Source organism: Rhinoraja longicauda, chromosome 36 (genome assembly GCF_053455715.1).
Source record: "Rhinoraja longicauda isolate Sanriku21f chromosome 36, sRhiLon1.1, whole genome shotgun sequence".
In the NCBI taxonomy this organism is placed as follows: domain Eukaryota; kingdom Metazoa; phylum Chordata; class Chondrichthyes; order Rajiformes; family Arhynchobatidae; genus Rhinoraja; species Rhinoraja longicauda.
This window is the reverse complement of record NC_135988.1, coordinates 18,935,647-19,066,373: the sequence shown is the minus strand read 5'-3', so window position 1 is coordinate 19,066,373 and position 130,727 is coordinate 18,935,647. Positions and strand designations below refer to the sequence as shown.

General features: G+C 45.6%; 7 protein-coding genes across 10 annotated transcripts in view; 3 read left to right on the top strand and 4 right to left on the bottom strand.

The window, feature by feature from the left end:
* LOC144610203 (S-adenosylmethionine synthase) overlaps positions 1-1,526 on the top strand; it is a 7,664-nt gene extending 6,138 nt beyond the window's left edge. The window contains exons 8-9 of the mRNA XM_078428775.1: positions 1-42; positions 161-1,526. The exon at positions 1-42 is cut by the window's left edge and continues 92 nt beyond it. Of these exons, the coding sequence (XP_078284901.1) occupies positions 1-42; positions 161-263 (145 nt within the window). The 3' untranslated portion in view covers positions 264-1,526. The remainder of the gene's footprint in view (positions 43-160) is intronic.
* A 3,003-nt stretch (positions 1,527-4,529) lies between these two features.
* On the bottom strand, positions 4,530-27,177 carry ggcx (gamma-glutamyl carboxylase). Of its 2 annotated transcripts, XM_078428981.1 has the most exons (15): positions 27,041-27,177; positions 25,071-25,250; positions 21,724-21,882; positions 20,419-20,584; positions 19,012-19,090; positions 16,807-16,913; positions 13,987-14,150; positions 12,280-12,572; positions 10,785-10,916; positions 9,944-10,095; positions 9,112-9,281; positions 8,540-8,670; positions 7,404-7,551; positions 5,616-5,811; positions 4,530-5,071 (listed from the first exon to the last, which is right to left on the bottom strand). In XM_078428981.1, exons 1-15 carry the CDS (start codon positions 27,075-27,077, stop codon positions 4,918-4,920), a joined length of 2,268 nt encoding a protein of 755 aa, XP_078285107.1. In that variant the 5' UTR covers positions 27,078-27,177; the 3' UTR covers positions 4,530-4,917. The 2 variants fall into 2 exon arrangements, with proteins under 2 accessions (XP_078285107.1, XP_078285109.1); XM_078428983.1 differs by lacking the exons at positions 25,071-25,250; positions 27,041-27,177 and adding an exon at positions 24,561-24,697 and having other exon boundaries at positions 4,531-5,071.
* A 4,001-nt stretch (positions 27,178-31,178) lies between these two features.
* Positions 31,179-40,158, top strand: LOC144610311 (vesicle-associated membrane protein 8-like). Its single transcript, XM_078428917.1, has 3 exons — positions 31,179-31,362; positions 38,204-38,356; positions 39,790-40,158. The coding sequence occupies exons 1-3, from the start codon at positions 31,348-31,350 to the stop codon at positions 39,931-39,933; spliced, it is 312 nt and encodes a 103-aa protein (XP_078285043.1). The 5' UTR covers positions 31,179-31,347; the 3' UTR covers positions 39,934-40,158.
* A 10,671-nt stretch (positions 40,159-50,829) lies between these two features.
* Positions 50,830-58,001, top strand: LOC144610216 (vesicle-associated membrane protein 5-like). Its single transcript, XM_078428803.1, has 3 exons — positions 50,830-50,916; positions 54,227-54,373; positions 55,731-58,001. The coding sequence occupies exons 2-3, from the start codon at positions 54,248-54,250 to the stop codon at positions 55,926-55,928; spliced, it is 324 nt and encodes a 107-aa protein (XP_078284929.1). The 5' UTR covers positions 50,830-50,916; positions 54,227-54,247; the 3' UTR covers positions 55,929-58,001.
* Positions 58,002-69,327: 11,326 nt separating this feature from the next.
* rnf181 (ring finger protein 181) lies at positions 69,328-96,194 on the bottom strand. Of its 2 annotated transcripts, XM_078429118.1 has the most exons (6): positions 96,043-96,194; positions 77,062-77,460; positions 74,627-74,760; positions 74,034-74,149; positions 73,116-73,190; positions 69,328-70,160 (listed from the first exon to the last, which is right to left on the bottom strand). In XM_078429118.1, exons 2-6 carry the CDS (start codon positions 77,286-77,288, stop codon positions 70,101-70,103), a joined length of 612 nt encoding a protein of 203 aa, XP_078285244.1. In that variant the 5' UTR covers positions 77,289-77,460; positions 96,043-96,194; the 3' UTR covers positions 69,328-70,100. The 2 variants fall into 2 exon arrangements, with proteins under 2 accessions (XP_078285244.1, XP_078285245.1); XM_078429119.1 differs by lacking the exon at positions 96,043-96,194 and having other exon boundaries at positions 77,062-77,462.
* LOC144610443 (transmembrane protein 150A-like) lies at positions 84,964-108,918 on the bottom strand. Of its 2 annotated transcripts, XM_078429116.1 has the most exons (7): positions 108,768-108,918; positions 104,547-104,594; positions 103,274-103,360; positions 101,026-101,093; positions 99,113-99,240; positions 96,143-96,320; positions 84,964-89,109 (listed from the first exon to the last, which is right to left on the bottom strand). In XM_078429116.1, the coding sequence occupies exons 1-7, from the start codon at positions 108,830-108,832 to the stop codon at positions 88,871-88,873; spliced, it is 813 nt and encodes a 270-aa protein (XP_078285242.1). In that variant the 5' UTR covers positions 108,833-108,918; the 3' UTR covers positions 84,964-88,870. The 2 variants fall into 2 exon arrangements, with proteins under 2 accessions (XP_078285242.1, XP_078285243.1); XM_078429117.1 differs by lacking the exon at positions 101,026-101,093 and having other exon boundaries at positions 108,768-108,858.
* Positions 108,919-117,325: 8,407 nt separating this feature from the next.
* Positions 117,326-126,478, bottom strand: LOC144610418 (peptidyl-prolyl cis-trans isomerase-like). The gene is made up of 6 exons (XM_078429075.1): positions 126,311-126,478; positions 125,613-125,643; positions 122,311-122,399; positions 118,835-118,931; positions 118,348-118,423; positions 117,326-117,731 (listed from the first exon to the last, which is right to left on the bottom strand). Exons 1-6 carry the CDS (start codon positions 126,377-126,379, stop codon positions 117,599-117,601), a joined length of 495 nt encoding a protein of 164 aa, XP_078285201.1. The 5' UTR covers positions 126,380-126,478; the 3' UTR covers positions 117,326-117,598.
* Between the last annotated feature and the right edge of the window lie 4,249 nt (positions 126,479-130,727).

Sequence of the window (130,727 nt, the reverse complement as noted above, 5' to 3'; positions counted from 1 at the left end):
TGTGAAGAAAAACTTTGATCTGCGTCCTGGTGTTATTGTCAGGTAAACACCGGTCGGTAGTAGACGGGTAGGGTGGTAGCAGTGCGGTGAGTTTGAGGGGGGGGGGTGGATAATTGGGACGATTGGAAGACTTGTTAAAACATTTGAATGTGTTTTCCAGGGATCTGGACTTGAAGAAGCCAATTTACCAGAAGACAGCAGCTTATGGCCACTTCGGTAGGGATAGCTTCCCTTGGGAAGTGCCTAAAAAACTTAAGTACTGAGTGTAAAGTCTTTCTCCCCAGATCTGTTAGTGTATAATACAGAGAAGCTGCAGAATCTCGAGGGGAAAGACCCCCTTCTGTATAACCTGTCCTCCCATAACTCCATTTGCTAGTGGACAAATCTATTGGTTCTTCCCTCTGCTCCGGTCCCCTGTCACGCAGAGTTTGTCCTGGACCCTCTTGTGATAGCCACTGCCTTGCTAATGTGTGTGTAGTTTTTTTTTTTTGTTCAGGGTGAGAGTTAAAAAGGACCATAAACCAGAGGATCAATTTTTGGGTTTGGGTGACTAGACACTACATGCCCCCAGTACAACTATAACCCTAGTCTGCAACATCTGCTTTACACTCCACTCCTTAATCGAAACAATGGTTCTAAACTATTGTCAGTGCTTGACCCAAATATTGGGGCACTTCCAGTGATGGTGCTTATTCTGTCGCCCTGGCCCTTCAGTGTAATTTCAATGTCCTGACTCGTGCAGTCCTGATTTTGGATTAGCAACGTGGAGTTTAAAATTCTCTTACCAACCCCTATTTTCTTTGTTTGAGGACGTACGTAATGATTTTTAAACAGCAAAAGGGTTTTCAAAGGAATTAACAACAAGCTATGCATCGTTGTTTATGCACTAGCCAAACCTCGTTTTTTAAACTTTTTTTGAACGGGCTCTTGTGGCCTTGATTGACAAGTCAAGGGCTGCTTCCAAAGCCTGCAAGTTGCACACTTTGGTATTTTTTTTTAAATCTAAGGAAATATCCATAACTGCACAATGAGCTCCTGGGTTTCAGGCAAATGAAGCCATTCCGCCATTGGTATTGAAACTGGTGTCGATACAGAGAAGCCAGTAAAACGATGGCTCCAGGAATCTAACCTTCATACTTGAATAATATTGTGTTCCTATTTATTCTGAGACTTGGTGTATTACAGAGAAGCCAGTGTCTCAGTAGGCAGCTTAGAAAAGTCGTATTTTTTAAAAGATAAATATATTGCAATTCCTTCAGTCACAGTATCCCTGGTAGGCCCAAGGTGTCCTACAGAAAGCTCTTGGGTTGACCTACAAGGGGTCTGGCTGGTGTTAAACACAGGGGCATGCGTGTCCAGCAGTTGGTGAGTGCCTCGTGGCTAGTGTTGTACAGAGAAGCTGGCCTGTTTACATGCTCTCTGCCACTGCTGTGATCGGCAAGTGCCTTTTTGTAACTTAGCAGTTATTACGTATGTCTGCTGTCAGAAGTCCAAATTCTAAGATCTCAATAAAGTGCTAGGTTCTCCATAAACTACTCATTGGTGTGTCGCATCTTCCTTATTACAACAGCAGCAAAGTTCTACTTGGAGCTGATTGGGTAAGTTTAACACTGATGCTGTTAGTTGATCCTGTATCAGATGAGGGTGTTGTTGCAACTAAATATACCAAGCCTGCAGATTGCTGGGGGGCAAAGTCCAGGCCTTGCATCTTCTGTACTAGTGTATGTATTCCCGAAGTAGGAACTACCAGCTTAATGCTTCGTTGATTAAACATTGAGTCTGTTTGTCCACAATTTCCATAGCAACTGATGCTAACTGAAGCGAGGCCTTATACGGACCATGTATTCAGAGCCTTTGGGCACTGTTAGTGCGATATCTTGGAGTCTAGTTGAATTGTCCGAATAAGCCTTCGTCAAAACCTCAGTTCATTCCTGGCTGCTTTCCATTTCAAACTTGTATTTCAATTGGTGTAGAGGAGCACTAAAGTATCAGTAAATACAAGTTTGCATTTCTTTCATACTTTGTAGAACAGTTTCAGCAAAGTCACTTCATTGAACAGCAACTTAGTCCATCCTGCAATTTAGTTGGAAACTGACAATTGTGCACATGGATGATTAAGCTGCTCTCTAAAATGGTGTCACTACATCAGATTTGCTTTGTAGATGCACGTGTAATGATTCAGGAAGCCACAGCTGGCATTGAATATGCCAAACATGAGGTTATTCACTTTAGTACCAAATCATCTAGTAAAATGGTGCTGTTTGGAAGTTCAAGCAACCTTGAACGCCAGTTACTGAATACAAGCATTGCACACAGAACCATTGGTAGTGGCAGCAGATGGTACGTACCTTGGTTCTCACTGCAAAAGATTTTGAGTACAAGAGTGATCAACATAATGTGCAGTTTTGGTCTTACCCAAGCAAGGATATACTTGCCACAGATGGAGTGCAATAAAGATTCGGCTGGCATGGTGGGACAGTCCTATGAAGAGAAATGCCGTTAACTCGTCTGTTCACTGGAATTGGGAATACAGTTTCATTGAAATGTACAAAAGTTAAGGATAGGGCTAATGCAAGATCAGCCACATAACTTGTATTTACCAGACTTGTAAAGACACTTGTACACCGAGTGACTGGCCCCACTCCAAACTCTTTCTCACCATCTGAAGATCACATGGATTGTGCAGGAATATTCTCCGCTTGTCTGGTTTGTGTGCAGTTCTGAACATTGAGGAATCTTGAAATCATAAGAACAGTTCCAAGATACTGTCTGTCAACATATTCAATCCATCAACAGAATACACTTGGTGAGGCTGTTCTGACAGCAACTCCCAAATCCACAGCAGACTCCCCTCCCAGTCACACCCAATGCTGACTTGTAAATATTCCCCAAACCCCTTCATCACTGGGTCTAAATCTTGGCTCTTCCTACCCAATAGCACCTTGGGACTCCCAGCAAGGATATGAAGTTCTAGCCTTGGCCATGTTGCCTGCATCTTGTTTGTGAATGTTCTCACCGTGACCGTTCTAATACTCTGTTGGCCTGTCAATTACCTTCATTGAGCTTGAGTTTCACATGCAGCATCCCAACCTGCAGTCCATCCATCGTTTCCTCGTATTTCCATGTGATACTCCTATAGTTTAAAAATTCATGTCTACATTGGAATCCATCCCTGGCTACTTCCCCTTTTCTGAAAACAGGAGCACAAAACAGGATGTCCACAGTGCATCCTCCAAACTAAAGATAGTGCAATCCCCATCTGACCTCTCGTTGACTGGTGATGTGGATTAACTCACACCTTGTGGTAGGGCAGAATGAGAGCAAATAGAAGCACTACGTTCCAGACAATTCATACTATCTCCTCAGAATCTGACCATCAATCCAACTTCTAACCTTAACTGGTTTTGATTATTGGTCATTGACTAGAAACATCAACTTCACAGGCGATTGCACTTTCAATGGTGAATGCAGAGTAAACTATACTAAGCACACTCTTGGTCTTGTCCTGGCAAGAGCTGGGCCATTTCTTGCTCTCATTTCATCTAGCTCTCCCAATCCTTTAAGTACCTATTTTCCAAGCTAAACCTGCCAAATTAGATTCAGCCGTGATCGTGCTGCAGGTTGATCAAACAGAACTCCAGCTATTTGACAATGGTCCCACAGTCCGTTATAACGAGGGTTATCTGTACGTGCAATAAAAAGAACTGTAAAACCTAAATTTCCCCAAATCACAGGGGTTATGTTCATGATTTAAAATGAGGTGGAAGCAGAGACAGGAAATGCATAGGCTTTGAACGTCTAACTTCCTTTTCTCAAACTCCTTGGAAACAGGTAGCTGCTTACATCAATAAGAACATAAGTGCTAGATATATTATTTAGGACCTGGTTAACAGGCCGTTAAGTGCTAGAATGTTTCGTTCTGACTTACGTTCAGAAACAAGTACTCTTTACTTTAGTGATACAGCGTGCAAACAGGCCCTTTGGCCCACCGAGTCCACGCCGACCAGCGATCCCCACACACTAACACTATCCTACACACACTAGAGACTATTTACATTTATACCAAGCCAATTAACCTAACAAACCTGTACGTCTTTGGAGTGTGGGAGGAAACCAAAGATCTCGGAGAAAACCCACGCAGGTTACGGGGAGAATGTACAAACTCCGTACAGACAGCACCAGTAGTCAGGTCTCCGGCGCTGTAAGGCAGGAACTCTACCACTGCCACCGTGCCTCATCACATACAGCCATGTATCAGATATAACATGCCATTTTCTCTGGCCTCCGCCAGGCCACTACACCATCTATATACTAAAACTTGTTTGTGACTGAACTTCAGCCAAAACGGTACACGATAGCGCGACAATTTTAGGCCCACCTTAATCATCATTGTCACTTTAGTGATAATGCAAGTAGTTTTATTGAAATTGGTGGTTATATTTTTAAAGTTTAAAAGGAAGGGTTGGGGGGGGGGGGGGGGGGGGGTAGGACAGGGTGTTGCACCAATGCAGGAGAGGTTTGGGCCCAACGGGTCCACTTTGTGACTGATAAAGGTCGGCAGGTTACAACTTCATCAAATTAAGCAAAGAAAATGACCAGTGGAAGGGTTTGAGAAATAGTAAGCATTGCAGTGCTTTTATTTGCCAGAAAATCTAACGTCATGCATGATTCTTTCAGGATCACGGTAATGTCTCAATAATCCTTTGGGAAAATATTTAAATTGGTCCCTCAGCACTTAGTGTGAAATTTAATTACAATCTTTAAAGATTGATTTGGGATTTTGTACAAACCTGATCCCATGCAGCTTTGACACTGAACTGGGGGAAAAACAGGTTTTCACAAACAACCCATCCAGTTCAGGAACTCAACTTGCAACTTGCAAACATGGGTCAGGGTTGCTTTAAGGCAGCAGCACTCTCACAGTTCCACATGATCTTCTGTCTTCATCTGAGATTCATGATCTATGTTCTCAGCAAACTTCATGGACGCATACTCAAACTCTTCAGCCAACTGCTCCACAGGAGGTCGACCAAAGAGAAGGTTCCTCAGTGCATAGCCTGTCATCAGGAAGCTGGGAAAGGTTGGGAAGAAGAGAAGTGAGGTTTGCGATTAACTGGCGATATACAGGAAACACCACGCAAGAGGTTCTCCAATGCACAAATTAACGATGCTTAGAGCTAATAGTCAGAACCTGTGATCTTACTTAGTAGTGTAGGAAAAAAATTGCAGATGCTAGTTAAAATCGAAGGTAGACACAAAATGCTGGAGTAACTCAGCGGGTCAGGCAGCATCTCTGGAGGAGGAATGGGTGACGTTTCGGGTCGAGACCCTTCAGACAGCAGGGCAGGTTCGTGGGGCCCAATGGGACAGGCCCTTCAGCCCACTGAGTGCTGACCTCTAATCCTACTCCAACCCATTTTTATTCAGCCCACATTACCTCACAACCCACCCAGATTCAACCTATGCGATCACGGGTAGACGTGAAAACTCCACGCAGACAGCACCCAAGGTCAGTTTTGACCTGGGTCTCTGGAACTGTTGATCAGGGTATCTACTAGCTGTGCCATTGGGCTCCTAGCTTTTTAAATGGGTGACGAGGTGCTGGAAAGACCTACCTCCTTCGAAAGATGAAGTGTTTCCGTTTAGCGAATCTGGTGAATCTCTCGGCCATAGTTGAGTTCCTCCTCCTGGCGTACTCCTCCTGCTTCCTCTGGCGCCGCACAAAGGCAGCGAGGGTGGGGTCCGTGATGTTGATGTTCTCCGTGGTCCCGTTCAACACCGTCTGCAGCTCCGGCGAGATGGCTTCCGTTTCTGAAGAGGCGACACAAGAGATGATTACAAATGACAAAGTGCTCGCTCATATGCTCTTGGAAATAAAAGGGAGAGATTTAAATATCAGAAGCTGAGCCTTGGTAAAGCTGCACAGAAACTGTGACAATCTCAGGGAGGGAGGAGACTGGAGTATAGAAACATGGAATAGGTGCAGGAGTAGGCCATTCAGCCAGTACCACCATTCAATATGATGGCTGATCATCCAAAATCAGTAGCCTGTTCTGACATTTTCCCCATATCCCTTGATTCCCTTAGCCCGAAGAGCTAAATCTAACTCTCTTGACCTCCCTCTCTGGAGTACCTGTCCAGCCTACGCTGCCTCAGCAGAGCAGACAAAATAATAAAAGACCCATTCCACCCTGGCCACCATCTGTTTGATCTTCTGCCCCCTGGTCGACGTTTCAGGTCGATCAAATCTCGCACAAACAGACTCAAGAACAGTTTTTACCCCAGAGCCATACGTGAACTGAACACTGTCAAACACTGATACGCACTGTTACACTGACTTTCAGCACTAGGTTACACTTTTTAAACTTTTGTATTTAATACATTTTGTATTTGCATTTATTGTATATATGTTTTATTTCTCGTGTGTTATGCACTGTCAGGATTGCTATTTTAATTTCGTTGTACCTGTTGCAATGACAATAAAGGAATTCTATTCTATAAAACATCCAGTGAATTAGCCTCCACTGCCTTCAGCGGCAGAGAATTCCACAGATTCACAACTCTGGGTGAAAATGTTTTTCCTCATCTCAGTCCTAAATGGCCTACCCCTTATTCTTAAACTGTGACCCCTGGTCTCCCCCAACATCAGGCATTTTTCCTGCATCTACCCTGTCCAATCTTCTAAAAAGAATTTCATATCATCTATCATATCTGCTATCATCCTTCTAAATTCCAGCGAATACAAGCCCAGTCAACCCACTCTTTCATCATACATCAGTCCTGCCATCCCGGGAATTTACCAGGTGAACCTACGCTGCACTCCCTCAACCTGCACTACCTGCTGCCCAACTCTGCCGCCCCATCCCTCCAGCACTTTGTGTTTTGCTCAAGATCCCAGCATCTGCAGTTTCTTGTGTCACCAATTTACATCTGATGTTCAGGTCCATGTAGTATAAGAAAATAACTGCAGATGCTGGTATAAATCGAAAGGTATTTATTCACAAAATGCTGGAGTAACTCAGCAGGTCCCACTTCCTTGGGAGAGAAGGAATGGGCGACGTTTCGGGTCGAGACCCTTCTTCAGACTGAAGACGGGTCTCGACCCGAAACGTCGCCCATTCCTTCTCTCCCAAGATGCTGCCTGACCTGCTGAGTTACTCCAGCATTTTGTGAATAAATACCTTCAGGTCCATGAATCAGAACGGGGCAGTGGCTCCTGGAGGCGGTGGTGAGGAGCAGTCACAGCCTGCATGCCAGGGCAGCAGTACTGGCGGACGGACAGACAGATTGCAATACAGTGGGGTCCCCATGGGTAGAGTCACCACTGCCTCGCAGCTCCAGAGACCCGGGTTCTCCCTGTGACTGCGTGGGTTTCCTCACAAGGAGTCTGACCCTCCACTTACCGGTTCCATTCTTAATCTTCTCCTGAAGCTCCACAAAACGTGAGTACTTCTCTTCGAACTGCACCATGGTGGTATTCACGTAGATGTACATGTAACAGGACGGCTGTTCAGATGTGGTGTACACGTTGTGGTAATCACCAGCAGGGAGCTGCAACACAACACACAGTCACCACTGCTGGTTCTGCCACCACTACAGAGCAGAGCATTCACCACCTCTCAGAGGTGAACTCCTTCCTCACCTCCACATTAACAATCTATTGGGCTCTGCTTTAGATCCCCTCAGCAACCCACAATCTCATTGGGTGGAGACACAAAGTGCTGGAGTAGCTCAGCGGGTCAGGCAGCATCTCTGAAGAAAAGGAATGGGTTGCATTTTGGGTTGAGATCCTTCTTCAGTCAGGGGAGAGGGAGACACAGAGATATGGAAGGGGGAGGAGTGAAAACGAGACTTCTAATAGGATGTCAGGTCACCAGCGAGGTAGATAGTAGTTCGGGACCGCTCTCTAGTTGGTGAGAGGACGGATCAGTTGCCTGATAACAGCCGGGAAGAAACTGTCCCTGAATCTGGAGGTGTGCGTTATCACACTTCTGTACCTCTTGCCTGATGGGAGAGGGGAGAAGAGGGAGTGACCGGGGTGAGACTGGTCCTTGATGATGCTGCTGGCTTTGCCGAGGCAGCGTGAGGTGTAGACGGAGTCAGTGGAAGGAAAGTTGGTTTGTGCAATGGTCTGGGCTGCTAGCTGTGTCTTGGGTCACCTGGCTGTGTCTTGGGTCACCTGGCTGTGTCTTGGGTCACCTGGCTGTGTCTTGGATCACCTGGCTGTGTCTTGGGTCACCTGGCTGTGTCTTGGGTCACCTGGCTGTGTCTTGGGTCACCTGGCTGTCTTGGGTCACCTGGCTGTGTCTTGGGTCACCTGGCTGTCTTGGGTCACCTGGCTGTGTCTTGGGTCACCTGGCTGTCTTGGGTCACCTGGCTGTGTCTTGGATCACCTGGCTGTGTCTTGGGTCACCTGGCTGTGTCTTGGATCACCTGGCTGTCTTGGGTCACCTGGCTGTGTCTTGGATCACCTGGCTGTGTCTTGGGTCACCTGGCTGTCTTGGGTCACCTGGCTGTCTTGGATCACCTGGCTTCTTACCTGCATCTTCTCGCCCTCCTTCAGGCTGAAGTTCTTCTTGGCGGCCACGATCTCCACGGCCAGCTCCCCCTGCAGCACCTGGATGCTTGTGTTGCCCAGGTCCTCACTCACAAAGTTCTCCAGGTGAAGCCCTTCAAGATAGAGACTGAGACGTGACTGTGCTGCATGGGATAGTTTCACAAGGAGCCTGGCACCTCACGTAATAAAGATGGCAGGTCTCTCAAATTAAAAACAAAATGGGTGGCGTAGTGGTAGAGCTGCTGCCTCACAGCGCCGGAGACCCGGGTTCGATCCTGACTATGGGCGCTGTCTGTACGGAGTTTGTACGTTCTCCCCGTGACCTGCGTGGGTTTTCTCCAGGGGCTCCGGTTTCCTCCCACACTCCAAAGACGTGCAGGTTTGCAGGTTAATTGGGTTGGTATAAATGTAAATTTTCCCCAGTGTGTGTAGGATAGTGTTACTGTGCGGGAATCGCTGGTCGGTGCAGACCCGATGGGCCGAAGGGCCTGTTTACGCGCTGTATCTCTAAACCCTCCCAGTTAACCCTCTTCCCAGCAGCGGCTGTGACTGACCTGGAAAGTCTGCAATGAAAACCACGTCAGTCTGATTGTCCAAAGTTTTCTCGATCTCTTCGAACTTCAGCCTCCAGGGTGAGAGGTTGACCAGGAGTGGCATCAGCCACGACGTCTTCCTGAAGGGGGACCAGTCCGCCCTCACCACGTCTACACGGGGGTCAAAGAGCCTGCAACAGGGACTGGCAGTCAGTCAAGGGGGCCGCGCTGGTCTGACCACACACGCACGCACGCACGCACACACACACCCTTGGTGCCGAGGCAAGGGGGCAGCGCTGGTCCGACCAAGCCCACCCACACACACACACACAGACCACAACCTTGGTGCGGTCAGTCAAGGGGGCCGCGCTGGTCTGACCACGCACGCACACACACACACACAAACCACAACCTTGGTGCCAAGGCAAGGGGGCAGCGCTGGTCTGACCAAGCCCACCCCCACACACACACACACAGACCACAACCTTGGTGCGGTCAGTCAAGGGGGCAGCTCTAGTCCGACCAAGCCCACCCCCACACACACAGACCACAACCTTGGTGCGGTCAGTCAAGGGGGCCGCGCTGGTCTGACCAAGCCCACCCCCACACACACATACACACAAACCACAACCTTGGTGCCAAGGCAAGGGGGCCGCGCTGGTCCGACCAAGACTACCCCCACACACACACACACACACACACACACACACACACCAGAACCTTGGTGCCAAGGCAAGGGGGTGGTGGGAGGTAGCACCCACGCCCAACCCCAAACATTGTTTCTCTTTCCACAGATGCTGCCCGACCCGCTGAGACTTTCACTGCATTCTGGTCCTGTTACATCTGCTCTCACCTCTGCTGAAACCTGTCGTTTATCGACACCCAAATGTCAAAGTAGATCTCGGGGTCAACGATGTTGTATCTGTGCAGCTCCTGGGCCAGGCAGCCGGAGTATTGCTTCAGCATGTCCGCATGGTCCTTCCACCGACGGCTATGTGTCCACACCTGGGCAGGAGTAACATTGGAAGTGTCACCAGGTACCCAGCGAGTCACTGAGACATTCATTCTGGTTTACAGTTTAGTACAAGTATCACCACACATAAGCACTTGGATATATCTTAGATAAGCATCTCTGGAGAGAAGGAATGGGTGACATCAATCAGGGGGACAGTAAGACTGGTCGGAGAACTAGGATGGGGAGGGATGGAGAGAGAGGGTGAAGCATAACTTGAAGTTAGAGAAGTCAATATTCATATTGCTTGGTGTAAGCTGCCCAAGCAAAATATGAGATGCTGTTCCTCCAATTTGCACATTGCCCAGCATAGATGGACAACCTGTGCTGGGAACGGCCGCTCTCTACACTGATTGCACCCGTGTATTCTGAATGATAAATCTCTAACACTGCCAACAGTTGGAGATCCCAGATCACTCACGGCTTTGCTCCATCCCGTGAACTGTCCAAACCAGGACTTCTGTGTCACACTGTATTACTCCACATACACTTTCATTATTGGATAATCACCAAGGCACCACCCAGAATGAAACTAATGCAACACAGATTGTAGAGACAGAAGAAACATCACGGGCCGAGTGGCCTCCTCCAGCTCCAATCCTCTGGTGTTTTGGGGTCTTTCCATTCTCCACTCAGAGGGAGCTGTGAGTTCAGCGCAGAGTTTGACAACGTTGCAACTCACACCGGGATTGAGGTAGCCGATATCTCCCGTGACTCCGTCCTTGTAGGTTATCTTCACGTGCTGGTGAGACCGGGAGTGAACCATCATGTCCCAGGAGTAGCCATACAGCCCGTTAGTCCAGTTGTTGTATCCCTGCGACAAGGGGGGACAGACAGACAGGCAGGCGTGAGGCCAACATTCACTTCCTGACACTATTCCCATCGACTCACTCTGGGCGAGTGACGGAATCAGTTGTACGGCACAGAAACGGCTCCTTCAGCCGACCGTGTCCCCATCAGCCACGTAGACCCCTACACTTTCCATTGGCCACATCAGCACCCTGTCCTTCTCTGCCTTGTCCACTCGTGTTGTCCTAAATGCCACTTAAACAAAATAATTATATCTGATTCCAGATATCAACCATTCAGTGCAAAAGAAAATTATCCCCAAGATCCCTTTTAAATCTCCATCCTCTCAGCGTAAAACACTGCGCTCCTGTTTTCCACACTCCCACCATGACTATTGCCACACTCTATGCCTATCATAGCCTTATACGTCTCTATCAGGTCACCCCTCAGCTAAGATGGACACAGAGTGCTGGATAACTCAGCGGGTCAGGCAGCATCTGTGGAGAGAAGGACGTGGAGAAACACTCCCCTCTAGTGGCCAGCTCCAGAATGGCGAGTCCAGCCAGCAGCCAGCATGGGCTCAGGGACCCACTGCACACACAGGGAGGTGATTGAAATCAATTACTACCATGACTGATCCCAGGAACCAGATGCAGAGCCGGTCATCACAGTGCAGACCAGCGGAGCCTGTGAAACTGCTGCACCCAGCTAGACCACTGTGATCAGCACAGTCTTAGTTTTATTAAGTTTAGTTCAGTTTAGAGATACAGCGCGGAAACAGGCCCTTCGGCCCACCGAGTCCACACTGACCAGTGATCCCCGCACATTAACACTATCCCACACTCACTAGGGACAATTTACATTTTTACCGAAGCCAATTAACCTACAAACCTGCACGTCTTTGGAGTGTGGGAGGAAACCGGAGCACCCGGAGAAAAGTCACGGGGGGAACGTACAAACTCCGTACAGACAGCATCCGTAGTGAGGAGTGCCGGAGAAACTCAGCGGGTCAGGCAGCATCTCTGGGGAACATGGATAGGTGACGTTTCACAGACTGCTGGAGTAACTCAGCGGGTCAGGCAGCATCTCTGGGGAACATGGATAGGTGACGTTTCACAGACTGCTGGAGTAACTCAGCGGGTCAGGCAGCATCTCTGGGGAACATGGATAGGTGACGTTTTGGTTAGGATTGTAAACTGTTGTGAGAGTCCCTGCCTCAACTACCTCCTCAAGCAGTTTGTTCCGTACACTCACCACCGTCTGAGTGGAAGGTCAGGGTTGGCGCGTTAGTGGTGAGCGTTAGGGACAGGTTGGGCCTTGTCGTTATTTGTGGGTTGCAGCTGGAGCCTGACCACTCCACCTCATGGTCCCGCTCCCTCCTCACCCACCTGTGTGATGAAGTGTGAATATGGCAGGAAGAACTGCTCGGCAATGTAGAGGACAACGAAGGCTGTGGCGAGCTGCTGTCGCCATGTGTGTGGTGCCCGCCTGCTGCCACTCTGCCCGGGTCCCTCTCCGCCCTGTGTGTCGCTGGGGTACACGCACGACCCGCTCTCCCGTGGCGTGCCGGCAAGGGGCAACACCGGCCTCAGGAAGCCCGGCAACCTCCGGATTATTGGTCTTGGCCAGTCGGCGTAGCAGAAGAGCGGAGATGTGGCCAGCATCGTGTAGGAGAACATTCCTACAGAGGGAGCAACGCTACAAGTCATCAACAACGTTGAATAAATCGCACATCACAAACCCCAGCCCCACCAGCCTGTGTGAGGCAGCCACCCGACACGCCCACGATGCACCACCCCACACGCCCACGATGCACCACCCCACACCCATGTAGCCACCCCACACGCCCACGATGCACCACCCCACATCCATGATGCCCCACCCCACACACCCACGATGCACCACCCCACACGCCCACGATGCACCACCCCACACCCATGTAGCCACCCCACACGTCCATAATGCACCACCCCACATCCATGATGCCCCACCCCACACACCCACGATGCACCACCCCACACACCCATGATGCACCACCCCACACACCCACAATGCACCACCCCACACTCCCATGTAGCCACCCCACACACCCACGATGCACCACCCCACACACCCATGATGCACCACCCCACACATCCATGATGCCCCACCCCACACACCCACGATGCACCACCCCACACACCCATGATGCACCACCCCACATGTCCAGGGTCACGGTCAGTCTGTGCTGAACACACTGGAGTTCAGCAGAGCAACTGGCTTCAATGCCGCCACCATTACGTGGAGAGGCAGGGGTGGGGGTGAGCTGGGCAGAAGGTGCAGCCTGGGTCCGTACTCCTTGAGTTTCGAATGATGAGGACAGGCCTTGTTCAAACACTCTGGGTCATGATGGGGCTTGATGGAGTTACCGCTGGGATGTTGTCACTGGAACAAGGGGCACAGCTTCACAATAAGGGGCCGGGCGTGTAAACTGAGGTGGAAAAATGGCTTCCCTTGGAGAATCGTGAAACTGGAATTCTCTGCCCACTTAGTGGAGGGTAGATTATTAGATTTATTTAAGGTGGAGATAGTTAAACATTTGATATATCACGGAACTGAGGGTTCTGGGGAACTGGCAGAGGAGTTGAGGTTAGGGTGGCACGGTGGGTAGAGCTGCTGCCTCACAGCGCCAGGGACCCGGGTTTGATCCTGACTACGGGTGCTGTCTGTACGGAGTTTATATGTTCTCCTCGTGACCTGCGTGGGTTTTCTCCGGGTGTTCCGGTTTACTTTCACACCAAATACGCAATTGGCTTCTGTAAATTGTCCCTAGTGTGTGTAGGATAGTGCTAGTGAACACTGGTCGGCGTGGACTCGGTGGGCCAAAGGGCTTGTATCTCTAAAGTCAGCATCGATGTACCAGGGAGAGATTGGATGGTGGGCAGATGTGGTGGTCCCATCGTGCTGAGCTTTGCAGAGTAGCTCTCTGTGAAGAGACTTCACACACCAGGAAATGGGGGGGGGGGGGAGAGAATGAGGGAGGGGGGGAACTGACCCGAGGCAGGGTGCAGAGAGTTTAGGGTGGGCCACAGCACCAACTAGGCGGCTATCATTACCGATGTTGAAGAGCTGGGAGTTCATGCAATGGAAGTAGGTGACAAAGGTGATGGCGAATGGGCGGGTGGCGTTGAAGAAGAGCAGGTAGCCGGCGGTGAGATCCAGCGCCAAGCCGCCACCATGGACAACCAGCAGGTTCACCAGCTCCTCGGACAGCAGCAGTCTGAGATGGAAACAGGACACGGTCACACAACAGACTCGTCCATTCCCCACGGAGAGCATCAGTGAACATACAGACAGCAGGTCCCCCAGTCCCCCCCCCCCCCCCCCAGACACCCCGCCCTCCCCCACCCCAGTCACCCCCCCATCCCCCAGACCCCCCACCCCCCCAGACACCCCGCCCTCCCCCACCCCAGTCACCCCCCCGTCCCCCAGTCCCCCCCCCCCCAGACACCCCGCCCTCCCCCACCCCAGTCACCCCCCCGTCCCCCAGACCCCCCACCCCCCCAGACACCCCGCCCCTCCCCCACCCCAGTAACCCCCCCGACCCCCCCGCCCCCCCCCACCACCCATCCGAGTCCCCACACACCAGTTACACTCACTTTTACAGGTTGGGGCAGTCTCTCTACAGTGGTTATTTTTTAGAGATACAACGCACAAACAGGCCCATCGGCCCACCGAGTCCGTGCTGACCAGCGATCCCCGCACACTAACACTATCCCACACACACTAGCGACAATTTACAATTGTTACCTAAGCCAATTAACCTACAAACCTGCACGTCTTTGGAGTGTGGGAGGAAACCGGAGCGCCCGGAGCAAACCCGCGCAGGTCACGGGGAGAACGTACAAACTCCGTACAGACGGCGCCCGTAGTCAGGATCGAACCCGGGTCTATGGCGCTGCGAGGCAGCAACTCTACCGCTGCACCACCGTGCAACACGTAATGTTACATTACCCTTTCCACGTGTATCATACTGTACACTAATGTCCTGCACTGTACAACAATGTCCTGCACTGTACACTAATGTTCTGCACTGTACACTAATGTTCTGCACTGTACACTAATGTCCTGCACTGTACACTAATGTCCTGCACTGTACAACAATGTCCTGCACTGTACACTAATGTTCTGCACTGTACACCAATGTTCTGCACTGTACACTAATGTCCTGCACTGTACACCAATGTTCTGCACTGTACAACAATGTCCTGCACTGTACACTAATGTTCTGCACTGTACACTAATGTTCTGCACTGTTCACTAATGTTCTGCACTGTACACCAATGTTCTGCACTGTACACTAATGTTCTGCACTGTACACCAATGTTCTGCACTGTACACTAATGTTCTGCACTGTACACCAATGTTCTGCACTGTACACTAATGTTCTGCACTGTACACCAATGTTCTGCACTGTACACCAATGTTATGCACTGTACACTAATGTCCTGCACTGTACACCAATGTTATGCACTGTACACTAATGTCCTGCACTGTACACTAATGTTCTGCACTGTACACTAATGTTCTGCACTGTTCACTAATGTTCTGCACTGTACACCAATGTTATGCACTGTACACGTTACCATAGGTTTTTGGGGAAGTACACATTACTCAAACCAATGTTTTCTGCTCCTTTTCCCTTATTGATTTTTATTTTCTGCGCGGTGCTGATTCTCAGCCCCACACAGACGGACTCTGAGAGAAGGTCCTTGTTCTCTCCTGCTCTAACCTCACTCTTTACAATCAGCGTATCCTTTCCATGAAGCATCTTCACTGGAAGTCAAGAACCCTGGATAATCCCCATATTCCCAACTGCAATTGTGTTTCTGTAATGGCCATTGGATCATGCCCATTTATAATTATTTATGCCATTAATTCACCTACTTTATTACAATTTCAAGTCAAGACTCTTCCAATTTGACTCTGCACCATATTTCACTGCCCCCTCTTTGATGGAATACTTTAACATAATGTACCGTCCTGTCTACGATTCCCCATTGTGCTATCCTTTTCTCTTGGTAGAGTTGCTGCCTCACAGCACCAGAGACCCTGGTTCAATCCTGACCACGGGTGCTGTCTGTGTGGAGTATGCACGTTCTCCCTGTGACCGCGTGGGTTTTCTCCGGGTGCTCTGGTTTCCCGCCACATCCCGTAGATGTGTGGGCTCATAGGTTAATCAGCCCCATGTACATTGTAGGGAGTGGATGAGAAAGTGGGATAACACAGAACTAGCGTGAACGGGTAATCGATGGTCAGCATGGACTCAGTGGGCCGAAGGGCCTGTTTCCACACTGTATCTCCAAACTCTAAACTAAACATTAACTCATTAAATTTCCCCTCGCCAAAGCCCAGGCTACAGAAGTAGTTTGACACAAATACACAAAATGCTTGTGGGTTGGGAGTTTTAGATTTAGAGATACAGTGCGGAAACAAGCCCTTTGGCCCACCGGGTCCGTGCCGCCCAGCGATCCCTGCACACTAACACTATCCTACACCCACTAGGGACAATTTTTACATTTGCCCAGCCAATTAACCTACATACCTGCACGTCTTTGGAGTGTGGGAGGAAACCGAAGATCTCGGAGAAAACCCACGCAGGTCACGGGGAGAACGTACAAACTCCGTACAGACAGCGCCCGTAGTCAGGATCGGTTTGGGAAGTATCTCTGGTCAGGCCAGGTGAGTGTGGTAAATGAGGGCTCCAGCTGTTAACGGGAGGGTAGACATTACCTGGAGGGTAATGACTATGTGAGGGTAGACATTACCTGGAGGGTAATGACTACCTGAGGGTAGACATTACCTGGTGTGGTCACTCCACAGGTGGAGATATTTTTCTGCAGAATCAGCAGTTTCTGGGTTGTCGGTGAACTTACCTGAAGGGATCAAACAGCCAATGTCCAGCAAGCTGGTTCATGGAGTATCCTTCCACCCAATCGGCATCCAGCTTCTTCACGCCGGCGATGAAGTAGACGATGAAGACCTGCAAGGGAAGACCAAAGTAGTTGATGTCAGGTCCACTGGACCACAGGACCTTCTTGATCAAAGTCCATGCCAACTCTGGACAATACTGTCACCTTCACAACGAGTGCACAGTTAGTTTCACCACTAAACATCAGAGCAACTGAAGGGATGACCTCAATTACCACAGAGTCGTGCAGAACAGAAACAGACCCTTCGGCCCACAATTTCCATGCCGACCATCACTCATCACATACACCCCTTGAGTTGAAATGCATTTCCCCCTCATTCTGGGCAGGCAACATTATCCCTACTCTGACTGCACGGGAAAGGCCCTGAACCGGTAGAACGAGAGTGATGAGAGAGAGAGGTGCGATTCTGGCAGCTCATGTACACGCCGATTAAATAAACTCAGTGACTATTTTGCCTTTTGATTTGCAAGCAAATTAAGGTGTCCAAACATTATGGGCGGCACGGTAGCGCAGCGGTAGAGTTGCTGCTTTACAGCGAATGCAGCGCCGGAGACTCGGGTTCGATCCTGACTACCGGTGCTGCACTGTAAGGAGTTTGTACGTTCTCCCCGTGACCTGCGTGGGTTTTCTCCGAGATCTTCGGTTTCCTCCCACACTCCAAAGACGTACAGGTATGTAGGTTAATTGGCTGGGTAAATGTAAAAATTGTCCCTAGTGGGTGTAGGATAGTGTTAATGTACGGGGATCACTGGGCGGCACGGACTTGGAGGGCCGAAAAGGCCTGTTTCCGGCTGTGTATATATGATATGATATGATGATATTATCCTTATTGGTGCAGCCAATGAAAGAAAAATATATTTACACTCACAGCCTCAGATGCCCCAAAGCAACATGCAGCCAATGGAAGAAAGGTTTTGCAAAAAGTTACTGTTAGAAATATAGGAATCAGAGCAGCTAATTTACATCCTGCAAATGATGCCCTGAGCAATAATATAATGATGGGATCATTTGTTGCGTGTGTGACGTGGTGGGTTAGTCACTGCTGGGGAGAGCTGTGGTGGGCAGGTAGGTGATGGAATGTGCAGAGAATGAAATAGAATCCATGTAGGATCACACACACACACACACACACACACACACACACATACACACACACACACACATACACCACTCAAACACACACACACACACACACATACACCACTCAAACACACACACATACACCACACAAACACACACACACACATACACCACACAAACACACACATACACACACACACACACACACATACACCACTCAAACACACACACACATACACCACACAAACACATACACACTCTCACTCACACCACACACACACACTCACTCTCACACACACGCACATACACCTCACACACACTCTCACACACACACACACTCACTCTCGCACACATACACCACACACACACACACAATCAGTCTGAAGACTCCTAACCCAAAATATCACCTATCCATGTTCTCCACAGATGCTGCCTGACCCGCTGAGTTACTCCAGCACTCTGTGAAACGTCACCTATCCATGTTCTCCACAGATGCTGCCTGACCCGCTGAGTTACTCCAGCACTTTGTGCCTTTTTGTGTAATCGCGCAGCTGCAGTTTCTTGTTTCTACATTCTAGGGTTTGTGTAATGTTCATGTACACGGTTTATCTGTGCTCATGTTTAGTACAGGCAGAATGAACAGCACGAGGAGTTGACTCACTGTACAGGTGGCAATGACAAACAAGGTCAAAGCGTGGCCTCTTGGTGGTCACTCCAATCTCAGTTTAGTTTATTGTCACGTGTACCGAGGTACAGTGAGAAGCTTTTTGTTGCGTGCTAACCAGTCAGCACAAAGACAGTACGTGATTACAATCGAACCATTTACAGTCTACAGATACAGGATAATGGAATGACGTTTAGTGCAAGGTAAAGCCAGCAAAGTCTGATCAAGGATAGTCCAAGGGTCTCTAACGAGGTAGATGGGAGGTCAGGACTGCTCTCTGGTTGTGGTGGGATGGTTCAGTTGCCTGATAACAGTTGTTGTTAGTGTTTTGGTTGGTGATTTAACCCACAGAGACTTAGCACCATGCCTGGAGCAGGGCCTGGGGTAGTAACTGAAGCACCAACCTGTGTTCTCAGCAGAGTGTAGTTCCACAGAGGGACCTGAGCATTCCTCTTCTTTGGGTTTCGTAAACCGTCAACAGACCTAACAAAAGTTTCAGAAAGATTGTCATTTATTGGAGGAGGCCAGACGTGTGGTCCTAGGCTGATGGTCACCGTGGCAACCACTCGATGGCCCAGCGAAGGTTGTTTGCAGGAACTGCAGCAGCCGATTTGCACAGCCAGCTCCCACAGAGAGCAAGGTGATAACGGGCAGTCAATCTGTCCCCTGGTAATGGCCAAGCGGTAACAGGGCTGAGATTCACCAGCAGCTCCCTGACCCTCCGGCAGGGAGGGGACCTCATTGAAACCTACAGAATAATGAGCGGCCCGGATAGATGGATGTGGAGAGGATGTTTCCACTGGTGGGAGAGTCTAGGACCAGAGGGCACAGCCTCAGAATTAAAGGGCGCTCTTTTAGAAAGGAGGTGAGGAGGAACTTCTTTAGTCAGAGGGTGGTGAATCTGTGGGACTCATTGCCACAGTGGGAATATTTCTAAGGCAGAGATAGACAAATTCTTGATTAGAACAAGTGTCAAGGGTTGTGGGGAGAAGGCAGGAAAATGGGATTAGGAGGCAGGGATCAGCCATGATTGAATGGTGGAGTGGACTCGATGGGCCGAATGGCCTAATTCTACTCCTATAACCTGTGAAGTGTCTTCCTGAGAGAAGAGACGGGGAGGGATTGTATCTGAGAAACAGCTCCTCTGATGTTGTCTCCTCCTCTCCTGGCCCGGCCCGGCCCACCAGCCTCAGCTCATCTGCAGGCAACTGGTTGCAGAACAGTGGTCTATCCGGACAGGGAGTGACTGGGAGCAGTCACAGCTCAGTCGGGAGACCACAATAGGCACTGGGCACTGTACTAACAGAGGAGGCAGACACTGGGAGCTGTACTGCCAGAGTAGGTGGGCACTGTACTGCCAGAGTAGGCAGACACTGGGCGCTGCACTGCCAGAGTAGGTGGGCACTGTACTGCCAGAGTAGGCAGACACTGTGCATTGCACTGCCAGAGTAGGTGGGCACTGCAATGCCAGCGGAGGCAGACACTGGGCACTGTACTGCCAAAGGAGGTTGGCACTGCGCTGCCAGAGTAGGCAGGCACTGGGCACTGCACTGCCAGAGGAGATCATCACTGGACACTGTCCCATGCCAGAGGAAGCAGGCACTGGGCACTACACTGCCAGAGGAGATGGTCACTGGACACTGTCCCATGCCAGAGGAAGCAGGCACTGGGTGGAATGGTCCACCGCCTCACATAACAGAATGCCTCAACAGTCCCTGACTGACCTGCTGATTATTTCCACTTATTTCACATCGATATTTTTGTTTTTTTGCTGTCTGAACACAGTGTTCGCTGAAACGCCGACTTCCTACCAGTATCTGTTGGCATCCATGAAGATGAGCTGGAAGCCAATGAGGCCGTACAGGTAGGAGTGGTTGTTCCATGATGTTTTATCCAGGAAGAAGTTGTACCAGTAGGGGATGGCAAACATCAGGCAGGATAGTCTGTAGAAACAGCCCAACATAATCCCCATCGCACCTAGCAAGAGGTGGACAAACAGTGAATACCATCACTCTCCCCAAATAACTCCGGCACGATCATTTATTGAAGTGTAGTGAGGCTGTGGAGAATGTGAGCAGAGAGCATCCTAGAATCAGCAATCTCTCCAGGAAACTATCCAGCCACAACGGCACGGACATGGGTCCTGTGCCTAAATCGGAACACAAGCTGAGGGAGGTGTGTGGGCCTGTCTGTTACTCAGAGGGAGGCGAGGCTGGAATGTGCTGCCGGGGGTTGTAGTTGAGGCAGAGATATTGGTGGCATTGGGAAGACATTTGGATGTGTGCAGGAAGGAACTGCAGATGCTGGTTTAAATCGAAGATAGACACAAAATGCTGGAGTAATTCAGCGGGACAGGCAGCATCTCTGGAGAGATGGAATTGGTGACGTTTCGGGTCGAGACCCTTCTTCAGACTGGTGTCAGGGGAGTGGGCGTGAAAGAGATAGAATGTAGTCGGAGAGAGTACGACTGGTGGGAGAACTGGGGAGGGGAGGGAGTGGAGAGAGAGGCTTTTGGATTTGCTGGGAATGGAAGGACATGGGAAATGTACGGGTTGGCATCACGCTGGGCACTGGCATTGTGGGCTGAATGGCCTGTTCTTGTGCTGCACTGTTCTATATTTAAGAAACTGCAGATGCTGGAATCTTGATCAAAAACTAATTGCTGGAGGAACTTAGCGGACCAGGCAGCACCTGTGGAGGGAAATGGACAGACAACATGGACAATGTTTTGGGTCGGGATGTTTCCTCCTGACCTCTTGTCTGTTCATTCCTTCCCCCCCCCCCCCCCCCCCCCCCCCCACACATATGCTGCCTAACCCGCTGAGTTCCTCCAGCTGTTAGTTTTTTGGTAGTGAATCTGGAGGTGTGCGTTTTCACACTTCTGTACCTTTTGCCCGATGGGAGAGGGGAGAAGAGGGAGTGACCGGGGTGAGACTGGTCCTTGATGATGATGCTGGCCTTGCCGAGGCAGCGTGAGGTGTAGATGGAGTCGGTGGAAGGGAGGTTTGTTTGTGTGATGGTCTGGGCTGCTGGCCTTGCCGAGGCAGCGTGAGGTGTGGATGGGGTGGGTGGGAGGGAGGTTGGTTTGTGAGTGGGAGCAAAGTTCTGAGACTCACCGAGCCACATGACCACAAAGACCACGTACATCCAGTCCAAAGGAAGCGGCTTCAGGAAGTTGAAGAGAGGGAATCGGCAGACCACCAGGTCATCAAAGTACTTGTGGTCCAGGGAACTCAGTCCCCGCTCCTGTGGAATGTCAAGGCTCATCAGCAAACCTGTGCGGTGAAGGATGAAAGGTACTGGATCACTGGTTCTCCACAGATCCTGCTGACAATAGACAATAGACAATAGACAATAGGTGCAGGAGTAGGCCATTCAGCCCTTCGAGCCAGCACCGCCATTCAATGCGATCATGGCTGATCACTCTCAATCAGTACCCCCGTTCCTGCCTTCTCCCCATACCCCCTCACTCCGCTATCCTTAAGAGCTCTATCCAGCTCTCTCGTTCATTTGTCAACAGGACCCTGAGATACTGGAGAGGTGAAGGGTGTGTGCGGTGTGATGCTGAACCACTGGTTTATTATTACCACCTGTACCAAGATTCAAGATTACAATCAAACCATCCACAATTGGTGCATGGAACGAGCTGCCAGAGGAGGTAGTTGAGGCTGGGACAATCCCCACGTTTAAGAAACAGTTAACCAGGTACAAGGATAGAACTAGTGTTGGGGTGATCGCTGGTCAGCACAACTTGGTGGGCCGAAGGGCCTGTTTTCACGATGTATCTCTAAACTAAAAACTAAAGCTAAAGTGCAATGGAGCAGTGTGAATAAAAACCCTCGGCAGTAAAGGCGACTGCAACAAACTCAAACAGAGAATTCCTGCACACCCCCAATTAACAACAGAATATAAAACTCAACACAAAGGCAGGCACATGCTGGGTGAGTATAGCTGAGATGAACGTTAGCCTGCCGTGTGTGGCTAACTAAGCCCCAGGGCAAGGAGCAAGGCATGTGGACACTTTGGTTTCCAAAGGAAATCTGGAAAGGGCTGGGAATGGAAAGAACTAATCGACGGGTGTTATTTTTATTGGAATGTTTATGAAATGACCATTTCACATCACGACCGGAAAAAAGACTCTCACACTACATTACTTCTTCACGAATGTACCCGTGTTAGCTGGGTGTACATTCAGACAGCCTCAATGGAGCTGTACATTAGAACAAGGTGCCTGACTTTCCACTCCATGTCCTGGGCAATTGAGGGCCGGGGAGGTTGAAGGGATGTAAATCTTTCACCAGGGCCCTCACTTGTGGAGATAAACTAATGTAGCACGGCTCAGAGCTGGGGGGTGTTCCACAATCTCCTGCATCTACGCTGGGCAGTCTGACCATCAATGAGAGCCCACACCAAGAGCACAACACCAACAGCCCAACACCAACAGCCCAACAGCCCAACACCAACAGCCCAACACCAACAGCCCAACACCAACAGCCCAACAGCCCAACACCAACAGCCCAACACCAACAGCCCAACAGCCCAACACCAACAGCCCAACACCAACAGCCCAACACCAACAGCCCAACACCAACAGCCCAACAGCCCAACACCAACAGCCCAACACCAACAGCCCAACAGCCCAACACCAACAGCCCAACACCAACAGCCCAACACCAACAGCACAACACCAACAGCCCAACACCAACAGCCCAACACCAACAGCCCAACACCAACAGCCCAACACCAACAGCCCAACACCAACAGCCCAACACCAACAGCACAACACCAACAGCCCAACACCAACAGCCCAACACCAACAGCACAACACCAACAGCCCAACACCAACAGCACAACACCAACAGCCCAACACCAACAGCACAACACCAACAGCACAACACCAACAGCCCAACACCAACAGCCCAACACCAACAGCACAACACCAACAGCCCAACACCAACAGCCCAACACCAACAGCACAACAGCACAACACCAACAGCCCAACACCAACAGCACAACACCAACAGCCCAACACCAACAGCCCAACACCAACAGCACAACACCAACAGCACAACACCAACAGCCCAACACCAACAGCCCAACACCAACAGCCCAACACCAACAGCACAACACCAACAGCCCAACACCAACAGCACAACACCAACAGCACAACACCAACAGCCCAACACCAACAGCCCAACACCAACAGCCCAACACCAACAGCCCAACACCAACAGCACAACACCAACAGCCCAACACCAACAGCCCAACACCAACAGCACAACACCAACAGCCCAACACCAACAGCCCAACACCAACAGCACAACACCAACAGCACAACACCAACAGCCCAACACCAACAGCCCAACACCAACAGCCCAACACCAACAGCACAACACCAACAGCCCAACACCAACAGCACAACACCAACAGCCCAACACCAACAGCCCAACACCAACAGCCCAACACCAACAGCCCAACACCAACAGCACAACACCAACAGCCCAACACCAACAGCACAACACCAACAGCCCAACACCAACAGCCCTATATCCGTGGCATCCACACCATCGCACTGAGCAACTGCAAGATTCATCATACGGACGTCCAGGACGATCGTGCAGATGAAACAATGACCGAGATGTTATTCCAAAGAGCACAGTGTATTCCACAGTGTATTCCAGAGTACAGCACAACTCCACAACACAGTGCAACTCTACAGAGCACAGCGTATTCCAGAGCACAGTGTGTTCCACAGTACAGTGCAACTCCAGAGCACGGTGTATACCAGAGCACAGTGCGACTCCACAGAGCACCGTGCGCCTCCACAGAGCACCGTGCGCCTCCACAGAGCACAGTGCGACTCCACAGAGCACCGTGCGACTCGAGTAACCAGCATGATCAGGATAGACGGCACTGGAGTGGCAGATTGTCCAGAGTAATGGAGGTTACTCACATTAATGCACCCACACATTTGTAATTCACTCTTTGTTTTAAAATGATATGCAGCAGTGCAATAAATGCTTCAGTAAACCAGGCGAGTGTAAAGGGCCGTGGAACACGTTGGCCAGTGTGTAGGATGTGAAACTGGGAGAACATGGAACTGGAGGGTGGGTGAGCAATGGTCGGCGTGGACAAGCAGGGCCAAAGGGCTTGTTTCCACACTGTGTCACTAAACAAAGATATTTGGAAATCAGAACTACAAAGTCAGGTCTGGCCCTGCTCAGGCTTGATGTGAATCTCACCATCACTAACTCTGGTTATTAATTACCTTGTAATCTACTATCCAGGAGGAATAAATCAGAAACTCAATGTTATAGATGACAGAGTTGCGAATTGTGAAGCTAGAGGAGGGAAGTAGTTGGGGTGGGAGGGCAGGGGAACAGGTACAAGTCCAGGTGGGGCACAACAACAACAACAACTCAGCATGACCCGCCACCTCGATGACCGGGAGATCTGTACTCACCAAACAGCAGCCTGAAGACCCCTAGGGAGGCTGGGTCGGTGGGCCGATTCAGCAGACAAACAAACCCATGCCAACTTCTGAAATCCGACAACTCAAACCCAAAGATCCTCTTCATTTTGCTCTCGTTCTGCTCCATCATCGTCTCCTTCCCATCGCTGGCTCCGGCCCTCTGAGCCTCACCTGGAGCACAAGACAAGCAGTGGTCACTGCCCACAACACCGAACACAGAAACGTGGGACATAGGTGCAGGAGGAGGCCATTCAGCCCTTCCAGCCAGCAAGACGTTACACCCATGACCATCACTCCACGTTAGTGAAGAAAGGGCGACCCCACCTCACCCTCATCTCACCTCACCCCCCCTCACCCCACCCCACCCCCCCTCACCCCACCTCACCCTACCTCCCCTCCCCCTCACCCCACCCCCCCTCACCCCACCCCCCCTCACCCCACCCCACCCCCCCTCACCCCACCCCACCCCCCCTCACCCCACCTCACCCTACCTCCCCTCACCCTCACCCCACCCCCCCTCACCCCACCTCACCCCCCCTCACCCTCACCACACCCCCCCTCACCCCACCCCCCCTCACCTCACCCCACCCCATCCCCCCTCACCTCACCCCACCCCCCCCTCACCCCACCTCACCCCCCCTCACCCCACCCTCCAGCACTGGGTCCGTGGTCGTGTGGGGCACCCAGGGCAAGTTGTAGGGAACACAAGACCAAGTGGACCCGTTGGGCCCAAACCTCTCCTGCATTGGTGCAGCACCCTCTCCATCCCCCTCCTACCCCCTCCCCACTTCCCCTTCCCCCTCAACCCCCCTTATCCACCTTCCTTCCCCCCTCCCTAGGAGATAGATTTAAACTTTAAAATGTGAATAACTTTAAAAATATAACACCGATTTCAATAAAGCTACTTGCTTTACGATGAAAGCGATGACGGTGAGTAAGGTGGGCCTGAAATTGTCACGCTATCGTGTACCGTGTTAGCTGTAGTTCGATCACAAATAAACAAACAAACGAGAGTTTTAGTATATAGATGGGGAGAAGACACTGGGATTCAGGGAAGGTCGGGGCTTGTGTCGGATACAACTGCAGGTGTTGGTTCACACCAAAGACAGACACAGAGTGCTGGAGTAACTCAGCGGGTCGGGCAGCATCTGTGGAGAAGGAATGGGTGATGGTTCAGGCCGGGTCTAGACCAGAAACACCAGCGATCCGCGTTCTCCACAGACACTGGAGGACCCCAACACTGGGGGACCACAGACACTGGGGGACCCCAACACTGGGGGACCCCAACACTGGGGGACCACAGACACTGGGGAACCCCAACACTGGGGGACCCCAACACTGGGGGACCACAGACACTGGGGGACCACAGACACTGGGGGACCCCAACACTGGGGGACCACAGACACTGGGGGACCACAGACACTGGGGGACCCCAACACTGGGGGACCACAGACACTGGGGGACCACAGACACTGGGGGACCCCAACACTGGGGGACTACAACACTGGAGGACCCCAACACTGGGGGACCACAGACACTGGGGGACTACAGCACTGGGGAACCCCAACACTGGGGGACCACAGACACTGGGGGACCACAGACACTGGGGGACCCCAACACTGGGTGACCACAGCACTGGAGGACCCCAGACACTGGGGGACCACAGACACTGGGTGACCACAGACACTGGGAGACCCCAACACTGGGTGACCACAGCACTGGAGGACCCCAGACACTGGGGGACCACAGACACTGGGTGACCACAGACACTGGGAGACCCCAACACTGGGGGACCACAGCACTGGAGGACCCCAGACACTGGGGGACCACAGACACTGGGTGTCACCGGTCACCGGCTGCTCCGGACTCGCGTGTGGACGTGGACACGGGTGGGTGGGAGGAGGGGGGGGGGGGGGTGGATGTGGGGAGGGGGTCGCCGGCTCCGGATCCGTTGCACTCACCCAGGGGCATGGGGGTGTCTACCCCAGCCCGCCGCATCTACCCCCTCCGCCGCGACCCGTCTCCTCCCGCACACGAGCAGCGACCGACCGACCTCCCTCCTCTCCACCTTCCCTCCTCTCCACCCTCCCTCCTCTCCACCCTCTCTCCTCTCCACCCTCTCTCCTTTCTCTTTTCTCACTTCTACCCCCCTCTCCCTTCCCTCCCTCTCTTCTCTCCCCTTTCTCCTCTCTCTCTCCCTCCCTCCCTCTCTCTCCCTCCGTCCCTCCCTCTCTATCTCTCCCTCCCCCTCTCTATCTCTCCCTCCCCCTCTCTATCTCTCCCTCCCTCCCTCTCTCCCCCTCTCTCCCCCTCTCTCTATCTCTCCCTCCCCCTCTCTATCTCTCCCTCCCCCTCTCTATCTCTCCCTCCCTCTCTCTCCCTCCCCCTCCCTCCCTCTCTCTCTCTCCCCCTCTCTCTATCCCTCCCTCCCCCTCTCTATCTCTCCCTCCCCTCTCTATCTCTCCCTCCCCCTCTCTATCTCTCCCTCTCCCTCCCTCCCTCTCTCCCCCTCTCTCTATACCTCCCTCCCCCTCTCTATCCCTCCCCGTCTGTCCGCTCCACTGGGCGGCTGCGGCTGGCGTTCCCCAGTGCGAGTGGTGAGCTGGACTTGGAGCTGGTTGTGTGGGGCTGGGACTTGTGTGGGTTGGGGCTGGACCTGGAGCTGGTTGTCTGGGGCTGGGACTTGTTGTGTGAGCTGGAGCTGGGACTTGTTGTGTGAGCTGGGGCTGGAGCTGGGACTGGGAGGAGCTGATTGCTGGCAGTGTTTCCCGGTGCAGACTAACAGGGCGCTGTTTGGTTCCGGAGTTGTTTAGTTCCAGGTCCAACACACAATGTTTTAAGGACGTTCCTTTTAGGAAGGAGATGAGGAGGGATTTCATTAGTCGGAGGGTGGTGAATCTGTGGGATTCTTTGCCACAGAAGACTGTGGAGGACAAGTCAGTGGGGATATTTAAGGCAGAGATAGATATATTCATATATATCTATATACTTCTTCCCACCTGGTCCCCTGCAAAAAGTCTATCCCCTACTCCCAATTCCTCCGTCTACGCCGCATCTGCGCCCGGGATGAGGAGTTTCACACTAGGGCTTCCGAGATGTCCTCGTTCTTCAGAAAACGGGGCTTCCCCTCCTCCATTATAGATGAGGCTCTCACTAGGGTCTCTTCTACATCCCGCAGCTCCGCTCTTGCTCCCCATCCCCCCACTCGCAACAAGGACAGAATCCCCCTCGTTCTCACCTTCCACCCCACCAGCCAGCGGATCCAACATATCATCCACCAACATTTCCGTCACCTACAACGGGACCCCACCACTGGCCATATCTTCCCATCCCCTCCCCTCTCTGCGTTCCGCAGAGACCGTTCCCTCCGTAACTCCCTGGTCCACTCGTCCCTTCCTACCCAAACCACCCTAACCCCGGGCACCTTCCCTTGCAACCGCACGAGATGCAACACCTGTCCCTTTACCCCTCCCCCCTCAACTCAATCAAAGGACCCAAACAGTCTTTCCAGGTGAGACAGAGGTTCACCTGCACCTCCTCCAACCTTATCTATTGCATCCGCTGCTCTAGATGTCAACTTATTTATATCGGCGAAACCATGCGCAGGCTCGGCGATCGCTTCGCTGAACACCTGCGCTCGGTCCGCATTAACGCAACTGATCTCCCGGTGGCCCAGCACTTTAACTCCCCCTCCCATTCCCAGTCTGACCTCTCTGTCATGGGCCTCCTCCAGTGCCATAGTGAGGCCCGCCGGAAATTGGAGGAGCAGCACCTCATATTTCGCCTGGGCAGTTTGCAGCCCGGTGGTATGAACGTCGACTTCTCCAACTTCAGATAGCTCCTCTGTCCCTCTCTTCCCCTCCTCCTTCCCAAATCTCCCTCTATCTTCCTGTCTCCACCTATATCCTTCCTTTGTCCCAACCCCGACATCAGTCTGAAGAAGGGTCTCGACCCGAAACGTCACCCATTCCTTCTCTCCCGAGCTGCTGCCTGACCTGCTGAGTTACTCCAGCATTTTGTGAATAAATAGATATATTCATGGTCAGTGTGGGTGTCAGGGTTATGGGGGGGAATGGGGTTAGGGGGAGAGACAGAGCCATGATGTGTCTGAAGAAGGGTCTCGACCCGAAACATCACCCATTCCCTCCCGAGAGATGCTGCCTGTCCCGCTGAGTTACTCCAGCACTTTGTGACACCTTCGATTTGTACCAGCGTCTGCAGTTATTTTCCTACATGGATAGAATGGTGTGCACTTGGGCCGAATGGCCTCATTCTGCTCCTAACAATTATGACCATGAAACCCAGCAGCAGTAAATGAGGATCAACACTCTGTGGAAATCTCTCTCACCTCTACCTCCTCAAAACACACTCTTGTCAAAAAGACAACCTTTTCCCATAAATGGCTCTGATGAATGTTGTTGATGGTGTTAATGTGCCATGAAGTTAGGGTGCTACATAAATGCAAGTCACGGTGACAGAGATCTCTCCCTTGGCTCCAGCCCACATCATCGCCTCCAGTGTTGAGTTGCTGTGGTGTCTTGGTATTTTGATGAGGCAATTCGTGTCACGAGAAGGCTACGATTAAAAAGCTTTGCACAAATACTCATCAAAGGCACCAGACAAATCCATAGACCTGCTCCTTGCCTTACTGCGTGTCTGCAGTTACTGATGTCTAAACCTGGCTCCTCATCATCTACCTGGGGTAGATCCACATTTACAAAACCAAACCTCTGTGCAGAATCAATGCAGAGATTCTCCAGAGATGCTGCCTGACCCGCTGAGTTACTCCAGCTTTTTGTGTCTATCTTTGGCTGAAACCAGCATCTGCAGTTCCTTCCAACACAAGACTATCAATATATGGATGGGGAGCGTGGTTAGGCTCACATACTTCATGGGGGCACTGTTTAAACAGGACCCATGTGTCATTGCTGCATGGCCCGGTGAGTGCATCAGTTCAGTGATACAGTGAATGCAAAGAAAGGCATGAGTTCAAAGCCAACTGCTGGTGGTCCTCAGCAGACCAGGCACCACCAGGCACCTCCACAGATGCTGCCTGACCCACTGAGCTCTTCCAGCGCTTTTATTTCCCCTCAAGATTCCAGCATCTTGTGTTTCTGTAAATAAAGACAAGTACTGGTTATATTGTCATGTACTGATCATATTGTGTAGGAAGGAACTGCAGATGCAGGTTTACATCAAAGATAGACACAAAATGCTGGAGTAACTTAGTGGGACAGGCAGCATCTCTGGAGAGAAGGAATGGGCGACGTTTCAGGTCGAAACCCTTCTTCAGACCTGAAGAAGGGTCTCAACCCAAAACGTCACCCATTCCTTCTCTCCAGAGATGCTGCCTGTCCCACTGAGTTACTGATGATATTGTCATGTACTGTTTATATATCCTGATTACAAAGACATGTACTGATTATAGTGGTGATTCAGCGGTGCTGAACTACTACCCACCTCTTTGGTGACCCTCGCTCGGACTGTCCTTGATCGGACTTTGCTGGCTTTACCTGGCACTAAATGTTATTCCCTTAACATGTATCTATACGCTGTAAATGGCTCAACTCTAATCATGTGTTGACTTTCTGCTGAATGGATAACAAGCAACAAAAGATTTTCACTGTACCTCTGCACACGTGACTATAAACTAAACTGTAACTGTAATATCCTGTCTATACCATTATGAATAAACTATATACTTGAAATAAAGAAGAGGCCTTGATTAACATGTATAACGTCTGATCCAAAGCCCTTATCTCTGAGGCTGCAATGTTCTGCCACCACTCCACTGAGGAGCTAATCGTTTACACAAACAACTACAGTTGCTGGAATTTGAGCAAAGCACAAATTACAAGAGTAACTCAGCGGGTCAGGCTTGTCGAGGGGAGAACAGACAACATTTACAGGGTGGGACTACCGAGGTTCCTCCAGCACTTTGTGTTGAGTTAACCTGGATAATCTGCTGGGAATCTCTGGAGCAGGAACCCTAGAGCAGAGAGGAAAGTTATTAAGAATGCTGAGCCTTGTGTAGAGGGAGGTGTGGCATGCTGTATTGAGTGGGTTACTTGTCTGCACTGTAGCAGCCTGTCAGAGGGCTAGTCTCCACTGCATGGTAATTAAGAAGGAAGCAGGAAGTTATGTGAGAAATGATGACATTTAAGTAGCAGGAAGCACCCTGGAAACTTTTGCTGAGTTACTTGGAGATTACGTACATGACTGTCCTGGGCTAAAAGTTTGAAAAGGACTGACTTTGCAGTGGAAAATCATGGCAGCAGCCACAGTAAGTAGAGTGTGTTGACAGTGTATCAGCAGTTTGTTTGAAGCTGTGTTCACCCTGCTCTGTGCTGTGTGTATCAGCTCCTGGACCCACTGTTGTGCTGAGTTCAGACCGAGAGGCCCAGAGTTGGAGGCAAAGTTTCTCCACAGTCGGCCAGTGAGGTTGTTCACTTGTGGAGCTTGTTCCTCACAGAACAGCACACTTTGCCAGATATCCTGCTACATAGGACGAGCAATCCCTGATGGCTTTTGATCGAGCGGGGTGCACACGGAATTCTTGCTTTGATTGTTGGTAAAATTTGCTAAACCTTTTGTTTTCTGGTTTCTTCTGACACACCTGATAACTTCCCCTTGTGGGAAAACACCTTTTCTTGTAGTACTTACGGTTATCTCATTGCCTTGTGAAAAGTGGATACACCCTTCAAAGAGCTAGAATGGACACAAGGGGCCGAATGGGCACCATTAATCTAAGCAACCAAAAATGATTCATTTTTCAGTGGCAACAATCGGTGTCAGTGCAGGCCCCTCTGCCCTGGGTAGAGGTTTGTTACTGCGTGGTTTAAAATACTAAAGGCACATCCTTATACTGCAATCTAACTTTGTTAAAATAAGAAGAAGAAATTGGGTTTGTAGAAAAAATACAAAAAGTGCTGGGGAACTCAGCAGGTCAGGCAGCATCTGTGGAGAAACATAGATACATAGAAAATAGGTGCAGGAGGAGGCCATTCGGCCCTTCGAGCCTGTACGCACCGCCATTCAATATGATCATGGCTGATCATCCAGCTCAGTAACCTGTACCTGCCTTCTCTCCATACCCCCTGATCCCTTTAGCCACAAGGGCCACATCTAACTCCCTCTTAAATATAGCCAATGAACTGGCCTCAACTACCTTCTGTGGCAGAGAATTCCACAGACTCACCACTCTGTGTGTGAAGAAATGCTTTATCATCTCGGTCCTAAAAGACTTCCCCCTTATCCTTAAGCTGTGACCCCTGGTTCTGGACTTCCCCAACATCGGGAACAGTCTTCCCGCATCTAACCTCTCCAACCCCTTAAGAATTTTATATGTTTCTATAAGATCCCCCCTCAGTCTTCTAAATTCCAGCGAGTACAAGCCTAGTCTATCCAGTCTTTCTTCATATGAAAGTCCTGCCATCCCAGGGATCAATCTGGTGAACCTTCTCTGTACTCCCTCTAAGGCAAGAACATGGATAGGTGACGTTTCACAGAATGCTGGAGTAACTCAGCGGGTCAGGCAGCATCTGTGGAGAACATGGATAGGTGACGTTTTAGGTCGGGACCCTTCTTCAGAGTGTTTGTGGTGGGGGCTGGGGGGGGAGAAAGCTGGAAGAGAGGAGGGGCAGGACAAAGCCTGGCGAGTGATAAGTGGATACAGATTGGGGGGTGTGGTTAGAGGCAGATGGTTGGACAAAGGGAGGAGATGAAAAGACTCAAGGTGTGAGAGGCGGATAGAAGCAGTGCGAATTGTGAAGCCAGAGGAAGGAATGCAGGTGGCAGTGAAGTGGGAGGGGATAAATGGTTCCGTGTGTAGGGGGGGGCCACGGGGTGGGGGGGGGAGGGAGAGGGAGAGAAGGGGATCGATTGTTGTTTCATTACTGAGATTGGAGAAATTGGTGTTTACAGATTTGCGATAGAGGTTTGTGTGGAGGAAGGAACTGCAGATGCTGGTTTAAACCGAAAATAGACACAAAATGCTGGAGTAACAGTGGGACAGGCAGCATCTCTGGAGAGAAGGAATGGGTGACGTTTCGGGTTGAGACCCTTCTCTCCAGAGATGCTGCCTGTGCCGCTGAGTTACTGCAGCTTTTTGTGTCTATCTGTGATAGAGGGCAGGCCTTGTGTTGTAACTGCCCTCCCAACTCTGACTATCTGAAACAATAAATCGCACCCTGACGTTGCACCTGAAACACGTACCCATGGTAGGCTCCTGGAGCTTTGCTAATTGTACATTTGCGGTGGGAAAGTATTTCCCTTGCAGTGAGATAGCATAGTCTTCCCATTGTGTAACATCACCACAATAGGTTCAAGGTAGGGGTGCCAACTTCCTCACTCCCAAATACGGGTGACGTCACCGCCCCGCGCCCCACGTGACCTCACCCAGCCAGCGGCCACGTGCCCCCGCGGAAGCCATTGGTGGAGCGGGAGCACGTGGCCGCTGGCTGGGTGAGGTCACGTGGGGCGCGGGGCGGTGATGTCACCCTTTGTCCCATATTTGGGAGTGAGGAAGTTGGCAACCCTACTAATACGGGACAAGGGCGGTCCTGTACGGGACAAACCAATTTAGCCCACCCATTACCTCAATAGTCAATAGTCATTTATGTGTCACATACACATAAATGTGTAGTGAAATGAAAATTTACCCGCAGTTCAACAATAAGACCAATACGAATAATCAATAAAAATGCAATAACACATACAATCATAAACGAACACCAAACAAAAGAAACATCCATCACAGTGAGTCTCCTCCAGTCCCTCCTCACTGTGATGGAAGGCCAAGGGCAGTCCCGTACTTTCTCTACCCCTGCCGTCTTCTCCCGTGGTCAGGCTTGGTCCTCCCCCTGTGCCGTACTGTTATATATTCATGTTCTACGTTCACCAGCCCGACAATCTGAAAATGACTCATTTATTTCCACTGGCTGATTTCTCTCCATTTAGTTCACTTTCGTTTAGTCTAGTTTGGAGATACAGCGTGGAAACAGGCCCTTCGGCCCACCGAGTCCGCGCCGACCATCGATCCCCGCACATTAGCGCTATCCTACACACACTTATTGTTAAAGTCTGATTCTATAGATAGACAACAATACCATAAAGTGATAAAAGTCTTTATCACGCCACGGGAGTGGGAGCTACAACTAATGTGCTTGTCACACCCAGAGTGTATCAGCAGCACATTTATACACCAAATACAACAGGTTTTTAGAAGTGATAACAGAACCAGATACGGGTGGTCTTGCAAGGGGATAGGAGTTCAATGGATCATCACCCACTATCACTGGCCATTGTCCGAGGTCATTAATTCAGTCTATTAACATAAACATCTTCCTGGTGGTCAACTTTATGGTGATTCTAAAGAGGCTCATTCTACTCTCTGCTCTTCCTCTGTATCCGTTCCCTGTCCTTGGTAGTTTTACAACACCCCTTTTGTATTCTCAAGCCGGCATCTACACAGAGATAGACTTGCAGGTGTCTGAGGAATGCAATCTAATTTAGTGACAGTTCATCTTCATGTAGCATTTGGTCACATACACCTTAACCCTTAAATCCCCTTTCTCCTTTACACCGGGGACAATTGACATTTACACCAAGTCAATTAACCTACAAACCTGCACATCTTTGGAGTGTGGGAGGAAACCGAAGATCTCAGAAATAACCCACGTGGTCACGGGGAGAACGTGCAAACTCCGTACAGACAGCACCCGTAGTCGGGATCAAACCTTGGTCTCCGTGCCGCCCACACTCTGCACACTCAATATATCACCCAACCTCATAGTCATGAGCTCAGAAACAAACGTTAATGTCTCACTAAATCACAAGCCTTCTGTAACTCCAGATGGAGACTCGTCACCTTTCTCTGTCAAACTCTGAAGCTCCATCCGATTTGTCAAACAGGGTCCCAACAGACTGTACCAATCACACTTTAATCTCCTGTCCCTTTGTGCGGGTTTGTGGGGTAACTGGTCCTCTATAAATTGTCCCTAGTGTGTGTAGAGTGGATGAGAAAATGGGATAGCATAGAACTATTGTGAAGGGCTGATTGATGCTTGGCGTGGGCCAAAGGGCCTGTTTCAATGCTGTATCTCTAAACTAAACCAAATTAACCTTTCTGAATGGGTTTCATAATTTTCCAAGATTATGGCTGATCTTGAACCCCTGCCCCATTTTCCAGAAGTATCCTCGTGATTCCATGATTCTTTAATGTCCAGAAATCTATCAACTAGGTTTGTATACACTGGAATTTAGAAGGATGAGAGGAGATCTTATCGAAACGTATAAGATTATTAAGGGGTTGGACACGTTAGAGGCAGGAAACATGTCCCCAATGTTGGAGGAGTCCAGAACCAGGGGCCACAGTTTAAGAATAAGGGGTAGGCCATTTAGAATTGAGATGAGGAAAAGCTTTTTCAGTCAGAGAGTTGTGAATCTGTGGAATTCTCTGCCTCAGAAGGCAGTGGAGGCCAATTCTCTGAATGCATTCAAGAGAGAGCTGGATAGAGCTCTTAAGGATAGCGGAGTCAGGGGGTATGGGGAGAAGGCAGGAACGAGGTACTGATTGAGAATGATCAGCCATGATCACATTGAATGGCGGTGCTGGCTCAAAGGGCCGAATGGCCTCCTCCTGCACCTATTGTCTATTGTCTATAACAACTGCTTTGAGGGAAAACAACTAGGGTTCACCATCTCTGGTCAGTGCCACCAACTGCAAAGATCTAACTCTGCCTGGCCTTAGTCCTAAAAGAGTTGCCCCTTATTCTGAACCGACTGCTGGTCTGAGACTCGTCAGTCAGGGGAACATCTGTCCTTTATCTGACATGGCGGCCCGCTTGCTGTTCCGTGCTTCAATGGGATGTGATCACTAGGGATGCGGTCTTGTTGAGGAGATCGCATTGTGAGCATGTCGTACGCAACACGTTCACTCCCAAACAGTTGGTCAGTGTGAGAAGGGGCATTAGTCACGCACGGCCTCCAGTCAACACACAACAAGGGACAATCACCTGACAGGGAGCTGCCAGTGCCTGTTCCTATTGCTGTCCAGAGCTGACCACAGCTTGCCCACCTCGTTATCTCTTGGTAACCCGTTACCCAGCAGCACCCACAGTGGTGCAGCACTGCCTCATCCTGGGCCATTACTGGGAGGGAACACAGAGTGCTGGAGTAACTCAGCGGGTCAGGCAGCATCTGTGGAGAACATGGATAGGTGACGTTTCACAGAGTGCTGGAGTAACTCAGCGGGTCAGGCAGCATCTCGGGAGAGAAGGAATGGGTGACGTTTCGGATCGAGACCCTCCTTCAGACCTCTTCATTACTGCTGATATTGGTCTCTGATCTGTAACATTGGCAAATGTTATCCTACTAGAGGTGTAGAGTGAAACAGCATGAAGACAGGCCCTTCGGCCCAACTTGCCCCTGCCAACCAAGATGCCCCATCTGCACTAGTCCCACCTGCCCGCAATTGGCCCATGTCCCTCTCAACCTGTCCTGTCCACGTAACCGTCCAAATGTCATCTAATCTCACTGAGACAAAAACTGGAATCTCTGGTAAACCTCCTGCGTCAGTGGTATGTGGGTGAATGCTGCCTGTGGGAGGTGGAGAACAAATTTCTTGTTCAACCTGTTACACGGCTTGAAGTAATTGGACACAAAATGCTGGAGTAACTCAGCGGGTCAGGCAGCATCTCTGGAGAGAAGCACTGGGTGACGTTTCGGGTCATCTTCTCTCCAGAGATGCTGCCTGACCCACTGAGTTACTCCAGCATTTTGTGTCTACCACCTTCGATTTAAACCGGCATCTGCAGTTTTCTTTCCTATGGATCTAATTGGAAGCAGGCAGTATAAAGATGCGCGTTGAATCTCCACGCTCTGTGGTTTACATGATGCCAAAGTACTGAAGATGAAATGAGCTGAGCTGAACAAGTTGGCCAGAAGTACATTCCTCTGATCTTGTCCCATTTATTTGACCCCATGGAGTTTTTATATTGGCAAAATATTTCAAATCATTTCTATGCGAAACTTGGATAAAAGGCTGCAATTGCTCCCTTGTTATTTTATTTTAAATTAGTTGCAGGTGACGGAGATATTAATGACTGATCGCTGTTCCTTTTGCTGCTGAACAGCAGACCATGAGTTCTATCCCCACACACCAGGGACAATTTACACAAGCCAATTAACCTGCAAACCGGAGCACCCGGAGAAAACCCACGCGGTCGTGGGGAGAACGTACAAACTCCGTACAGGCAGCGCCCGTGGTCAGGATGGAACCCGGGTCTCTGGCGCTGTGAGGCAGCAACACTACCCACTGTGTCACAGTGCCACCCGACATACACATACACATAGGTATAGACAAATATGCAACAAAAAAAACACAAATTATACAAACATTACACAAAAAATTCTAAAAGACTCTGGAAAAAAAAAGACATTACTGCAAAAACATAATTAGAAAAGAAGAACAAGTTACTGATAGTGCAAGAGGTGGATGGAGAGTTCCGTTGCCGAGGTGAGATCAGAGTTTAGTTTAATTTCGAGATACAGCGCGGAACAGGCCCTTCGGCCAGCGTGTCCGTGCCGACCGGCGATCCCCGCACACTAACACTATCCCACACACACTGCGGACAACTTACATTTACACCAAGCCAATTAACCTACAAACCTGTACATCTTTGGAGTGTGGGAGGAAACCGAAGATCTCGGAGGAAACCCACGCAGGTCACGGGGAGAACGTACAAACTCCGTACAGACAGCACCCGTAGTCGGGATGGAACCCGGGTCTCCGGCGCTGTAAGGCAGAGACTCTGCCGCTGCGCCACCGTGCTGCCCGTTGTGGAGGTTGGTTCAAGAAACTGATAACAGAAAGTATCTGTTGCTGAACCTGGTGGTGTGGGACTTGAGGCTTCTGTACCTCCTGCCCGATGTAGCAGTGAGACGAAGGCACGGCACGGCCCGGATGGTGGGTGCTGCTGTCTTGAGGCAACGCCTCGTGTAGATGCTGCATTACATTGCTGTGCATTCTGACCAATCCTGATGGTTCAGTGTCGTGTCCATTCTCGATGTGACCTGCAGACTCTTGTCCACCCTGTTGACCCCTGCTGCCTTCCCTTTGCCAGGCGGACAAACGTTTCAACGATGGCCGTGTACAGAGCCTCCAGAGTGACGTGGAAGGAGTGAAGACCATCATGTCGGAGAATGTTGACCGGATACTGGCACGTGGTGAGAAGCTGGATGACCTGATGAACAAGACTGAGGACCTGCAAGCCAGTGTAAGTGGCAGGCACAACACACTGGTAAACTCAGCGGCTCAGGCAGCAGCTCTGGAGAACATGGATAGGTGATGTTTCACAGAGTGCTGGAGTAACTCAGCGGGTCAGGCAGCATCTGTGGAGAACATGGATAGGTGACGTTTCACAGAGTGCTGGAGTAACTCAGCGGGTCAGGCAGCATCTGTGGAGAACATGGATAGGTGATGTTTCACAGAGTGCTGGAGTAACTCAGCGGGTCAGGCAGCAGCTCTGGAGAACATGGATAGGTGATGTTTCACAGAGTGCTGGAGTAACTCAGCGGGTCAGGCAGCATCTCTGGAGAAAAGAAATAGGTGACATTTTGGGTGGAGACCCTTCTTCAGACTGAGAGTCAGGGTAAAGGGAAACGAGCAATATAGACGGTGATGTAGAGAGATGTAGGACAAATGAATGAAAGTTGTGCAAAAATTAACGATGATAAATGAAACAGGTCATTGTTAGCTGTGGGCGAGGAGAAAATTAGTTACAGACAATGAGACTCAAGAAGACGACTTTGAAACTAGTACAACGACTTGGGTGGGTGTGGGAGGGACGGAGAGAGAGGATGCAAGGGTTACTTTAAGTTAGAGAAGTCAATGTTCATACTGCTGGGGTGTAAGCTGCCCAAGTGGAATATGAGGTGCTGTTCCTCCAATTTGAGCTGGGCCTCACTCTGACAATGGAGGAGGCCCAGGACAGAAAGGTCAGTGTGGGAGTGGGAGGGGAGTTGAAGTGTTTAGCCGTGTACATTGGTGATTATTGCACAGGTCGGCCTGAGTTGAATTGAAACTCGGTGACACATTGAGCTTCTCCCCCCAGGCTGGATTTGTCAGTATTTCTGGGGATTGTTAAAGTTCTCGTGGCAAGGTCTAAAGAACAGCAAAAAACAGTCTTTCAACTTTCTGCTAAATATTTATTCCTTTACCAAAATGATTGTCACATTTACGTGTAAAGTGCCTTGAAAGTCTTGGGGTGTTATATATAACTAAAATATCAATTACATTCGGTTTATTAAATCTTCCGTAATAAGGGAAGGGAGGAGGAGATGAGACATCTCAGTGCGGAGTTTACAGGGAGAGTTTTAAAGCGAACTGTTAGCCACAAAATGCTGGAGTAACTCAACAGGTCAGGCAGCATCTCGGGAGAGAAGGAATGGGTGACGTTTCGGGTCGAGACCCTTCTTCAGACTGAAGAAGGGTCTCGACCCGAAACGTCACCCATTCCTTCTCTACCGAGATGCTGCCTGACCTGCTGAGTTACTCCAGCATTTTGTGAATAAATTGATTTGTACCAGCATCTGCAGTTATTTTCTTATACGAACTGTTAGCCACGGTAGTTCCAGGCGTAGCAGGGTGGTCGATGAACGGAGGTGGGTGCCAGGTTCATGTAACTAGCATCTACACTTTTCTTTGCAGTCAGAACACTTCAAGACCACGTCACAGAAAGTGGCACGGAAATACTGGTGGAAGAATACCAAGATGATCATTATCCTGGTGATCATTGTCGTTATTATCCTGACTTTGATTATTCTCTTTGCCACAAAAGTCATCCCTTCCTAACCGTTGACGTTCCCCAGCTTATTGTTTCTTGGCTGTTATAGAATATAGTTTAGTATTTCCAGTTACCAACCGATTCCATGCTGTCAAGGATGTAGATGTTTATTGCTTAGTTTCACTGTTCATTTTGGTCTGTATATTTCCAGGATAGCTTTAGCTGTGCACAGACGTATCAATTCCTTTGTAAAAACTTCCCAATGTTAAAATTGACAATAAAGTATTAGTAAAACCACACAAAAACATGCTAAATTGTTGTTCCTTTTCTGTGAATCATGTGCCCTACAAAGTGGCAGATCTCGGTGCTGGTAACAAGAGTTCTTTATTGCTTGGCTTCAATGTTTGTGTGTCGAGCATCTCCAGGCCAGACACACACAGATTATACGTGGAATAGGGTCCACATGACGTCTCATTCACACTGGACCACCAGGCATTCCAATGCAGGCTACAGAATGATTTTTTCTTTGCACTTAGACTAAAGTTTTCTTTACACTGTTTCATTTACCATATTCATATAAGATATAGCAAGGTGTATATACCAAGATATACCAATCTCGTTGTACCCGTGTACAATGACAATAAAGATATATTGTATTGTTTTGTATTGTGTAGGAAGGAACTGTACATGCTGGTTTACACTGAAGATAGACGCAAAATGCAGGAATAACTCAGCGGGACAGGCAGCATCTCTGGAGAGAAGGAATGGGTGATGTTTTGGGTCAAGGCTCTTCTTCAGACAAGAAGAGAAATGGGACCAACTAGTAATGTAGATCACACTGCTTAACATAATGACGAGGTGCACATATATGTTTCCAGTCCTTTGGAAGATGGTAATAGGTGAGTTTACTCCTCTGCACTAACACCTCAGTTCATGGTCAGCCTTGGAATATCAGTGGACATGTGAACTTTACCTACAGCAGTTTGCTTCCCCCTGTATTTTCTCCCACTTCTGCTGTAAGTGTACAGCTCTTGAGGATCACAGCTGTTAGCCATGCTTCCAGAGTGAGTCTGTGTGATAAAATCTGACTGGACATCTGAACAAGATCAGAGCAAATCCCCGCCCTCTTCCACTCTACGGCCACAGGCCACGTGTCAAAGGCCAAAGGCCTGGACAGAGTGGGCATGGAGAGAATGCTTCCACTAGTGGGAGAGTCTCGGACCAGAGGGCACAGCCACAGAACAAAAAGCCGTACTTTAGTGTGGAGAGATGGAGAGGGATAGCCAGAGGGTGGTGCCAAGACACTGAGTATTGTTAAAGTGGAGATTGATATGCTCTTGATTAGTAAGGGCATCAAACGTTACCGGGGGGAAGGCAGGAGAATGGGGTTGAGAGGGAAAGACAGATCAGCCATGATCGAATGGCAGAGCAGACTCTATGGGCTGAATGCTCCTCCTATGTTTTATGGTCTTAGGGATAACAAGAACCTAATTCAATTTACTTTTCCTAGTGTAAGATCTTTACTGAAGCTGGCACATTGGCCTCCACCTCAGAAGGTGCAGTTCCACAAAAGGCACCAAAGACGTGGCCTTCCTCAGTCACAGAGTATGCGGCAGAATGTGAGCTGGTCTCAGGCTGACTGAGCCTTGCAGGGCTCTGAGAAACAGATAAGCAACCGCAGGATGGAGCTGTGGACAGTGCAGCCTGGCTGGTGTCATGTGTAACGTTGCTCATTCCCTTTCTGTGTTGTGCAACTTCCATGTTGTAACAGATGCAAGCTTTCTCACTGTGAAGCAGTCTTTACAAATACACTCTCACATTGACCAAAATAACAATCCCTTAACTGCCTTATGGACAGAAAAAAATGTAAACCTGTAGATTTTGTCACTTTCAGCCTGAGTTTAACGTGCTCGGTTCCGTGAAAGATTCAAGTCTTCTTGTCTGAATGGGCAATAGAACGAAATCTCGGGTCATTTTTGTAGGCACTGTCCTTCTTTTCCCACTTTCCTCCTCTCTGAATGTGCTGCCTCTCCCTGGGGAACAGCTTCACGGACATGCCACGGAGCACGGTGGCGCAGCGGGTAGAGCTGCTGCCTCACAGCGCCGGAGACCCGGGTTCCATCCCGACTACGGGTGCTGTCTGTACGGAGTTTGTACGTTCTCCCCGTGACCTGCGTAGGTTTGCTCCGAGATCTTCGGTTTCCTCCCACTCTCCAAAGACGTGCAGGTTTGTAGGTTAATTGGCTTGGTATAATTGTAAATTGTCCCTAGTGTGTGTGGGATAGTGTTAGTGTGCGGGGATCGCTGGTCGGTGTGGGCTGAAGGGCCTGTTTCTCTGCTATATCTTTAAACTAAACTAAAACCAAACACAGCTGGCACAAATCTACATCCCATTCTGAGGAATAAGTGTGATAATAAGTGTGAGGTTATCCACTTTGGTGGTAAGAATAGGAAGGCAGAGTATTATCTGAATGGTGTCAAGTTAGGAACAGGGGACGTACAACGAGATCTGGGTGTCCTAGTGCATCAGTCACTGAAAGGAAGCATGCAGGTACAGCAGGCAGTGAAGAAAGCCAATGGAATGTTGGCCTTCATAACAAGAGGAGTTGAGTATAGGAGCAAAGAGGTCCTTCTGCAGTTGTACAGGGCCCTAGTGAGACCGCACCTGGAGTACTGTGTGCAGTTTTGGTCTCCAAATTTGAGGAAGGATATTCTTGCTATTGAGGGCGTGCAGCGTAGGTTTACTAGGTTAATTCCCGGAATGGCGGGACTGTCATATGTTGAAAGACTGGAGCGACTAGGCTTGTATACACTGGAATATAGAAGGATGAGAGGAGATCTTATCAAAACGTATAAGATTATTAAGGGGTTGAACACGTTAGAGGCAGGAAACATGTTCCCAATGTTGGGGGAGTCCAAAACAAGGGGCCACAGTTTAAGAATAAGGGGTAGGCCATTTAGAACTGAGATGAGGAAAAACTTTTTCAGTTAGAGAGGAGGCACTGAATTCTCTGCCTCAGAAGGCAGTGGAGGCCAATTCTCTGAATGCATTCAAGAGAGAGCTAGCTAGAGCTCTTAAGGATAGCGGAGTCAGGGGGTATGGGGAGAAAGCAGGAATGGGGTACTGATTGAGAATGATCAGCCATGATCACATTGAATGGCGGTGCTGGCTCGAAGGACCGAATGGCCTCCTCCTGCACCTATTGTCTATTCTGAACGTTGACCCTGTGACTGTGTCAATGCCTCTGGGTGCTCTGTTTTTCTTCCACATCCCAGATGTACAGACCAACGGCCATTGTGAATTGCTCCTTGAGTGTGGGTAAGTACAATTACCCACAAAATCAAAAAATGGGAAGAATGAAAAGGGATTAGTGGAATAGATGCTTAACAGCTGGCAGGAGAGAAATGTGGAATTTATCACTGAAACTTATTTGAAAATTAGAGACCAAACATGATTCTTACATGAAGGCTAGATTCCTAACACTGAAACTTACATGATTCAATGTGGCCTCTCAGTAAAACAAAGTTCCTGTTTCTGAGCTAAATTTCTCTGTAGTTTCTCGTCTAAAACCTCAGGAGATTCACGTGTTGAGACTTCAATGACGGTTGCCCCTGGAAGCAACACAGCCAGGTGTGATGTTTCCAGGAGGTAGAGACACGAAATGCTGGAGGAACTCAGCGGGACTCAGGAATGGATGAGGTTTCAGGTCCAGACCTTTCTTCAGACTCCAGGAGGGATCACTGGAGGGTGAGCAGGAGCTGGAACTCTCCGTGTTCTCATTCCTCTCCCCATCACGGATCTGTGAAACTGCCTGTTGTACGGTTATCCCTCACGATGCTGCCTCATTGCAACAACATTACAGAATGAAGAAGTGGAATCGTTCACCTGCCTCTCGAGGGGAACTTGGTGCCGGCTAACAGACTCTGCTAACCCAATTCTTTCTAAATCTATTTCTGGCCGTTGTGCCACATTTCAAGTTGCTGCCATGAGCATGGAGGGCAGACAGTTGGCATCTACCTCTCGGCTGTCAGTCAGTGCACCAGAGTTATGTTTGCAGCAACACTAAATCATTAAAAATTCATGTTCATAAGTGATAGGAGCAGGATTAGGCCATTTGGCCCATCAAGTCTGTCCTGCCATTCAATCATGGCTGATCTATCTCTCCCATTCACCTGCCTTCTCCCCATAACCCCTGACACCCGCACTAATCATGAATCTATCTATCTCTGCCTTGAAAATACCCACGGACTTGGCCTCCACAGCCGTCTGTGGCAATGAATCCCACAGATTCACCACCCTCTGGCTAAAGAAATTCCTCCTCATCTCCTTCCTAAAGGTACGTCCTTTTGTTCTGAGGCTTTGCCCTCTGGTCCTAGACTCTCCCACTAGTGGAAACATCCTCTCCACATCCACTCTATCCAGGCCGCTCCCTATTCTGTACCTTTCAATGAGGTTCCCCCTCAACCTTGTGGTGTGACGTGGCAGTGGTGGGGACCCTGACCTCATGTAAGGTTGATTGTTCCTTCTCATGACCATTTTCCTCCAAGTTCCTCCCTTTGTATTGTTCACCGATCATACGCCAGTTTGTTTGGACTCAAGTCCAGACTCGTCTCATGCTGTACATGAACAGAGCCACCCACACAGCTTGGAGCAGCAAGGATCGTTTTGTCTGGTAATAATAGTTAAACACACTTTTGCACGTTTTATTTTTGCATCACATAGGCCATTGAGCAGGTAGATAAGCGATGGTCTTGGCTTCATGTTTGGCACAGGCATTGTGGGCCGAAGGGCCTGTTCTTGCGCTGTACTTTTCTATGTTCTACACAGCTGAGAACTGCCTGACTGCAGTACTGAACGCATATTCTCCAGAATTACCTGTATTTCTAGCCGACAGATACAACACCTGCATTTATTCAGTGACGTGAAAACTATTTGTCAGGTTGACAAATAGCAAGATCGGTCACATCCAGTAAACAACCAGCTAGTTAATAACTGGCCAATCATTACCAGAGTGATGTGTACACAGCAAAAACACTGGAAACACACTAGGGCTGCACCTGCAAGGGTTGTGTAGGTGACGTTTCTGCCTGTCCTGCTGAGTTACTCCAGCTCTTTGTGTCTATCTTTGGTCTAAACCACCATCTGCAGTTCCTTCTTACACAGGAGTGTTTAGATACAGAATAGTGGGACGAGAGGACACAGTCTTGTATCTCTTGCGATTGCTTCAGAAAATGCCGTCAGAGGTAGCAATTCACTTGCACACTGCACTCCCTAGTCACAACATGGTCTCCTCTATAAGGTATCAACCAAGCTCAGGCTGGGTCACCACTTTGTGGAGCTCCTGCATCGAGTCCACAGGAGTGACCCCTGAGCCTCCTGTCTGCTGCCACTTGCATTATTCATCCCACTCCCACTCGGAGTGGCCACCTGTACTCTTGTAACATGGCCCGTGTTAGCTTGAAGATCATCATCTCATCTCCGTGGGCACATGCAGCCTCCAGACTCAGCTTCAAGTTACTTGGTTCCCATCACTGCCCTCTGGTCGATGCAGGAGCAGTTCAGATGCTGGGCCTTGCAACCATCTGCACATGGCAATGGATGAATGACGTATCCCTCAACAACATGTCGCACAAAGCAGCTGATGTGACTGAAACCCAACACTTCTCTAACTTCCAACAACTCTTGCTCTCCCTCTCTCCCCGCCCCATCTCTCTCCAGAGATGCTGCCCGTCCCACTGAGTTACTCCAGCTTGTTGTGTCTACCAGCGTGATCATTCTTTGCCTGCACACCCACTCACAATGTGTGCCATCCACTCATCTATTCCACCTCCTCACCTCTGCCACCCCAACTACGGTTGCCAACTGTCCCGTATTAGCCGGGACATCCCGTATTTTGGGGCTAAATTGGTTTGTCCCGTACGAGACCGCCCTTGTCCCGTATTAGTAGGGTTGCCAACTTCCTCACTCCCCAAGAAGGGTTACTGGGAGTTAGAGAAGTCAATGTTCAATCCGCTGGGTGAGATTGGCCAAGCTGAACACGGTCTGGCCGATCTTTCTGGGTGACCACTAGAGGGAAGCACTACCCTTCAGTCAGACAGGCTTTGGGGCCTTTGTTATCATATCATATCATATCATATATATACAGCCGGAAACAGGCCTTTTCGGCCCACCAAGTCCGTGCCGCCCAGCGATCCCCGTACATTAACACTATCCTACACCCACTAGGGACAATTTTTACATTTACCCAGCCAATTAACCTACATACCTGTACGTCTTTGGACGTACATAGAGAGACATAGAATATAGGGGCAGGAGGCCATTTGGCCCTTCGAGCCTTTACGCACCGCCATTCATTGTGATCATGGCTGACCATCCACAATTACCCCGTGCCTGCCTTCTCCCCATACCCCTGGATTCCGCTAGCCCCTAGAGCTATCAGTTAGAGCCGGAGCCACTGTTTAACTGTTACATGGACAGTGTTGGTCAGAGCATTAGCATCGTGCTGTAAGCTGTGTCTGTTAGCCATGAAGCAAGTGCTTTGAAATTTCCCACACAGAGAAAAGTGCCACATAAGCACAAGCTATTTCTATCCCACTTGCAAGGGCTTTTCAGCTGCTGGATCTAAACCATGAGGATGAATGTTCATGTCCCACTCGGTCTGTCTTCCTGAGAGACAACATCACGGTCAAAGCTGCACTGTCCACCTCAGACATCAAGGCAGAGAACCCACTTGACCCGGGATAAATGACCCCATAGTGCTGGAGGTGAGGTGGCTGTGGGGAGGGGCGGGGGCAGGTGAGATGGCAGTGAGGTGGCAGTGGGCAGGTGAGGTAGCAGTGGGGAGGTGAGGTGGCAGTGGGGAGGTGAGGTGGCATTGCGGACGGGCAGGGGGAGGTGAGGTGGCGGTGGGCAGGTGAGGTGGCGGTGGGCAGGTGAGGAGGGGTGGGGGTGAGGTGGCAGTGGGCAGGTGAGGTGGCGGTGGGCAGGTGAGGTGGCAGTGGGCAGGTGAGGTGGCAGTGGGGACGGGCAGGGGTAGGTGAGATGGCAGTTTCCTCCACAGAGCGGTGGATATCAAATAATGATGAGACGGAGCACAGATAGGAGATTGAGAACCTCATGTTCTGGTATCGAGACAACAACCTTTCTCGCCATGTTGGCAACACAAAGGAGATAGTGATGGACTTCAGGAAGTGAAGTGGTGCACATACCCCAGTCTGCATTGATGGTGCTGAAGTAGAGATGGTTGAAAACCTCAAATTCCTAGGCGTCAATATCACCAACAACTTCTCCTGGATCACCCATATTGAAGCAAGGTACAAGAAAGCACATCAACGCCTCTACTTCTTTAGAAGGTTTAGGAAGTTCAGCATGTCCCCTACAACTTCTACAGATGCGCGTAGAATGCATTTTATCAGAATGCATCACAGCTTGGTTTGGGATCAGCTCCATCCAAGACCACAAGAAATTGCAGCGAATTGTAGACGCAGCCTAGAATATCACACAAACCAACCTCCCTTCCATTGACTCCATCTACACCTCACGCTGCCTCGGCAAGGCCCGCAGCCCAGACCATCACACAAACCAACCTCTCTTCCATTGACTCCATCTACACCTCACGCTGCCTCGGCAAGGCCAGCATCATAATCAAGGACCAGTCGTACCCCGGTCACTCCCTCTTCTCCCATCAGGCAAAAAGGTACAAAAGTGTGAAAACGCACACCTCCAGATTCAGGGACAGTTTCTTCCCGGCTGTTATCAGGCAACTGAATCATCCTACCACAACCAGAGAGCAGTCCTGAGCTACTATCTACCTCATTGGTGACCCTCGGACTATCCTTGATAGGACTTTGCTGGCTTTACCTTGCACTAAACGTTATTCCCTTATCATGTATCTATACACTGTAAATGGCTCGATTGTAATCATGTATTGTCTTTCTGCTCGGGACGGCTGCTATGGAGAGGAGACGGTTGCCCACCTCTTCACAGAGTGTGGATTTGCCAAGAGAAATTTGCAGGGGTCCCTGTCACGATTTATTCCGAGCAGTTCCGTCACAGAGGTCTCTGATCTACGGACTGTTCCCAGGGACGCATTCAGAGACCGACATCGAGTGCTGCTGGAAGGTCATCAACTCGGTGAAAGACGCTCTTTGGTCTGCCCAAGCTTTGTTGACCTCCCAGCGGAGCGAGCTGTCCGTCGGGGAATGTTGCTGACTGGGCCCGCTGCAGACTGCAGCAGTACGTGCTGAGGGACGCACTGAAGCTCGGTGCAGCCAACACCAAGGCTCTGTGAGGGAGGACCACAGTCTAGGGTCCTTCCGCTGCTGGACATGGGGGGCAGGGTGTGGTGGAGACGCCCCTCCAAATAAGGGATTCTGTGTAAATTTGGAAATGAATATCTGCATTGAATGTGTAACCTCCGGGAATGTCGGATGGGGTTGTTGAAAAGAAGATGTTTTGTAAATATTTATTACTTGAATAAAGTTTTTTTTTATATTTAAAAAAAGTTTTGTCTTTCTGCTGACTGGATAGCACTCAACAAAAAGCTTTTCACCGTACCTCGGTACACGTGACAATAAACTCAACTGAAACTGCCCGGTCCAACACAGATACTGACTTCTCCATCACAGAAAGGAACTATAGCAAGTGCTGACTCAACAAGGCAGCTGATATTGTCTTAGTTCCACACGAGCCTGGCCGAGCTCTCATTTCACTACTACCACCGGGAAGAAGGTACAGACGCCTGAAAACCATGACCACCAGATTCAAGAACAGAAACAAAGACACAGAGTGCTGGAGTAACTCAGCGGGTCAGGCAGCATCTGTGGAGAACATGGATAGGTGACGTTTCGGGGTCGGGACCCTACTTCACACGTCTGAAGAAGTGTCCCGCCCCAAAACGTCACCTCTCCAAGGATGCTGCTTGATCGGGTGAGGTACTCCAGCACTTTGTGTTTTTTTCTTTTGTAAACCAGCATCTGCAGTTCCGTGTTTCTTCTCAGCAACCAACAGCCTCTTAAAGAATGCACAACATCAACCACTACTTCGGCAGTTCTGATCTTCAATGGACAGTGCCATTGTCTGCAAAGTGGACCTCATTTATGCACTATTATAGATGCCCAGCATTATGGTTATTAATGTGTGTATTATTGATTATTATATATTTATCTCCATGTCATTACGTTAATTTCCTTGTTAAACTGCAGCAGATTAGGATGCAATTGTTCCATTGCTGCTGCATATGACAATTAAACACTCTTGACTCTTGATGGACACAAAGTGCTGGAGTAATTCAGTGGGACAGGCAGCATTTCTGGAGAGAAGGAATGGGTGACGTTTTCTGAAGAAGGGTTTCAACCCGAAATATCACCCATTCCTTCTCCCCAGAGATGCTGCCTGACCCGCTGAGTTACTCCAGCATTTTGTGTCCATCTTTGAGGTAAACCAGCACCTGCAGTTCTTTCCTACACACTCCTGACTCTGTTGAATTGACTTGGTATATAAACTGTAGGCAGTATTTTCTTCTGTTGGATAAGAGGCAGGAATAGAAGCCCTGGTGATTTACCTTAGTCTGGCCCAGTTACAGCCACACTATCCTCTACACTCCACACACACCTTCACTCACATTAACTCAACGCCCCTGTAAATTGTAACTTGTTCCTAGTGTGTAGGGGAGGGCGAGTGTATGGGGGGTCGCTGGCCGGCATGGAATCAGTGGGCCGAAGGGCCTGTTTCTATACTGTATCTCTAAAGTCTAAATCAAAGTCTAAAGGAGTCACAAGAAACTGCAGATGCTGGAATCTTGAGCAAAACACAATGTGCTGGAGGATCTCAGCAGAACAAATAGTATTTGTGGGGCTGCCTGACTCCCTGAGTTACTCCACCACTTTGTGTCTTGATCACTGGTGCATCTCTGGAGAGAAGGAATGGGTGACGTTTCTGGTCGAGACCCTTCCTCATACTGTGTAAAGATAGTCCGAGGGTCTCCAATGAGGTCAGTGGGAGATCAGGACCGCTCTCTAGTTGGTGAGAGGATGGTCCAGTTGCCTGATAACTGCTGGGAAGTAACTGCTGGAGTAGCTGAGCGGGACAGGCAGTATCTCAGGTCGAGACCCTTCTTCAGACAGTGTGTTGGACAACTAGTGACAAACACAGCTCAAGGCAAGGCAAGTTTATTTGTCACAAGATGTACAGTTTAAGCTCACGGCTGTTCCAGGGAGGCGCTGCTCACACGCACCTCCAGCGGGGGGGGGGGGGGGGGGAGAGAGAGAGAGAGAGAGAGTGTGAGTGAGTGAGTGAGTGAGTGAGTGAGTGAGTGAGTGTGTGAAACACGCCGGGGGTGAGTGTGGATTCCCGGAAGAGATGGGACTTGTTTGACGGGAAGACGGAGGCGGAGAGGGAGGAAACCCGACCTCAGATCCAGCCCCGGCCCGGCCGGTGTAGGGCGGTGGAGAGCCGGCTACAACACTCTGTAAGTACTGACTGCACTCTAGTAACTCCACTGTACTAACTACACTCCAGTAACTACACTGTACTAACTGCACTCCAGTAACTACACTGTACTAACTCCACTGTACTAACTACACTCCAGTAACTACACTGTACTAACTCCACTGTACTAACTACACTCCAGTAACTACACTGTACTAACTGCACTCCAGTAACTACACTGTACTAACTCCACTGTACTAACTACACTCCAGTAACTACACTGTACTAACTGCACTACAGTAACTACACTGTACTAACTGCACTGTACTAACTACACTCCAGTAACTACACTGTACTAACTGCACTGTACTAACTACACTCCAGTAACTACACTGTACTAACTGCACTGTACTAACTACACTCCAGTAACTACACTGTACTAACTGCACTCTGTGTCCGTCTGCCTGTCGCTTCACCTCACCTCGGGCTGGGGCTGAGGCGGTGGGAAAGTGAAAGTAGTAAACCGTGGTGTGGAGTTACAGAGCGGGTTGTTGCCGACGCGTCGCTCCCGGGGCCGCGACTGAGACCCTCCGACCCGCGGGGAAAGTTGCACTTTCACCAGGTCCAGTTAAAGCGGAGCAGCGAGCGCCGGGACCCGCGACTGCCGGGCCGGGACAGGACAGGGGAGAGGGAGGGAGGGAGGGAGAGGGACAATAGACAATAGGTGCAGGAGGAGGCCATTCGGCCCTTCGAGCCTGTACGCACCACCATTTAATGTGATCATGGCTGATCATTCTCAGTCAGTACCCCATTCCTGCCTTCTCCCCATACCCCCTGACTCCACTATCCTTAATAGCTCTATCTAGCTCTCTCTTGAACGCATTCAGAGAATTGGCCTCCACTGCCTTCTGAGGCAGAGAATTCCACAGATTCACAACTCTCTGACTGAAAAAGTTTTTCCTCATCTCCGTTCTAAATGGCCGACCCCTTATTCTTAAACTGTGGCCCCTGGTTCTGGACTCTCCCAACATTGGGAACATGTTTCCTGCCTCTAACGTGTCCAACCCCTTAATAATCTTATACGTTTCAATAAGATCCCCTCTCATCCTTCTGAAGGGGAGGGAGTGGGTGGGTGGGTGGGTGGGAGAGGGAGGGAGGGAGGGACGGAGGGAGGGAGTGGGTGGGTGGGTGGGTGGGCTGGTGGTGGGCAGGCTGGTGGTGGCTTTGATCTTACACACCTCTATAAGATCACCCCTTATCCTCCTGTACTACAAAGCCCACCGTCTCCCTGTAGCTCAGGCCCCGAGTTCTGGCAAGATCCCTGTGAATGTGGCTTCACCAGATTGGGCTCTGATGCACGTGGCCAGGTTTCCGGGCCCCACACTGTTGATTGAAGTTCTGTTTGTTGCAAGAGGCGGCGTACAACTGTTGTTGAAGGTCACTGTGCATCTTGGGGAGAGTTTAGTAGAAGGATGAGGAGAGACGGACAGGCCTGGGAGAGGCCACCGGCCGAAACACCAACCTGGGCAAAGGTGAAACAGACCAGGTAGAAATGGCCAGGTGGATCAACGCGATGGTGTCCCTAGATCCAGCCCCAAACTTCAAACAGTGCAGCACAGGAACAGGCCCTTCGGCCCACGGTGTCCATGCTGACCATGACACCTAATCTCCTCTGCCTGTTCATCATCCATATATCCCTCCGTTCCCTGCATATCTAAAAGCCTCTGAAATGTCACTACCGTATCTGCCTCCAGCACCAACCCCGGCGGCAAAGTGTTAGACCACCCCAGGCAGCCAGGCAAGACCACCAAACCCCATCTACTGACTGAAGAAAGACTGAAGAAAGGTCTTGACCCAAAACGTCACCTTTTCTTTTTCTCCAGAGATGTTGTCTGACCCGCTGAGCCACCCCAGCTTTTTGTGTCCATCTCTCATCTAGTGACTGTTGTCTACATTTACACAATAGCCACCAGGGTGAGAATGAGTGAGCCATGTGAATGCCAGGACTAGCCTGCTCCCGGCCACGTCTCCTACGGTGACATTATCGTTCTAACACCGCTCACACGCACCTCATTACTCCACAGCCAGCACGTCCCACACACACACTCTACATTCATCACACACACACTCTACATTCATCACTCCCTGTTGTACAGGTCAAAAGGAACTGCTAACTGTGGCAGATCAGTGTGCCGGCACTTTGACAGCATGGGCTGGATTGCCCTGAGAATAGGGTGCCTGATATCGTCAGCTGGTTGGCATAATTCTGAAGATAGACACAAAATGCTGGAGTAACTCAGCGGGACGGGCAGTATCTCTGGAGACAAAAGGTGACGATTCTTCAGAGAGTCAGGGGAAAGAGAAACGGGAGTCGGGAGCCTCGGCAGAAGTCGAACTATCTGCCCGTGGGAGAAACACGGGGGAAGAGAGAAGTTTTTTTTGCCTTCCATCACAGTGAAGGGGTGTCTGGAGGAGTCATTGTGATGGATGTTTGTGTTAAAATTGTGTGTCTTGTGTCTTTTACTCTCTACTGTTGTGGCTGCGTGGCAAATGATTTCCGTTCAATTCATTTTGAATGACAATAAAGGTAATTCAGATTCAGATTCAGAGAGATAGTTTATTGCCCTGTGCACATACACTGAGGTACAGTACAATAAAAACTTTACTTGCTGCAAGATCACAGGCATGTAGACTCAGACATTACGCGGACACTTATTTTATACATAAGTTGCATATAAATCCTGTAATTAATGTTACGGTGCATTTATAGAACATGGAAATAGAATGATGAGATGATCACTTCTATTCACACCCCATTGATGTCCCAAAACCTCATACACACTAACTGGAACACTGGATAACTGCTCTGGCAGACAACTTGTAGAGAGTGGAAAGTCTTTGTAAAGGTAGGAGTTGAAACTTTAGTTGCAGTCTGTGAATCCTCTGACATCACGTTACAGCCACAGTAGTCCCTGGTACAGGAACAATCAACAATGTGACATTGTGGTGTACAATTTTAATTCATTACCGTCAATGAAAACTTCTATTAGATCTTCTGAATGACATGCCCTCTTTCCTGTTTAACTTTTAAACAAATGCTATCACTGAAGGCTCACATTTGCTGAACTTTAACTCTGGATTGTGTGGAGCCCAAACCATCACACAAACCAACCTCCCATCCATTGACTCCATTTATACCTCACGCTGCCTCGGCAAGGCCAGCAGCCCAGACCATCACACAAACCAACCTCCCATCTATTGACTCCATTTATATCTCACGCTGCCTCGGCAAGGCCAGCAGCCCAGACCATCACACAAACCAACCTCCCATCTATTGACTCCATTTATACCTCATGCTGCCTCGGCAAGGCCAGCAGCCCAGACCATCACACAAACCAACCTCCCATCTATTGACTCCATTTATACCTCATGCTGCCTCGGCAAGGCCAGCAGCATAATCAAAGATGTCACACCCTGGCCACTCTCTCTTCTCCCCTCTCCCATCAAGTTTGTAATCACACACCTCCACATTCAGGGACAGTTTCTTCCCAGCTGTTATCAGGCAACTGAATAATCCTACCACAACCAGAGAGCAGTGCTGAACTACTATCTACCTGTTAGGTGACCCTCGGACTATCCTTGATCAGACTTTGCCGGCTTTACCTTGCACTAAACATTATTCCCTTACCATGTATCTATACATTCTAAACGGCTCGATTGTAATCATGTGTTGACTTTCTGCTGACTGGATAGCTTGCAACAAAAGCTTTTCACTGTACCTCAGTATGAGTGACAATAAACTGAACTATGTACCGAAGGGCAGTAGAAACGGCAGATTCCCTGAGGCAGAGCGAATGATTTGTATTCTATAATCCCACCATGAACTTTCCAATGTCTTTCTGAATTTCTTACTGTGACTTAATTTATTTCAGGTCACAAATAAACCGGACAAAATGGATAAAATGCATAAAGAGGCGGAGGAGGTTTTGCAGATTATGCATGTGAATGTTGATAAAGTGAAGGATCGAGGAGAGAAGCTGGAAGTTCTAGATGAAAGAGCTGAAGAACTGTTGGCAGCTGTGAGTGATTCCCATGGCTTTTCTGTTGAAATATTTGCTATTTTGACATCTTCATCAACATCAGTCAATCATAAGCAACTTAAAACCTATTAGTTCGTCTTTATTCCTTGTAAAATTATGGACTATCACTGGACATGCCAATATTTATCACCCATCCCTATTTCTGAACTGAGGATGTAGCTAAATGTGAACACATTGGTGTGCAGTGAGTCATATATAGCCCAGGACAGGTAACAATGGCAAAGTTTGGATATCCTCCCTTGCCCAAAGACCTGCTGGTCAATTGGCTGCTGTAAAATAGCCATAGTGTAGGTGGAGGCAGGAGAATCTGGGGAGTTAAGGGCATGTGAAAGAGAACGGGATGCAGGGAAATACTCGGGAGAATGGGATTGATGTGGTCATTCTGTCAACCAACATAGATGTAACAAGACAAATGTCTTCCTTATTTTTCATAAGGAAATAGGATACAAAACAGTAGAATTAAGGTCCAGATCTCACTCTACAGAGCCAGGTCACAACGCACCTTCAGTAGGCTGTCCATTCTGCCGTGGTGCCAACACAGAAAGAAAGCACAAGTTCGATCCTTGGAGCCGGCTGCACAATCTGTAGCAAAAAAACAGATGCAGGAACTTTGGGTCAAGTATCCAGATGCAGGAACTCAGTGGGTCAAGTATCCAGATGCAGGAACTCAGTAGGTCAAGTATCCAGATGCTGGAACTCTGGGTCAAGTATCCAGATGCTGGAACTCTGGGTCAAGTATCCAGATGCTGGAACTCCGGGTCAAGTATCCAGATGCTGGAACTCTGGGTCAAGTATCCAGATGCTGGAACTCTGGGTCAAGTATCCAGATGCAGGAACTCTGGGTCAAGTATCCAGATGCTGGAACTCTGGGTCAAGTATCCAGATGCAGGAACTTAGTGGGTCAAGTATTCAGATGCAGTAACTCAGTGGGTCAAGTGTCATCTATGGGGGGTGATGGACAGTCCATCAAATGTCTCTTTTCAACCGAATCATCCCTCCTATTCCATTTTTTACATCCAACAAGAGACTGCTTTATGAATCTCGACCTTTTTATCAGAGGAAATAGACATTGAATTTTATGAATATGCAAGTTGGTTGTAGAGTTAAATAATTAGCCATCTGACCCAATTAGCCAAAATTCTCAAAAATATGTGATTACAAATGATAGTTACACAATTTCTAACTATTGTGACATTCAAAATGTGAAGTGTTAAATTTGTTGCAAAGTAGTTTTGAATTACTTTGAATTTTCAGATTTTAAAATATCTTGTAGGTGCAATCAGTGTGAGTATTTTACTGAACCCCCCTGTCTAATAGTATGTGTTGATTTTCACAGAGTAAAACCTTCCAGAAGTCTTCAAAAGCTGTAGCTCGGCAAGAAAGGTTTAAAAATAGGAAGTGGAAACTGATCATGGGAGTGACAGTTGCTCTTGTGCTAATCATCATCATCATCATCATCATTGTTTTCACTCTTCCATCTTCAAAATCATCGCCCTCACTCACTTCTTCCGTGAGTCCGCAAGAACAACAATAAACACTGTGATCAAAAAAAGCAAAGAAAATAACTGCTGGAACTCTGAAATAAAACCGGAAACGTCTGGAGTTTCTCAGCAGGTCAGGCCGCATGTGCAGCAGGAAGGCACTGTCAATGCTTATGTGTAGAAGGGAACTGCAGGTGCTGCTTTACACCAAAGATAGACAACAATTGCTGGAGTAACTCAGCGGGACAGACAGCATCTCTGGAGAACACGGATAGGTGATGTTTCGGGTCGAGAGAGGGTGTTCTGAGGAAGGGTCTTGACCCAAAACGTCACCTATTCCTTCTCTCCAGAGATGCTGCCTGTCTCGCTGAGTTACTCCAGCATTTTGTATCTGTGGTAATCGCTTAATCAGTTGTGTTTCATTTCAAGCAACATTGGTGAACTTGAATGCTTTTTTTTTTCCAGAATTTGATATTGCATTTTTTTTTTTTTGAAGCTCGTCATATACGAGTTGTGTTCTAACTATGGTACTTAAAACATAAACAGTCACGGAACAGTGATTGACATTCTTAACACGGGTTAATTGTGACCTCTATTTTTTTGTTATTTATCCATGACAAATATTGTTTTGTAATATAAATAGAATATAAATGTTTATTCTAATGGGGCATGAAAAATTCTTCTGCTTTGCTGCATTCTGTTTCTGAAACTCTTGGTGGGGAAAACGATCCCGTGCTGAGTGTGTGACGGTTCACCTTGTAAACTCGTGTGTGGTGATTACGGAATTGAACAAATAATCCAAAGATCAGGAACTACTCTGCCACATAGGGATGAGGAAAAACCAGAGTTGTGAATCTGTGGAATTCTCTGCCACAGAAGGCAGTGGAGGCCGATTCACTGGATGTTTTCAAGGGAGAGTTAGATTTAGCTCTTAGGGCTAGCGGAATCAAGGAATATGGGGGGAAAAAGCAGTAACGGGGTACTGATTCTGGATGATCAGCCATGAACATGGTCCCTTGGTGCTGGCTCGAAGGGACAGCGCCTATTCTCTGTTTTCAGCACCTATTTTCTATGTTTCTATATGACAATGAATTCACATAAATCTGTATTTTTGTCCTGAGAAAGGTGAATATGAAAGTAAATGATGTCTGTTGAAAATCATCTGATACGATTGAATAATCTGGTAGCAAGAATGGAATGATATTGGTACCAGCTCATTTATTAAAAATATACAACTTACAATGTCTGTATCCATCTATCCCTACATATCCAAGGCTACTAACAGCTTCTTAAACATCACTGTCGTATTTCTTCAACCAGCTTGTTGTAATGTGCAACAAAAAAAATCAATTCTCCCTCAGAAAGTAGAGAATAAACTCAATCAGCAAGAAAAATCAGTGAAAGGAAAAAGTGCTTGTGATTTTCCTGTGTATTTTGCAGCTTAGGTTGGCCTGGCAGCAGAATGCAATCATTCATGTTCGATCCTCACCTCTCTCAGATGTTGCCCAAGTGTCACATCAATCATAAACTCACAAACAGTATTGAAAATGCCGATAAGCAAAGTCTCCCCAAGGATTCATCTCTTCTCATTCTATAACATTTATGATTGGGATTGTTGAAGCAGAAATAACTCCATTGTTCCTGTTTACTTTCCCATCAAATGGACCAAGAATACATCACTGCCTGATGTACACACGAGAAGGGGATATGTGCCAGTGAGCTGAGACTGTCCACTGATGATACAGATCACTGATGCTATCTGGAGATGTGGACCAAAAACGGCAGCAAAAAGATGAAAAAGACAAATACATACTAGAATATTCCTATCCTGAATAAAAAGTGCTTTAAGTGGAAGCCATAAGGTCATAAGTGATAGGAGCAGAATTAGGCCATTCGGCCCATCAAGTCTACTCCACCATTCAATCATGGCTGATCTATCTCTCCCTCCTAACCCCATTCTCCTGCCTTCTCCCCATAACCCCTGACACCTGTAGGCACATCTGATAATTCAAATCATTTGTAAACTAAAATTCAATATTAAATATGTTTTTCAAAGTGAACAATAACTTGTCTTATGTACTGAAGCTGTTAGAGATTTTGTTGTAATCAAAAATTGCTATTTTTCTTGTGGATATCGTAAATAGATAATCAATGCATTTATAGCAATTAAAATGACAATGTCTCAAAAACATCTTGTTTTCCTCATCGGAGAATTAATGGTGATGTTTATTTTGCTTTTATCTTATAATGGGCAACCTACTTTATGTTCGCCCAGTGCCATGCTTCTACACAAGCTGGTTAGCTTGCAGTGTTGTGTCTAAGTGTGGAGAGAAGTTGGTGGGCATATATTCCAAGCAGAATTTGTCCTCCCCGTACCTGCACTAGAGTAAGAAGCATGAGTTGGTGATGAGGAACAGAAACAATATGTTTCTCTGCCCCAAGATAAGAAAATGGTGACAGATTATTTGGCATGACATTGCATTTTTGTATCCGAGTTGAACCAATCCAGAAATTAATTAAGGCACTTAGAATCTTGAAAGATTCTTGCACGTGACTCTTTTGCTAAAGATAGACACAAAATGCTGAAGTAACTCAGCGGGACAGGTAGCATCTCTGGAGAGAAGAAATGGTTGACGTTTCGGGTCGAGACCATTCCCATTCCAAACTGTTAACCATTCCTTTCATTAGGGTTAGGGTTAGGCTCAGGTGGTAGTTGCTCAGGTGCTTGTTAGTCAGGTGGCTTGAACACTTTATTCTGTCTTTCATTTACTTTTCTCCCCCCACCCCCCCCATGCATATTAGCCGCTGAGAGTTCAGGTAATTAATCAGGTGTGATACACTGCTTGATGAGTGAACAATAGTGCAGGAAACTTAAGTCATCCTGTTTTCTTGACTGCGGGTGTACATGTCCGGGGAAGTGAGTGTTTTTGGAACAGTCACTGCACCAATCATTTCCTCAGTGATCACCCCCAGGATGAGGTGATGTGCTGTTCACCAGTCACACAAACCTGGGAACAAGCCCTCTGGCCCACTGTCTGACCGGCAGGCCCACATTTACACCAATCCCATTTTATTCTCCCAACTCCCAACTCCCCCATATTCTGCCCCTCACTGACACTAGGCAAAGTTTATAGCAGACAATTAACTGCTAATCCAAACGTGGAGGACACGGAGAGAACGTGCAAACATCCAGCAGACAGGTGGTCAGGATTGAACGCAGGTTGCTGGAGTTGCAAGACAGCAGCCCCACTACAGGTGCCACATTGCAACGTGGATTGAGAAAGCTTGGTCTCTAGTGGAGTTTAGTGATACAGCGCGGAAACAGGCCCTTCAGCCCACTGAGTCCATTCTGACCAGCGATCCCCGCACACTATCCTACACACACTAGGGACAATTTACATTTATGCCAAGCCAATTAACCCACAAACCTGTAGGTCTTTGGAGCGTGGGAGGAAACCGAAGATCTCGGAGCAAACCCACGCAGGTCAGGAGGAGAATGTACAAACTCTGGACGTACCCATAGTCAGGATCAAACCCAGGTCTGTGGCACAGTAGCTCTACCACTACACCACTACTCACTCACTGGGGACAGATACAAAAAGCTGGAGGGTGTAACTCAGCAGACAGGCAGCACCTCTGGAGAGAGGAATGGGTGACGTTTCATAGAGTGCTGGAGTAATTCAGCGGGACAGGCAGCATCTCTGGAGAGAAGGAATGGGTGACGTTTTGGGTCGATACTTAAGATGAAAAGTACCAGATGCAGAGAAAGTTTGTGAAGAGTTCAGAACTATTGCACTGCAGGTTGCCTCTGGATAAAGGGCGGGAAGCAGCCATTTAGGACTAAGATGAGAACATTTTGATAAATGTTTGGAATTCTCTACCTCAGAGTCTGGGATGGTTCAGTTGTAAAGGATGCTCGAGGCCAAATCGATCGATAGATGCCAGGAGTCCGGAAATAGGCTGGAGTGTAGACCTGAGGCAAATACCACATGGTCTATTCCAGCCACTGCTGCTTCAGTCTTCACCGTTCACTGCACTGGTACACCTGTGATATTAACAGGACGCAAGAATGGAAACCTTTATCACTGCCATGAACGTCCCTACTTCAAGGAGACGATGTTGATATAGATGTGTTGTTGAAGCAAACTCTGAATCTTTGGGATCATCACTGATAAAATATGGCAATGCTTCAGATGTACCAGATCTTATTGTGCAATGGGTTACTATGAACTAGACACTGTGATACAGCACTTAGTGTTGGCTGCTTCTGTTCCTCACTGCGCGTTGTTGATTGGTGAAGCAGGAGATTGAGTGAATGTGATACATGACTTAGCGAGACCTACGCTTCCTTGTATTTCCACACCACTTCCAGAGGCATTGAGGAACTTGGGTTGTGACAAATGAGCAATGTATTTTGAGCGGCAGTTGGTGGTTTGCACAGCTGAATCACACTGGGGCACTAGCTCTTAAAGGGCATTCTCCACTAAGTCAGGGTACCATTGTTATGTTACTTCCCATGGCAGGTCACAGAGGACACAGATGCTACGGTGATAAAGAAAGCATTTGCAGGAAGACTGAGGCGGATGTATAACAAAATGCTCGGGAGATTGTCCGTCCCACGTGACTGATTGCAAGTCCACAAAGTGATAACGGCAGCTGTGCTCATCGTATCCTGTTACTGTCACAGCTGGATCAATGTTTCAGACTCTGGGTGTAAGAGAAATCATTTGAAAGGGCGGCACGGTGGCACAGCAGTTGAGCTGCTGCCTTACAGCGCCCGAGACCCGGGTTTGATCCTGACTAACGGTGCTGTCTGTACGGAGTTTGTACGTTCTCCCCGTGACCTGCGTGGGTTTTCTCCGAGATCTTCAGTTTTCTCCCACACTCCATAGATGTACATGTTTGTAGGTTAATTGGCTTGGTGTAAATGTAAAATTGTTCCTAGTGTGTGTAGGATAGTGTTAAAATGTGGGGATCATTGGTCAGTGCTGACTTGGTGGGCCGAAGGGCCCGTTTCCGCGCTGTGTCTCTAAACTAGATCAGATATATTACATAATGGGGGCACCAGAGGATTTACATTCAGTTAAATAGGTAGATTGGGAATACCAAGCCAGCATCGGGAATGGCGGCACAAAACCACCATAAACACATCTTGTTCACTCTTGATTTTAACCTGGACTCCAAAAATTAGGCAATGTAACTGCACTTGAGAACACATATCATGCCATAAACCTGCAAATGATCCAAAACCAAATATCTGAATGATTTTTCAGTGACTGCAGCCCAGGGAACTTTGCTGTCACTGTGAGGAACAGTTTAATACACAATGCCATTCTGAATAAACACAATTTCCAAAGTGGAAATGGTGATTGGGGCCCGCGAGGGGGATTGGAGAGAGGAAAGGCTGGGCAGCAGCTATGAATAGAACCGTCACTGTGAATCCCACATTGAAGCAGTCGACATTCTGCCTTCCGCCAATTCTATTTTCAAATCTACAGTTGCAGAGGTGATAGACACTGCCAGCAATCCCAACCAGGCGACAACTACACAGTCCCTCTCAACAACGACATCCAGACGTGTGTAGGAAGGAACGACAGATGTTGGTTTACACTAAATGCTGTTGTAACTCACTAGTGGGACAGGCAGCATCTCTGGAGAGAAGGAATGGGTGGCGTTTCGGTCTGAAGGGTCTCGACCCAAAACGTCACCGATTCCTTCTTTCCAGAGATGTTGCCTGTCCCACTGAGTTACTCCAGCATTTTGTGTCTATCTTCAAGGAAACCTAGAAAACAGCCCTGACATGAAACCCTTGTTAATTGTGTTCCTCACTCGCCCAAGGGCCGTAGGGAGACTTTAACCCCCCCCCCCCCCCCCCCAAAATGGTGCCTTGATCAAAATGAAGCAACTGTGCAAGTAGCAGGGATGGATCTTCATGCTGTCCCTCACAATTTCATTTATCCACCTTCCAGCAGAACGTTTGAATAAATTACTAGAACAAAGGGCTTTGAACAGGAAAGTAATACGTTTTAGACACAAAATGCCGGAGTAACTCAGCGGGACAGGCAGCATCTCTGGAGAGAAGGAATGGGTGACGTTTCAGGTGGAGACTCTTCTTAATAATAATAATAATAATAATATTCATTTATTGTCATTGCAACGAGTACAACGAAATTAAAAAACAGCCAATCCTGACGGTGCGTACAAACATATATGCAATAAATGCAAAAACAAATAAATACATAAATACAATTAAATTAAGTACAAGATTTTTTAACGGTGTTGCCTAGTGCACAGGTAGTGTTCAGTTCTCGTATGGCCCTGGGGTAAAAACTGTTCTTAAGTCTGTTTGTTCGGGATTTGATTGACCTGAAACGTCGACCAGAGGGCAGATGAACAAACAGACGGTGGCCGGGGTGGGATGGATCTTTTATTATTTTGCCTGCTCTACTGAGGCAGCGCAGGCTGAACAGGTGCTCCAGGGAGGGCAGTGAGCAGCCGATGATTTTCTGGGCCGTCGTGATGACCCTCTGAAGGGCCTTCCTGTCCTTTTCTGAGCAGCTGGCATACCATGTGGTTATACAGTATGCCAGCACACTCTCGATGGAGCAGCGATAGAAGGACAACATGAGCTTCTCCTGCAGGTTGGTTTTCCTGAGGATCCTCAGGAAGTGGAGTCTCTGCTGTGCCTTCTTTACTGTGGTGATGGTGTTGGTAGACCAGGTGAGATCCTCTGCGATGTGCGTACCCAGGAACCTGAAAGCTGGTACCCTTTCCACGCAGACCCCATTGATGTAGAGTGGGTCGTAATCTCCACTGGTTTTTCTAAAGTCAATTATAAGTTCCTTTGTTTTGGAGGAGTTCAGGACCAGATTGTTCACTGAACACCATGCTGCCAGCCTTTGGATTTCATCCCTATAGGCTGTCTCATCTCCTTCTGAGATAAGTCCAACCACAGTCGTGTCATCCGCGAACTTGATGATGGTGTTGGTGGGATGGGTGGGGGCGCAGTCGTGAGTGTAGAGGGAGTAAAGGATGGGGCTCAACACACAGCCCTGTGTTGGGACACAAGTAATACATTTTAGCAAGGAGGGTCAGACTGATAGCCCGTCACCTCCGAGGCCATTCATGCGTACCATCTTTTATTTTAACTATTCAAAACCAGATCTTTATACTTTGAGTCTTGTATGTGAAGGTTACCTCCTGTGTTAATGGTTCTTTATTTGAAGCGCAGGAAATTATGGTTGATGTTTTTATCAACTTAACAGCAGAATTTATTTGCAATGTTTATTCAGCTGTTATTGGCTGCACTATCTCCATCAAGCTGCCTCCTATCTCCAACAAGCCAGAGGTCCAGCACAAACGGTCTGGGTGGAGTTTACACCCACGGCAGGGTTGCCAACTGTCCCGTATTAGCCGGGACATCCCGTATTATGGGGCTAAATTAGTTTGTCCTGTACGGGACGGCCCTTGTCCCGTATTAGTAGGGTTGCCAACTTCCTCACTCCCAAATACGGGACAAAGGGTGACGTCACCGCCCAGCGCCCCACGTGACCTCACCCAGCCAGCAGCCACGTGCTCCCGCTCCACCAATGGTGGCCGCTCGGGCCGGGAGGCGGGATGCTATGCAACCATTGGTGGAGTGGGTGCACGTGGCCGCTGCCCGGGTGAGGTCACGTGGGGCGCGGGGTGGTGACGTCACCTTGTCCCGTATTTGGGAGTGAGGAAGTTGGCAACCCCTAACCCACGGCCATGTCAAACACTCAAAGGCAGGCTGGAAAGAAACAACTACCAGTGGAGAGTTCCACCACTTACCCAGCTGGGCACCTTGGAACCAAAGGGTCCATTCTAAGGGAGGTACAGGAACAGAGGCAGCTACTGTAACATTCAAATGTGGATTGGCAGCATGGGAAATTCATTAAAAAATAGCAAAGGGTGCAAAAACGTGTATTTTCGGGACGAGTTACCAGATAGGGATCAAGAGAATGATATCCAGAAGCAAGAATGTGGGTGTTTTTACTCTCTAACCCAGGGTAATCACAGCTAATTACAGCAGTCTCAAACATTCCAGTGACATTGGCTAACTAGCTAATCCAGGCTTGAAGCTGGGGGTTCTTGGTCAATAGACAATAGGTGCAGGAGTAGGCCATTCGGCCCTTCGAGCCAGCACCACCATTCAATGTGATCATGGCTGATCATTCTCAATCAGTACCCCGTTCCTACCTTCTCGCCATACTCCCTGACTCCGCTATCCTTAAGAGCTCTATCTAGCATTCTCTGGAAAGCATACAGAGAACTGGCCTCCACTGCCTTCTGAGGCAGAGAATTCCACAGACTTACAACTCTGACTGAAAAAGTTTTTCCTCATCTCTGTTCGAAATGGCTTACCCCTTATTCTTAAACTGTGGCCCCTTGTTCTGGACTCCCCCAACATTGGGAACATGTTTCCTGCCTCTAACGTGTCCAACCCCTTAATAATCTTATGTTTCCCCTCTCATCCTTCTAAATTCCTGTGTATACAAGCCTAGTCGCTCCAGTATGTTGAAAGGCTGGAGCGATTGGGCTTGTATACACTGGAATTTAGAAGGATGAGGGGGGATCTTATTGAAACATATAAGATAATTAGGGGATTGGACACATTAGAGGCAGATAACATGTTCCCAATGTTGGGGGAGTCCAGAACAAGGGGCCACAGTTTAAGAATAAGGGGTAGGCCATTTAGAACGGAGATGAGGAAGAACTTTTTCAGTCAGAGGGTGGTGAAGGTGTGGAATTCTCTGCCTCAGAAGGCAGTGGAGGCCAGTTCGTTGGATGCTTTCAAGAGAGAGCTGGATAGAGCTCTTAAGGATAGCGGAGTGAGGGGGTATGGGGAGAAGGCAGGAACGGGGTACTGATTGAGAGTGATCAGCCATGATCGCATTGAATGGCGGTGCTGGCTCGAAGGGCTGAATGGCCTACTCCTGCACCTATTGTCTATTGTCTATTGTCCAGTCTTTCAACATATGACAGTCCCGCCATTCCGGGATTTAATCTAGTAAACCTACGCTATGCGCCCTCCATAGCAAGAATATCCTTCCTCAAATTTGGAGACCAAAACTGCACACAGTACTCCAGGTGCGGTCTCACTAGGGCCCTGTACAACTGTAGAAGGACCTCTTTGCTCCTATACTCAACTCCTCTTGTTATGAAGGCCAACATTCCATTGGCTTTCTTCACTGCCTGCTGTACCTGCATGCTTCCTTTCAGTGACTGATGCACTAGGACACACAGATCTCATTGTACGTCCCCTGTTCCTAACTTGACACCATTCAGATAATAATCTGCCTTCCTATTCTTACCACCAAAGTGGATAACCTCACACTTAACCTCACACATTAAACTGCATCTGCCATGCATCCGCCCACTCACATAGCCTGTCCAAGTTACCCTGCAACCTCATAGCATCTTCCTCACAGTTCACACTGCCACCCAGCTTTGTGTCATCTGCAAATTTGCTAATGATACTTTTAATCCCTTCATCCAAGTCATTAATATATATTCTAAATAGCTGCGGTCCCAGCACCGAGCCTTGCGGTACCCCACTAGTCACGGCCTGCCATTCTGAAAGGGACCCATTTATCCCCACTCTTTGCTTTCTGTCTGTCAACCAATTTTCTATCCATGTCAGTACCCTACCCCCAATACCATGTGCTCTAATTTTGCCCACTAATCTCCTATGTGGGACCTTGTCGAAGGCTTTCTGAAAGTCAAGGTACACTACATCCACCGGCTCTCCCCTGTCAATTTTCCTAGTTACATCCTCAAAAAATTCCAGAAGATTGGTCAAGCATGATTTCCCCTTCGTAAATCCACGCTGACTCGGAACGATCCTGTTACTGCTATCCAAATGCTCCGCAATTTTGTCTTTTATAATTGACTCCAGCATGTTCCCCACCACTGATGTCAGACTAACTGGTCTATAATTTCCTGTTTTCTCTCTCCCTCCTTTCTTAAAAAGTGGGATAACATTAGCTACCCTCCAATCCACAGGATCTGATCCTGAATCTATAGAACATTGGAAAATGACCACCAATGGTCAGTGCAAGTCAACTCTACACTGATCACACCACATCTATTTATGAATGTTCTCAGTGTCAGCAACCCGTTTCCCCTCTCTATTTGTAGGAAGAAACTGCAGATGCTGGTTTAAACTGAAGATAAGCAAAAAGCTGGAATAACTCAGCGGGTCAGGCAGCATCTCTGGAGAGAAGGAATGGGAGGAGAACTTCTTCAAAGTAGACGTACCTTTTTGGAGATTTTACAGTGGAGCAGACGGAATGTGTAGGAACAGCAGATGCTGGTTTAAACCGAACATAGACACTGAAGAGTCTCGACCCGTAAAGTCACCCGTTCCTTCTCTCCAGAGATGCTGCCTGTCCCGCTGAGTTACTCCAGCATCTTGTGTCTATCCCTGCTTTATTTGCTGTGTCTATGACATATAACGTCACTCATAACTGGGCTTTGTACAAAAAAAGATCTCCAGATGAGCCATTCAATTTGTGAAACAACTGGAAGTAAAATAAAATGCACCAGGAACACACTCTACCATTCACACCCTTGCAGGTCCAATCCCCTTATCCCCTCTCACTTTCTCCTCACATTGATCCTTGCTATGGACCTGAAACATTAACTGTTTCTCTCTCCACAGATGAATTTACTGTTGTTATATTACAGGGACTGTTTTCTGACCTGATTCTTTAAAAGAAAACCAAGCTCCTTCTTAATCCTTGTTAACAGAATTTTATTTGTAAGTAAACTTGTTAGTTTTGAACCATTCTGCTTCATGCAACAAAAACTCAGCCAAAGGTAACGTAGCTCTGGATAGAAGGTATGGGTGACGTTTCACTGGATGAATTTAAAGGAGAGTTAGATAGAGCTCTAGGGGCTACTGGAATCAAGGGATATGAGGAGAAGGCAGGCACAGGTTACTGATTGTGGATGATCAGCCATGATCACAATGAATGGCGGTGCTGGCTCAAAGAGCCAAATGGCCTCCACCTGCACCTATTTTCTATGTCGCTCTTGAAGATCTTTGTTTTTGTTCTCCCTCTCAACTCATTCATTTTATTCCCGTCTCACCTGAAGGGACTTGTTCTCGGAGATGCCAGGCCGGGCCAGGACAGCAAGCACTGTGTGGCCTCGCTGTGGGCACCGCCCAGCCCCTCCTGGCCTTGTGCTAGAAACACGGATACCTCAATATAACGTCCCATCCTATTCCCAACCCACATCTGCACTCTTTCCAGCAGCAGCAATCCGATGGATTTCTCCCATTGTTATGAAGGTTTACATTTTTCCCCTACTCCTAGCCCAGACTTCATCATGATTCAGTCTGAAGAAGGGTCTCGACCCGAAACTTCACCCATTCCTTCTATCCAGAGATGCTGCCTGATCCCGCTAGGTTACTCCAGCATTTTGTGTCTGTCTTCATCATAGAAAGGAGTGCAATGAGAAATCAGAGAAAGAACCAACATTGTAAACTTTGGACAATGGAAGCCAAGAAAATAAAATGACTGTGAAAGAGATTGCAGAAATTGTACGAGGAATTATAGCTGAGGTTGTTCTTCATAGAGATTACATTTGGAATGCTATAAATGATGACCTTTGAAGCAAACAATTGAATGGTGACGGATAGTAATGCTGGCACAATTTAGATAAATGATTTAAACAAGGTCTTCCTTTCATCTAAGGACCACAGCCTTGTTGGCGTCTGTTTCTATACATAGATTCTAATCTTATTTCCTCAGTATGGTTCACTTTACTAATATTGTTTAGATAATATTCAGGGAAAGCTACGCCTCCTTGAAACAATCAAAGCTATTTTTCTGCCTACATAATATCCATCCGTCTAAATGAACAGCTAATTTCCATTGAGAAGGGCTTTATAATTATAACAAAGCAGAAACTGTCTAGTTACTCTGAGTCACATCAAAGGGTGTCGTTACATGGAGACACAAGAGAAGGCTTGTTGGTCCAGATTCTAGCATCTGCAATGTGCTGGAGGAACTCCGCAGATCAAGCAGTTGTGGGCGGAAAAGAATGGTTGCTTGTGTCGGAAGGAACTGCAGATGAAGGCCAACACAAAATGCTGGAGTAACTCAGCGGGTCAGGCAGCATCTCTGGAGAAAGAGAATAGGCAACATTTTGGGTCAGAACCCTTCTTCCAACATTTCAACAAACTGAATCAGGTTTGAAGAAGAAACATCATCTATTGCTTCTCTCCAGAGATGCTGCCTGACCCGCTGAGTTACTCCAGCATTTTGTGTCTGTCTAAGGAACTGTTGCGTTAAAATCCTGCATCAGGACCAAGACTGAAGATGGGAGTTAACTCACATAAAGAGGTGAGAGGAGGGGAGGGGCAAGATCAAAAAGGGAGAGATGATTTGTGGACCAAGGAGAGGTGAAGGGTGAGCAGCGTATGAATCCTGGTGTGGGGATGAGAGGAGTGAAGTAAAGAGAGTGAGATTACTAATAAGAGGGAGGCAGATGGAACAGTGAGTGGAGACGGCACTGTGGCACAACGTTAGAGTTGCAGCCTTGCAGCGCCGAAGACCCGGATTCGATCAGGTCTACGGGTGCTGTCTGTACGGAGTTTGTACGTTCTCCCCCTGACCTGCGTGGGTTTTCTCCGAGATCTTCCATTTTCCTCCCACACATACAGGTTTGTAGATTAATTGGCTTGGTATTAATGTAAATTGTCCCTAGTGCGTGAAGGATAGCGTTAATGTGCGGGGGATCGCTGGTCGGTGCGGATTCGATGGGTCGAAGGGCCTGCTTCCACGCTGTACCTCTAAACTAAACTAAGCAAGAACACAAAGGCTGCCAGTGCTGGAATCTGAATAGTAAGGATGATTATATTGGGAGAGGTGAATGGCAGATGGATATTAATAACACATTAATAACCTCACATAAATGCCAGCTAATGTTATGTCAATTAAACCACTGATAATTGCACACTACACATTTTCTCTCAAATGTACACAAGGGACTAGCAGAAACCTGAAGAGGAAGATACTGCAGATAGATGCTGGTTTACCCCAAGGATAGACACAAAATGCTGGAATAACTTAGCAGGACAGGGATCATCTCTGGATTCCTTCTATCTCATTCCTTCTATCCAGAGATGCTGCCTGAGTTACTCCAGCATTTTGTGTGTATCTACTAGCAGAAACACAACCCAGGATGAATCAGTTCCTAGAAAAGAGGAAGAGGAAAAGTGCATCAAATAATCAGCATTTCATTGAACAGATATCTTCTGTCATGATCTGCCCATAGCTGGGCTCTTCCTGAGCAAGGGTTGACCCACAGCATCTCACTCAAAGCACCAGCTGTGGAGTACCAGGGAGCTGTTGGCAGACACCTCAGGTCCAACAGCACATTGCAAATATCTCTTCAACTCTTGAGACATAAACAGAAGAATTGCTAGAAACAAAGCAAAGTTATTTATTTGATTCAAATAAATTACTTTTAATGTTTTAATTGCTTTAAGCATACGTGCACTTGTGTTCTTTTAACTTTTACAATTAATTTAGATTAAAAAAAACCCTATTTAAACAGATCTGAAAAGGTTTGGAAAATAGATTAGTAGGTGGCTTTGACTTGGGGGTAAAGGTGTTCTGTCAGCGTAGTGGGACATTGTGCACAAGGACATGACCTCAATGGAAGTGGCATCCCATTGAGTACCATAGCCTTGACCATGCAAGAAGAGAAACAGGGAGGAGGGAAAAGGTATGTCTGGGCAAGAGAAGAAACGACTGAAGCCGGTTCCGTCTGCAAACAAATCTACAGCTTCAATAGTTTAGACCTTTTATATATGCATGCCTTTCTTCTCATGAGGAATGTCATAGCATGATGCTCCTTAAAAACTTTTTAAAAAATAATTTGAAAAGGAATAAGTTTACAAACAATGGCACCACCAGACCAACCAGTCACAATAAACAGAGTTATTTTCCTGCACAAACAAAAGGAGATAAATGTCAGGTTCTATGACTTTCTAAAGCATGCTGCACATAGCTATCCTTGATTCTTGTCCAACATTTGTTTTAAAGAGGGGGGAAACTAGAGCAGTGCCTATTGGTATGTGGTCAAGGGGCCGGGATGTGGTCAAAGTGCCGGGATGGACACCTACACTGGAAGGCAGGCAAGTGTAGAGCAACGATGGGAATGTCTCCAGAGAGGCCCCCTGCTGGTGGTCACGTGTACATGGCGCCGTGCAAATATTCCAAGCGCTGCTCCTTTTGTTTTCTTCTCTCCTGGAGGTAGAATGAAAAAAACATCGTTGAGAACGGTCACCACTCTGCATTGTTAGCAGTGCTCCAATTTGTCAACAATACTTATGAACATTTGCTCCAGCTGCTTTGAATCCCCCCGTAGATGCCTGGACCCACAGCCTCTCTGGCTCCTTCGATGATGGAGTCCGTTTTCCTAGCTGCCTTGAGTGGTCTGTCTGCGATCCCTGACATCCACCAGCCTTTGCTTCCAGTCCTATTTATCTCACGTGCTGTCTGATGGGCAAGTCAGAATGAGTTTACATGCAGGTCATTCTCCTGTAAGTTGTCTGAGGTATCTTTCACTTTGCAGTAGATAAACACAGACAGCTGGAGTATCTCAGCGGGACAGGCAGCATCTCTGGAGAGAAGGAATTGGTGCTCCTCAACTAGAATGATTTTCTCTTTGATGATGTTTAATTTTTCTGCCTTGCTTCTACCTCGAAAAGATACGCCTCAGATAGCATCTTGCATCAGTTTCCACGAGACTTAACATAGAAAATAGGTGTAGGAGGAGGCCATTTGGCCCTTCGAGCCAGCACCGCCATTCAATATGATTATGGCTGATCAACCAAAATCAGTACTCCGTTCCTGCTTTCTCCCCATATCCCTTGATTCCATTAGCCCTAAGAGCTAAATCTAACTCTCTCTTGAATACATCCAGAGAATTGGCCTCCACTGCCTTCTGAGGCAGATAATTCCGCAGATAGGAATAACTGTGGATTAGGAATATGGAGCAGGTAGGATTAACAAAAGGAGTTGATCCATATTTACAGTATTGATTCCATTGGACAAACAAGTAAACACAAATTCAATAAACTAAACAGATATAATTTCAAACTAGGAGGGTTTTGTTGGCTTAAAGACACACAAGTTGATCAACTATGGGGAAAAAGGTTTGCAAGGTGCATCTGTAGCCAGGACTGATGATTTATTCACCAAGTTAGATAGGTCAAGGAATTAGTAGTCTCAAGGTTGTTAAATTAACTTAATGTAAACAGAATGAGGATCTTCTTACAGTTCAGTCTGCTGCTGATCCAAATCTGTAAAGAGTCATCCCTTGTGTCTAATGCTACCCAACACTTCCATTAAAATATTAGCAGCATGCAGATGTGGTAGCACCTGCTGACATGGTGTGTTGCAGAGAAGATCCACTTGTGTCCACTACAAGATGCAGACTTGCCAACACCCAAACAATGAGCCATTAACCTGCTGGATATACTCAGGAACTATGCTGCTCCTCCCTTCGTGCCAGCAAGACCCTCACTGTGCCTAGCAATAAGCGGCATTGTGACTGCACATTAGTTATCACATTTTAGAGCTGAACAAAATCTTCCCTGTTGATAAATAGAATGTGCCACGTGTCAACTTCATTCCTCAGTGAATTTGAAATGCAAATACATAAACGCACTAAAAATGTTACTTACTCAGACAGGCTAAAACATTAGCAACATCCTATGATAGGGCCAATAATATAAAAAGAACCAAATAAAGCAAAATACTTTAGATACCGATTATCTGAAATACAAATAACTATAAATTACTCACAATGTCAGGCAGCATTTGTAGAGCAAGAAGCAATGCTTCTACGTGACGATAGAGGTAAATAAGTAAATTGTGTCATATACCTCAATGATAGCACAACATTCAACTCCATGTTAGCGGATTCAGCACATACTTGCACATTAGAGCAACAGGCGAACAAGCAGGTATTTTTAATTTTCTTCCCACTCCCCCAGTGGTTTCCCACGGGACCGCTATGCAACTCCACACATCCAGTGTAAAAATAGAGGTCATTGTGCCCACGTTTAGACAACAAAATGGCAGGCTATCCAATTGCCTAATCTACTCAAAGCAATGGACAGATACATTCACAAAGCACATCATATCCTCAGTTCCGAGAGGTGAATGTGTGGGATTGTCAACTAATCATTCCACATTTAATCAACTCATCTATAACTTACATCTCAAAGGGCAAATGTAGTACCACAGTGAAATCACTTTACATATCAGTAATCATGCATGCAATGAACTAAGCTATAAAATGCAATACCCTCGTTCACATTCATTCCCTCCATCACTGGCCTACTATCTGCAAAATGTGCTATCCGCAAAACCTACTACTTTGGACCCAACACCTACTTCATGTGAGCCCATTACAAAAGGCCAGCATTTGTCTTTACCCAAGTGCCTCCAGTCTTTCCACAGCAATGTTAATGCAGTGTAGGAGATGGTACATGTGGGAAGGAACTGCAGATGCTGGTTTACACAAAATGCTGGAGTAACTCAGCATTCCTTCTACCAAAGATGCTGCCTGTTCCGCTGATTTACCCCAGCATTTTGTGTCTATCTAGGAGATGGAACACCAGGCCTTTTACACGTCCTCCCTTCTCACAATTCATGACGCTAATACACTCCAAGATGAAAGAGTAATTCTTTAAATTTAGTGTAAAATCGTCAAGGTATTGTACTATTCCTACTGCAATGGGAAGATCAAACGTTGATTACTTTGCCAACTTCCCTCGATTCTTTGTTTTTGTGAAAAGCTTACCGCTGCTTGCCTTTACAACTATTTCAAATTATAATCAGTCTCCAATTTTTCAGTTGTTATTCTGCTTCCCCCCCCCCCCATAAAACTCTTTTAAACCCATCTTGTTTAATTATTTGTTCCATTACCGCCCCATTTTACATTGTGCCGTTAATCCCTGTCATCGTTCATCCTCATATGAATTCCGCTCTATCACGGGTCTTTTGTTGTTTCTGTCTCTTAATTTTGCCTCCAATTCTCCATCTGCATAAGAATTCTAACTTTGCATTTCTTATGAAAGTTAATTGACTAGAAAAATCATCACTGTCTGCAGAGACCATCCGATCTGTGGTATTTCCTACAGTTTATTTTTTTCCACATCTTCAATAAGTGCAGCATTTTTCTCATCTTACCTTCTCTTGCTTGTACTCCTCGTATTCTTCATTGTCTGTGGGCAATTCGAGTCGGCATAAAGGGCATGAATTAGTCTGCAAGAAATAAAACAAATTTAAATTTAGTTCGGGAACTGCTAAGGCAAATTGATGCAACAATGTGTTGTGCAGAGAAACACTCCTTGCCCATCAAATGCACAAAGTCAACCAAACAGGTAAGGGAGGAACTCAGGAAGTCAATGTGCCACCTAAAAGTGTGAGATAGATAATGCCAAGAAACAAAACAAGGATTAAAAGGTTAGAAATAAAGAGAAAGGAAATTGGGCCTTTGAAATAAACCAATCTATTAGCATTTGCATCCTGACTCCATCCTGACACCTTTACCCAAATTCATTAACCCACTTTCAACAAAAAAAAATTAAGTAATGATATGAAAAAGGTAAGACATAGTCACGAAGTTAAGTCACAATGAACTGCAGATGCTGGTTAACACAAAAGGACACAAAGTGATGGAGTAACTCAGTGGGTCATCCAGCCTAGATATAGATATGGTTGAATAACATTCTGAAGTTTGAAATGGAAAATCTTTTGCAATGGATCAGAAACTTTACTCAAGAATGCACTCAACATTGATGTTATGCTCTGCATGACAAGCAAGTTTGATCAGAGTGTGGCAGGACAATGTCATCCAAACTTATGTAAACTGATGATGTCGGTAGAAAAATGTGAATGGGTAACTGGTAGATAAATGAAAAGGTTAAGAATAGAACCCTTCCAAATCTGGAGGTCTCCAAGAACAGAGGATGCTTAAGTTACTGATTTGCTAGTCACTAGAATAAGAGACTGTCGGCTTGGAAAATGTTAGTGGAATCAATTGTACAATTAAATGCAAAATCTCTGATTGTGAAGGAGGAGAGAGAGGGTGGGCAACACACTTACCTTTCCTAACCAGGGCACAATGCAAGCAGAATGGAAGAAATGTTCACAAGGCATTTTCTTCACAGCCTCTTCTTCCTCAAATTCTAACAAGCAAACTGGGCACTTGAGGCCTCTATCTGAATAAAGGGACATAATCCTTTCAGCACAGAATCATTTAGTAAGACACTCTAATTACATATCTCATCTAAATATAAGCAGGAATTATTGAACAGGTCAGACAGCATCACTGAAGAAATTTAAAAAAACTATACACTTCTTTAGCCCCCGATTATTAATCAGATTTTTTTTTCTTCATTTATTCCCTATGAGCCATTTATTGCATTTACGCATTGCTCTGGAGAAGGCTGCAGTGAACCATTTTGTTGTGGTGAAAGTACTCTGCAGAATCTCGCATGTACTTTTTCTAGTGCTACCACAAAGCACCTGCTTTACAATATCTGGAATCAAATCAAGAACTTCCTCATCTGCAGAGTTCAAAAATACAGTATTCATAATAACAGGCACACCCTGGCATTTGTGTTAATTATTTAACAAGATTGAACTATGAACTCTGCTAATCCCAACCAACACAGTGCTGGAACTGAAAGTCGTACCTGCCTGCTCTGGTGTCACAGGAAGAGTTGGCAGATTTTTTACGATCTCCTTTTTAGCAGCAGGTGGCAATCTGTGTTCCCAGTCAGAAAAATCTACCTGCCCAAGGTCCAGATCCATCCCGGCCAAAAGAGACCTTTAACCAACAAACAAAGGATGTTATTTTGCTAGTCCAATTCTGAAACAAATCAAAAATCAACTAACTAATGCACAGAATTATTGTGTTTGTTTAGTAAAATATCAAATATCTGGTACTGGTCCACAAATATCTTTATTTTATAATGTGCGTTTTAACAAATGACAATTTCCTGGGATAAATATTAGAGGACTATATATGGCCTACGAGTATAAAAAAGACAAAGTGCTGAGTAGCTTAGCAACTTCTCTGGAGGGCATGGATAGGCAACGTTTAGGGGTGTGACCCTTTTTCAGACTGATTGTGTGGGTGGGTGAAGAAAAAAGCGTCATATTTTGAGGAGAACCTTTTGTTAAAGAAAGGGAAATCTTCAAATGCAACTGAATAAAAAGGAGACAGAAAACTGGTAAAATGTTTAGTCGGATTGAACAGGCAGGAGTTGAAGTTGCATGTTTATCTGTGAGGCAATCGAGCAAAAAGGGAAAATAATTAAATACCAGCATACAAATTGAGGAAAAAAGATTACAAATTCAGTAGTCAAAGACCATCCTCCTTGGATGTTGTGTGATTTTATTTTTCTTTGCAGTATTTTGATCCTTACTTGTGACTGTAGGTGAAATAGGGAGATAATATTTCAGAAAGTGCCCACTTTTATTAGCTGTGGAGAATTTCTTGTGGAAAGTAACATCCCAAACATAGAAGGTAGACACAAAATGCTGGAGTAACTCAGGACAGGCAACATCTCTGGAGGGAAGGAATGGATGATGTTTTGGGTCGAGACCCTTCTTCACCCCAAACATAGATGCAAACTGGAAACGGTATTACAATCAACAGAGGAGTGGTAGTGGACAAATTATAACTATAGACTGACAAGCCCAGATGCCTTGCATAGAACAGCACAAGAACAGGTCCTTCACTAAACATAAAATGCCTGCACAATGCCTGCACTAAACATAAAATCAAGACCAATCTCTTAGCTGCCTGCATATAATCCATATCCTAACACTGCTCTCAAAGATAGACACAAAATGCTGGAGTAACTCAGCAGGACAGATAGTGAAGATGCATCAGCTCATGTTGCAGTTATATTAGATGTTGGTGAGACCGCATTTAGAATATTGTGTTCAGTTCTGAGCACCATGTTATAGGAAAGATTTGTCAAGCTTGAAAGGGTTCAGAGAAGATTCATGAGGATGTTGCCAGGACGAGAGGGTCTGAGCTATAGGGAGAAGTTGAACAGGCTAGGTCTCTATTCTTTTGAGCTTAGGAGGATAAGGGGTGATCTTATAGAGGTGTATAAAATCATGAGAGGAATAGATTGGGTAGATGCACGGAATCACTTGCCCAGAATAGGGGAATCGATGACCAGAGGACATACGTTCAAGGTTAAGGTGAAAAGATTTAATCGGAATCTGAGGGGTAGCTTTTTCACACAAAGGGTGGTGGGTGTATGGAACAAGCTGCCAGAGGAGATAGTTCAGGCAGGGGCAATCCCAATGTTTAAGAGACAGTTAGATAAGTACATGGATAGGACAAGTTTAGAGGGATATGGACCAAACGCAGGCAGGTGGGACTAGTGTAGTTGGGACATGTTGGCCGGTGTGGGCAAGTTGGGCCGAAAGGCCTGTTTCCACACTGTATCACTCTGTGACTGTGACAGGCAGCATCGCTGGATAAAAGGAACACTCAAAGAGCCCTGCTACCATTTCCATTATAACAAGTTCGAGCATTTCACCTCCTGCTAACCCAGCTTTCTCTACCCTCTCTCAGTTACCTGTGGAAACCTCTACAGAGCCCACATAGAATTGTGAAAGGCCAGAAGCAGAGCATGCAGTGTCTTCACCCTGAGGACATTTAATCAATGCCCAGGCACATTAACCTCCCCAATACATTTCCCTATTCAATTTCATGTTATTGTTTTGGGGGCTGTTCACTCATTCTACGCTGTTACCGTGAAGAGGGATATAAAGAATGTTTTTAATTCCTCAGCTCTGAGGAAGGGCAGCTACTATACTGTGGGACCCGAGCAGTGGGCCTTGTGTATGTTCCCGGGGCCTTGCTTCCCTCCCGGGGCCTTGCTTCCCTCCCGGGGCCTTGCTTCCCTCCCGGGGCCTTGCTTCCCTCCCGGGGCCTTGCTTCCCTCCCGGGGCCTTGCTTCCCTCCCGGGGCCTTGCTTCCCTCCCGGGGCCTTGCTTCCCTCCCGGGGCCTTGCTTCCCTCCCGGGGCCTGCTTCCCTCCCGGGGCCTGGCTGCTGAAGTACTTCCACCCCGCCACGCTGTAGTAAAGTTTAAAGCTAGCTACCTGGCCAGCTCCAACAAGGCGTTCTGCCGGTACTGCTCCTCGGCGTTGGTCGGATCGCAGTCGTGCTCCTCAAAATACGAAGCCATTTCACCGGCGCTCCCAGGCTTCAGGATCACCGAGAGCCGGCTAGGCCCGTCGTGGACAACAGCTCCTCCTCCTCCTCCTCCTCCAGCACAAAGCAAAGGCGGGCCCAGCCTCAACTCTGGAGAGGCTGCTTTACACAACATGCTTTAGTAACTCAGCATCTCTGGAGAAGAAGGAATGGGTGACGAATCCCTTCTTCAGACTCCCAACTCCCTGGTTCACTCATCAAGGGTCAAGAGTGTTTTATTGTCATATGTCCCAGATAGAACAATGACATTCTTGCTGCAGCACAACAGGATGTGCAAACATAGTACTCTGCAAACAATATAATACATGGGAAAATAAGTCCAGTTTTCTTTTTCACTTTTAATTTCAAATGTTTGTGTACTTTGTTTGTTGTGACTGATGGTAGACCAATTTCCCTCCGGGGTGAATAAAGTTTATCGTATCATCTACACGATAAAAACAACCAAAAATAGTGCAAAAAGACAAAACCAATGTGCCCCAAGTCTATGTAGTTCAAGATTCAAGATATCTTTATTTGTCATCCAAAAAACAAGTTTTTTGGACGAAATTTCGTCACCCACAGTCCAACAATAAGAGCAATAAAATAAGCAAATTACACAACCCCAACCAACACAAAACCCCCCAAAAAGAAACATCCATCACAGTGAGTCTCCTCCAGTCCCCTCCTCACTGTGATGGAAGGCCAGAATGTCTTTTCTCTTCCCCTGCCGTCTTATTTGAGGTTTTAGTGTTTAATGACTGTAGGGAAGAAACTTTCTAACCTGGTCGTCAGTTTTCAGGCTCCTGTACCTTTTTCCCGACAGCAGGAATTAAATGACTGGGCAAGGTGGTGTGGTGATGCTGGTACACAGACAGTAATAGTTTAGAGTGATATGGGCCAGCAGTGGGCAATTTAGACTAGCCTAGATGGGGCATCTTGAACGACTAGCACCAAATAGCATGTTTCCATGTTGTATGATACTATATGAAGCACTATAGCAGATTGGGAAATCACTTGAAAAGATATGGTGTAAAATAAGCAATGGCAAACATGTAAAGAATTAAAACATAGTTAGCATGGGAAATGCAGTCCAACATGACGAACAAGTTAAAAATAATATGACATCAAAGACTTCAGGTGCTTCGAGAAAGAGCATTTAGTTTGAGAAATGAAGTTATTTCAGAATTCACCAAAGGAACATTGAGAAATTTCTAAAGATAAATAGAATATGAGAGTAATCAAGAAATGAGAAGCATATAACCAGACTGTGATATTCACAATAATTAGCTAAGGTTAATATTGAGCCTCTATTGATTAAGGTCGGATAAATTATTTGGGAAAGGAGAGATAAATTATTTGGTGCCGATCTTTAAATAGACACACAAACATCCTGAAAATAGTGGAGAGCAACAGATTTCATTGTGAATGAGAATCTGAAAGAAATAAGCATTAAGAAACCCAAAATGAATTAACCCGAATGCCAATGATCTAATATTCTGCAGACCAAGTTGGCTATCGGGTACACTGGTTGAAATCTCCAAATTTCCACAGATTCCAGAAATATTAGGAAAATGGGAAAAAGGCCATTTACAAAATAATAATAGGATTAGGTAGAGTCCTCATGGATTTATGAAAGGGAAATCTATTAAGACAAATCTATTAAGAGTTTTTGGAGGTTATAAGGATAAAGAGGGATCAGTGATAAATGGATGTGATGTATTCAGTTAAGTTTAGTTTATTGTCTCTTGTACCAAGGTACAGTGAAAAGCTTTTTGATGGGTTATTTAAAAGGGTTAATGTACAAAAAACAGAGAGTGTGAATAAATAGAGCATTTTCCAGTTGGAAGGCAGTAATTATTGAGTTATCAGCATAATTGAGTGTACGTTAGTCTTTAGGCTAAACATTTACTGTTTGCATTACAGTCGAGTCATTTGGCAGCAAGAAAATGTGAGCCCTCTGTGATTCATGGACCTGCTGTGGCAATGCAAAGACCTCCCCAGCATTTTCTGCAATAATATCAGATCTTATTTCTCTTATACGATCCTGTTCTTTAAGATCACATGGAAAAATGTCAGTGTTAAACCATCTGTTACATGAGTGAGGCAGTGCAGGGCAGAGGATGTCATTTTATGCAGTGGTTCGGTTATTGCATCAGGCGGCGCCATTGCACTTTGCTGATCACATCAGTTAAGAGCTCACAACATTTAATTCAATGGCGAAGATTGACACAAAAAGCTGGAGTAACTCAGCAGAACAGGCAGCATCTCTGGAGAGAAGGAATGGGTGATTATGGCATTGTATTGTCACCGAAACGCTTTCCCCAAAACACACACACACACCAACTTGCTGCTCCTTTTGAGCACTAACCTAGATTATGTAATTCAGTTTAGGTCTCAAACACAATTTTTTGACCTAGACCAAAATAGCCTCCTATTGAGCCAAACTGTATGCGTTGTAAGAGAAAAAGGAGAAGAAAACACTGGCATTGCTTAGTTTACTTTAGAGATATAGCATGGAACAGGCCCTTCAGCCCACTGAGTCTGTACTGATCAACAATCCCCCTATGCCAACACTGTCTCCTACACACACTAGGGACAATTTACATTTATACCAAGCCAATTAACCTACAAACCTGTACGTGTTTGGAGTGTGGGAAGAAACCGGAGATCCCGATGAAAACCCATGCAGGTCAGAGAGAATGTACAAACTCCATACAGACAGCATCCGTAGTCAGGATCAAACCCGAGTCCCTGGTGCAGTAAGGCAGCAACTCTACCGCTGCGCCACTGTGCTGTCATTGTATAGTGTTCAAGGTGAGATGGCGCATCGGAGACTATTAAATTACAAGGGAATAATTTCCCTGAGGATTTAAGTCCCTTATGTGTCATCTTTATTGTCTGTAGCTTTGTTCTCAAATCAAATATTCGTCAAATGTTTACAGAACCATCTACAGCTGAAAAATGTGAAGTGTTAGCTACCACGTCCACTCCCATATTTTCACCTCTCTACAGCAAATAACTCCGAGCATCCTGCTTTGTACTACCTCAACCAAATGGAGATTGATCCGATATAATGTGTAGGAAAGAACTGCAGATGCTGGTTTAAATCGAAGGTAGACACAAAATGCTGGAGTACCTCAGCGGGACAGGCAGCATCTCTGGAGAGGAATGGATGACGCTTCGGGTCGAGACCCTTCTTCAGACTGATCAAGTGTCTCAACCCGAAACATCACCCATTTCTCCTCTCCAGAGATGCTGCCTGTCCCGCTGAGTTACTCCAGCATTTTGTGTCTATCTTTGATCTAGTATAAGTTAACTGTTCCATTGGTCTTGCACAAATGACCCATTTCTGTTCTCAGCTAAGTGATGGTACATGCTCTAGTCACTCGGTCGCAATCTAACCGATCATTTTTCGTTCAAATGAGTCTAAAGAATCGTAGAGGTATTGTAGGTGGTTTGCTCAAGGCAGAAGGTATTTGGGTCGAACATTTCAGTTTCACATGCTTGGGTGCCTCACAGAATGGTGCACTCAGCAGTGATATTTATAATCAACAAATACATTTATACACATAATCACATCTCCCATGGCGAGTTACATTTATGTTTTGCTATTTCCTTTGAAACTATTTGAACAACTGTTTGCAAGAGCCCATTGCACAATATTTTGTGTTTGGTTGATATAAAGCGATGTGTTTCACTAACTGTGGTTACAAAAAGAGATAACAATTTCACTTTCCATCTCTCTTCCCACTTTAATTTGTCACTCAAAATATTTTTCAACCATTTCTTTCATTCTTTGCCTTTACATTATCTGGAAATGTACAAACCCCCAAGATTACCTCCTGTCAAAATTTACCTCTATTTAAAACTTAAATTATGTTTGAGAAGTGTTTGACGGCTCTGGGCCTGTGTTCGCTGGAGTTTAGAAGGACGAGTTGGGGGGGGGGGAGTTGAATCCCGTCGAAACCTACCGAATAATGGAATGAATAGATAGAGAATGGATGTGGAATGTTTCCAGTAATGGGAGAATCTAGGACCAGAGAGCAGCCTCTGAATAAAAGGGCGTACCCTTAGAACAGGTTGTGTGAGTGGGCGGATACATGGCAGATGCAGTTTAATGTAGATAAGTGTGAGGTTATTCACTTTGGATGTAATAGAAAGGCAGATTATTATCTGAATGGTGTCAAGTTAGGAGGAGGGGGAGTTCAACGAGATCTGGGTGTCCTAGTGCATCAGTCAATGAAAGGAAGCATGCAGGTACAGCAGGCAGTGAAGAAAGCCAATGGAATGTTGGCCTTCATAACAAGAGGAGTTGAGTATAGGAGCAAAGAGGTCCTTCTACAGTTGTACCGGGCCCTGGTGAGACCGCACCTGGAGTACTGTGTGCAGTTTTGGTCTCCAAATTTGAGGAAGGATATTCTTGCTATGGAGGGCATGCAGCGTAGGTTCACTAGGTTAATTCCCGGAATGGCGGGACTGTCGTATGTTGAAAGGCTGGAGCGATTGGGCTTGTATACACTGGAATTTAGAAGGATGAGGGGGGATCTTATTGAAACATATAAGATAATTAGGGGATTGGACACATTAGAGGCAGGAAACATGTTCCCAATGTTGGGGGAGTCCAGAAGAAGGGGCCACAGTTTAAGAATAAGGGGTAGGCTATTTAGAACGGAGATGAGGAAGAACTTTTTCAGTCAGAGAGTGGTGAAGGTGTGGAATTCTCTGCCTCAGAAGGCAGTGGAGGCCAGTTCGTTGGATGCTTTCAAGAGAGAGCTGGATAGAGCTCTTAAGGATAGCGGAGTGAGGGGGTATGGGGAGAAGGCAGGAACGGGGTACTGATTGAGAGTGATCAGCCATGATCGCATTGAATGGCGGTGCTGGCTCGACGGGCTGAATGGCCTATTCCTGCACCTATTGTCTATAATATAGACGAGGAATTTCTTTAGCCAGAGGATGGCGAACCTGTGGAATTCATTGTCACTGTGGATGGCTGTGGAGGCAAAGCAAAGATTCATAGGTTCTTTGTTAGTAAGGGAATGGGTTCAAGGAAAGAGCGTTCACATTGCAGCTGTGTTTCCACCAATCTTTCCACCACCACACACAAGAAGCACTAGACGCCATTGTATGCAGATGCCAAGAAGTGGGTTCAGCTCTGGTTGAACAATTTCTAATCTTGTGATGTGGACTCGATAAGAAGTAAGGGAATCAAAGGTTATTGCAAGAAGGCAGAAGAATTGAGTTGAGGGGGAAAAATAGACCTATACATAGCAGAGTAGACTCAATGAGCTGAATGGCTTAATTATACTCTTACGGTCAAAACTCAAAAGTGTAGTACTTGTAAACGGACATTGCTCAGATGTGTACAGTGCAGATTCCCTGTGGGTGCCGACACATGGAGACCATTTTCTCCAAAGATTATTTGCAGTGCTTGGAATTGCAGGCCTGAGACTCAACATCACTAGCATGTGAAATCATGATACATATGGAACAAACATGTAATGTTGTTATTAAATAGAAAATATTGTAATTTAAAAGTTTTTTTTACATAAAACAAACATTATTTCCAGCAACAAGATTCTTGTCTAACAGAATCCGAAAAGGTGGCAAAAACAATTTTCATTCTATCTAAAGTGTCATTGCTTTTTCTTTACAATTACATTTCCCAACTCCACATATAAATTGACTGCTTTCTTATTTCCTTGGACATCATCACATCAGAACTTTATCTAATTTTTTGCATTATTTCCTTACCTGCTCTGCTTCACTGTAGGAGTTGCAGCAACATGATGCAGCTGTACCACGCATTGGCGAGGCCACATTGGGAGTATTGTGTATGGTTCTGGTCACCCTGCTATACGGGGAAGAGATACTAGGATGTTACCATGACTGAAGAGTTTGAGTTACCAGGAGAGGCCAGATAGGATAGGACTTTATTTCCCTGGAGCATAAGGAGGCTGAGGGCTGCCCTTATAAACGTTTATAAAATGAGGTGAATAGCCACGGTCTTTTCTATAGGGTAGGAGAGTCTAAAACTAGAGGGAATAGATTTAAGGTGAGAGGGGAAAGATTTAAATGGGACACAAGGGGCAACTTTTTCCACAGAGCGGGATGCGTACTTGGAACAAGCTGCCAGAGATAGTGGGTACAATAATAACATATAACAAACACTTGGACAGGTACATGAATAAGAAATATTTGTTGTAATATGCGTCAGGTGCAAGCAAGTGGGATTAGCTCAGTTAAGCAACTTGTTTGGCATGGAGGAGGTGGCCTGAAGTGCCCATTTCCATGCTGTATAGCTCTATGACTTTGGAAGCACCCGAAGGCACCTTTTTAAAAATTAAATCATATATTTTCATGCTTCATTCTGTTACATGTACCTCTGTAATGTGGGTTGTCAGAACTTGCTTGATATTTCATATTTGAAATTAACAACTTTATTAAAAATTCAGTCTTGAATAATCATACAATGCTTAATCATATTTGCTTATATAAATCTAATAGAAAGGAACTACAGATGCTGATTTATACCAAACATAGACACAAAAGGCTGGAGTAACTCAGCGGGTCAGGCACCATCTCTGGAGAAAAGGAATCGGTGAGATTTTGGGTTGGGACCCTTAAGATTTATTATACAAATCATTGCTTTCAAAATAAAACAAAGTAGATAAAGACATTTAAATATCTAAAAATGTTTATTTAAAAAAAAATTAGATTGCTTAATGGTAACACATAAATACTTGATTGTCATTTCTTTCCAGCAAAATAGTCAGGAAAGAGAAGAAAATGTAATTCTGCAAAATAAATCGCTTCATAATGCAAAGATAGACACAAAATGCTGGAGTAACTCAGTGGGACAGGTAGCATTTCTGGAGAGAAGGAACGGGAAACGTCACTCATTTCATTTCTCCAGAGATGCTGCCTGTTCCACTGAGTTACTCCAGTATTTTGTGTCTATCTTCGGTTTAAACCAGCACCTGCAGTTCCTTCCTACACTCTTCATAATGCAGTCCATTTGATTTTGTCAGTAATTTTCCACCTGAGGGGGAGGGCTTACACGAGTCCAACATGCTCTGTGAACGGTTGATCTTGCAGTCAATTACAAACATTGATTATATTTGCAGAGCATGGTGTTTGGTGGGAGCTGAAGCCTTGAACATTGAAGCTTTTAACACCCTGGCCTCCAGCTCCCCATGGGAAGTCAAAGCACAGGATTCACCTTAGAGAAACTGCCCTGCATCAGAAAGGATTGTCAGACTGAAATGGCTTCTGATGGTAAATTGAGTTATTATTTCGATACAAGAATGTATTTCTAACAGCAAGAACTAAACATATTTAAGCACAATATAACCAATATATAGGTAGGAAAGAACTGTAGTCAAGTCAAGTCAAGTTTATTTGTCACATACACGATGTGCAGTGAAATGAAAGTAGATGCTGGTTTAAATCGAAGGTGGACACAAAATGCTATAGTAACTCTGGGGGACAGGCAGCATCTCTGGAGAGGAGGAATGGGTGATGTTTCGGGTCTGAAGAAGGGCTTTGACCTGAAACGTCACCCATTCCTTCTCTCCAGAGATGCCGCCTGTCCCGCTGAATTAATCCACCATTTTGTGTCTACCTATAGTTGGCCAAAGATCTGCGTTCATCCCTGATTGTCTATCTTACCCAGCTCCCCTCCCCACCAGCCTGGATATGCCATACCTTGCCTGCAGGTGTCGTGAGATCTGGTGTGCCAAAGGCTGGGAAACAAAGAAAAGAACTACAACATTTGAAAATACATTTATTTAAAAAAAATTAAAACTTCCTGATACATAGTTTAAATTTGTGGCTCTTTGCAAGAATATTACCGGTAGTGCTGAATGTTGCTTTTGCAAATCGCAATACAAATACAAATCTTCTTTAAGCACAATGACACACAGACATAAAAATATTCGTTAAAAATCTGACAGGGGACATATTTCCCCGTTTATAATAAATTAGAAAACATAAAAAGCCAAGGTACACATAATTCTCAGCCCTGTCTGCATATTGAAGGTTGGTGATGACTGGTACACAGAAGGCTTTGTAGCAGTCAGAGCATTTCACTTGTCATGTTTATGTTCAATCAATTTTACTTAATAATTCTGAACAAAAAATGGCCAGGTAGCTGTTTAAAGCAAATTCATCCAGTAACTGATTAAATTTGTATTTCTAATCAGTAACTTCACTCCTTTATTTTCTGTCGCTGTCCAGCAGCTAAATGAAACTTGCAGCTACTCGAACAAATTTGAATTTCATATTCATTATTTAAAATATACTTCGTAAGACCTATTAGTCCACTACAACCTTTGCCCCCAACATCCCTGTAAATAAATGAAACCAGACTGAATATGCCAGTTCTGTTTTCAGTTGTTAGCTGGTGATTTTTTTTAAATTCATGGAATTCAGACATTACTAACAAGGACAAAGTTTGTCCATCCATAATTGCTCTTGAACTGAGAAGATTGCAGGGCCATTTCATAGGGCAATTAAACAAAAACCACTCACAATGTTATGGATATCGAATTCCATAAAGACCAGACTACTTATGTACAACAGATATCTCTCCTTGATGGTCACCAATCACCATATAGATTTGTAACAATAATCCAGAAGTAGAAGTTGATTTATTTACCTGGTAAACAGTATTAGGACTCACTAGCTACCACAGCAGGATTTGTTGTTGCAATCCAGATCATTAGCTCAGGCCTCTTGATCACTAGTCCACTACCCTTAGATGGGTGGGCCTCTATAGGCACTTCCCCACTTCTCTGGTTCCTGATTTGGAGTGGGCTTGTGACTGAACTGAGTATGGATTGTCCCCTAGACCTCTCCGCAAACCTGCTTCCTTGGGTCATGCAGCCTTGCATGAGAAGTGAATCCCTGGGGTGAAACACATCGCAACAAGCCAGTGTTTGTCAAATGGAGGGAAAGTGAGAGGAAGAACAATTAGCTCCAACAGACAATTAATTTACAAAAGGGCATACAGCTGAATTAGGTTCATATTTCATTAAATAATTAATACTTCAGATATTTCACCCTTGTTGAGGTACTCTGTTGTGCATGAATTCAAGCACTCCCTTGTTAGATAACAGCCACATTCATGGAAAGCATTGGGTTCTGACCTTCCTGTTGCAACATAATCGTTAGAGGCCACAAAATTGAAAGAAACATGAAACCTCCAACAAAGCAAACAGTTTCAAAATAGATATTTCAGCAATAACGGAAGTGTATGAGTGCAGATGCCTGGCTGTGTCAGCAAAATAATATAATGGCTGATCAAGGTTCCAACTTCAATTGGCAAACTCAATCCACATACCAGTAGATACAAGGAATTGCAGATGCTGGTTTACAAAAGATGACACATAGCGCTGGAGTAACTGGGTGGGTCACGTCCTATCTAATGTTCTCCAGAGCTGCTGCCTGACCCACTGAGTTACTCCAGCACTTTGTGTCTTCCTCAATTCATGTACCATTCAATTATGTATTTTTTCCCTGAGTTTCGTATTTTTCATACAAACATCCATCTTCTATTATATATACAGCAAGACAGCATCAAGCAGTCAATTACCTTACAGTTTAGTCGGAAGACCCACTGAAAGGGTGAAGGGAGTTTGCTGATATTAGTCGACCCTGGGGTACAACGGCCACTATAGTGACACCGCGCCTTTGGTGAGAGGGTTGAATAATTCCTGCCTCATTTCATTAAGCAGCTAAAAATATTTCATTATCTGTCTTCTCGAGATTCTCTTTTTGCTGTGAACCCAGTAAATAAACTTCTAGAAAACCCTCCCAGTGTGCAGAATAGTGTGTAACTGACTGAACAAAGAAACAGACACAAATATTTCATTGACATAGATAGAAGCCCAATAAAATTAATCTGTTGCTTTTAGAGCTGCAGCTCGGATGCGGACTGACTTTATACCTTGACTGTGACCAGGGTGTTTATTTTTCCAACATCTACGCCTCAAGGTCTGCTGTGTCTGGAGATTTGTATTCTCCCCACTGCCCTTTGCCAACACTTTGGTGATATCTCTGACGCAGCCTGAACCACACTCCCACTTCATCGGCTCCAAGCAGATTTTAGTGAAGTTCTACTAGTGTCATCATGAGGGTGATTTTGTACAGTGGAACTATTCATAAGCAACAGGATTCAGGCCAGCTAAATTATTTACTGAGATTTGTTTAGGCAGAAAGGCATCTGGACTTGAATCCAGAAGTGATGAGTTCAACCCCATCAGCATGAGGTGACAACTCTACAGCATGCCCTCACTTGGGACTAGTTTCAAATCAGTACCTCATTCACCATCTCCTCGTGAAACAGAGCGGGATCCTTATTCTATGAGAATGGAATAAACACCAATCAGATGACTGATTTAGAGCCTTTCTGCATCATCGGTTATAATTTGTTTGGAATAGTAACACAAAGACATGAGCAAATTAACCACATCCGCTCCACGTCCAACTTTTACTGTCCACCCAAGTATTATATTGTTAATCTCTTCACTATCGAGCTGCCAGTTTGTCTTGTTTGTTTCATGCCAAGCCCAAAAGCCAAATTTCTCTCCCTTTCACCTTTCTACAAAATTAAGTAACCCCAGAGAAGCAAAAGAGGACCATATTCCAAACCGCATTGTTCCATTCCTTGATGAATGGCAGGGAGCAGAATGTTCCCCGAAACTTTGGCTTCATCGTGTCCCTCAAGAGTGATAGTCAAACCGTATAGAGGATACACAAGCCTATGCCAGGGAAGAGGACTGGCGCAGGCTCTGCCCACGTGTTTTGTTTAGGGATGGAGTGTAATGCCCTATATTGTGTGTGGGTGTGATCAGTACCAACCTTGGACTGAGGCAACTTCTCCACCCATTTCACATCCAAAAACCTGGTTACAAGTTTAAAGTTTAACAAAGCCCCATTCACAGTTACTTTGTTTAACGAATCACGTGGTACATTAGTGATAAAGGCCAATCCCATGTTGCACAGGCTCACAGACTTTGAACCACGCTATGTGCTTTCCATGTTAAGAGCAATTAAAAGAAGTCACATCACAAAGAAACTGAGACACAGAAACATAAAATGGCCTGAGTGTATCTGTAAAATGTATATCCAAAAGTACTCATCTTAAATTTAAGGATCACTTATTTACTGAGAATCTTTAGGCAGAAAGGCATCTGGACTTAAATTCAGAAGTGATGAGTTCAAACCCATCAGCATGATGTGACAAGTGTGTCAACTCGACAATGGCACATGGCATCCCCTCACTTGGGACTAGTTTCAAATCAGTAGCTTATCCACCATCTCCTCATGAAATGGAGCAGGATCCTTATTCTATTTGAATGGAATAAACACCATTAAAATAAGTGACGAGACTGGTGATGCTACTCTTCATCTTGTCCCAATCTTCCGTCACACTCTGCATTATTCCAAGGCTACTGTTTTGTGAAATGAGAGTGACCCGTTTAGTTTAACTTGATGAATGATGAGATGCCCACCAATGTGGCACAGTACCGATCTGAAGGGGCCGTTCCACTGTCCACCTCCTCGTATTAAATCAAATCACAGACTTGCACCAAAATACAAAATTGTTGTAAAAAAAGTGTCGGATGGTCTCAGCTCGATTACCGACGACAAGAGTAGAACCAATCCTCCAGCGTGCCCCGGCTTTCACTATCACAATAACCCCCAGGACCAGAGCAGTTAAATCATAGCGATGCTCTCAGGGTTATTATTCAGGTGTGCAGAAGCGTTGCTGCCCAGGGATTTCGAGGTCTTGCTGCGTCCACTACTCAGAATGGCCAGAACCGTCTCTTTGGTGATCGAGCCGAACTCAAGGGAAAAGGTCCCATAGAAAACCAAGACATCAACAGTAAAAATCCACTCACATACAGCAGCAGCGTGTTGGAGCAGGGAACTCTCGTGAATAAAAAATATACCGCCTGGAAGCAGCTGTTAAGGAAATTGCTTGGAAGAAAATTATTTGGAAGCAAGTAGTAATTAGTCTCAGACCCCGGATAAGCCTTCATGCCTTCCTCTGAACTCCCACAACTCCATGGAACAGCAACCTCTTGCACAGCCACTGGAAACTGTTCTCTCTGGCTCAATTGGCTGTTCCTTCAGACTGCAAATATTAGTATATTCTACAATGTAGAACTGTATAGCCAAACTCAAACCATTACAATGCAGAACCATATACATCTCAGACTGGTCTGTAGTGTAGTGTGCAACCAGCCGGGTTTCTCTGGTGATTAAACCATACTTGACAATCACTGAAATATATATAATCTCCCATGGTAGACTGATCCAGAAGATTAAAATGCACGGGATTAACGGTGTCTTGGTCGTATGGATTCAATAGACAATAGACAATAGGTGCAGGAGTAGGCCATTCAGCCCTTCGAGCCAGCACCGCCATTCAATGCGATCATGGCTGATCACTCTCAATCAGTACCCCGTTCCTGCCTTCTCCCCATACTGTCTTACTGATAGAGAGGGTTATGGTGGAAGGACAATACTCAGGTTGGAGGTCTGTGACCAGGGGAGATTTGCAGGTATATTTCTGCTGGGTTGTGGAATGGCGAGGGGTATATGAAACAAGCTGCCAGAGGATATGTAGGAAAATAACTGCAGATGCTGGTACAAATCGAAGGTATCATAAAATGCTGGAGTAACTCAGCAGGTCAGGCAGCATCTAGGAGAGAGGGAATGGGTGACATTTCGGGTCGAGACCCTTCTTCAGATAAGCTGCCAGAGGAGGTAGTTGTGACAAATACTATAACAACATTCCACTTGGATAGGAAAGATTTAGAGGAAAATGGGCTAAACGAAGGCAAATGGAACTAGCTTAGATTGGGCTTATTGGTCAGTGTGGACGAGTTGGGCCGAAGGGCCTGCTTCAGCACTGTATGACTCTGATTGGGGAGAGAATCAGGAGAGTATTAATAAACACAAAAGAGCAATTTCAAGGAAATTAACAGAGGGATGGGATTGATTGGATTGTTCTGAGAGCGGACAGAATTTTGGGGCCAAATGGCCTCCTAAATGACAAGATTTGAGAAACTGCTTTTGAGACAAGAAAGAATAGTAGGTGTTTTGCAAAGCCTAAGCACGGGACGTGGAGATTCAATTTGATTGTTTGGAGTAACATAGGAAATTGATGTGACATCCCTTGAATGACGTTACTGTCAATCCACTGATGGTACTACAGGTGACCCCTATCGTTGTACCTGTGTAACACTAGGAGCCAGGACAACATTTCCACCACCATACATTGGAAAGTGGCCTTTGTGAAAGCAACCTTGTTATCTCGGTCAGACTGCTGCCCTTCACTGCATAGCCCCCCAGGGGATTGTTAGGAGATGACATGTATCCTTTGGGAGATTATCATGATCTCACTTGTTATTAATAAAGGAAGGGTGAGGATTTGATAAACAGCATTATAAACAAAAATGGCAGTCATAAATAAAGCAGCCTCTAGTTGGGGCAATACAGAAATACAAATTGAGGCCTCTCTTGATGCGGTTCAAACGACGGCCAGATCTGGTAATGTTATTTACCAACCGGCGACAGGAAGCCGCCTGCCTCCACATTATGCAGCTGCCATAGCAACAAATGCACTACTTGTGCCTCAGTGGGCTGATTTGTGAATGAAAATTATTGGCTGCCTTAAAGCAGATTGGTGGCTGCAAATGATTTGTGCCTCTAGCTACGTAGCAGCTTCAAACCTACACCAACAGCAGTTCATCACGTCTCCAACCTTTGAACTAAAACGTCGTTGTAGTCCTCCTCTTTGCACACAGGTTTCTTGCGGCTTTGGAATTCAAGTATTTCTTATCACTCTTGACCTCTCCACTGCTGAAAATCCACCCACTTCCAACTAATTCCTAGCCAATTTATGGCACGGTGGCGCAGCAGTAGAGTTGCTACCTTACAGTGAATGCAGCGCCGGAGACCCGGGTTCGATCCCGACCACGGGTGCTGTCTGTACAGTTTGTACGTTCTCCCCAGGACCTGCGTGGGTTTTCTCCGAGATCTTCGGTTTCCTCCCACATTCCAAAGACGTACAGGTTTGTAGGTTAATTGGCTTGGTACATGTAAAAAATTGTCCCTAATGTGTGTAGGATAGTGTTAATATGCGGGGATCGTTGGTCGGCGCGGACCCGATGGGCCGAAGGGCCTGTTTCCGCACTGTATCTCTAAACTAAATTAAATCATAAACTTCTATCCCATCCCTTTTCAGTTTTACTAATGTGCTGTAATATGGGCCTAATAGGGTTTATCAATATCACACCCTACAGGTTATATTCAATGATAAGGAGAAAACGTGCCCTGATCATACTTTTCTCTGCTTGATCTTAACAGAACAAGTTAAAAGGCTAAGTACCGATGGGGACTTGATGGCCGGTAAGGCAAGAAGGGGCCAAAGAGCCTGCTTCTGTGCTGCACAACTCCAGAACAACTCACATTAATATAGCACCCACAAATACAGCTAATCTACCAATCCCTTCACAGGAGTGTCATCAGACAATATCTGCCCAAAACACGGTGATCTGATGTGCAAAAACACGGTCAAAGAGACAGGTATTCTGAAATACGAGTTGAGACAATACATTTCTGCAACCTGCTGAATAAAAGGCACACGTCCACGATAAACGGCCAAACTCTACACCACTCATCACTTGCCCAAATCTTCATTTTGCAGAGGCTTCTACACAAGTAATGTATATGGTAAAAAGCTACTCTCAATTTCACCACATGGATAAAGTTTTCATTAAAATATGCCAATTAGCTTACAAATCCGCACGTCTTTGCAATGTGAGAGGAAACCGGAGCACCTGGTGAAAACCCACGGGTCACAGGGAGAACGTACAAACTCTGTCCAGGCCGTACCCATAGTCAGGATCGAACCTGGATCTCTGGCACTGTAAGGCAGCAACTCTCCCACTGCACCACTGTGCCGCCCTTATAAATGTTTTTATACTGTTTATATCTCTTTTATGTCAGATGCATTAACATCACCTCAATGTACAACCCAACGTTTAGAATAGAGGCACAGGGGAGTGTGGAACATTCTCAAATGAGAAAGTTGTCTCAATAGGCATTAACTAGTATGCTCACTTCCTTCCCATCACATAATCCCTGCGTGTATGAATTAAACATAATTCTTGGAAGTGTTTGACAAATTTAATCAATCCTGGCCAAAAGGTGCGGAAAACTGTCGATTTTGATTGAGGTCGCCTGAAATTAAATCAATACTATGCAAGCTGGTGCGGTCAGGATCTCAGACAGCAGACTAAATTGCATCAAGATTACCTAAATTCTGGCCATCTGAACTAGGGTATTGTGCAAAAAGAACTTGAACTTGCTAACAATGGGGTGAAATACGTCGTTGAGTATAAGACTGTCACTGTGGGGGATATGGTTTACGAGCACCACTTAGGAAGCCAATAAGTGTGGCTTATTGGTGTGCTTCTCCCTCTCATTTCTGGTTGCTAAAACACTAATAAGCGCTGTTACACAATAGAATTGATTAATGTCCTCTATGCTAGCCGAACAAAAAGCAAACATTTCCCCAGAGCCTAGAGAGGATGAGGGGACTTGTGTTTGTGTGTCAACACGTTATTGTCCATCCTGAACATTAGCTCCCACTATAAGCCCACCAATCTGCTCCTCTGACCAAGAATTTATTATTTCTTATGATCAGCTATATCAATACCAACATTTCATTTCTAGATGACAAAATATTTTAATCTTCATTTTGAAAACACTTCCTTTGTTCTGTTAATATAATGGGTCTGAACCAAGGTTATCTAAACACCGGGCTGTGTGGCTGTAAATAAGTCGCAAGCACAAAGAGATTCTGTAATCAGCCACCTTCTCTGCATTTCCTTATAAGGCTTGAGTTCTCCTGCCGTTCCCAGCTCCAACACTGCAGTCATTTTCTTGTGCAAAGAACTGCATTAACTGCTTTATCTAGATGTCAAAATGTCTTCCCTGCAAATAAGCAGCCCTGTGACGGTTCTGTCTGTAGGTAGCACTGGACAGGATCACCAAACGATAGCAAGGAGTTATATTTATCCATTAAGAAATCTGTTGTTAGGTGCTGGTAAGCTTTAGGAAAATGTCATGATTACGGAAAATGGTGATAACTGTCTACTGCAGCATTATACCAATTGCAATAGTACAGGCTAAAATGGCTGCAGACCAACACACCACCATCATCAAAAACTGAATTTTCATCCAATTGTCCAAAAAAATATGAAACCATGCAATAATAATGAATACAGATTAGAACTGACAGTTCAGTTAGAGATGTCTTTCAATGGAAAACCCTGGTAGTTTTACAAGAATGTGTACAATAAAAATAATGTCTTCAAAAATAGCATTATAGAAATAACAGAGGCACAGCTAGTTGAGCTGCTCCTGCACAACTCTAGCCGCCCAGGTTTAAGTGCGGCCGCGGGACACCATTCTGCTTTAGTTAAACATTTTGTTCAAGATGGCCGCGCCGTTGTGTTTGGCTGCCTGCCACTATGTTTCATTTTTTTTCTTCCTAATCAGATGTGCAGCACTTTGGTCAACGTGGGTTGTTTTTAAATGTGCTATACAAATAAAATTGACTTGACTTGATGTCTGCTGCTGTCTCTGCTTTTGACCGCATGGGTTTCCCACTGATGCTTCTGTTAATTAGTCACTGCAACATGTCCTTAGTTTGTAGGTAAGTGGAAGAATTTGGGGTGCAGATAGGAATGTCAGGAGAATAGGTAACTCCAGCTTTTTGTCTTAAACCGGCATCTGCAGTTCCTTCCTACACATTTTGTCTGCTCCACTGTGAAATCTCCTCAAGGTATGTCTACTTTGAAGAAGTTCTCTTCCTCTCTCCGAGAGTTCTGCAACATCCTCTCTCGCTGCTCCCCCTCTGTGCATTCATTGTTCTATATCTCTCTACATCATCGTCTCTATCTCTTGTGTACCTTTCGGACTTTCAGTCTGAAGGGCCTTGACTCAAAACGTCACCCATTCCTTCTCTCCAGAGATGCTGCCTGTCCTGCTGAATTACTCCAGCTTTTTGTGTCTATCTTGGGGGAACTATTGGGGGACTTGTAGGAAGGAACTGCAGATGCTGAGTTTCACCGAAGATAAACACAAAATGCTGGAGTAACTCAGTGGGACAGGCAGCATCTCTGGAGAAAAGAAATCAGTTACTATTGAGGATATGGGATTGCTCCATGAGTCAACATTAACATAAATGGGCCGAAATGGCCACCTTCAATGTCCCAAGGAAATGTTCAGAACAATATAAATTATGTGGAATATAAACAAACACCAGCTCAGATCTGCTGGCTTTCCACAGATATTCCAAAATTAGATAATGACGGTCTGAATTAGTCGGGACAAGGATACAAGCTGCAACTTAGAACTGATAATTGCTGCAACATGTTTTCCATCATTAATGGCACCGCAGACCCCTCTCAACTATCTCGGGCTGAATACCAAATCTACAAATGCAGAACAGGCCCTTCAAACTGTTCCAAGCCTCATCTTAATGGTTTCAATGTGGTTGAGAAGGAAATGTTCATTGCCATCTGCTCTGTCCCTCTGTACAAATTAATATATATTTGAAAGCTGTCAACTGGAACTAGGTGTGGCAATATAGCTAGAGAGAAATTAATTGAAGCAAGCCTGGCCCGTTTCTACGGCCAACATGCCCAAGTTCTACTGCTAGAGTGAACCTTAATATTTTTGGTCCTGCATCAAAGTTCCTTTGAGAGCTTGGGACCACCAGTGAGTTTAAGGGAAATACACAAATTGTTTTCCATTAAAGAATTTAATTTCATCCAAGGCTCTGATGCTTTGTGGAAAGTTTTTGATGGTCTGCTTGCCTTTCATGTTGTTACTTGCTTAGCAGCTTTTAAATTAAGAAATCTATATACTAATTTTAGTCCCACCTTACTCATCGTCGTCCCTTTGGTGCTAATGGAAGACGTTTCATTAAAATCGATGTTATATATTTAAAATTATTCACATTTTAAAGTTTAAATCTATCTCCTAGGGAGGGAGGGGGTGGAGGGAGGATAACAGGGGTTGAGGGGGATGGAGTGGGGGGGGAAGGAGGAAAGGAGGGGAGAGGGATGGGGGAGGGAGGATGGAGAGGGTGCTGCACCAATGCAGGAGAGGTTTGGGCCCAACAGGTCCACTCGGTCTAGTAAGTGAATGAAACTGTCAAGACTGATGCTTATGTAAAGCAACCCTGCTTGTTCCACTCCAACACCCCGTGTACAAATTCACTCTGGTTTCCATCCATTCCCCCCTTGGCATGTCATCCCCAGTCCAGAGAAAGGCCTGTTCACCAGTCTCATATCCGCAGTCCAGAGACAGGATTGTTATCTGCCCTCCGCTCACCTCACATTGCTAACATAGAGGTGATCATTAGTCCAGTGATTCAACTCTAAGGCTAATTCACTGGATGTTTTCAAGAGAGAGTTAGATATAGCTCATAGGGCTAACCGAATCAAGGGATATGGGGAAAAAGCAAGAACAGGATACTGATTCTGGATGATCAGCCATGATCATATTGAATCCAAAGACGTACAGGTATGTAGGTTAATTGACTGGGTAAATGTAAAAATTGTCCCTAGTGTGTGTAGGATAGTGTTAATGTGCGGGGATCGCTGAGTGGCGCTGACTTAGTGGGCCGAAGGACCTGTTTCCGCGCTGTATCTCTAAATTGACTAAATTGAATGGCAGTGCTGGCTTAGGACCGAATGGTCTACTCCTGCACCTACTTTCTATGTTTCTATATTTCTAAAATTTCCAAACCATTTCACATGACATTGTACATTAGAGGGAGACATCTTAAACAATGTACTCACCACTCAGGAGCAACATTCTCAAACAATTGCCCATTCCTGTCTCACAGGTAACATTGCTCCTCTGCTAGATGTGTGGGAGAAGTGCTGCATGGAAGGATACTGAGAACGAGAGATATTAAGGCCAGTATGGTGAGGATAACCCTGATGTGGCCTGTCCACTGATCTAGAAGCGATACTGCCACTTTATACGTCAGAATGCACTGTAGGCAGACAAAGACCATGCCTGCTGGAAAGGCCACCCCAGCACCGATATAATGTAGGCTTTTAACATGGTCAACCTATAGAAAGAGGAATGCAGACTTTTAGAGGTAATCAAATAAACTTTATACTAAACTTACAAATGCTGTGTGACCAGGTGAACAAAATTTGAAGGGCCTCTGTAGAGAAAAAGAGGAAGTTTTGGATCACCGCCAGTTTTAGATATTTGAAGACACAGATAAAGAATAGCCGCACAGGGTTCATGTCAGAGCCTGCCCAATGTAGGTGAAGCAGGCATTGTAGTGGGGGTCAGTGTTGGAGAATGAAATATTAGACATGGGAAATGACCTTCTTCCCCAATAGCCTCACTTAGTTGTAGGAAATATTATCAGACAATTCAGCCATAGGATGCATTATGGCTGATCACGAGCTTGATCACCTCCAAAATGAACACACATCTTAGCACATCAGCACAGTTGTTAGAGCTGCTGCCTCACAGCCCCAGAAACCCTGGGTTCAATCTTCCAGCGCTGTCTGTGTGGATTTTGCACATTCTCCTCGTGACCCTCTGTGTACGTTGGGTTTACTCCCGAAGATGTATTACAAGATGGAAATGAGTCCCAAAGATGTATAACAGGGGAGAATAACAAAGGGCCTGTTTCCAAGATCAAGTTATTTTGCAAGGTCAATCTCAAACAATAACTCAGTTTCTTTCTTTGCAGCTACTACCTGACTTGACGAATATTTCCAGCATTTCCCATTATTTCCGATTTTCAACATTTGCAATATTTTGCTTTTTCAAGAACAGGAACTCTTCTTGGTGAATGGCTTGAAGCACCATGCACAGCAAGAGAAGCCAATGCAAAAGAAAAAGCCAGCAGTCCTTTGTTGCCAGTGCCAGCACTAAAGCCCTCGCGTAAATGATAGGGGTAGCTTTCCTTTCATTACATAGGGAGCAGGTGTGAAGTTTATGTAACTGCAAACCACAGGAATGGAACACAAAAGGAATGTAATGGAATAATATTTTGGGAAGTGTACCGTTGTAAACATGCCCCACACCTGATCTCACGGAATGCCTTGGCCATATGCCAGACTGCAGGATGGTTTGAAATATAAAATTAGTACTTTACATCACTCTGTGAGAGTTCCCATATTCAGCAAATTAACTATTTTAGAAAGAAAATTGAATATTCTTCAGTAATAATCCAAATATAATTGCAACATTACCCCAAATCTATGGAATAATATTAGGTATTTCTATCATCAGTGTCTAATAAGCTTTACTCTCAGATTGAAGCATTAAGAGCTCCATTGGAGAATTTACATGTCAGGTTGGCATAGCCATGGAACTGATCGTCTTCCCTACTCTACACCACATTGGGTATCTCAGCCCACATTGACACACTCCAGACTCCAGAATGACAGCGGTCGGTACAACTCTGGTGAAGGAGCGTGTGTGTGGCCCAGACATTGAACTGATGGCTATGGGTCTCCACTTATGCTGTGTGCCCTGGGTATTCTCACACGCCACTGTGGTGGCCATTTATGTTTAATCTTTGTGTAGTTTTGTATCTTGTTGCTTTTTTTGATATCTGTATGGTAAATCAAATTTCACTGTACCCCGGTACATGTGACAATAAAGGACCATTGAACCATTGAGTTTGTCCTCGAGTGGGCCTGAAAGCACTACAGAATCATTAACTCTACCACAGAATTTACAGTCAACAGGTTAAGACTACCACATCGGATATTAGACACTTTACACATTGCAATACATAATTTCATATCCCTCACATCTACTCACTATCCCGCGGTCTAGGCTTAAGCTCAGGGGTGACCGCGCTTTTGCGGTTGCAGCTCCTAGACTGTGGAACAGCATCCCTCTCCCCATCAGAACTGCCCCCTCCATCGACTCCTTTAAGTCCAGGCTCAAAACCTATTTCTACTCCCTAGCGTTTGAGGCTCATTGAGGAGGCGCTGTGAACTGTTTGCGTGCTACTGTATGTTTCATTTTGTTTCCATTGGAACCTAATCAGACGTACAGCACTTTGGTCAACGTGGGTTGTTTTTAAATGTGCTATACAAATAAAATTGACTTGACTTGACTTGACTCATCTAATTTTTCCGTCTTCCCAATACGTCACTACAAAGGACTACTTAACGTGACAGCCTTTGGCTGGAGTACTTAAGAGTAACTTGATTAAATGCAGAATATTACAGGTACTGCCCTTCAAGCAACGTTAGCTCTCAGGTATTTAATCCGAATAACCATGGTTGGTATGGTGGTACAAGGAGACCAAATCAAGTTAGAATGGCAGGTTCCTTTTCCCAAAGGTCATTAATAACTGTTTCAATAGGTAATCAGTTAATATTTTTTTTCAGAATAGTCCTTTGCTTGGCTATTCAAGCACAAAGGGCAAGGGAGATGAATTTCTCACCTAAAATCTAAATGCACACTGGTATCGAATTTACAGAAATCTGGAAACATCATGGATACTGTTATTGAGTCTAGATTAAAAAAAAATACATTTATTTAAATACCCCAGATGCAATGGTGGAATTCTACCTCCGATCTCGGATCCAGGACTCTGCCCATTAGCCTTGTAACTTAGCCACAATATTTAATTAATCTCACAATCTTGGGGCTGAACTGAATTGTATCAGTTAACGCAGCAACAGTGGATGATGGAACGCTGAATCCTGCGGTCCACCTGTGTAACGCTACACTTGCTGGTACCTTCAGTCACAAGGTCATCATAACTCTCAAAATTACCCTCCTGTTTTACAGCAAATGGTCCTTGTGGCTTAGACAGTCATTGAAAAGGATTTGTTGATATTCCTGGAAGATGGGGAAAATAGAACAGGATCTTACTTGGAAATTTCCGACCATCACGAGACCAATTGCATTGATGCAACCAGCAATCAGAGCTCCAGAGTTGATCCACGTTGGTCGGCACTTTTCCAAAATCTGACCGTAGCGTAGACCACAGATCAAGATCACTAGATGGATGCAAGAAAAAACCAGACACACAACAGTTAGAGCCGTTCCCATAACTGGACAGAATGTAGCGCAGGCCATGCTCCTTTCAGTCAAAGACAGGAATATCAGTGGATATTTTATGGCAGAGATAGATAGATTTTTGATTAGTACGGGTGTCAGAGGTTATGGGGAGAAGGCAGGAGAATGGGGTTAGATCAGCCATGATTGAATGGCAGAGTAGACTTGATGGGCTGAACGGCCTAATTCTACTCCTATCACTTATGACCTTATGATTGGAATTCCCATGACTCAATGGCAAGAGCCTTCCCATTACTAGACAAAGGAAATGGCCAAACTAGCACATATCAGTGATCACCAGCGTTAGTTACAGCAACTCCTATCACTGGGTAGAGGAACTGCCCTAGCTATTACCTATAAGTGGACACAGGCATTAATAAGAACAATTACTTCCATTCATTGAAAGCAACTATTCATGTATGTATAAAGAAACCTAATTTGAGGTATATTTTTGATAAATTGCTGCATTGTTGAAGGTGAAGCACATTAGTTTTAGTTTTCCACAGCGTGGAACCAGGCCTTTCTGCCCACCGAGTCTGCGGTGATCAGCGATCCCCGCACACTAGTTCTATCCCAGGCACTAGGGACAATTTACAGAAGCCAATTAACCTACAAACCTGCACGTCTTTGGAATGTGGGAGGAAACAGAAGCACCTGAAGAAAACCCATGCAGTCACAGGGAAAACATACAAACTCCATTTAGACAGCACCCAGGTCTAAGACAGCAACTCTACCACTGTGCCCCAGATTATATGGGAGATTCTAAGGCAGCAACTCTACCCCTGCGCCCAAAATTATATGGGAGATGGAAGTAGCGAGGTAGAGAGATTTGGGGAGAAAATACCAGAGAGGAGATAAATGTAGCAATAGTTATCAGTGGTGGAACAGATAAATAATATTAGAGGGAGCACGGTGAAGTGGGTTTACAAAGAGACCAGTGTCAGATAAAGAGTGTTAAGGAAGCTACAGAAGGTTATAGATATGGAAGGGAATGTCATGAAGGGATCGAAAGAAGAGGAAGATATTTTCCAATTAGAGGCACTGGATGACTACACTCATGAACACAATTTTCTAGACTTGTGTAACAATATCTCCAGTTCCCTGCCTGATTGTCGAGAACTCCAATACTACTTTCACTTGTGCCCAAGTTTATCAGAAGGCACAAGTATAAATTTGGTATGGTGTAGTGGCTGAAGACTATTAGTGCAGTGAAGTGGAGCCTTGTGCACAGGGAGATGAGAATGGACCATTTTGGGGATAAGATAGGAGGATGTAATTAAGAGTGGGAGGAGATTTAGGTACAGTGATTCCCAGAGCATGGATAGGATTCAACCCAGGCACATGCTTAACCACTGTGGCTCGTTTGGACATTAATTTCTCCTCAATCCCAAATGTTTCGCTGATATGGAGCTGAAGGTTGTAGAGTGTTCTTATTAATTGGCACCAAACGTTTTGCCTAGGACAGAGGCAAAATATTTGACAAGAAACTGTGAAACGACAGGACTTCTGGACAATATTCAAAAGTGGAATGAGACACGAGCAACAGCCTCTATTCTGTTGAGCTGCTTTTGAACAGCCTCTGGAGAAAAATTGATTTTCCACTGAAACAGGCAATCAATATTGATGGAAATAAGTATCCAAATGGTAGCAATAAAGTGTTACCCCAATTGTTTCAGAAACCTACAATACAGCAGTAGCTCCTGGTAATGAATAAGCCAATGACTTACCCATAAAAGCACCCACATTGCCAATTAAACTGAAGAGGCAGCTTTCAGGAGGATATGAACCACATTTACTGTCAAGAAAATATAAAAAAAATAAGCAGTATTTAGTTTGATTTGATGACTGGTGCCAATATTGTCTACCTCTGAAGGCATTGTCTTTCGCTGGGTTAAGTTCCCAAGGAGCTACAGTGTATATTATCCCTCACCGATTACAATTTCTCACGCCAGAATTATCAGAGTGAATCTAGAGTTCATCAAAGTGTCAAACCTAGTTCCATCTTGCTAGGAGACCACACTTGCACACTTTCTAACGGTAGCTGTTCATTATTGTAAAAGCAGGCATAAAGATGGGAGCAAGTTGTTTTCTTGGTCCAGTGGTCGTGGGTGATCTGCACTGTTAAACCCAGTGATGTAAACAGTACATCTTAACTAGTAATTAATCAAAAATAAGGGAAGATAGAAAAAAATGCACATCAGCAACCTCTGATGCACCAGTTAAAGGTGGAGGTCTGCATTAAGTGACCTGCTTGATAGGTGAACAGATGAACAAAGAAGTGTGTGTATGTAAAATGCAGGGCGTAGAGAATAATTGGAATAGAAATGTCAAGATTTTTATAAATGGGAAAGAGCACAGTTTATGAAGCAAAACAGAGTGTACATCCTTTCAGGTACTGTCCGACAACATAATTTAATAGTACACTTCAATGCCTTTGAAATAAAACTTAGCCTTGAAAGATTAGTTATAATAAGAGTAATTGAATATAAAACAGGTAGATCTGCCATCAAAGTCTGCAATTTATGGTAAGTGTCAGGAAAATCCACAAGGGTTTTTTTAATTTTAAATATAAACAGTATGGAATGGTGCCAGAAGCCCAGCAGACTGCAAACATGAATTTTTGATATACAAAAGTCCCAGTAACCTGCAGATCAATTCGCTAAATGTCAGTATATAGAAAATATCGTGAAATCGTTATCCAGTCACAAATGGAAAATATCTATAAACTGAATCATGAATATTAATGCGAGTTCCAAAAGGGCGGTTATGCTTAGCCAATCTTTAAAACAAAAATGGACAATAAAGAATAAGGATAATGCAGTAGACATATTTGCATTTTTAAAACAGCATTCAAGGTCCGAGCAAGGTAAGTCAGAGAACAATAATGTGTGTTATTGAAATCTGATGCAAATGAACATATGAGCATTTTAGTTAGACACAAAATGCTGGAATAATTCAGCGGGACAGGCAGCCTCTCCCCCTCCCATTCCCAATCTGACCTCTCGGTCCTGGGCCTCCTCCATTGTCAGAGTGAGGCCCAGCGCAAATTGGAGGAACAGCACCTCATATTTCGCTTGGGTAGCTTACACCCCAGCGGTATGAACATTGACTTCTCTAACTTCAAGTAGCCCTTGCTTTTCCTCTCTCTCTATCCCTTCCCCAACCCAGTTCTCCCACCAGTCTTACTGTCTCCGACTACATTCTATCTCTGTCCCGCCCACTCCCCTGACATCAGTCTGAAGAAGGGTCTCGACCTGAAACATCACCCATTCCTTCTCGCCAGAGATGTTGCCTCTCCCGCTGAATTACTCCAGCATTTAGAGTCTAACCTTTGATTTAAACCACCATCTGCAGTTCTTTCCTAAGCATTTTAGTTAATGTTTAAAGAAAAAAGTCTTGCCACTACCATCAGTGCAGCTTCTTTTACCAATAATTTATATTTTGTATATTCTCTCCTTGCAATAAAATATGTTAAAATCACACATATTCTCCACAAAGAATGCAATAGTCAATATTATGTAACTGACTATAGCCATGCATGAAAAGAACACTTCTAGATAAAAACTATTGTTTGATAATTTAGGGACTGGTGGAAGGGAAAGTTGGGCAGCAGATCAAAAGTCACCCCATCAGATGAGGTAAATAATTTGCCCAAGCTATGCCAAAATGTAAGAAGATATACAGGAACGATAAAGGTAAAATCAAACATGGAATTGGTAATCAAATTATTGGAAGTCAACCTGAAAATATGTGGCAAAATAATAAAACACACATCGACAAGCTTAGCATTGAATGCAATCATTCACCCCCCCCCCCCCCCTCATGGAATAAAACTGACGAAAGGCTCTGATCAATGTGAAATATTAACCAGTCTTTTCCCTATTCTCAGTTGATGAGCAAGTTATACATCAAAAGTAGTCTTGCTTTATAAACAGCATAGATTCATTCAACTTCATTGAAAGTAATGATCTCTACCTGACGAGTGGAATATCCTGAATAGTGCAGCAACTTTTAGGGTAGCCATGCTTTGAAGTTTCCCCAGAGCAAGACTCATTATACAACCTTGGGAATAAAAGCAGAAGTAGGTTTAAAATGCATAGATTTGAAAGACATTTGCTTTAATTTTCAAGGACTTGGAATTGAACTGAACGCAAGATCAATCAGCAAAGTTCTCAAGGAGATAAGGTCATTTAGGAGGCTAGGTGTAATAAATTCTACTCGCATACTGCCAGGGCACAACCACACATAGTGTAAAACTACACATAAGCAGGCCCAGGGCATGAATTAATTCCAGTCATTTATGCGACCATTTCCCCTTAATTAATACATTGCATAAACATGTATTAGAAACAGAATCAAGGGGGCAACAACACAAAAATGTACTTATTCTTCAATCACGTACAAAAAAATCCAGGCAAAGCATGCTTCAAAAAACACACCTGATTTAGGCTCAATAAACTCCACAAATTCAGAGCTTAAAAAAAGTCAAATAATGAAGGTGGTTTGATTTCTATGCTGATTAGTCGCTGTCCTCAGCAATGTGGTAGAGCCATGACGGACGGAAACAGATCAAAACTCCCCTCCTGATCACTACCCGATAAAGCTTGCTGTAAGATGTGCATCAGCGCCTGGTTGAGGCTGTTATAATCTTTGTTGTGATGCCCCTCCATGAAGCCCACCAACACGCTATCTAGGCTACAACTGGAGTAGAGAAAATTAACTTGAAGAAACGACACTTCAATCACATTTACATAGCCCTATGCTCACACTCAACCGTGCACATATTTCAGTCACACATTGTGGCAGCTGCTGTTACCGAGCTGTAAAGATGTGAAGGTGTTCCTTGGATTATTTGGTGCTGACTTATTCTTTAAACTTGCAACTTCTAGCTGAGAACATAATTAGATGAAAAGATTGATATAAATGTCTGGGTGCTGTCAGTAATAAGTCAGAATACCCAACAAAATGGAAGAATAATGTTCGTAAGAGTTTCAAGGATTTATTCCAAAGTATTTTGCAAACAAAAGATATTTTGTTTTAGATTACTATTATATCAGACCAAGACATTTACACAGTACACCTGATTCGGTTCCATCCCCCATACCATTATCAGCAAGAATTACATTCCTGGCTGGCACTTACCTTCCCTAATCACAAAGCACAGTGGGCAAGGTTAGCTATTTCAGCAAAGACTTGACTGTGAAAGAAAATGAAATTACTGAGAGTAAGCAAATAAATTGTACTGTACCAGTTTTCCACAGGACAAACATGGTGATTCATAACTGCCATGGCATATCTGCAAGAATGAAGTGAGAGGTCAGAAGAATCATGTTTGTAGTTTACTTACAATGGCATTTACATCATCAGATCATCTATGTTAAACCTATCATTATCACTGGACTTTGGGATTTTCTCCACTTGGCACCATATTACCTGGTAACATTAGCTTGCCGGGTTGAGTGGCCCTGCTGGATTTCAGAAGGTTGTATCCTTGTTTTCTATGCTGTTAAGTTTCAGTTTTATCGCATTAAAGGTTTTCTCTCACATCCCAAAGGCAGGCTGGTGTGTCACTCGGCCTTCATAAATTGCCCCTAGCGTGTGGACAAGGTGCACGATATGGGGAGAGTCGACAGGAATGTTGAATTTTTAAAAAAAATTGCATTACTGTAGGAACAGCGCAAACAGGTGCTCGTTGATCAGCACAGATTTGATGGGCTGAAAGGCCTGTTTCTGTGCTGAGTGATTCTATGATTCCAAACTCGAGAAGTAACCAGTGACACCGTAGGATCTTTAAACCCCTGCTACCCAAATTCACTGGGTTGTGGAATTGCAGATATGTGTGGACAAATATGACGTACCACAGGAATATGGAACCGCAGCTTGGAAGATGACCATCCATCCCATCAATTCCTTGCAGGCTCCATGTAAGAGGGCTCCAGCTAGTCTCACTTCCATGCCCTCTCTTTTCAGATACCTATCCATCACCCTTGATGCTAAAATCAAAGCCAACTCTACATTCTGGATCCCCCCAAAGTCCTTCATGTCATGTTTGATTCTCTCGCCAATCACCTTCATTCTATATAACACAATTTCTATTTAATCTTCACACCCCTGCAACAGTCTGTTCGAACTCCTTCCATCGGGCAGACGATACAAGGCCTTCTACGCCCGCACCTCCAGACTCAGGAACAGCTTCATCCCCAGGGCCATAGCTGCTATGAACCGGTCCTGCTGAGCCGGATGGCCACAACGCATAGATCAACTTGCACTTTACCCTGTCTAAAAACTGTTACAATTGTTTCGTTTCGTTGGGTTGCTGTTAATTACTTAAATTATTGCATCGTATGGGAGGCGCATTCCCAATCTCGTTGTACCCCTGGGTACAATGACAATAAAGATATATTGTATTATTGTATTGTATTGTATGGTTTTAAATAAAATAAACCAGCTTCTCCCCATCTCTGAAATCACCCAAGTAAATTTCCTTTGCATGCTTTCCAGAGTGTTTTAATTTTATGATATGGAGCCCAGATCTGGACACAATACTGCAGTTGCAGCCATTCCAGTGACATAGAAAATCATCATTGTTTTGTTATATTGTACTCCATGCCCCCTACTTCTAAAGATCCAGATCTGAATTCAATTTTTAACCAGTTTCTCAAATTGCCATACTGCTTGGAAGAAATTATGGACATATAGCCCCAGATCTTGGTTCTTGCACCATTGTTCAAATCTGATCTATATTACTTCCTTTCATTCTTCCAACAAAAGTTTAATGCAGTACTACAAATTTCTCAGCACTAAATTTAATCTGCTGCCTTTCCACCCATTTGCCAGTCTGTGAAATGTAATCCCATGATAGACACAAAAAGCTGGAGTAACTCTGCGGGTCAGACAGCATCTCTGAAGAGCAATAGGTGACGTTTCGGGTCGAGACCCTTCTTCAGATTGAGGGAGCTTCCCATTGCTGAAGATGCTTCCAATTTCACAGCAGTTTGTTTTAGAGATCCTTGTGCACAGTGCAATTTTGTGCATCATAAACCTGGCTGACCAAAGAAAAATCCCTCCAATATAATTTCTGAAAATCATTTCATGCAACAAAGTATCAATATTGCTGTTAAAGTATAATTTTGATGTTTAGTGATACAGCACGGAAACAGGCCCTTCGGCCCACCGAGTCCGACCAGCGATCACTAACACTATCCTACACAAACTAGGGACAATTTACAATTATACCGAGCCAATCTACAATTATACCGAGCCAATTAACCATGTTAACAGATCACAGCAATGAGAGGGAAACACACCCACACATATGGAATCTCTCAAACCTGGTTCCTGGATTATGGTATTAGGCTGATCAGGGGTACAACTGAATATTATAATCCAGGATTTGGGAGTGGAAAAATATCACAAAAAATATTTTCAGGCATTGCAATGAATACCAGGTTCAGCTGCTTGAATAAGCTGCCAACCAGTTTCATGTTTGAAGATTATCCTCTTGGGAAAGGTACCAAAAGCAGCTTACCTCAATTCTCCAAGGTCATAATTAGCCACATTACTCTCCTTCACTAATTCATTTCTGTTCGCCTGACCCACTAACCCCACCTATGCCCATGTACAGTACTCAGTATCTCTCGACACCATGTAATCATTTCCAGAATGTCCCAAGTTCATCCTTTTGTTTGTTTACATTCTGCACTTTCTAGGAATATTTGTAACTGTGGCAGGTTCCACAAGTGTCAAACACCAAGCTATGTTCTTCCACTATTAACATTTAATTCCATACCAGTTGCTGTACATTAACAAATTCCTTAACTAAATCAAGTTATGGACTAGTGGAATCATCTTTTTAAAAAGTTTAAAAATATATATTTTCTCCAAAATACGGGTGTCAGGGGTTATGGGGGAAAAGGCAGGAGAATGGCGTAAGGAGGGAGAGATAGATCAGCCATGATTGAATGGCAGGGTAGATTTGATGGGCCGAATGGCCTAATTCTGCTCCTATCACTTGTGACATAAATCCTAGCAGTATCTCCATACAATTCACGGCTCTGCCAGGCTGAAGCACAGTGCTTAAAACCTACCCTGCTTGAATTATGTTTGAAAATACACATCTCTTCGTCTTGATGAAGAAAGAATTGGCTCACTTTTTCACACAAAGGGGTGGTGGGTATGGAACAAGCTGCCAGAGGAGGTAGTTGAGGCAGGAACGTGGAAATAGAAAATAGGTGCAGGAGTAGGCCATTCGACATTGGAGTAGACTATCCCAACATTTAAGAAACAGTTAGACATGTACATGGATAGGACAGGTTTGGAGAGATATGGACCAAATGCAGGAAGGTAGAACTAGTGTAGCCTTGTCTCTCCAGTTTTTTGTCTCTACTTGTCTCTCCAGTTTTGGAAACCATCTCAAACTCATCTTTTAAACTATACACCTAACCATTTCTTCTCTTTCAAAACACTAGGGTCAGGAGCCTTATTTAGATTATCTGAATGAGTCTGAGGAAGGGTCCCAACCCGAAATATCATCTGTCCATTCTCTCACATATGCTGCCTGATCCTCTGTTTCCCTGGCACTTTGTGTTTTGCTCAAGTTACCAGCATCTGCAGTTCTTTGCATTCCTGAGACCATAACAGAAAACACAGATAAAACTCAGGCAGTATTTGATTCGAGAGACAGGTAAGGGTCACAAACTAAAACATTGAATGGCGTTCCAATTCCAGAGGCTGCTGAGATTTTCAAACATTTTGTTTTTGTTTCCGATTTACAGCACGTGTAGTTTTTAAAAAAAGTGAATATAGTGAATGCAGTGTGAGGGGGAGGTGGGTGTTTAGATAGGGTTAGGGTTGCATACATAGATACTTAGACACATAGGCCGTTCGGCCCTTCAATGTGATCATGGCTGATCATCCACAATCAGTACCCTGTTCCTGCCTTCTCCCCATACCCCTTGATTCCGCTCGCCCTGAGAGCTCTATCTAACTCTTTTGAAAGCATCCAGGTGAATCGGCCTCTACTGCCTTCTGTGGCAGAGAATCCCACAGATTCACAACTCTCTGTGTGAAAAAGTTCCTTCTCACCTCAGTTGTAAAGGTGGCAAGAAGAAAAGATCTCAGTTCTAAATGACCTTCCCCTTATTCTTAAGAGGCTTTGCATCTACATTCCTTACAGGAGGATTAGAAAGTCTACAAACTTCAAACATGGTTAAGGCAAACTATTTGCGCCTGCACTTTCCCACTGCTGCCAATTCAGTGCCAAAAGGCGGCGTGAGGTGGCCCCAGTTACGAGGCAGCGTGAAGCGGCCACCTGTGCCAGCGGTGGGTGGGTGGGTGGGTGGGTGGCCAGCGCCGGGCGGTGGGGCGGTGAGGCGGGCGGGCGGGCGGGGGGCGCGGGCCGGCGAGAGGCCTGCAGGGAAGCTGCAGCCCCGGGGAAGGCGAGTGGATGGAGATCGATCGGGTTACTCACACGATCCAGATGCCGGCGATGCAGAAGGCGGCCAGGCTGACGGGAAGGATGACCCAGGCAGTCATCGGGAAGCCCAGAGCTCACCGCCTGAGCCCGGGTGGGCCACAGCCTTCTACATACACACGGACCGACTGGGAGCCGGCGGACTCCACACCTGCTGCACGGCGCGGCTCCACCCCGCCCACCGCACTGCGCACGCGCCCCGCCGCCAGAACTGCAACTCCCGGCGTGCACCGCCACTTGACGTATTGGAATCGACGGGTAGCGGAGCCACTCAGACGCAGAGCCGTCAGGGACGGCCAAGGCGATTGGAGCCGTGGCAGCGTTGGCCCGCCCACCCGCGGCCAGCAAAAGGGTTCAGGGTCCTGCACCTTCTTCCCCTTGGTGCCACACGATGGAACTTTTATTTATCCCTGGAGGAAAATTGGTCTGCCAACAGCCATAAAGCACAACAAGATACATGAAATTAAAGTGAAGAGTGGAGAGTCCAGGATTGGGGATGTGCAAAGATTGGGATGGGGCAAGGGAGTCCCCCACGACAGAAGGGGAAGGAGTTTGATCGCCACAGGGAAGAAGAATCTCCTGTAGCGGACGGTGCTGCATCTTGGTGGAACCAGTCTGTCGCTGAAGGTACTCCTCAGGTTGACCAGGGCATCATGGAGGGGGTGTGCCGTATTGCCCAAGATGCTCCTCAGTTTAACGAGCATCCTCCCCTCCAAGACCATCTCCAGTGAATCCAACTACGCCCCTAGGACGGAGCCAGTCTTCCTTCCTGATGAGTTTGTTCATTCTGTTGGTGTCCGCGACCTTCTCCCAGCTACCCCAACACACAACAGCAAAGATGGCACTGGCCACCACCGATTGATATACCATCTGCAGCATCTTCCTGCAGACATGGAAAGGTAGCAGCAAAGAGTGTGGCCAGAGTGGTGTGGGTCTATGAGTAGGAAGGAACTACAGATGCTGGTTTAAATCAAAGATGGACACAAAAAGGTGGAGTAACTCAGTGGGTTAGACAGCATCTCTGCAGAAAAGGAATAGGTGACCCTTCATAGATTTGGGTCGAGACCCCTCAGACTGAGAGTCAGGGGAAACGAGAGATATAGAACAAATGAAAGATATGCAAAAAAAAAACAATGATAAAGGGAACAGGCCATTGTTGGACAATAGGTGCAGGAGGAGGCCATTCGGCCCTTTGAGCCAGCACCACCATTCAATGTGATCATGGCTGATCATTCTCAATCAGTACCCCATTCCTGCCTTCTCCCCATACCCCCTGACTCCGCTATCCTTAAGAGCTCTATCTAGCTCTCTCTTGAATGCATTCAGAGAAATGGCCTCCACTGCCTTCTGAGGCAGAGAATTCAGTGCCTCCTTTGTTGTATGGAGGTCAGTACCCATGATGGATCGGGCAGTATCTACAGCTCTGTGATCTCCATTGTTCCTGGGTATTCGAGTTGCCCAACCAGGGCATGATGTAACCAATCCGCATGCTCTCCCTCTATTACCAAACTTCACCAGTAAACATCAGCACTGCCTGAGTAAAACTGCCCCCCCCAAAAATAATAATAATAATAATATAATAATAATAATAATAATATTCATTTATTGTCATTGCAACGAGTACAACGAAATTAAAAAATAGCCAATCCTGACGGTGCGTACAAACATATATGCAATAAATGCAAAAACAAATAAATACATAAGTACATAAATACAATTATATTAAGTACAAGATTTTTTAACGGTGTTGCCTAGTGCAAAGGTAGTGTTCAGTTCTCGTATGGCCCTGGGGTAAAAACTGTTCTTAAGTCTGTTTGTTCGGGATTTGATCGACCTGAAACGTCGACCAGAGGGCAGATGAACAAACATCCACTCCTTCCTCACCTTCTCTGCAACTTAACTGCTTGTTTTCTCACTTTGGATGAAGTGTCTTCCAACTGAAACATTAAACTGTTTCTCCCTCCATGGATGCTGTTTGACCTCCTCAGTATTTGCAGCATTTTGTTTTTATGTCAGATATTCCGATATCTATTTATTTTGATTATCAATGTGTGAGTGATTGAGTCTTGACCCCAACACTACGTTCCAACTTGTCCCATATACTTTGACTCCCTTGTAATTCAAATAACAAACGTTTGTCACTGCATCTTGTTACACGTGACAATAATAAACCAATATCGTATATCTCTCAATCTAGGTTTCACCCTTTGTAATTCTTACCACGAGTATAATTCCACCATCAGACGCATCTTTGTTTCTTTTTAGTATTCAGAAGATCAGTTCTTATCATGAGTCCCTGGTCCAAACTTTTATCCGGACCAACCACTCACCTCCTCATGTACTGGCCTGTGCAATAATAGGACCTATGTTCCAGATTCCACCCTATGAATGAAAACACTTCCTCACATCCCCTCTGAATCTCTTACCCTAGTAATGCCATCTTCATCACCTTATCTAACTGTGCTGCCACCTTCAGGCATCTTAGGACTTGAACACTGAAGTCGTTCCTCAAAACTCCCTGGTGCCCTACCACACTTTGTATCTAGTGGTGGACACTGCCTGACCCATCACAGGTAGTGACCTCCCCACCATTGAAGGGAATTCAAGAGAGAGCTATTAAGGATAGCAGTCAGGGGGTATGGGGAGAAGGCAGGAGCAGGGTACTGATTGAGAATGATCAGCCATGATCACATTGAATGGTGGTGCTGGCTCTAAGGGCCTACTCCTGCACCTATTGTCTAGGGCCTTTTCCATTGTCAGAGAGGTCATACACAAACCTGAGGTGGTGTTGGCTCGAAGGGCCGAATGGCCTACTCCTGCACCTATTGTCTATTGGAACGATAGATGCTGCCTCAAAAAGGCAGCAATTTCTATGAAACTACACTACCCTGGCCATGGTCTCCTTTCGTAACCATTGGGAAGGCCTGAAAAATTACCATCAAGAACAGCTTCTTCCCGTTAGCCATCAGGCTCTTGAGCACTAAACATTAATCTCAGCACCTATGATCTTCTCTGGACTTTTGCTTTGCACTATCACTGTTATCTAGTATTAGTTAATTTATTGTATTTTTGATTATCATGTTTCTTTTTGCTGCACCGTAAGAATTTCATTGTTCCATTGTCAGTAAATGTGACAATTAAGCACTCTTTGCTCTTCTCACTTTGCCCATTTCAAAATTCCATGTTGCCTCATGTTCCTTTCTCCATATGACAATAGACAATAGGTGCAGGAGTAGGCCATTCAGCCCTTCGAGCCAGCACCGCCATTCAATGCGATCATGGCTGATCACTCTCAATCAGTACCCCGTTCCTGCCTTCTCCCCATACCCCCTCACTCCGCTATCCTTAAGAGCTCTATCCAGCTCTCTCTTGAAAGCATCCAACGAACTGGCCTCCACTGCTTTCTGAGGCAGAGAATTCCACACCTTCACCGTTCTCTGACTGAAAAAGTTCTTCCTCATCTCCGTTCTAAATGGCCTACCCCTTATTCTTAAACTGTGGCTCCTTGTTCTGGACTCCCCCAACATTGGGAACATGTTTCCTGCCTCTAATGTGTCCAATCCCCTAATTATCCCCTAATTATCTTATATGTTTCAATAAGATCCCCCCTCATCCTTCTAAATTCCAATCGCTCCAGCCTTTCAACATACGACAGTCCCGCCATTCCGGAAATTAACCTAGTGAACCTACGCTGCACGCCCTCCATAGCAAGAATATCCTTCCTCAAATTTGGAGACCAAAACTGCACAGTACTCCAGGTGCGGTCTCACCAGGGCCCGGTACAACTGCAGAAGGACCTCTTTGCTCCTATACTCAACTCCTCTTGTTATGAAGGCCAACATTCCATTGGCTTTCTTCACTGCCTGCTGTACCTGCATGCTTCCTTTCAGTGACTGATGCACTAGGACACCCAGATCTCGTTGAACATCCCCTCTTCCTAACTTGACACCATTCAGATAATAATCTGCCTTTCTATTCTTACTTCCAAAGTGAATAACCTCACACTTATCTACATTAAACTGCATCTGCCATGTATCCGCCCACTCACACAACCTGTCCAAGTCACCCTGCAGCCTTATTGCATCTTCCTCACAATTCACACTACCCCCCAGCTTAGTATCATCTGCAAATTTGCTAATGGTACTTTTAATCCCTTCGTCTAAGTCATTAATGTATATCGTTAATAGCTGGGGTCCCAGCACCGAACCTTGCGGTACCCCACTGGTCACTGCCTGCCATTCCGAAAGGGACCCATTTATCCCTACTCTTTGCTTTCTGTCTGTCAACCAATTTTCCATCCATGTCAGTACCCTACCCCCAATACCATGTGCCCTAATTTTTCCCACTAATCTCCTATGTGGGACCTTGTCGAAGGCTTTCTGAAAGTCGAGGTACACCACATCCACTGACTCTCCCCTGTCAATTTTCCTAGTTACATCCTCAAAAAATTCCAGTAGATTTGTCAAGCATGATTTCCCCTTCGTAAATCCATGCTGACTCGGAATGATCCCGTTACTGCTATCCAAATGCTCAGCAATTTCGTCTTTTATAATTGACTCCAGCATCTTCCCCACCACTGATGTCAGACTAACTGGTCTATAATTACCCGTTTTCTCTCTCCCTCCTTTCTTAAAAAGTGGGATAACATTTGCTATCCTCCAATCCACAGGAACTGATCCTGAATCTATAGAACATTGAAAAATGATCTCCAATGCTTCCACTATTTCTAGAGCCACCTCCTTAAGTACCCTGGGATGCAGACCATCAGGCCCTGGGGATTTATCAGCCTTCAGTCCCATCAGTCTACCCAAAACCATTTCCTGCCTAATGTGGATTTCCTTCAGTTCCTCCATCACCCTAGGTTCTCCGGCCCCTAGAACATTTGGGAGATTGTGTGTATCTTCCTCAGTGAAGACAGATCCAAAGTAACGGTTTAACTCGTCTGCCATTTCTTTGTTCCCCATAATAAATTCCCCTGCTTCTGTCTTCAAGGGACCCACATTTGCCTTGACTATTTTTTTTCCTCTTCACGTACCTAAAAAAACTTTTGCTATCCTCCTTTATATTATTGGCTAGTTTACCCTCGTACCTCATCTTTTCTCCCCGTATTGCCTTTTTAGTTAACTTTTGTTGTTCTTTAAAAGAGTCCCAATCTTGTCTTCCCACTCTTCTTTGCTATGTTATACTTCCTCTCCTTAATTTTTATGCTGTCCCTGACTTCCCTTGTCAGCCACAGGTGTCTCTTACTCCCCTTAGTCTTTCCACCTCTTTGGAATAAATTGATCCTGCAACCTCTGCATTATTCCCAGGAATACCTGCATTGCGTCTTCCCTGCTAGGGCCTCCTTCCAGTCAATTTTGGCCAGCTCCTGCCTCATGCCTCTGTAATCCCCTTTGCTATACTGTAATACTGACACTTCCGATTTTCCCTTCTGCCTTTCCATTTGCAGAGTAAAACTTATCATGTTGTGATCACTGCCTCCTAATGGCTCATTTACCTCGTCCCCTTATCAGATCAGGATCATTACACAACACTAAATCCAGAATTGCCTTCTCCCTGGTAGGCTCCAGTACAAGCTGTTCTAAGAATCCATCTCGAAGGCATTCTATAAACTCTCTTTCCTGGGGTCCATTTCCAACCTGATTTTCCCAGTCTACCTGCATGTTGAAATCTCCCATAACCACCGTAGCATTACATTTTTGACACGCCAATTTTATCTCCTGATTCAACTTGCACCCTATGTCGAGGCTACTGTTTGGGGGCCTATAGATGACTCCCATTAGGGTCTTTTTACCCTTACAATTTCTCATTTCTATCCATACTGATTCAACATCTCCTTGATTTCCAATTATCATGCTGTTTTTAAATGTTTCCAACCAATATTTAGAATCTTTGCCATTTCTCTATTTCTCCTTGTTATTTCCCCAGTCTCATCTTCAAATCCACAGACCTACTGCTGATCTTCACGTGGATGGCTGGTCTCTCAATCTGATACCATCTTTAACGTGGAGATAGACATGATGTTTTGGATTACACCCCATCTTCAGGCCCTTCACCACCCTTAACTTCTTTAGTTCACCACAGATGGTACACCTTTTATGGTTCTGAATATCTGCATTAAGTGGGATTCACTCATCGTTGAAACTACGTACCAACCAGAGGCAGGTCAAAGCAGTTCTGCAGTTAGTATTAGAAGATGGGTCCAAATTAAAAGTAGAATCTCCCAATAATCCCTGGGCTAGCTACATGCAAATTGAGACAAACAAGATTAGAAATATGAATACATAACTCAGACTGATTGGTTGGGCATTGGGACCAGTACTGGGGAAATGGGAATTTTAAATAATTAGTCTTAAGTTGCAAAGATGTGGTACATCAGTGTGGAGAAAAAGCTATTAATGTGGGAAATTGACATTGAAAGAATAGGATATCCAGGAATCATTTTGTAGATGAGGCTGAAAGAATGTTCTGGTAGAATATACACAGAAACAAAACAGATGAACCGAGTGTAAATTGAAAGAGGGAGAACTATCCAAAATCACTGCCTGGGGCAGTGGTGTAAGATGGTAGTAGCATTTCATGGTTAAATGAAAATGTGTAAGATCAAATCAAAAATAAAGAGGATGTTTAGTTGGTTTGAAGATTGGACATAATATGAACAAAGAATGATGAATGTAATGCAAACAGTAGATCATGAGATGAAACAATCCAGAAATATAAAATCAGCTACTTTTTCCTGTACATGTTTAAAAATGAATCAAAGTATGCATGGTACTAGGTGAACTAGAATTAAACGTTATTTTGAATGTCTTTGCTTTTGAGGATACAATGAACATTACAGAAATAGTTGCAAATCAGGAATTTGGGGACAGTTAGTCACCAGAGAAGCAGTACTAGGCAAATAGTTGTAAAATAGATTCAGACACATTTCCAATCCAATGAAACCATCCCCAAATCCAGAGAATTTTGGCCAATAAATTTACTTTCCTAATTATATGTTGCATGAGATATTTTAATGATTTGTTATGCCTGGACTGGAGCCGAGTGTAGGAGGCAGAGAAAGCAAGATTTTACTTTTTACAACATATCTTGTGTAGTTTTGTCAAGGAAGACCTGCAGGATCTTAACAACATCATTGGTAGCGATGGATACAGTGTGTGGTGTGGTAGCAGGATTCGCATATACTTTTAGAATCTGACAGGGACCGTGACGAGAACTATGGCTCTGGTAAGAGACTAGAGAAATCTCCAGAAGACACTCACATGGCAGACGATCCCTCTGAGAAACTCCCACCAGGTTCCGACCAACCGTGGATAACCTGGCGCATTCTCAACAGACTGTGGACAGGCATGGGGAGGAACAAATCGAACATGCTGAAGTGGGGATATACTGAAGATGCGGCAGACGGCAAGTGCGGACGTGGCCTCCAAACTATGGAACACTCCTGAGCTGTGACATGCTGCACGACACATGCACTGTAGAGGATCTTGCAGAGGCCAACGACGTAGGTTCACTAGGTTAATTCCCGGAATGGCAGGACCGTCATATGTTGAAAGACTGGAGCGACTAGGCTTGTATACACCGGAATTTAGAAGGATGAGAGAGGATCTTATTGAAACGTAAGATTATTAAGGGATTGGACACACTAGAGGCAGGAAACATGTTCCCAATTTTGGGGGAGTCCAGAATCAGGGGCCAGTTTAAGAATAAGGGGTAGGCCATTTAGAACGGAAACGAGGAAAAACTTTTTCACTCAAGAGTGTTGTAAATCGGTGGAATTCTCTGTCTCAGAAGGCAGTGGAGGCCAATTGTCTGGATGCTTTCAAGTGAGTTAGATAGAGCTCTTAATGATAGCGGAGTCAGGGGGTATGGCGAGAGGGCAGGAACAGGTAGCACTGATTGTGAATCAGTGCTGGTGCTGGCTCGAAGGGCCAAATGACCTACTTCTGTACCTATTGTCTATTGACTTGGCACTAAGATTTGCTCATTATTGGCAAACAGCTGTGTGATGACACTAATAAATAAATAAAAACACCTTTGGTTGGACAGTTTGACAACAACGTAGAATAACGCAGCCCAATGGTGTTTGTGAAAGAAACCAACTTTAACCCCTATATCAATCCAGTGCCAGACTTAGTATCTTCATACCAAATCGGTATGAAAGTTGCAAGATTTACTTGAGTTTGAGTTTGCTAACCAGCAATCACCCTGTACACTGGCAATATCCTACACACTAGGAACAACTTACAAAAGCCAATTAATGTACAAAATGTAGTTGTTGAGTGTAGGAGGAAATCGGATCACCTGGAGAACCCAAGTCAAACTCTGTGCAAACAACACCTGTAGCCAGGATTAAAACTGGGTCTCTGGCACCAAGGCATTAACTCTGCTGCTGTGCCACCTGATCTACTATAATCCATCACAATTTTCCCACCCTTTTACTCACACACTTGTATTCATGGTATGATTTAACTAGAAAGCACACAATAGCTTTTCACAGTGTCTTGGTACAGGAGTATAAAATGTTGGAATCAATTTAAACAAGTAAGAGCAAGTTTGGTGAGCAAGTGTATAATTTTATTTGAATGAAGTGTTTTAGTGCAAGGCTAAAATGAATGAAGTTAGTTCCATTATACACCAGAAAGTTAAATGATGCCAAGCACTACCACAGATCACTAAATTGATGGGTTAGACCAACCTGGTCAAAAGTCTCAGGTTGTTTGGAAATGTACAAATCACATAATTAACTTGACAATTTGAATCTGCCATCTTTATGACAATACTATTGGGTAGAGACTTTGCTTGAACAGCTATTAGGAATGGCTCCATCATGCCATACCACAGTCAATAATACTAACAACAACACTTGTCTTTCCACTTTGACTTCCCTTTGATTCCATTTGTTTCACAATATTCATGCCTTCTACGACAATCCCAAACACAACATGCTTTCCATCCAACCTGAAAAATACAAAAGGTGGATTAATATTCTGTTGACATAGCAAGACACATATTTTTAAAATCTCACATTAGTAAAAGAGTGGTCTTGATCTGAAATTCACCTGGAAACAAGTGATGTAAATAGACAGAATTAAAATTTGAAAGGAGCCAAAGGAAAAACATCTACAAGGGATTTAAAGCATAATTAGCCCCATAAAGAGTTAATACCATGTCAGCCAAGTGTTTATTTTCACACAAACTAACTGAAGTAGATTTATGCCCCAGGATAGTCAGTAGCTTTCCATTTGAACATTCCTTGCTGAAATACAGCACTGTTATAACTATCATAGTTTGCTTCAGTTTACTTGCCATTTGAACATTGTAAAGTTCAGTGTAAGTTGTATTTGCAACTGTTGGACTGATGTAGCCCTGGCTCATGTAGATGTCCTACAAACACACACAGGAGTGGACTAAACTAAGATTCTACGATTGCACTTATCCATATCCATGTTTAATATTTCAAAACTGGACATCGTACACCCTGGAGCACACTACGAAAGGGCAATCAATTCCAAACAACTCACACCTCAGTCAATACTATAACACAAATGCCTCTACAGCACCAGAAATAACTTACCAGGTGGTTTTTGCAGTACAGATAAAAAATTGTGATCCATTTGTATTGGGCCCAGCATTTGCCATTGACAATGTTCCTGGGAAAAACACCATATCAAATTCTTTAAAAATGCACATGTCAGAATGAACATAAAATATAATTTTCTTCACACCAATAAAAGAAACATTATTTAGTACCCCAGGATTAGACAGCCTTTGGGTTGATCCCTGGTATTGTTATTAGATATTAGTATTCATTCCCCAGGATTCACTGGATATCCCACCTCCATTATTTTCAACCAACTCCCCATTTGGGAATCATAGGACCACACCCACTCTTTTACACCTGAACTGTATTCCAAGTAGAGTTAGAAAATGTAGCTCCAATCAGGCAATTTATATGCAAATTCAAAAGAATTGCAACTCAATGTAAAAATAGTAGATGCCCATCCCCATCCAAAAAAATCTGTTACATTAAAACCAAAAAGAATTGTAGTTTGCCCACTCACCTGGTGCTTCATGTTTAAGTGTGAAGTTCTCATCTGGAAATTTGTTACCATAGATTGATTTGCCACCAGTGCCATTGCCTTTTGTGAAATCTCCACCCTGTAGAAATCAGGACAGCCCGACTTGTAAATTACTCAAAAATGCCATTAGGAACAATTCTTCTACTAATTTTAAACCATGTAACATTAAATGAACCGAGGTTAAGATGAAATTAGGATTCAAGCTACTTGTTCATCTGAATCCCAGTGCCAATCTACCTGAAGAGTTGAACAGTAGATCTTTAATTCCAAATCAACATCCAGCAGTAACTGCAGAGAACGGAAATAGCTCCCAAAAAAATCATAATAGTAAACAAATGAAAAGATAAGTCATGGCATAAAATAGACTGGGCTTTCCTGTGTGGACCCTGGGGAGTTTTGTAGAACAGAGGGACCTAGGAGTACAAGAACACAATCCCATGAAAGTATCACCATAGGCAGACAGGGTGGCAAAGGCGGGTTTTAGCTTGCCGGCCGGCCTTCACTCAGAGCATTGTGTATAGAATCTGGGATGTTATATTTCAGTTGTACAAGACATCGGCAAGACCACATTTGAGTGGGCTGTAGTTCTGGTCGCTCTGCTATTGAAAAAATCCCATTAGCTGAAAAGTGCAGAAGATGGGAGAATACACAAGAAACTATAGATGCTAGAATCAGGAAGGAAAAAAAGCACTGGAAGTCAGGCAGCATCAAAATGTCAGATCCACCTGCAAAAAATGGGTCTAAGGCAAATGAGGCTAGTTTAGGTGAGCATCTTGACTGCAAAGGAGAGGTTAACCCAAAGGGCCTGTCTGTGTGCTGTATGTTTCAGTCACAAAGATTCTAAATAATTCAAGCTGCCTTCATTATGGAATCCTATTCCACAGAAATTGGCCTATCTCATCTATACCATCCAATATTCTGAGTTGACACCTATACGACATTCAACTTCCCAAAATGGCACCCAACTTTATGTCCCATTCAAGTACTAGTTATTCTATTCAATTTCACTACTCCAAGCTTTGTCCATAACATTCCTGCCCAGAACAATTTAACTTAATTTCTCAGCCAGCATCTTATCTAAAGCCTCAAACATTAACCTTACCACCCATGGTGGAACACACAAATCATTATTTCCACATGACGTATTATTATTTGCTTACTAGTCTGATATTTGAGCTATTCAGAAACAAACACAAGTGGTAACCACAATATAATTGCACTGGATACAACAGCACACATCAGAATCACTGCCATGCTACTCTTCAGAGAGATCCACCATTTTCAAGGAATAATTCCAAGTGAATGCAGCTCCATGGCCCATCACTAATGCTCTCGTGGCTGGGAGATATGGTCAGTCAGTGTTTTTTTTGCTGCAAAAGCAAACTCTACAGTTCAATTTGCCAACATATCTCTGAAGTCTACTTCAATCACTCAGCACCTTCAGAACCATGTCACGATCACTCTGCCAGAAACCATCTTATTTGATTACCGGAATACAATGTAATCAACACTGACCTACAAAGTTAACTACTTTCCAATTTAGGTTATTGTCACCTGTACCAAGGTACAGTGAAAAGCTTTTTCGTTGTGTGCTATCCTGACATGAATGATTACAATCAAGCCATCCACAATGCAGATACAGGATTAAAGGGAACAATGTATAGTGGAAGGTACAGTCCAATTAAAGAACTGACCAGATCTTACTCAATGGACCAATTCCTCCTAAATAAATCTCAAAACTTGAACAATTTAAAAAGTTTTATCATCCCTGTCAAAAGGAAAACCTTTCCATCAATAAGCTCATTGTTAATTTGCATATTAAACACAACACCTTAAAATCATTTGTTTCCTGCTCAGATAACAGCATGAAAAAGGGCCTCTCCACAGCCTCCTACAAGTCCCGAACGCACAAGTCACAGGGAATGCACTCATTGAAAAATGGGCCATAATCACAATCTTCTGTAAGATAAAGCTACGTCACCTGCATTCATCATATCATATCATCATATCATATATATACAGCCGGAAACAGGCCTTTTCGGCCCACCAAGTCCGTGCCGCCCAGCGATCCCTGTACATTAACACTATCCTACACCCACTAGGGACAATTTTTACATTTACCCAGCCAATTAACCTACATACCTGTACGTCTTTGGAGTGTGGGAGAAAACCCACGCAGGTCACGGGGAGAACGTACAAACTCCTTACAGTGCAGCACCCGTAGTCAGGATCGAACCTGAGTCTCCGGCGCTGCATTCGCTGTAAAGCAGCAACTCTACCGCTGCGCTACCGTGCCGCCCTTGTCAAGATACAGGAGGTGAAAAGTGTGAAGTGCTAATAAACCAATCAAAAATTCCTGGAGCAATTTTTATTCCATATCTCAAATTTGCAAAGATACAAAATGCTGGAGTAACAGCAGGACAGGCAGCATCTCTGGAGAGAAGGAATGGACGACCTTTGGGGCCAAGGCCCTTCTGAATTTGCAAATTCTGCACAGGCGATTGTCCGTCATATGGTATGGGGTCACCTGTTGCATTTTAAAAGTCTATGATATTGACAAATGGAAACATTTTAGATGCAAGAGAAACCAGTAAGAAATGATAGTAGTCTCTGAGAGTATATTAAAAGCATCAAAATCACATGTTGGCCCCGTAGAAACAGAGGAGAATCAATAAACAAAATATGAAGGGAAGAAATTAGGAAACCACAAGGCGGTAAACCAAATGTGTTGAGGAAATGAGAGATTTATTAAAGTGATAAAGCCAAACACAATGGATGGTAATGGGACTACAGATGAAAGAGCCAGGTCATTCATCGTACATACACACACCACACAAGACTTTGTCAAGGACTGCGCACCAAATTGGAAAGTTATTTACAGATATCCAAGAATAACTTTTTTTTTCTTAAAGAAGGTAGGTGAACAAAGGCAGTGAACAAAGTTACCGTGCAATTAATTGGCAAAGTAAAATACCAGTCTTTACTACAACAAACAGTATGAAAATGGGGAAGACCTGATATAACTACATTTACTGACATAGTGCCATGTTATCTTGTGGCCCCAAGTGAAGCATGGTTCAGACAAGGATTGGGAGTCAATAGCATCATCTCTTGAGAAATACTGGATAGCCTAGAAACAATGTTAGCTAGGGTAGATGCTAAGATGGTTAGGCAGAAACACAAGAGGGCAACACCTATTTTTAAGGTATTAATTCCATTGGAATTCATTACCCCAGAGAGCCACCAAGTTCAAGTCATCAATGGCACAAAGTTCCCAACACCTGCTTCCCAAGAGGCCAAAATTAGAGGCCAGCTTTAAACATGCCCCAACTGCTTAAACTGTGATTGACATTACAACAATTTTTACAAAAGATCCCAGCATACTGAAATTAGAAATATGCTTGAAATCATTACAAGAAAAAAGTTACCAATTTTTAAAGGTTTAGGCATGTACTTACCTGGCACATAAAATCAGGAATTATTCGGTGGAATACTGATCCCTTAAACCCTTCACCCTTTGGTTTGGTGCAAAGCACACGGAAGTTCTCTATTTAAATAGACAGGTAACAGAATGAGCAAGCTACAACCGTCAAGACACACAACTGAATGACCGCATTCATGACTATCCCAACACTGCACCCCACTTCCAAACTCAAGCTTTAGATTTAAATTTCAGACAATACTATAATGTATATTATATTTTGAAAAATATAAAAGTGGATAAGTCTCCAGGTCCTGATAGGATATTCCCTAGGACATTGAGGGAAGTTAGTGCAGAAATAGCAGGGGCTATGACGGAAATATTTCAAACGTCATTAGAAACGGGGATGGTGCCGGAAGATTGGTGCATTGCGCATGTTGTGCCTTTGTTTAAAAAAGGTTCTAAAAGTAAACCTAGCAATTATAGACCTGTTAGTTTGACGTCTGTGGTGGGAAAATTAATGGAAAAAATACTTAGGGACAATGTATATAATTATTTGGATAAACAAGGCCTGATTAGAAACAGTCAACATGGATTTGTGCCTGGAAGGTCATGTTTGACTAATCTTCTTGAATTTTTTGAAGAGGTTACCAGGGAAATTGATAAGGGCAAGGCTGTGGATGTTGTCTATATGGACTTCAGTAAGGCATTTGACAAGGTTCCACATGGAAGGTTGATTAAGAAGGTTAAATCATTGGGTATTAATAGTGAGGTTGCAAGATGGATTCAACAATGGCTGAATGGGAGATACCAGAGGGTAATGGTTGACAATTGTATGTCAGGTTGGAGGCCAGTGTCTAGTGGAGTACCCCAAGGATCTGTGTTGGGTCCACTGTTGTTTGTCATTTACATTAATGATCTGGATGATGGTGTGGCAAATTGGATTAGTAAATATGCAGATGATACTAAGATAGGTGGTGTAGTTAATAATGAAGTAGAGTTTCAAAGTCTACAGAGACTTGGGCCTTTTGGAAGGGTGGGCTGAAAGATGGCAGATGGAGTTTAATGCTGATAAGTGTGAGGTGCTGCATTTTGGTAGGACAAATCAAAATAGGACGTACAGGCTAAATGGTAGGGAATTGAGGAATGCAGTGGAACAGAGGGATCTGGGAATAACTGTGCATTGTTCCCTGAAGGTGGAATCCCATGTGGATAGGGTGGTGAAGAAGGCATTTGGTATGCTTGCCTTTATAAATCAGAGCATCGAGTATAGAAGTTGGGATGTAATGTTAAAATTGTACAGGGCCGAATCTGGAGTATGGTGTGCAGTTCTGGTCGCCAAATTATAGGAAGGATGTCGACAAAATGGAGATGGTACAGAGGAGATTTACTAGAATGTTGCCTGGGTTTCAGCACTTAAGCTACAGAGAGGTTGAACAGTCTTTATTCTTTGGAGCGTAGAAGGTTGAGGGGGGACTTGATAGAGGCTTTTAAAATTTTGAGAGGGACGGACAGAGTTGACGTGGGTAGGCTTTTCCCTTTGAGAGTGGGAAAGATTCCAACAAGGGGACATAGCTTCAGAATTGAGGGACAAAAGTTTAGGGGTAACATGAGGGGTAACTTCTTTACTCAGAGGGTGGTGGCTGTATGGAATGGGCTTCCAGTGGAAGTGGTGGAGGCAGGCTCGATTTTATTATTTAAGAGTAAATTGGATAGGTATATGGATAAGAGGGGATTAGAGGGTTATGGTCTGAGTGCAGGTAGATGAGACTAGGTCAGGGAGAGTGGTCGGCGTGGACTGGTAGGGCCGAACGGGCCTGTTTCCGTGCTGTAGTTGTTATATGGTTATATATTACCATGCTTTAGTTCAATTCAATCTGCCCAAAACTCTACATTCAGAATAGTTTAAAAGTATGTTGAAAGGCTGGAGCAATTAGGCTTGTATACACTGGAATTTAGAAGGATGAGGGGGGGATCTTATTGAAACATATAAGATAATTAGGGGATTGGACACATTAGAGGCAGGAAACATGTTCCCAATGTTGGGGGAGTCCAGAACAAGGGACCACAGTTTAAGAATAAGGGGTAGGCCATTTAGAACGGAGATGAGGAAGAACTTTTTCAGTCAGAGAGTGGTGAAGGTGTGGAATTCTCTGCCTCAGAAGGCAGTGGAGGCCAGTTCGTTGGATGCTTTCAAGAGAGCTGGATAGAGCTCTTAAGGATAGCGGAGTGCGGGGGTATGGGGAGAAGGCAGGAACGGGAAACTGATTGAGAGTGATCAGCCATGATCGCATTGAATGGCCTACTCCTGCAACTATTGTCTATAATTACCCCACCCCAAACAAAATAACTTTTTTGAGCTGCAAAACTTATTAATATCTAAAATAACATGCCATGGACATCTGTGCAATGATGCAATGTTTTTGGTCAATGAACTTTCTTCAAGTGTTTCACCTTCCACATGCTGCATGACCTGCTGATTGCTTCCAGGTCTCTTGTCATGCGTTTTGGATATACTAGACGGGCGTGGACCCGTTAGGTACAAACCTCCCCTGTGGGCCAGGCAACCCTAGTTGGGTCTAAACCTCTCCTGCGTGCCCGGCAACCGTCCAACCGACGACCCGTGGATCCGTTGCCGGGCCGGGGAGTCTCACCCGGGGCCGTGGACAGGTGAGGGAACCACTCACCTCGGCCCCAGCGACCGTGGACCTGTTGGGTGCAAACCTCTCCTGCAGCGGCAGGTCGACTGCGATGGCCATCTTCTTTGACCCTCTGCCCACAGGAGGAAGGTCAGGCGCGTGCCTCATCGAGATGGGTGCCCGTCCTCCCGGCAGGGGTGGGGTTCATTTATTAAGTTAATTGCGTTTAAAATGTAAGAAAACTTGATCAATCGAGACCGTAGGCGAATGGTGAGTAAGATGGGCCTAAAATTGTTGCGCTATTGTGTGCTGTTTTGACTGTATTTCGGGTGCAAACAATGAGTTTTAGTAATATATACATATATATATATAGACATTATCCTAATTTCAGAGGCTAACTTATTTTTTTACTCCAAGTTCGAAGTCGAAAAAAAATATCACATTGATAGAAAACCCGCAAAAACTGTCAATTTCCTTCATCACTCAATGCAGCAGCAGCTCACCGCCCATGTCGAGGAAATTACAATGGGCAACAATTCCTAACCATGCGAGCAAAATGCAGATGTCATGCACGGATAGGTTGCGGCAAGAGAACCATTCGTCCGCAGTGAAGTAATACTTAAGGATTCAATTTTTAAAAAAAATAGAAATATATAATATAATAGAATATATATATATATAATAGAAATATCATCCTCACCTGCAGTCTTTGGAACTACATCGCTCCTTAGCTAATGGGTAGAAATAAAAGAAAAATTATAGTAACAGATTTATAACCTGCAAAGTCGGTTGCTGTATTTTTTTTAAGTGGGTAGAGAAATTCCATCACATCTTAGGTCGCATTTATCGCCGGTTTATGCAACAGCTGCTGCAGCACCTGCCTTCGGGCGAGCGTTCATGGTGGCGGCGGGCCATTTGCACAGACCCATCTGTAAAATGGCGGGCACCAGCCTGGGCGCCCGATCACCAAACGCCAGCACCATCCTGCTCCGTCTTTTATGAAATAGACCGGTTTTTTTTTCCATAACGGGATTTTTTTTTCGCAAGTGGTTAGACCGGTGCGGCAAGCCGAGGGTGTGGGAAAGGAACGGCTGGGAACGCCACCCGACACGTGGCCCGGGGAGAGACGAGCCGGCGCGGGCCTCGATCTGTCGCCGGTGGGACGCCACGAGCCAGCGGCAACCGACCTCCCGCCCGCCGGCCAATGGACGCGGGTCCACATTCAACCTCAACATTGATGTTCAGACCGCGGGTACAGCAGCCTAGATCACACCTAAAGAGGAGAGCGGCGAGGCCGCCCGACACCGCATGACCACACCCTGGCTGCGGCCATCCGGCCACAACCACCCCCCCCCCCCACACCTCCGGGGACAATTGTAGAATCATGTCTGCTTTTACCTCGAAAGTGATGCGGCCCACGAGCTGGTTTTCAAACCCAATGTCGAAGAAGACGCGAGGATTGCCCATTTTTTATTTGAAATTAAAATTTATCCTTGTGTCAACCGCTCAAAATTGCCGCGCCGTGGACAGGGTGAAGTCGGTGAGAAAAGCCGCCCGCTCCGCTTATATCCCGCGTCCACGTCCCGCCCCCGGCCTGACAGACGGTCGCGTGAACCAGTCGCCTCGCAGGAAGCCGATGATGGACGGACAGGTTGACCAATGGTGGGCGGTAGACCGCGCGGGGGCGGGCTCACGGCGGCATAACGGACCCCGTCCCGCTGGACGCGCGGCCCCGGCTGCCCGCAGACGCGCGGCAAGCAGCGCTTGCTCTTTAAGCAAAATATATAAATGTGCACATTCCACGCATCTAAAACCCTCCGTTATTCTATATCCCAATTCCTTACCCAATTGACAATTAAATTTAAACTAAAAAAAACCAGGGACGTCGTCACAAATCTGCTTACATTTTATCACGAAATCGGCTGGAAATCCCTGCAAATAAATGTAAATATATTTGTATGTGCATTATAGATAAACTTTATATATATAAAGTGAGCCAAAGTTGCAAGAAAAAAGTGGATCTATGACACGTGAAGATGAATGAATAAATAAATAACGCTTCGCATTTACGTAAAATGATCCACTTTGCAGTGTACGGGGGAGGGGTAGAATAGTGTCTAAATACGGCTTTTGTTTTTAAAAATCAATTATTTTTAAATGAGTTGCTTTGTCGGAGTGTCCGTCGTGGAGTGGGGCTGCGAAAAAGCGCGGCATTGCCTGGCGCGGCCGTCGCTCGAGCGGCTTCCAGAAGCTTCTCCGTCCGGCCCGTCATGGCCGCGCTGCCCGGCCTTTGTGTCCTCGCCAAATTTTACAACACCATCTCCCTCAGCTCAGGGATATTCTCCAGTTCAACCGAATGACGGAGCTAAACAGCTCCTCTGATTTACTCTCGTCAAGATGCCTTGCGTTTTGGAACCTCAGAATCAATTCACCTCGATAAAAAGAAGCCAGATTACAAAAACAGATGTAGGGCATTGCAAATAACTTTGAGAACTTTGTAGCAAAATCTTGCTTCAGGGTGTAAAAGGATCCAAAGGCTCTTATTGACCATGGCCATCATTTTAAACACGAACAAAAGAAGAACCCATTCCTTCTCTCCAGAGATGCTGCCTGACCCGCTGAGTTACTCCAGCTTTTTATGTCTATCTTCGGTTTAAACAAGCATCTGCATTTCGTTCCTACACAATAAGGGGGAAAAAACAGGATAGGATAGAGCCTGAAAGTACACCAAGTGCTGGAGTAACTCAGCAGGTCAGGCAGCATCTCTGCAGAACATGGATAGCCATATTTCTGGAAAACATGGATAGCAGCATCTCTCGAGAACACGGATAGGTGATGTTTTGCTGGGTTACTCTAGCACTGTGTGTATTTGTGTGTTAACCAGCATCTGCAGTTCTTTATTTCTACTGGATAGTCTGTCTTACCCATGGTAAACTCATGGATACTAACAGAAATATGCATTCACTCTGTCTCAGTATTTATCAAGGCACATTAAGTAAGAAGCATTTAAGATTAACTCGACATTTACCAATACCTAGCTGTGAAAGTAGATATCATTCTTTCTTATTTCATTATTTGAGCCCTGTTGATACCATGGACTAATAGAAGCTGCCTTAGACTCTGCAGAAACATCTTCCTGAAAGGTACAGGAACTCAAAGCAGGACTTATGTCAAGCCTCATTTTGTACTCTCGATTTTTTTTTTCACTGTCAAGGAGTATTGTTCATTATTTCGTAATCAGTGGTTTGTATTTCTCGAGGCTGTACACTGATGCATAATACAGAGTATTGCACTAATTTCTTAATTATTTGTGCTAAAAAGCTTAGCTGTAGCATTTAAAACAATGTTTAGTCATTGAAATAGGTTTCCTGCTGAGAGATCTCCATCATCACAAAAATCAGTCTTCAGCCAATTTAATTTGCTCCAATGTTTAGTGTTTTAGTTTTAGAGATACAGTGTTATTCGGCCCACCGAGTCCGCACCGACCAGCAATCCCCACACATTAACACTATCCTACACACACTAGGGACAATTTATATTTATACCAAGCCAATTAACCTACAAACCTGTACGTCCTTGGTGTGTGGGAGGAAACCGAAGATCTCGGAGAAAACCAACGCGGTCACAGGGAGAACGTACAAACTATGTACAGGCAGCACCCGTAGTCAGGATCGAACCCGGGTCTCCGGCTCTACAAGTGCTGTAAGGCAGCAACTCTACTGCTGCGCCACCGTGCCGCCCTAAGAAATAGCTCAAGGAATGGCAAAGATTACTGGATGAACTAATGGCAAAGGAACCAGATAATATCCCAGGTAGAGAATGAAGAGCTGTACTCCAGGGCAAGGGGCATGTGTTCCAAGTCAATTATAATATTCACTGGTTTCTATCTGAAAAATTGCTAGCCATTGCTTATTTACTAAAACCAGAACAAATGCACACCCTCCTTAAGATTTCTACTATTTAGACTAATTTGTTTTCTCTTTCTTTATTCTGATGAAGGGTTTTCGACCTCAAATGTTAACTGTTTTTCTTTCCTTAGGATGCTATCTGACTTGCTGAGATTTTCACAGCGTTTTGTTTTTATTCTAATCTGGCCTATGTACTGCCCAATCTCTCAATCATCAATAAAGCGTGGGAGGTTGTTGTGGATTGTGTTGTTGACCAATAACTCACTCATTGAAACCAGGTTTAGGTTTAACCAGGACCAGTTGGCTCCAGAAAACATCATAGTTTTGTTTCAAATGCAGATCAAACGATTGGTGGAACTGGATGTTATGTAAGAACCTAGATTGATGTTGTTCTTAGATGAATGATTGAGGTATACATCAAGAGGTGATTTGTGAGACTTTTGATGTGGTTGTTGGGAGATGGGATTTGATGATTTCTTCATTGCCCACACATGGTAGTTCATTAAACTTTTTGTGGCATTTAATGCATGTTCTTGGCTTCATTCCTGGCATCAATCTCAAGTGCATCCTCTACTCTGCTCCATGACCATATATCAGAGCTTTTATGGTCTTTGCCAAATTGAGGATCCCTCTATAATAATGTATGGAAGACTGCATCTTAAAATTTAGCTATTGCATGGTTTTTCACCTTCCTTCCCAAAGCTCTGGAATGGTGTCCATCAGTGATCATCTCCTCTTTAAGAGGTATTGGCATATTACCACTATCCAGCTTCAACTATTGCTAGTTGCTCCTGAAATTGAAATAAGTGGATGTGCCAAGCTATGAAGAGCATATTTAATGCTGCCTAGAAGGTAAAATCATGAAAACTGTGGCCTGCACCATATGAAGCAGAAGTGGATTAATTGCACATTGTAATCCCCACACGTATTTTCCAGTGCTATGCAATTTTGGTCTCTTCTCTACTTAATTCCCCTTTTAAGAATTTGGCAAACTGTGACACTTGGCATTGTGATGTCAGCTTGAAGTTCAATTGGTAATTCACCCAGTTTAAAAAGGACATAAGGCTTTTTTTTGCTATGCTTTTGATGACCACTAAATTCCTTTATTTTCAAAGGATCAAACAAGGCAATTAACGTTTCAATAGACAATAGACAATAGGTGCAGGAGTAGGCCATTCAGCCCTTCGAGCCAGCACCGCCATTCAATGCGATCATGGCTGATCACTCTCAATCAGTACCCCGTTCCTGCCTTCTCCCCATACCCCCTCACTCCGTTATCCTTAAGAGCTCTATCCAGCTCTCTCTTGAAAGCATCCAACGAACTGGCCTCCACTGCCTTCTGAGGCAGAGAATTCCACACCTTCACCACTCTCTGACTGAAAAAGTTCTTCCTCATCTCCGTTCTAAATGGCCTACCCCTTATTCTTAAACTGTGGCTCCTTGTTCTGGACTCCCCCAACATTGGGAACATGTTTCCTGCCTCTAATGTGTCCAATCCCCTAATTATCTTATATGTTTCAATAAGATCCCCCCTCATCCTTCTAAATTCCAGTGTATACAAGCCTAATTGCTCCAGCCTTTCAACATACGACAGTCCCGCCATTCCGGGAATTAACCTAGTGAACCTACGCTGCACGCCCTCAATAGCAAGAATATCCTTCCTCAAATTTGGAGACCAAAACTGCACACAGTACTCCAGGTGCGGTCTCACCAGGGCCCGGTACAACTGTAGAAGGACCTCTTTGCTCCTATACTCAACTCCTCTTGTTATGAAGGCCAACATTCCATTGGCTTTCTTCACTGCCTGCTGTACCTGCATGCTTCCTTTCAGTGACTGATGCACTAGGACACCCAGATCTCGTTGAACATCCCCTCTTCCTAACTTGACACCATTCAGATAATAATCT

What these genes read in the sequence shown, in the direction of transcription:
- ggcx (XM_078428981.1), bottom strand. Translation starts at nt 27,077, where the DNA reads ATGCGGCGGGCTGGGGTAGACACCCCCATGCCCCTGG. An exon ending in ATTCACACTTCATCACACAG is followed by an intron (nt 10,917 to 12,279) that starts GTGGGTGAGGAG and finishes CCCTTGTCGCAG; the next exon opens with GGATACAACAACTGGACTAA. An exon ending in AGGAGGGCGAGAAGATGCAG is followed by an intron (nt 7,552 to 8,539) that starts GTAAGAAGCCAG and finishes GTTGTGTTGCAG; the next exon opens with CTCCCTGCTGGTGATTACCA.
- LOC144610311 (XM_078428917.1), top strand. An exon ending in CTGAGGACCTGCAAGCCAGT is followed by an intron (nt 38,357 to 39,789) that starts GTAAGTGGCAGG and finishes TTTTCTTTGCAG; the next exon opens with TCAGAACACTTCAAGACCAC.
- LOC144610216 (XM_078428803.1), top strand. Translation starts at nt 54,248, where the DNA reads ATGGATAAAATGCATAAAGAGGCGGAGGAGGTTTTGCAGATTATGCAT. An exon ending in CTGAAGAACTGTTGGCAGCT is followed by an intron (nt 54,374 to 55,730) that starts GTGAGTGATTCC and finishes TGATTTTCACAG; the next exon opens with AGTAAAACCTTCCAGAAGTC.
- rnf181 (XM_078429118.1), bottom strand. Translation starts at nt 77,288, where the DNA reads ATGTTGTGTAAAGCAGCCTCTCCAGAGTTGAGGCTGGGCCCGCCTTTG. An exon ending in GCCTTGTTGGAGCTGGCCAG is followed by an intron (nt 74,761 to 77,061) that starts GTAGCTAGCTTT and finishes TGTTGGTTAAAG; the next exon opens with GTCTCTTTTGGCCGGGATGG. An exon ending in TTGTGCCCTGGTTAGGAAAG is followed by an intron (nt 73,191 to 74,033) that starts GTAAGTGTGTTG and finishes TATTTCTTGCAG; the next exon opens with ACTAATTCATGCCCTTTATG.
- LOC144610443 (XM_078429116.1), bottom strand. Translation starts at nt 108,832, where the DNA reads ATGACTGCCTGGGTCATCCTTCCCGTCAGCCTGGCCGCCTTCTGCATC. An exon ending in CAATGTGGGTGCTTTTATGG is followed by an intron (nt 99,241 to 101,025) that starts GTAAGTCATTGG and finishes GCATCCATCTAG; the next exon opens with TGATCTTGATCTGTGGTCTA. An exon ending in CTTAATATCTCTCGTTCTCA is followed by an intron (nt 89,110 to 96,142) that starts GTATCCTTCCAT and finishes AGCTGCTTCCAG; the next exon opens with GCGGTATATTTTTTATTCAC.
- LOC144610418 (XM_078429075.1), bottom strand. Translation starts at nt 126,379, where the DNA reads ATGGGCAATCCTCGCGTCTTCTTCGACATTGGGTTTGAAAACCAGCTC. An exon ending in TTCCTGATTTTATGTGCCAG is followed by an intron (nt 118,932 to 122,310) that starts GTAAGTACATGC and finishes TGATTTCTACAG; the next exon opens with GGTGGAGATTTCACAAAAGG. An exon ending in ACTTAAACATGAAGCACCAG is followed by an intron (nt 118,424 to 118,834) that starts GTGAGTGGGCAA and finishes TGTTTTTCCCAG; the next exon opens with GAACATTGTCAATGGCAAAT.